This window comes from Equus asinus, chromosome 10 (assembly GCF_041296235.1).
Source record: "Equus asinus isolate D_3611 breed Donkey chromosome 10, EquAss-T2T_v2, whole genome shotgun sequence".
Taxonomy (NCBI): Eukaryota; Metazoa; Chordata; class Mammalia; order Perissodactyla; family Equidae; genus Equus; species Equus asinus.
In genome coordinates, this window is record NC_091799.1 from 104,428,783 (window position 1) to 104,572,961 (window position 144,179).

The 144,179-nt window shown below is 43.6% G+C and overlaps 1 protein-coding gene across 1 annotated transcript; it reads right to left on the reverse strand.

Moving 5' to 3' along the window:
• Positions 1-38,632: 38,632 nt before the first annotated feature.
• On the reverse strand, positions 38,633-97,504 carry ICE1 (interactor of little elongation complex ELL subunit 1). The gene is made up of 19 exons (XM_014828424.3): positions 97,211-97,504; positions 84,043-84,101; positions 83,411-83,445; positions 81,081-81,099; positions 80,193-80,304; positions 77,921-77,997; positions 76,909-76,946; positions 74,865-74,947; positions 74,609-74,648; positions 74,470-74,526; positions 69,250-69,336; positions 65,636-66,045; positions 58,412-63,217; positions 57,017-57,185; positions 53,679-53,839; positions 50,359-50,549; positions 48,122-48,228; positions 41,894-41,992; positions 38,633-39,690 (listed from the first exon to the last, which is right to left on the reverse strand). Exons 1-19 carry the CDS (start codon positions 97,292-97,294, stop codon positions 39,509-39,511), a joined length of 6,816 nt encoding a protein of 2,271 aa, XP_014683910.1. The 5' UTR covers positions 97,295-97,504; the 3' UTR covers positions 38,633-39,508.
• Between the last annotated feature and the right edge of the window lie 46,675 nt (positions 97,505-144,179).

The window sequence follows — 144,179 nt, forward strand, 5'->3', positions numbered from 1 at the left end:
TTACAGAACCAAGATTTGAGAGAAAAATAAAAGAGGACAGCCTGGCATTTGGGATCGTTTTACCCTAGAAGCTTCTCCTCACACTGAAACGAGCTGCAGAACATGTGGAGATGAACAGAGCCTTCAGTGACTCCAGGGAGAGGGAGAGAAACTGGAATTCAGGGCAGCCTAGGCATGGAGGGCCACTCTTCTTAACACCTTGGCATTGAGTTGGACATCAAAGGGTTAAAACCTAGCAATGAGGGTAAACCAGAAGTAGACAAAACTTCAGGAAAAAACTAATTAAGCTTTGAGCCATGCCCATCCCTGAGAGTCCAGGTAATCCCCACTTTCTAACTCTCCTCGTCTGGTTACCTTCCAGAAGTGGACTGAAACCCTCTCTGTAGAAAGAGGGTCATCCAGACCTTCAAATTATCTCTATGACTTTCAAATACAATGCACCCAGTCCAAAATTACCATGCCCGAGAAAGTATTATTTACAATAAAGAGAAACAGCTGACCTATAAAGGATCCAGACAGTGGCCGTACCAGACACAGACTTTAAAAGAATAAGACTTAACATTTTTAAGGAAATAAAGATTAGACTGAGAATTTTTGTAGAGAAATAAAAATTATTTTTGTAGAGAGCTAGAAAGCATTTTTTAAAGCCAAGTGGATCTTCTGTAACTGAAAAACTACAATGACACCGTGTTAATGGATTTAACAGAAAATTATATAAAGGCTGAAGATGGAATTAGTAAATTGAAAGCCACTTCAGAAAAAATAATCCAGACAATATAATTAAAACTACAGAAGGAACATAAGAGAGACAGGGACATGGTGAGAAGGTGTATACTGCATACAATTGAAGGTGCAGAAACACAAGAGAAAAATAAAGAGGAGGAAGAAATAGTGATAATTTTCTAAAACTAATGAAAGAACTAAAACCACGTATTCAAGCCGCATAAGCTGTGCAAACCCCAAGAAGATAAATGCAAAAACGTCACACCTAGACACAACATAGGAAAACAAAAGACAAAGAAGACAGAGAAAAAAGACAAATGATTTTCAAAGTGATGTCAGTAAGACTTAAGGCTGACCGGTCAATAGAAATGATGGAAGCCGGCAGAAAATAAAATAATATCTTCAAGTAATAACAATAATAACAACTACAAAGGATTTAAATTCTAGAAAAATATATCTCAAAAATGAAAGTGAAATTAAAATATCTTCAGACAAACAAAAGTAGACAGAATTTGTCCACATGAGAACCACACTGAAGGAAATGCTAAGGGGGTAATCCAAGTGGCAGACTTGGACTCCAAGGAGAAGACTCCAGACAACGACTGAAAGAAGAAAGAGGAGTGTAAACTTCAAGCATGTGAATGAATCTAAATAGAATCGTCCATATAAAATAATAACAATACCGAGTTAAAATAAATGAGAACAATAATGTGTAAGGTGGGAGGAGCCTAAATGGAGCGAGAGCATCCTAAATTTCTTGCATTGAGCTGGAATAAGTAAAAGTATTAATTTATATTAAACTTTGTAAATCAAGGATGCCTGTTGCATTCTCTAGAGTAATAACTTGCTTAAAAAGAGTATATAACTATGCAGCTAATAGGGGTTGGGGATGGAATAATTGAAAATTACTTAACCAGTGCTATAAAAACGGTGATCTCAACAAGAAAAACAGGGAAGAACACCTTCTCTTCCAGATATCAGGACTTTCTGTAAAGCTACCATAATTAAGACACTCCAGTATTGACAGAAAGATAAACGAAAATTTTAAAAATAGAATAACCCCTTTGGAAAACTGTTTGGCAGTAGCGGCTAAATATGGTCACTTACTGGAAGACAAAGTTGGCACTGAGAGCGAGGGAGACCCGATGTGCTTTTCAATAAATGGTGCCGAGTCCATTGACTATCCATAGGGAAGAAAGAGAATCCTGACACCTCCTTCTCCCAGTACATAAAATCAATTCCAGGTGATTACTGATAACCCTGTGAAATACAAAACAATTAAAGTTCTAGAAAACAACAGAGAAATACCTTCATGACCCGGGGGTAGGAAAAGATATAAATGGAAAAGAATGATAAATAGAGCAGTGTTAAGAAAGTGTGTTCATCAAAAAAAAAAAAAAAAAAAAAAACCACTGCTAAGGGAGCAATAAGGCAAGGCACAGAGTGGCAAAAGGAATTTACATCACGTATATAAACCACCAAAGGCCTCCGATCCAGAACCCTAGAGAGTAACGAGAAAAGACAGGCAACCGTGTGGGAAAAACAGGCGAGAGACTTGAGCACGTAGATCACAAAAGAGCATGTCTACGCAGTTAATAAACACGTGAAAATGTGTTGATCTCTTGAGCCATCTGGGGAAACACGGTGTTAGGACCACAGTGGGACGTCATAACACAGCCTCCAAAAGAGAGAAATTCAAAGAGTGACGGGAACAAGCATTCACACAGCTGCTTGGAAATGGTTTGGCATTACCTACTGAATCTGAGCAATGCCCACCCTGGGACCCAGCAACTATACCCTTCATCTACACCGGAAGACGTTTATGAAAATATTTGCGGCAGCATTATTTATAATAGCCCCAAACTGCAAACAATGATAATATCCTCCAGTGGTGGAAAGTATAGATAAATGGTAGAGTACTAATACAATGAAACATCAGGAAGCAACGAAAACTAACGGCTGCTGCATACAACAGCATGGCTGAATCTCACAAACGTAAGTTGAATGAAAGAAAGCAATAACGAAAGAATTATACTATACGATTCCACTTCCGTAAATTCCAAAAAAGGCAAAACTGATCCAGGATGTTAGAAGTCACGTGGTGATTATTTGCGATTGGGGGGCAGCACGAGCAGCACTTTTGGGCTCCTGGCAGTGTTCTCTATCTTGACCTGGATATTGGAAACACATGGGTATTCAACTGGTAGCAATTCATTGGCTAACATTTATGATTTGTACATTTCATGTACAGGTGTTACATTTTATCAAAAAAAGGAGAAAAGTCTGCTTTCAAATGTCAAACTTGAGAGCATAAGAATGTCACAGTTTGGTAGCTGAAGTGGAAATAAATTCCTGGGAAACCTCTATCCTACCCTTTTGAACAGATTTTAACATGTGTGATTTGGAATAGATTCTGTTTATGGTACCACTACTTGGTGCTCTAAAAGACACAAAAGTTTATGGAATAAATAAATGGAACTTTGGGCATAAAAAAATGGATATTGCTATTCTTCGAGAGGAGAAGAGCGAACCCACTCTGAAGAAAGAGGTCCTTCATTGTCATTCACCAAAGACCTGCCAAGCATTGATCATAGAACAGGTGTGTCTGTTAGCCTAGGAATATATAAACACGTATCTATGCAGCTTCCACGAAGTAGACAAAAAAACATAGTATTTGAAATCAAAACACCTACAGTTTAGACTCCATGCAGCCATTAAACTATGTTGTATTAGCAGGTATTTTAACATGGAAGATCCAGAAGATAAAATAGAGAGCATTTTATTGTTCTTTAAAGTAAGAGTGAAACATCACAATTGTATTCATATAGACTTGTATAAATGTTAAATGCAACGTAGATAGTTGTATAGTCAGAACTCCCGTTGGGGTTGAGAGTGAACGAACTACAGAAAAACAAAAATCTGATAAGGAATCAGGAGGGTCAAACTTTCCCTAATAAGTTGTCCCAGATTAGGTATTTCTGAGATCTTGAGTGACTGAGGGCTCTTCAGACAGACAACATCTTACAGCTCTAGGCTTCTGAAAATAAGCTTGTAAAGCTGGTGCTGCTGGTGCCTTCTCAGGAATCATTGCCCTGAGCTTGGGCCTCTTTCTCTCTGGTCCATCAGGAGAAGCTCTGTCCAATTCAGGAAACAGTAAGATTGTGATCAGCAGTGATAGTCCTGCCTCAGCCCACATCCTCACCAGTAACTCAGAGAGAGCCCATCTAACTTTGACGGCATAAAGCACTGTGATACTCCTGGCAGAGACTGGCACGTTAATCCCTCTTAATCCTCTCTTACCTTCCTCTAAACATTTTTGTCTTCGGTCTCAACTTCTGCACCTCATGGAGTCATAGGACAGGAATGGCATCCTGATATCAATACCACACATGTGAGGATAGAGCCAAGGGAGGGCCCTTCTAGGAGTCCACATTGTGGCTTTTCCAAAAGAATTGTCCCAAACAACAAGAGTAAGACTCCATTAAGGAGTTTCCAAGTCGACCAAACCAGCCTAATGATAGTAACTACACCCTAGGGCTTGAGGCTTAAATTAGATTAAATTAGAGGTAGGCAACTGAAACAGAGTAAGCTTTATAAATGATAGGCATCACCAACATCATCATTGTCATCATCATCACTACCATCATTGTCCTCAACATCATCGCCACCGTTGTCATCAACACCATCATCACCATCACTGTCACTGTTGTCATCAACATCAACACCATCATCACCACCATCATCATCACCATCAGCAGCAGCAGCATTGTCACTGTTGTCATCACTGTCAACACCATCACCATCACCACCACCATCAGCATCACTGTAGAGCTGGTAGATTGCTTCTGCTTTCTTTTGTTTTCCAACCTCCCACACTCCTCAGTGCTCCACACTAGACCTCTGGAACAAAATGCGCCTAGCCATGCTCATCACCAAGGCAGTGGTAAAATGGTGCATCCTCCCCTCTGACCATATGAAGATGGCAAGGATGCATGTCAACAGCCAACTGTGCACTGCGTGAGCCAGACACACCACAGACAAGCCTGGATGCGTGGCTTTGAGCTCAATGGATGCAGAGCAGGAGGACCCCAGTCCCAGGAGGTGGTGTGACCAGATGGCTGAGAATAAAGATGTTAAAAAACTGGCTGCCTGTGATCTTGAATGTGCAACTGACTCGCGGCCCGCGGGGAGCCTTTTGAGACTCTTTTTCCTTGATGTTTTGAATGAAGCTCATTGTGATGCATGCCCGTTCCGCTTATTTAGAGTGATGAGATGAAACCCAGGTGAGTTATTTGGCAGCAGGGAATGCTGCTGTTTTTAATCAAAGCAAATAAAAAGACAATCTCTTTATTGAAAAGATGTATCCTCAAGGCCTTTTACAGACTGCAGAGTGTGCACCTTAATCTTACATGCCTTTGAAAAGAGAGCACTCTTGAAAAGCAATCTATATGTTCCTAATTTCACTATAAAGTACTTGAATAGTTCTGTCTTTCCAAATCAGAGAAGAAAAGAAAGAGAGAGAATAGGCCTGCTGTGACCCAGAAGTCATCACACAGCACAAGCCCTGGAAGGCAGTGATGCTGGGAATGTGAGTTCAAGGCCTCTAAGCCTGAGGCTGAGAAGAAGCAAATTTGACCTTACAACATAGACATGAGAAGTCAAGACAATGACTAAAATGTGAGGACACAAAAGGATGAATGCAGTAGCAGAACCCAACGTCTCCTAGGAGGTTATAACTGTAGATTTACCTACCGTCAGAGAAGACTTCACACCCACAACTAAAGGTGAAGTTGCTGCCACCTGGTACATCCCGCACAACAGTGGGTAGTAGAGGCCAGTGGATAAAGACGCCTAAAGGAGCTATCAGCAACATATCCAGTCCCGTGACTGTCCTCGGGGAGAAACCTCAAAAGACAAATGCCCAGAGAACAACGCCATTCCAGGCTGAAGCCGACAGCAGCCGGCGCAGTTGCCTACCAAGCAGGAGGGGAGATGATCCATTCAGTGATGATGCTGAAGAAAAAACTGGAGCATTTGAACAGCCAGCCTCATGACTCAATGGAAGACAGACAATGTACAGACACATATATTGTGGCTGGATTTCTGATGTCTTCCTCCAACTAGACTAGAAAAAAATAACCATGTTTCCAAGTTATTCTTTATTTTTTTTAAACTGGTTTGTGTGAGTGCAGACAGAACTCTGCCTTCTCCTTCGTTGTTTTACTATTCTCCAGTGACTCCTACTATCGAATCCATCACTACCGAAGGAGGCCTTACCTATGAAAAGAATAAGTCAGTCGAGCAAGATGAACCCAGCTGAGGGGCATCAGAACTCAGGACCTGAGCTTGAGAAGGTAAGTATTTATCAAGTCTGAACTGGGTTACCGAATGTCTCCCCAAAATCCATGCCTACTCTGAACCTCATGATATGACTTTATTTGAAAAAAGGGCCTTTGCAGGTGTAGTTAAGATGAGGTCATTCTGGGTTGGGCTGCGGTCTAACCCAGTGACTTGTGTCCTAATAAAAAGAGAAAGCAGAGACACGCAGGGAAGAAGGCCATGGGAAAACACACGTGGAGAAGGATGATGTGTCTACACGCCTGGGAACACCAAGGATTAACCACCACCACCCAAAGCTGGGAGGCAAAGAAGGACCCTCCCCCAGAGCCTTCACGGGGAGCACAGATCTGCCCACACCTTGGAGTCTCCAGGACCGTGAGAGAATCCACTTCTGTGGTTTGAAACTAAGTTTGTGGTACTGTGTTACCTCAGCCCCAGGAAACTCACACCAAGTCCCTTAGCCATCTGGAGAACAGAGCCCACAGAGCCAGCGCCTGCCAGGAGTCCGTAAACACTGAGCATTCGAGTGTCCTTTGAAATCTGTGATGGGAAGAAATTACTGGAGTAGATGAAACGACACCTCCCTTCAGTGACCCGCGAAGGCACCGAGTTCTGATCGACACTGTTTCCTCCCACCGTGTGCCGCCACCAGGCCTGTCAATCCCGCGTGTGTGATGCGTTCCTTGTGTTCTGGATCAGGTGTATGGAAAACCATTTCTCTTTAATCATCTAACCTGCATTTTCAAAGACCTGACATGGCTTTCATTGGACAATAAAAGGTTTTTGACTGAGATTCTGGAATTTTGAAGCTGTCTCTACGTCTTCTGTTACATCTGTGCTGTCACTTTTCTCCTGGTAACTCCTCCACCCCCACCCCAACCCCCAGCCCTTTCCACTCTGCCTTAAACGTACGTGCTCTCTTCCATTATACGCTCGTACGTAAGGCTTCCTGACCCCCACCCCTTCTAGATCTGCTGCATGGTCTCTGTCCCTTCGCAGCCACACGTGTCCGTTTCCTGGGGCTGCTGTGCAGAGTACTGCAAACTCAGTAGCTTAAAACAACTGCCTTTTATTCTCTCGCAGCTCTGGAGGCCAGAAGTCTGACATCGAGGCGTCGGCAGGTCCCTGAAGGCTCCAGGGAAGAATCCTTGGTCTCTTCCTAGGTTCTGGTGGCTGCCCGCGATCCTGGGCGTTCCTTGCCTTGCCGCTGCCTCCTGCCCACCCCTGCCTCTGTGGCCACATGGCGTTCTCCCCGTGTGTCTGTCTGTCTCTGTGTTTCTCTCCTCGGAATAACATCAGCCCCCTAAACCAGTGTGACCTCATCTTCACTTGGTTACCTCTGCAAAGACCCTATTTCCAAATAAGGTCACATTCACGGGTGCTGGGGGTTAGGACTTGAACATATCTTTCCAGGGGACTCGATTCAACTGACGGCATCAAGCCAGTCACTGCGCGAGCTGGTCTTCTCCCACTTCCCTGAGTCTGCACCCACGTCATACGGTGCAGGTCAAAGTCCTGCCTGACGAGCGTCATACCTATTTATGAGCCTCACTCTCCCTTGCACGTGTTCTGGCCAGGCTGAGGTCCCGATGGAGCCTAGGCCTCCCCTGTTTCCTGTCCATCATTTGTCTCTGCTCCACACCAGAGGGATCTCTCTAGACAGAGACCGCTCGCTGCCCTCACCTGCTCAGCTTCCACCGACTCCTACAGATGCAAGAGAAGGCCTGCGCCTCTGAGCCTTCCCACCTCCCCTCTCTCCGTGTCTCACTCAACAACCAAAACTTACATCAGTGATCCAAGACGGGGTGGAGACCATGGCCCAGAGGGGCGTGTTTCATTCAGCACATTTACTTTTTCTTTTCTTTTCAGTGAGGGTAGGAGACAGGAACTGTCTTTTCCGTCTCTTTTCCTGGGTAACTGTCCTCATTTACGACCAAGTGCAAGGCTGACCTGCAGGAAGGCCTCTCTCACTCCAGCCTGGGCTGGGCGGCTGCCTCTGGGCCCCCGGAATGCTGTGCCCCTTCATCTCTGCACCCACCATGGCCAGCTATAAATGTCTGTCTGTCTGTCTGTCTCCTTCCCTCACGTGTGGTCACCTGTGCTACTGCAGGTGTGCCGGCATTCTCAGGTGTGCTGACACAGACCCTCACCCGGACTGGGCACCAAGCCCACGGTGTGCTAAAATCCTACCCATTCCTCCTCCCAGCCCCTCCACCCCACCCGCTGGGACAAGGGCCTGTGGCAGGACTTCCTCCCCTCACACTGTGAGTCACAGAAAAGTGTTCAACTATCTGTGGTGGGGCCTCTTCCTTTTCCAATGATGATTTTGATGATCAATTACTTAGGAACAGTCAAGAGGACCCAGGCAATCCCGACCGCACACAGGTTCTCAGGTCCTCCTCCCCTCGGAAGACACAGGTGCCCGTGTTCACTTGAGGGCCCACCTCTCAGGAGGTCTGAGTTCACCAGAGCCAAAATAAGAGTCATGTAACATGCTGACGGTAGCTGGGGGTTCCCTCGGTGAGAGCAATTCCAGAGCCCGTGTATCCTGGCCATCTGCCCAGCGTGGCCTCAGCCTGAGCTGGGGTGGCCGATGGGAAGATCCCCCACCACTGCCGGGCTGCTCACATGAGACCTGGGCGCAGCCAGCTCAGGGCTGGATCAGCAGCGGTAGTCCCGGTTAAGCCGTGGGGACCCTTCCACACACTCTGTCAGGGAAGGCTTCAGCTCTCAGCCCGCCCTGTGTCTGTGTTGTCCAAAGTGTTTCCAATGTGCAGGGAATTCCTGAAGAAACAACAGGTGAAGCAGGACCTAGCAGGTCATAATAAAAGCTAAAGGTAGCCACCACTTATTGAGGGCTCATGATGGCAGGGCAACGTCGCACTGGCCTGAGCACATGCCTGTTACCCTAGCTGTTACCTAAACCTCACAGGAGTCTGGGGGTGGGCTTGTGCTGCCCGTGAGGAAGCTGGGTCTGAGCAGACAAAGTGACCCGCTCAGGCTCACAACGAGTGAGGAATGGCAGAGCTGGGGTCTGAAGCCCAGAGTCTGCTCCCACACTGTTCCCTGCAATGCCTCTGCACCTGCATCCCCACGTAATGGCCAGCCCTGGAGGCACCCAGGCCTGCATCATTTCCAGCTACTAAATGAGATTCCATTTCAGCTGCAAAACCCGTGCCTCTCCACCATGCTCGGAGCATTGCCGCCAAGCTGTCTCCCAGGCAGAGGCAGCAGCCGGAGTCCCACCGACAGACGGAGTCGGGTCCCGGTGACAGCCTGAGCAGAGCTGCAGATGGAAGCTCGGGACAAAAGCTGGGAGCTTCTGGCTGACTGGGCTGCCAGCCCGATTGCTGACCCTGGATGCCAGTGGCATTGTGGTCCTGGCACTCTGAGATTCTGAACACCTGCTAGTTCAAATAAGCGAATGCGGCCCCCGGGGCTAGTGGGACTGAGCTGGTGCTGGAATTAGCATCAGCTTCTTCAGGAGTGGAAAATCACAAACACCCACCTGGCATGTGCTTTGCCTGTTTTCTAGAAAGATCAGAGGGAAGGCCAGGAGAAGCAGATAAAGAATACAGCTTGGGCAACCAGCCACATGGACAGCTCAGGGTGGCTTTGTGCATCAGGCATTGAAATAAAACTTCCCAGGTCCTCGTCACACTGGGTGAGCCTCCAAATCACCTCACTGGGCCTCAGTTTCCTCGTATGTAAAATGAGGAGACAGGATTGGGGGACCTCGTGACTGTAAAATTTCCATCAGGACTAAAAGTAGCTTTTCTTCAAATGGGGCCAACATGCAAGCCTTGTGCTCAAGTCACTGAGCCAAGCAGAGTGCCAGGCACAGCCTGGAGGAGGGGTGTCAGGCCTTCATCCCAACACCAGGATGGATCTCTCGTACAGAGGGCACAGGCCCACACCCACAGCACGTCAGATGCATTCCGCTCCCTGACCACTGGACACCCCGGTCCCAGTCCCGCCTGCAGCTATGAGTGCCCACAGCGGTGGGAATCAGGTGCCATGCTCCATGGCCCCTGGAGACGTGCTTCCTTTCTCAGTTTGTAAACTTGACTGTTAGAGACCTGGTTCGGCCCCTGGCCTCAGGAGAGACATTTCTGCTGTGAAATAGGCTGGACGCTGCCGCTCTGGACTCGGCCTCTTGGGGCCAGGTTGGGGTAGGCCCTTAAGAACCAGGGACCCCAGTGCCTTTGGCCCATCTATTCACCTCCTGGGAAAATGCTTTGAGGAGGAAGCGAAGGGGAATAAAATTCCTGGTGCCTTCTAATTCCCAGGACCTTTGTAGTCTCTCTTCATTCACCAAAATCCCCTGGGCACCAGCGTCACGCCCCACATGGAGATCCAGCACTCAGACAGACAGCCAAAGGTCCAGCCGTGTGGACTGTCTCTTCCAGAGGCACAGGGAAGGTGATAAGCAATAAAAATAAGCAAAATATCCACTGTGCTGTTCGGTGAGGATGGTCAGGAAGAAAACACCGCAGAGGAAGCGAAGCTGAGGTCCAGAGAAGCACCCCGAGCAGGAAAGGGCTGGGGAAGTCCTGAGGCCGGGAAGGGACGGGCACGCTGCTGAGTGGGGAGAGCGTCCCCGACAGGTGGGACGGCTGAGGCTCAGGTCCCCAGGCCCAGGCGGGGCTGCGGGTTTGAGGACCAGCCAGGAGGCCAGCGTGGGCCATATTTTCCATTGTTTATTCTTTCTGTGATTCAGTCTATTTCTGTCACCTGTTCCCCAGTTCTCTGGTGAAATTATACAACTCGTCTGCAATTCTTGAACATGTTCGTCAGCTATTTTCAAGTCTGTGTCTGATGTTACTATTATCTGGATCTCCTGTGGTTCTGCTCCTACTGTCTAGATGCTTCCCTTTGTTTCTGCTCTGTTCTTGTTTGTTTTCACCCCGGTTGTTTTCAGCTGCATTTAGGACCTGAGCTTCGAGAGCTTAGAGACCATGGGAGGTGCTGGTTCGTGCTCTCATTCTTCAGGGAACACTTTCTCTCGCCTCAGACAGGCCATCAGGGCGAGCTAATTCACAGCGGGACTTCATTCTCTGTGAGACCCGATCTCTTTCTGGGGTAGCCTTACTCTTAAGCGTTACCCTGCGAGATCCTCAACGGAAGGCCTGGGGTGTTTCCAAGGACTTCTCCTGCACGATGGCCTCTGATCGCCAGTTTTGGTCCTCCCAGGCCTGGGAGCCCCTGCAAGCTCTGTGCAGACACTCAGACAGTTAGCTGGCACAAGTGCCTTGAGGGGAAATAATATTCCCTGACTTTGGGGTTTCCTCAATGCCCTCCTTCCTCCCAGGATCCTGCCCTCAAACCCTTGCTGTCTGGGGAGCTCAGCAATGGCTAAGAACAGGCTGGCCTCTTGCCTCTACCGTGTGTCCAGGGTTCCTTCTTGCTCTTGGCAGAAAGGGGGCTCCGCAATACCTAGTCTTCCGTTTCCAGAAACGGAAGTCTCCTCACTGCTCACAGCAGCGTCACACAGATCCCTTTGCGTACTTTCGTGGTCCATAGGCATGGCAGATGACTAGAAAGACACCTTTCCCTGGGCAGGACCCACAGGGACAAAGACTCGTGACTTGGTGCAGTGCGTTAAGCACATTCTTTCAAATCATCTCCTTAATCAAACTTTTTTTCTTTTTAGCTGCCTCTTTTTGTGTCAGGAAGGGCCTAAAGAGTTAATTTTTTATGAAACTAGGAAATCTCTCTCGGGCTTCATCACACTGTGTTCTTAGAAATCGTCCATCATCTCATTAAGCACACCAGGTTAGTTAATTATGTTTCCAAGTAGCAGGTGGGGCAGGATAAGGGGTTTCAAGATGTATGATCTAACCTCAAACCTAATAATGTGTTTTTGGAGGAAAAAAAGAAATTTAATTAAGAAGGAAAAATGTAATCAAGCAAGTCCATCTTATAGAGCCTCATTTTTACCCATTTCCTCTCGAGATCCAGCCCGGAGAAGGGACGCCAAGATGAGTTAGAGTCGAAGTCTTGCTCAGAGTCGACCCGGGCGCGTGCCCCGGTCCCCGACCTCGTCACTCCTGGGACCCATCAAGCAGCCTGCCCATGAGGGCTGGGTGTTGCGGAGGGTGAAGAGATGAAGAAGGGGAACTCGCTGTAAAAGGCAGAGGTCGGGGTTGGGGAGCTGCCTCTGTCTGAATGACCAGAGATGTGCTCACGGATGTGTGTGGACAACAGGAAAACCCTGCAAGCTCTCTGCCTGATGAGTATTTAACTCACTTAGAAAACAAACTCCCTAAAAAAATTCATTTTGTGTGCCAAATGTCATCAATTGGCACTGTATTGAGCAAGACTCTGAGGCTGAATCCACGTCAGTGACAAAGGCACAGCCATCAGGAGTGGTACAACCCTAGGCTTGGGCTGGGAGAGCAGCAGAGCAGGGGCCTTGAATGTGACTCCTCTCTCATCAAAATACGTGTGCACTGTCAATGACTCCATAATTGCTCTGGCCTGGCAGAGAACATCATTATTTTTTTACTTGTTCATAAGACAGCTTCATAGAACAACACTTGTTCATAAAACAGCGGGTAAGATCACTATCATTAATCCCGTTTTACAGGTAAGAAGACTGCACTACAGAACGTGACAGGATTTGACCAGATTATCCGCAGCTCTGTGTTGACCATCACTCCTGTTCCTCCCCAACTTTCCCATAGATGCACGGAAGACAGAAGGTCCCCAGTGTCCAGGGGATCAGGTGAAATGTGGACTATGCAGCGACATTCACAGCACTGCTCTCGAAGGAGGAGTGATGCCCCCTGAAAAGACTAAACAGACCTGTCGATTCATGTTGAAAGATGAAACGTAATTCAGAATCTATCACGAAACATAATTAAAAGATTAAAATCATAAATGATCATGAACACTGTAGACGTTTTCATATTACAAATGGAATAGGTAGTTAATGCCGCAAACATATAAGGAAATATAAAAAGGTGCCTTCATGATTGAAAACTTTAGCTGCTAATTTTTTTGCATAACCAAAAACAAGGCAGAAAAAGAGTAGCTCAATTCAGTTAAATAATATACACTTGGGTCATATGCTAAATGCATAGAATATAATCCATGCAGAGAATATACTGGAATATAATCTAGTATGGGTTGGATAAATGTCTAAATAACTATAGTCCAAGACAGGATATGATGCATGCCATTGGAGAGACACAAGGAAAACATCATGGGTCATCACTGAATCAGGAGATTTGAGATGATCATTCAGCATGATGATTGAATCAGCATGAATTACATTTTTATAAGTATATAAAATCTACTTTCAAATTCAAGAAAGCAAAAAAAGAGAGAGAGAGAGAGAAGTATTTCTTTCAATTTTGTGGATTGACTCTGTTCCTGTATTGTTTTTTCTGGAATCTTCAGATGAATATGAACAAACCAGGTCTGTCATGTATTCACGTCCATTTCCCAGACTCTTTCTTGGATTGTGTGTATCAAACATTCAATAACAAATCAATTAATCTGAGGACTCATGCCATAGACTTTAATTTCTGTTTATAAATCTTCAAAGGTTAAAAAGACAAAATGCTTTCTACAAATGAATCATAGAAACCAAGAATTTGATGTAATTCCTCCCACCTTTAAATAGAAATATTTTTAGACCACCCAACATGGAGTCCCACCCATCTTATTCTGCATCTCTCCTGGCATCAAGACCTGAGAGCACCACAGCATCGAGCGCTCTGACATTAAAGCCCCTTGTGTTGTGAGCTCTTCTCTTAAGGCTGAACACACATGCACCAGGCAGAGGGTGAGAGACTACTTGCATTAGTAAGGGTTTCTGATCCACAGACTCTCTTAACCGTGACATTTCCTCCACCCACTCGTACCTTGGTGCTCAGGTCCTTGTAGGCAAAAGCAAAATTGACCATTACTCCTCCCCCAGTGTGGTGCATCAAAAACAAAAGGCCACAACTTCTTTGATGCTCCTGCCTTCAGGGGGCTGGGTCTGGGTAACCTCCCCTTAAGTCAGGCAGGCTTGTGACTGCTTCAGTCAAGCAATATGGTGGAAGTGACACAATGTGTCTTCTGGAGCGAAGTCGTAAAGCCAGGCAGCTCCCACGTGGTGTCTTGGAACACTCGCTCCTGAAAGGCTCCTTCTCAGAACCCAGCCTCAGCAGTGAGAAGCTCAAGCCCCATTGAGAAGCCACGGGAAGGCGCTCCGCTCAACGGGCCCAGCAAAGCCCACCCAGCCTTCAAGCCATCCCAGCCCAGGGACCAGATGTCTGAGTGAAGAAGCTTCCCGATAGTTCCAGTCCCCAGTCTCGGGTCATCCCAGCCACTCAAGTCTTTCCAAATGAGACCCCAGACCCCCCTCCTGTGCTCTATACAATTTCCTGACCCACAGGATTTGTGAGCACAATAAAACGGTTGCTGTTTCACAGCTCTAAGTTTGGGCTTCTCTGTGATACAGCAGTCAATAGCCAGAACACCCACTGTTACTTTTGGCCACGTCACTCAAACTCGTCCAGCGTCCTCTCTCCACCTGTTTCTATCCTGACCACGCATTCTCTGTCAGTCTTTACACAACTTTCCCATCTTACCACTCACCCCATTTCACACTAATATTTCTTCCATTGCATTGTTTTGGTGTATTGACTTCCATTTTTAAAGCCATTTTACGGTTATGGGACGTTTTGATTCTTTTCCATTTGGAGCAATTACGGATGATGCTATCATGATTATCTTCGTGTGTGATTTTGTGCTTGAGTTTGGGGTTCATTTATAGGATAGATTCTCAGAAGTTCAGTTACCGGGTTAAAGAGGATAATTATTTAAGGCTGTGGAGGCATACCGCCAAATTTATTTTCAGAGTTACAACAATTTAGAGTGACACCAATAACACGAGAGCATGGCTCTATCACTGTACCTTCTCCAGCTAGATTAAGTTTTATAATTAAGAAAAATATTAATTTGAAGCATAAAATTCATAGTTTTGTTTATCTTACAAACACATGTAGATGTGGAACGACAAGGGCAGCTAGAATAGTACACATGTTATAGCACAGGATACAAAAACAGATGAAGTATGATTTAGAAGAAGAGAAAGAAAGCAAAGCAAAGAGAGTGATTGTCAAGTCTGAGGGAGAGAGAAAAAGTGAGATGGAGCAAAAAAAGAGATGGAATAATGTAGCAGAAGGGAAACTCAGAGTACAGCATGTCCAAGCTGTGTAAGGAAAGAGAGAATCAAAAAGAGGGATTAACACCAAGCAGCTGAGTGGATCACTGTGTTAAGTAGGACTCTGAGGCTCAGTCAAAGCTCCTTGGGGGTTGAGAATCAGAGAGTGCGAGATGTGACTCAGCTTTGATGGGGTTTTCAGGATGGCTGTGTCTGAGAATTACACCAAGGTACTGGAGAAACCCAGACAAGTCTTTAAGAGAATGAGAAAAGAAAAACCTTGACCAGTGGTGTCACTATGATAGAATTTCCACCTTGTTTATCATCCCGTCATTTCCTCAGAGAGTAGCTGGAGGTTAGAACACACACTTTAGGTAAATGGCATTAGAAAAAAAATTACAAAAAATATTTGGGATGGGAGTGAATTTGGCCAAACAGATTCAAATACCCTTACCATTATTTTCCAAAACAACGAACGGTTCATCTTCTTTCAGGTAAATGTAGCTCCTAGAACTAAGACATTTATGAAAATATTGAAAATGGCATTTTAAAGAGCACGTTCCTTGAAATCCCACAGTTTCATGGCCAGCCTGCTGCACTGGCCTATTTTTTCCCGGATACCAAGGCCCTGCCATAAAAACAACCGGTCTGTGCGAGCTCGTTTTCGGCAGTAGCAAATTATGTAAAGAAATATCTGCTTAAAAATGCATCTCACAGTTGCAACGGATATCATCAGCTTACCAGTCTTCCAAGAACAATGTGAGATAACCACTAATTACATCTTCTAAACAAGAGGAGAACCACAGAGAACATAACTGGTTTCATTCAGGCTCTGTTCCGGACCGGGTGGAGGGCCTGTGGGATTCAGGGTGCTGGATGCTACTGACCTCGCCGCAGGATACGTCCTCCACCCGATCACAGTCTCGTGCATACATCCCATGTATACAAACAAATTAACATTTTATTTTCTGCTTGACCAGGAAATGGGAAAATTAAATATTTTAGTTTACAGTAGAGCCAATATTGACACTTCAGGTGTGGACTGTCCCTTACCAGAGATCATGTTATTTGCACACTGACCTACGATGTGCAACCGTGATTTCCATGTATTATCCTACTGTGTTAGCACAATTCTGACAAAAAGCTATTAATACCTCCAGCTTTCAAAACCCCGGTCCTGGAGAAGCCCAACCGCTTGCCTACATGTGGGTAGCAATGCTGAGGGAGAAATTGTGCAACTGCCACCTGATGCGATTTCAAGTCAGTGTTCGCCGAGTGCACCCGGGCTGCTCCCCACAGCCCCCCCGGTGCCTCCCTTGCCCCCCACCCCCCACTCCACTCTCATCATCAGGTGCCCCCACGGGAATTTCACCACTTGCATTCCTCAGAGCAAAGCTAACACAGGCCTGTGGAGAATTAAATGTTCTGGAAGGTCTCAGGGGACCCGAGGACAACCTTCAACATCACTTTCTGAAGAATTCTCGGCTTGTTTACATCAGCACTCCAAGCGAGACAGAAAGGCCTCTCTCATGTCCAGACGCTCTTTGAAGAGATGACTGATATTTTCCAGCGTGCTCACTTTCCACGTGGACAGCACACCCCATTTGGGAAACATTGATTTCTTTTGAAAGGCTTTGAGAAGAACAGAAAGCAACATGGTGGCTTTTCACACTGTGTGCCGAGACCCTGAGGGGTGCTCGCTGGAGTGACAGCCCCGGGCTGGCCCCACAGAGGACCAGTGAGCCGGGCCCACTCTCCACACTACAGCAGATTTTTGCACCTGAGGACAGGAAATGCGATTAGGCATGGAAGGGACAGCGTGACAAAGGACAGAGCAGCGGACAGGGTTAAATTCCAGGGTCCTGGGCTTGGAGCGGGCGGACTGCAGTGATGTGCACAGTCCGGGTCACGAGAAGCAGGCCTGGTATGGGCAGTGATGCGCACGTGAGAAGGAGGAGTCCAAGGGAAGAGTGGGGCCGGGGCTGAGGAAACTGCACACGGCCAGGAGGAGCTCCAGCAGACTGAGCTTCTCCACAAAGTCCTGGAGAGGCAGCTCCGGCCTCATCCCGCAGGGGACCCCCTGCCTGGGGGTGAGCTATGCATCGGTCAGCGCTGTTCCAGCCCCGAACACGGAAGCCACTGTCATGCTCCCACGGCAGCCGCTGGGGCGGGCGGCAGGCCCTAAACTCCGGGCATTCCAGGCTCTGTGGGAGGACAGGGCCAGGAGCCTCAGGGAAGAGCCACAGCTGCTGGCCACCGAAGGGTGCTGGAGAGGGGAGGCGGGCTAGTGGCAGCGGGGGATCTGAGGGGACTCGGGTAAAGCACCAGCACCGCCCACCGCAGGTGAGAATTATTTCTACCATTTGACACTTTCCACGTGCCAGCCACCGTTCCAAGTGCTATATGCACATGGATTCACGTCACCCCTAGAGCAATCCTCGTCATCTCCATTTTACATATGGGTGAGTTATGCACAGAGAGGTGGATTAAGTGGCCTGAGGTCATGTTCCTCGGTGGCCTTCTCCCTACAGGTGGCAAAGCCAGGACCAGGGGGTTGTGATATGGGCTTCTCGCCGTACCATCCCTGCTTAAGAGCCTGTTCCCTCCTCTGTCCAATGAAGTAACAACTAGCTGGTAGGGTTAGGAGAAGATACTTACTGGTCGTGACACCGCCGAGGCACTACTGGCCGGGAACAGGGAGAACCAGAAAGGGAACCTCGCTGGCCCCAGAGAGACAGAGGCCTGGTCAGCTCCATGTGGGAGTGAGCCTCTGGCACCCACAACCACTACGATACAGGCTCACAGGCAAGAATGACCGTGTACATGTTTAACTCCACTCCCACAGAACACTGTACAACTAGCACTTACACCCATCCGCTTCCACAGGTCATAACCAACAGGCTCTTATGTTACATTTACTTATTCTTAAAAACTGGCAGTTTTGTTTTACTCACCTTCTGAGAATTACAGAAACAGGTGGTTGCTGGCATTAGTTCAGTGATTCAATGATGTCAGGAACCCAGTCACTGCTGTTTTCTTGGCTTTCCTTCACAGTTACAAGATGGCTGTTGCAGTTCCAGCCATCACATCTAAGTCCCAGGCAACAAGAAGGATAAGCAGAAGGACAAAGGGAAAGTAAGAAGTTCCAGCTTAGTCTTCTGCCTTTTAAAGCTTTCTCAGAAAGGCTCCCAAGGACATCTTATTTGTCAGAACAGAATAAACAAATTTCAGCATGTAGGGGAATTCACAAAAATGAAATCCACAAATAATGAGGATTGACTGTATATGATAATAGGAACTAGGCTATCCTTCACGGTGAGAGATGCCGTATTTGAAATAGTTGGTATGATGCTGACATCACCAATGAGAATGGACACTGGACCCATGGAACCGATGCCAACCCTAAACAGCTGTAGGACACACTGGTGCTTCCACCAGCCTAATGTCGGACTTCCTCACTAGAAGAGAGCCCGTTGATGGCTGGTGTTGGCTTTGTCTGCAGCCTTGTTGTCAGTATCACCGATGGGGACCTAGAGCTCCACTGAGCAATGTATAGATGACACGGTACTCGGAGGAACAGCATGTGGGTAGCTATATTATCAATAGAATTGGGATCCTAAAAGCCACACCCAGGCTGGAGCAGTGATCCACGTCCGCAGGGGTGCAGGTGAAGACTGGTGCTGGCACGTGGCCGGGGAGGAAGCTCAGACACTGAGCCCAATGAGTGACTGAGCAGGATCCCAGTGACGGTATCAGGTGACGCGGCCATGGGCAAGTTACTTGACCTCCTGTGCCTCAGTTTCCTGATCTAAATGTACCCACTTCTCGATCCCCTGACCTGTTTCATTTCACACTGAAACCATACCCGGAGCCTTGTGTCTAGCTATGGATCCCAATCGTAGAAGAAAAACAAAGTGAGGAGATGCAGAAAGAGAAAGAGAATGGTGGCAAGCATCTCAGATCCGTGCCTTCTGGGAACAGCAGACGAAAGTGGAACTTTTGCCTGAAGACGCTAGAGGCCAGGAGAGTGGCCCATTGGTGGTGGTGCCATAGAGGAGATGACATGATCCTCAGACTAGGAATCCAATTGATGTCATCTGGGCCCACAGAACACAAAGGAACTGACGGATGGAAGATTCCCGAATGCAGAATTCTGGCTCAACCTGTTCTCTGGAAATAGAGCAGAAGCATTCGGCCCCTCCAAGAGGTGACAGAAGGTGAGATGAGTACAAAAACCTTCACAGCCAACCGATGCTGGAAGAACATGTTTACGCCCAAGATGAAGCAGCTACACGCTCCCGCCAGGCAACCCGCACAAACTTAGGTGACTGGAGAGGAGTGAGGTCTGACAGGGTGACCCCACAGCCCTGCACAGTGCCAATTCCGTGCTGGCTCACGCCGGTGCAGAGGGAGCAAGGCACAGCGGGGTGGATCAGGGACAACTGGGGAGCAAGGCGACATTGCAGGGTCTCCCTGCCTCCTTCTCAGGATGCTCAGTGAGAACAAAGTTCAGAGCCAAATAAATACTCACACACAGAAACCTTTTTGGAATTTTTAAGGAAATGTTCTCTGTGAAAATGATTTGAGTAAACTGACATGATTTGTGTGTTTACTTACCCCAACAGGGAGAGAAGCAGTATTGGCCTCAATTTACTCATGAAGAATTTGCAACTCAGAGAAGAGTAGCAATTTACCCAAGCTCACACAGAAGGAATCCAAACTAGGTGTTCTGACCATAAGACCCTCTCTCTCCACTTCATCACACAGCTTTGCAAATAAAATTCCTAAATCACCCCAGAAGGCGTATTGATTGGCCATGAAATCAGCACCGTCTGACGGTTCCTTATCTCTTACCCCCCAGATCACAGAGCAGGAAATGCTAAAATCCCTTACAACAGCTCAACAAATACAAATTTTGAATGTAAATTTGTGCAGCCACTGTGAGAACAGCATGGCATTTCCTCAAAATATTAACCACATCATCCAGCAATCCCATTTCTGGGTATATATCCAAAAGAAATGAAAACAGGATCTCAAAAAGATGCCTGCACTCTCACATTCATTGCTGCATTATTCACAACAGTCCAGACATGGACACAACCCAAGGGTCCCGGGATGGATGAACAGATAAAAAAAAATGTGGTCCATGTATACACAATAGAATATTACGCAGCTGTAAAAAAGAAGGAAATCCTGCCATGGGCTACAGCATGGATGGACCTGGAGGACGTTATGCTAAATGAAACAAGGCAAACAGTGAAAAACAAATACTACACAATCTCACTTATACTGGGAACCTAAAAACGTCAACCTCATAGAAGCAGAATGATGGTTGCCAGGGGCAGAGGGAGGAGGAAACGGGCGGTGATGGTCAAAGGGTATAAAATTTTAGTGATGCAGGATCAGTAAGTCCTGGAGACCTGCTGGACAGCATAGTGCCCAGAGTGGGCGATACTGCACTGCATCCTTAAACAGGTGCGAGGGGGTAGATCTTACGCTGGGTTCTTATCAGACACTCACACAAAATAAGAAGAAGGAGAAGGAAAAGGAGGAGGGGATAAAATGGAGGAGGAGGAGGAGGGGAAGGAAAAAAATAAAGAAGAGGAAGGAGAAGGAGGAGGAGACAGCAAGAGGGAGGGAGGAAACTTTGGCAGGTGACGGGTGTGTTTACCGCACAGGTTGTGGTGATGGTTTTACAGATGTAGACTTACCTCCAAATTCATCGAGTTGTATATTTTAAACATGTACAGCTTTCTGTATGTAAATCACACCTCAATAAAGTGATTTAAAAGCACCAAGTGTCCAAAGCATAGAAAAGGGAGGCAGGGTTTATTTCATCTCTGCTGGGTTCCAGCTTCGGAATTCTGGCTGGTTCTGAGCGACAAGGAGCTGTAAGAGTTACATATGAAGAGCAAACCACAGTCAAGTTATACAACAGATTAGAAGGGTCTGTTTCCTCACGGTAGAATTTGATACCCAAACAAAATGGTGTGTGTATTGCTCTCAACCATGACCATGTGGTTTGGGGTGAAATTCTGTCTCGAGCAGACAAGGCCCACGAAGTCAGGCTCCAATTCATTTGATCAGAAACTCAACGTTTGTGAAAATGGGACAGGCATGGCTTCCTTGAGAACCTTTCAGAAAGTCCACACCAACTGCAAGGGGAAAGGGTCTCGCTGGCTTGGGCGATGGGCAGCTCTTACTTGAAGGCTGGAGAGAACGTTGGTTCTAATTGCTGCCCACGTTGGGCCTCTGTGGGTCGATGAGGTGTTATTGTTACAACTTTTTCCAAATCTGTGGACGTAAAACTTTGACTCAGATATTGTATACTCCTAATAGCGATCTTTATATATACATGGCACATCTGTTTGTTAGGTGAATAATTCGTACTGACTCAAGGACTATTTTGGATCTGTTTCTCCCATATGCTACAAAATTGTGAAAAATATCTCCCTGGGAGGCAGTTGCAGATCAGGCCTGTTTCTACAAAACAAGAGACTATTTGTCACGACTGGATCTCGCAAAATCTAAAGCCCCTACATGAGACTGGCTTAACCAAAATGGAGACTGAATGGCCCATGACTTAGACCTCAGGCTGACTGCATGCTGGGACACGCAAGATGGCGCCAGGCCTCCCTCCCTCCGCTCCCCTCCCCTCGGAACTTTCTTCCCCTCAGGCTCGGCTTCCACCTCAGGGCCCCAGCAGCTACAGCTTGGCATTCTCCAAACTCCAAGTCCGCCAATGAGAACTGTCTTTTCCCAAGAATTGCCCCAAACCCCAAGAACTGAGCCTTCTGGTCAGAACTGATCGGGACCCACCCGATGCTCCCACAGAGCATTCCTGGGTCAAGTGCCTGCCTTGGGAGCCAATCCACCCTACCCACCTGAACAGCCTGGAGAAGGAGAGATAATATGGGGGCTCTCAGTAGAAGGGAGACCATGCCAGACACCCACCTGCCAGCGCCATGCAGCAAAACCTATGGACAGATCCCCGACACTCAGAGACGGAAGCACCTGTGGGTCTGTGGGACCATGTGGTGGGGGTGCTGGGCTCCCCTCACTCAGCTCCTGCAGTGTCTACACTGGGCAAGGATGATGCAGGGTGCACTTTCCTCGGACTGCCCTTGAGGTTCGGCATGAAAAACTGGCTCCACAGCGGGTTGCACTCAGCACCCCAAATCCCAGCCCACAGTCAGTGCCCACCTGAGAGCACGTCCAGCCTGACCCGCAGGCCTGTGCACAGTCCTCAGTGTGCACAAACAGCAATTTCCCTGGACTCCTGGCACAGAGCAGTTCCTGGTTGCATGGCCTGGGCTGAAATCTCTGTGCCATGATGACTCACCGCTAGGCTTCTCTGAGCAAGCTCTGGGCTTCTCTGCATCCGTCACATTTGCCATATGCATTCCTCAGAGCCTCTCGCTGCCAGTCTCCAGGCCCCTCAGCACCTGGCTTTGCCTGAGCCATAAGGCATCTCCTGCTCCTCCTGGGGCCCCCAGCTGCCTGCCCTGCCTCTCTGACACTGCCACCACTTCCTGAACCGGTTAAAATGTCAGAAGTGTGGGATCTGGCTCCCAAGCTGCTACTCCAGGGAGGTCCAATCGCGTTAACTCGGGGGGATGTTTGGCCCATGTGAACCAGGACACGAGAGCATGCATTTCTCCTCTTTTCTTCCCGCCATGGGTTGTTTTGCCCGAGCCATCCTGCAGAGCAGAAGAGTCCACCTGCCAACCACTTACCTGGCTGCGGCTCTCCCTGGCCCTGCCTCCCACCTGCTATGGATGGGATGTGTGCCCCCCAAATTTATATGTTGACGCCTAATCCCCATTGAGATGGTACATGGAGGTGGACCCTTTGGGAGGTAAACAAGTTTCCAGGAGGTCATGAGGGTGGGGCTGCCATATGGGATCAGCATCCTCATAAGAAGAGACCAGAGAGCCTGCTTCCTCCCTCTGCTCCCTCTCTCTGCCTTGTGAGGAGAAAACGAGAAGATAGCCATCTGCAAACCAGGAAGCAGCTCTCGCCGAATCTGCAGGCACCTCTCCAGCTGCCAGCACCGAATCCACAGGATCTCCAGAGCCATGAGAAATAAATATGTGTGGTTTGTGCTGCCCGGTCTGCAGTAATTCACTATGGCAGCCCAAGCTGAGACAGCACCTCTTGTGCCTCTTGCCCTCGTTTTTCACTCCCCAGTACAGCACCAGCACATAATCCTTTCCCCAGGCTCTGCTTTCTGGGGAATGCAGGATTGCTGTCAAGTATTCAGTTTTTAGAATGGAGATTAAAAGGCTTGTTGGGAGAATGAAATGAAACATAGAGAAGCTAACGTTTATTGTGCAGTTGCTGTATATTGATATCGTGCGAAGCACATTACATTTACTTTCTCCAGTTCTCAAACAGCCTGTGGGGGTAGTTCTGTTGTCATTCTGCTTCACAGATGAGGAAAGTGAGGCAGAGAGCTTTGGCCAAGGTCAAATTGTGGGTGAGGTCAGCCGGCTTCACACTTGGAGGTCTGGCCTGTGACGACATCTAAACTCCACTCTGCACCGTCTGTAAAGCCAGGAGAGCAGGGCTGGCACAGGCAAGCGGTTAGTAGATGGTGGCCTCCAACTGTCTTTAGTGATGGCAGAACATCAGCTTTCTTTATTTTGGCATGATTTTGTAACTTGTGATAATCCGCACATGCATGTTTCTAGCTACAGGGAGAATCATTCCCATGACCTCTCCTTAAGCACTTTACCACGTTTGAAATTGAGGCTCAGAAACAACACAATGAATGGACTGTAGAACATATGCCGTTACATTATTCTGCAAGACCCTTAAAAATGCATAAGTGCCCATCCCGATAAATATTTATTCTTGGAAGCTGAGGCTGTTTCTGAAACTATTTACAGCATATTGATTTTTATTATAGTCCTGAAAAGTTATTCAATTTTATCATGTTCAGGTTTTTTTCACTTAACGATTTTGCAAGCAACTTTCTGATCCCAGGAAAACAGATAAATTACAAGTTAACTATAGAAATCGAGCCGCACTTGCGTTCAGAGCCCCTCGTGTCTTTTCTCCACATCATTCGCCCACAGCACTGTGCTCTCTCCTCCAATCCTTTTGCTATCAACCTTAGGGGAAATTATTATGGCTCACAGGAAGCCAGCCATGGTATGCTATTTCCAGATCACTTGGAACTGTTACTGGGGAAATTGATGCTGACTACTGTCTGTGGTTCTTTGGCGGTTCTCTGGAACACACCCAACCCAGGCTCCAGTCGACAGCTGCCAGGAGAGCAGCAGGTCCAGGAAGGAAGCAGATGAAGGGCCCCCACACCAGAACTGAAGGGCGATGTGCAGGGCCTGGGGCAGTCGGGGACGGGGAGGCAGCTTCCTCAAGCATGGGTAAGAGGAAGGCTGCAGAGCGGCGGGCCTCCGGCTGTGTTGGGAAGCTCAGTACTTGTGGTCCAAGAGACTGAGGGGAAGAGGAACCCCTGGATATGGGGTATTGTGAGCAAAGTCACGGGATGGAAGCACACCCAGCGGGGTGCTGACAGTGCAGATGGGGTGGGGGTGGGAATGGGAGTAGGCAAGGCTGGAGAAGCAATGAGAGAAAATGATGGTGTCTCCACATGGACCCCGCTAAACGTCAACCCAGAGTGATGGGTAAAACGGAGGTGGGTGATCTGCAGACAGCGAAATTAACACACCAATGATCAGCAGAGGAAGCTGATCTGAGGCTAGAATGAGATGGAAGGCTGTGCAAGTCAGCTCCAAGGTGAGGGGTGTCATGCTGCCCCAGGACCTCCATCTGCCTGTGTCTTCGATAAGGAAGAAAAGAGAAGAGACTGACGGGGTGCTGGGGTGGCAGCGCATGCTGCTGTCTGGAAGATGGCAGGTGGCATCCATCATGGTCAGCAGCAGGATAAGTTAAAGTCCTTATGAAGAATCAGAGAGCAGTTCCTCCCACCCGTCCTCCTCAAGACCCCCCCCCCCCTTTCCCTTCTTCGGCTGTGGGACCTGTGGCCTACCCCAGTTTGGATGCAACTGACTTCTTTAACTATGTGCTGTGACAACCCTGCACCATCTGATACACTGAGGGTTGCAGGCTGCATCTGGGACCCATCATGGGGTTCTACAGCCCATCCCTCAGACCCCATACGACACGGAGAATGGTGTGGCTTTCAAGAGGCAATAGTGTGACAATGGAAAGGAGCTTCTGATGTGGGGACACAGAAGCAAAGGGTTTAATACATCCTGAGGGGAGGGGCAGTGGGGGCAGGCAGCCAGGAGGGTGACTGGGACCGTGCATGCATTGTGTTGGTGTGGACCAGGTGGCGTGGTCCAGGTGGAGTGGACAAAGCCCCCACACTCGTTCACTCTGGGCTTCCAGTCACAACTGAGCAATTAATCCCATAATGACTGTGAGAACCTGACCTTCACCCACCTGCCAAGTTCATGCTAGAGAAATCAGCAATGTAATTGCCCTCAGCAGAGAGAGGCACATGGTGATTAAAAAGCCCACAGACCTGAAATGGAGAGACTGCAGTTTAACAATTTTGCAGCGACCACTATTTTTCATCAAGGAATAATGAACAGGTACGTCATGAAGAATTATGTGATGAGCAAGACAGCACCCTGTTTTAGGGAATCTGGATTCAGAAATATGAATGCCCCTGTCCCCAAATATGCCAGCGGGAAGACATCCTCATCCATCACTTCAGGAATGTTTCCTTCTAAACAAATGACCTTTCCCACCAGGCCACCTACTTCCTCTGAATCAGGATGCTGTGCTGGTGCAGAGGGAAATAGAACTGCTGTGTTAGTGTGGTTTCGCCAGAGACACAGATCATAGGACGTATACTATCAGGGGTCTGTGGTTCTGTGTCTCTGGAGAACCCCGATACGATGGATGGATGGATGGATGGATGGATGGATGGATGGATGGATATAGATACATATAGATACATAGATATCAATATGATCTCTCTACATATCTATACATATAGATAGATAGATTATATCTATAATCCTAATTATCTGTATGTATTAGTCCAGGTTTTCCAGAGACAAAAAACTACATATTCCTGATTAATATATGTCCTATGGTTCTGTGTCTCTAGAGAACCTGGACTAATACAAAATACAGATAGAGAGAGAAGAGAGAGACTCTTATCTATAGAGAGATCTATATATTGATCAGGATATCTACATGTATCTCTGTATCTATAGATCTATCTATATATATATATCTAATCTATATCTATCTATCTGTATACACATACAGAGAGCAATAGAGATTTATTTTAAGGAATGTCTCACATGATTGTAGGAGCCAGCGAGTCTGAAACCCTTAGTGCAGGCTGGGAATTCAGGTAAGGGTTAGTGTTGCAGTCCTGAGTCTGAAATCCATAGGGCAGCAGGCTGGAAACTCAGGCAGGGTTTCTTTGTTGCAGTCTTGAGGCAGAATTGCATTTACTTTGGGAAGCTTCAATTTTTGCTCTTAAGGCTTTCAACTGGTTGGGTGAGGCTCACCCACATTATCAAGGATAATCTTCTTTATTTAAAGTCAATTAATTGTAGATGTTAATCATATCTAGAAAGTCCCTTCACAGTGACATGTAGACCGGTTATTTGACCAAAAAATGGGCACCATAGCCTAGCCACATTGACACATAAAGTTAACCATCCCAGCTAGTATATATTTCCTTCTTTCTAGAACTCCACAAGGCGAAACAGTCATCTTTCCCCAGAGAGCAGCCATGCTCCTAGGTCCCTCAACCCGCTGTCCATGAACCAGAGAGGAGCTGCTGACGGTACGGAACTACAGAGAGTGGAGGGCCTAAGGTAGGGGCAGACAGAGCTGGTTGTTCCACTGGTGTTCTCAAGATCAGCTCTTGTTCTTTCCCCTAGAAATTTCCTTGTGAAGGCAAGTTCAAGTTTCAGGTCTGCTCTCTCAACCTGGGGCAGGGGTGGGGGCGACAAAATTATTCAAATTCACACAAGAAAAAATTCTTTTTTAATATAATTCACACACACGAAAATGCTCAGATCTCAAGTGGACCATTCGACAAGTTTAGTTCTGTGACTATGTGTCAAGGCACAGCATTTTCACAGCAGAAAGTTGCCTGATTGCCCTGCCCAGTCAACCCCTCCCACCCTGAAGCAAGCACTGAGCTGACATCTGTCACCACAGGTCTCTTTGCTTATTCTAGAAGTGTATACCTATTGAATTATATGGTATACCCTTTTCTGTTTGGCTTATTCCAGTCAGCATACTATTTTTGAGATGTACTTATACATACTGTGTGCGTGTGTTAGTAATGCATGCCTTTTTATTGCTGAGCAATGTTTAACTGTATGAACAAAGCGTAGTTTACCCATTCCATTGATCAACAGTCCAGCTGTGACTATTATAAACATCTTATTGAAGGCTTTTTATGAACATACAACGTTTATTTTGGACCAACACCTAAGAGTGCCATTACAGGGTCTTGGCACAGAAGTTTATTTAACACTTTACAAAGCAATTTGCCATAGTGGCTGTACCATTTCACACCACCACCGCCAATTCGTGAGAGCTCTGATTGTCCAATGTCTCTTCCAGCTTTGCTTTGGCCGACCTTGTGCATTTTATATATTCTAGTGGGGGGTGTGGTAATAGCTCATTGCATTTTTAATTTGTCTTTTCTTAAAGATGAAGGAAGTCGAGCAGTTTTTCATGTGTTTATTGACCATTTATATCTCTTCTTTTGCAATGTGCCTGTTTGCCTTGGTCTCTTGTTAAAATTGTGCTGTCTTCTTGAGTTCTGAGAGTTCTTTACATATTCTGGATACAGATACTTTGTCTTATGAATATATTCTCAGTCTGTGACTTGCCTGTTTATTGTATTGATAACGTTTTATGATGGGGATTTTTTTGTTGTTTTGATGTAGTTTATCATTTTTGATTTGATGATGATGACTTTTGTCTCAAGAAATCTTTTCTTACCTCAAGATCACAGACATAGTCTTCCATGTTTTCTTGTTTTAGCTTTTACATTTAGGTCTAGGATCTAGCTCAAATAGATTTTGTATGCAGTGAATTAGTGATTGAGGTTCTTTTTTCAAAAATGGATCTCATATAAGGCACTTTTAAAACCTGAATTACAAGATATTAACATAGAACAACAATATAACTCTTTCCTCAATTTGGCTATTAACACAGGTTTTGACAACTGGCTTTAATACCCCTGGCAGTGTTAGATGACCTCATGGGATCCAACTCCTCCTCTTGCATTCCAAGCTCCTCTATGTGGGACCACTCTGACTTGCCAACCACATTTATTTATCGCTGTGAGTCTCCTTGCTATCAAAATAGCACTTCCTTTTCATCCCTCCTCTGAGTAACACAACACATGACAGACTCTCCGAAAGAAAGTACCTCCCTTAATTTCTTCCCCTCTCCATTATTTTTAGGTTATGAAATTTACCATGCACAGATATATCTGCACAGTTTCAAGAATACACACACATACATTTATAATGTCTTTTATATTTATATAAACATGTACCTTTTCTGATGCTCATCTTTGCTTCCTGATGACTGAAGCTTCCTGATGAATGAAGGGTTGAAGCTGACATAATTTTTCGTTAGCCTGAAGAAATGTATTTCTTTTAGTATTTCTTGTACAGAACTTCTGAGGGAGAGAAATTCTCTCAGCTTTCATCTTCTCAAAATGTATTTATTTTGTCTCCATTTTTAAATTAATCTTTTTACTTTGAAATAATTGTAGATTCACATGCATTTGTAAGAAATACAGAGAGATTCCATATGTCCTTTACTCAGTTTCCTCCAATGATAATATTCCGCAAAACTTCAGTACAAGACCATAATCAGGATATTAACATTGCTGCAATCAAGCTACAGAACATTCCATCACTACAGGATTTCTCATGTTGTCCTTTTTAGTAACACCTAACTCTCTGCTCTCTCTCCCCATCTATGACCACTGGTTACCACTAATCTGTCTCCCTTTTCTATAGTCTTCTCATTTCAAGAACAAAATTATGTAGGATGTAACATTTTGGGATTACCTTATCTTCATTTTTTAAGGCTAGTTTTGCAGAAATTCTAGATTGACAGTCGTTTGTATACATGTGGTGTGTGTGTATCTTCTGTATTTTTCCTGATTGGTGTTTCCTGAGCATTTTTGATTTGTGGGTTGTCTTTCATCAATTTTAGACCATTCTGAGCAAATATCTAACTAAATACTTATTCTTCCTCAATCTCTTTTCTCCTTTTTAGGTTCTAGTTATACATATGTTGGACCACTTGATACTGTCACACAAATTAAGACACTTTAATCTATTCTGGCTTTTGGTTTTGTTCATTTTTTGTTTGCTGTTTTTCCTCTTTGTGTTTCAGTTTGGATACGGTCGATGAGCCTGTCCTCAAGCTCACTGATTATTTCCTCTGCCGAGTGGCTGTTATTAAACCCAATACAATACTTCTACCTGATATTGTATTTCTCATTTCTAACATTTCTGCTTGGCTCACTTTTATAGTTTCTGTGTGTCTGCTGAAATTCACTGTCTCCTCACATATACAGGTTTTCCAATAGGTGATTTAGCATATTTCTAGTTATGACCCTTTCAAATAATTCCAACATCAGGGTCATCTATGGGTCTACTTCTATTAACTGTTTTCCTTCTTCATCATGAGACATCAGTAGAGACTGAAGTAAACAATATTTCCCTTTAGAAAAGGGCACTTCTTTTCCTGTGTCAGGCCGCTAGTTTAGGGCAATTGATTAAATTTTTTCTATCATTAAGCTAGGTCTGAGCTTTTTGGCTAGTTTGCTTCAATTCACCACTAGCCTGACACATTTTGAGAGTGAGTTCAGGATTTTCCATTCTGCAGTTACTGGAGTCTGAGCACAAGCAAGATTTCCCAAATTTCTTCATGTTCCACAAACCGCCAGTTTTCCACACCATGAGAGCTCTCTCTCTGATTCACAACTCAGCTGATAGCTCTGCTCATTGTTGGGGAGTTCTCTTTGTCTTCCAGTCCAGCCTCAGGCTTTGGACACCTGTGGGATCATGTCCCACTTGGAAGGCCTTGGAGGGGTTCCTTCCAGCTCTCCTGCCTCACTCGCAGCTTTTGTCAGGGGAAAACGCGAGGAGTCTGGGGAGAGGAGGGTTCTCTCTGGTCTCTGAAAGTCCAGAGTGCCTCTGGCTGATGCATCTCAGATCTCACACTCTGCTTCACCCTCCTTTTGTAGGTGGTTGCCTGGGACTTGAAGAAGGTGCCAGGAGCTTCGGGAAGTCTCCCAGCTTGCTGTCAGGCCCTCCGGCCTTTGGCATACCAACCCGGAGCACTTGAGGGCCTATGGGAAAAACTTGCTCAGGGACTGGGGTTCCTCTAATCTGTCAGCCATGTGGGGCCGTTATAAGTTTGTTAAAGTTCATGCTAATTTTTCCTTATCCCCATCTATGACAGATTCCTCTTCTCTTGTATCCATACCAAGAATGAGAGTCACTATGGGTCTCTTCTCCTCTCTGAAAAAATTGCCATTTTCTTGAGTTTAGTTCACTTATGTTTTGGGGTTTTGTTTTGTTTTCTTTGTTTTTGCATCCTTAGGTCTCTGATTGGTTTGCAAAGTCTATGATTTTGTGGCTTCTACATCTTGTTTGGGTTATTGAGAGCAACTGTCTTTTGTCATTTTCTAACATTCTAACCAGAGAGATCTCTTCCGCATCTCTCAGCTTCTATTTTCTATCATTTCGTCTCTCTATGTTGTTTTCTGGATAATTATTTTCAGGCCAATCTTATTCTAAGATCTCATCACGTGTAACTTTTAATCAGCTTTTATCCTGTCCCTTGCCTTTATATTTTGAAGTATGTGTGTACGTGTGTGTATCTGTATCTTTTTATTCTTAGAAGTTCCATTTGATCTCGTGCAAATCTGCTGTCCAATAAATTTTCATAATCTCTTATTCTTCTGTCAAACTTTGATATTCTCCTCATTGCTTTAAACATATTAAACACACATTTTATGTATTCTAAACCTGACAAATAAAACATAGATAAAGTCTACATATCTGATTGCAAACACAGTGTGCTGTTTCTGGAAATTCTCACTCATGAAGTTTTCTTCTTTCTTGTTTTGTTTAGTAATTTTGTGGATATGAGTATCAATTCATGCTACCTGGAGCTTTATCTGTGGGGATTCTTCAAGGCCTGGGATTAAAACAATCTTTCTCTAATGAGGATCTGTATCTGTCTTTTCCAGGTACTTGGTAGCATACCAAGCTGAGGGCACCATAAACTAATTTGGGGGAATGGGGACCACACAAGTGATGTACATTCCTTCCCAAATTCACGAGTGCTGGCCTTTGGGTAGGAATCTCATGGGAGATGCAGTCGTCTGTGTGTATGTTTTGCTGCTCCACCCCTACCTTATCCCCCTGTGGGTTTTTCTTGGCTTGATCCAAAGACTCCTCCGTATGGGCATCCTGGCCTCAGCGGGTGGGGTTCTCACTGATGGGAAGCCTGTTATTCTGGCCCTGCCCTCCCTTGCGGCCTGTGAACTTCAGTCTGTAGGCCATCAGAGACTGGTTACCCCCACACCACTCCCATCTGGGCAAATGCTCCATGATTCCTCCTTGTCCTTTCCCACCTTCGCCAGCTCACCTGTGCGTTATATTTACACTATTTGATTCAGCATTTTTAGTTGTGCTATGAGTCTGCAGTTCTGCAGGATTCCCTCTCTTATTCCTGACAAGGAATGGCATGTTTGTGGTTTCTAGCCGCCTTCAGGGCCAGAGTTTTAAAGCCGTCTTCAGGATTTAGACGGTCTGGGAGATGTGTGTCCTTCTTGATGCGGTAGCTACACACTGGTCTGGATGCCCAACCTGCAGGGATTCAGAAGGGGAGAGCCTGCTCCTTCCTCAGGCCACCGGCCCACTCCAGCTTTAAAAAGATCATGTTAAAGTGAATTTTACGTTAGTCTTTATTTTGGTAACTGTATATGTTGATGTGAATGAAGATATTACTAAGTTTAAAAGTAAATATATCAATACCACAAACTTAACTTTTACTCAAATTAAATTTCAAACAAGCCCTTATGATTTAAAAAAATACTTATTTGAATTTTAAATTAATTGTTGGGGAGAAATATACACTTCTAAATGACTATAAATTGTCTGGTGTTAATCGCTCTTAGAGATTTTTGTGAGTAAAGGGTTGAATAAGTCTGTGTAAGCGTAATAATTTAGAAACGAAGTGCATAAGTAAATCTGGAATTATACAGAAACGCTGTGAGATAGTCTGGGCTAAAATCTATCTAATAAAGTGGAAGTAACCTTGAAATTTTTTTTTTTTCTTTTGGTGAAGAAGATTGTCCCTGAGCTAACATCTGTGCTAATCGTCCTCTATTTTGTATGTGGGATGCTGCCACAGCATGGTTTGATAAGCAATATTTAGGTCCACATCTGGGATCAGAACCCACGAACCCCAGGCCACCAAAGGGTAGTGTACCAACTCAACCACTACGCCACCAGCTGACTCCTTGAAATTCTTAATATGTGCTGTCTTTCCCTGTCAGCAGAGAAGACAGGCCTTACATGTGGACACAACAGTGGGCGCAGTATTCTGAGGGGCAGAGCTCGGGAGACACTTCAGCTTTGGAGAGGTTTCTTTGCGTTAGCAGAGACCACACTGCTCAGTTCCCCGGGCAGGATCCCGGTGTTGGTGACTTGACAGCACTGGTGGATCTTGCACCACTGGGATGGAGGGAACGGACGAAGTCAACGCATATTTCACTGAAACACTTGCATGGGATTAAAAAAAAAATCAACCGAGGAGCCAGGCACAAGGGTTTTCTTATTTGAAGATTTATTTCTCCCTCTCCTTCCTCTCCACTGGGTCACACTGTGGAAGCTGAGTGGAGAAGGAATGCCAGGTAAAGGACAAGACCCAAAGCTGGACCGATGAATAAAACCAACCATGCAGTCACACTTCCTTCTTAAGTGCCCTACGAAATGGGATGTACTGCTAAAAGAAGCCAGAGAAAAAGCAAAGCAAACTTGCAGTTTCTGGAATTGTATTTCTCTTACTTTAGTTTTTCCAATGCCAACGTTTCTAAGTAGAAATTAAAGTTATGCATTTCAAAATTACATCAAAATCCAGAAAACTTACTTCCTCATCACTAAACAAACAGGCTTTATGAACAGAAAACACATTATAAATATTACTCTAGGTGATCGCCAAGATGATAGGCGCTAACTTCCAGTCTCTTTAAAAATACAAAATGGGAAAGGTCAAGCTTGAGTGCTTTCAAAATTCTATTTTCTGCTCCACTACCAAGTGAACAAACAGATTTCATCATGCAAATAAAGGCTGGCCTCGGTCACTGGCCTGCGGGAGGAGGCCTGTGAACACCCTGCTCTGAGTCACCCTTCTCCTTCCCCCATGAGGGTGTCTCTCCAGGACAACTCATGTTCCTTGCTTCTCAAGCACAAAGAATAGCTGTAACAATGACATTCTGAACAGACTGCACACTATCTTAAAAGTTCTGAGCTGGAAGTCCCCTCCCGGCCTGTAAGCCACCGCAGTGGAGGGCAGAACTGAGCCCTGTGGCCAGCAGGGCCCCCACTGTGGGTCAGCATCACTCTCCTCCCTCTTGGGGTGGGGTGGAGGTACACAAGAGGAGAGTAACCCCCTGGGAGCTCTTGCACCCAGAATCCTGAGGCAGACAAACGGACAGCCCTCCAGACTTGACTTCCCCACACTTTCAGCTTCTGAGGGTTAACAACATTTTAACAGTTAAACACGATTCAGATCTTCAAATAACCTGCAGCCCTCCCTTCGCCAGACCCAACCTGTGCAGACAACCTCCAGAGTAGAAATGCATGCAGGCAGGATCTAGCTCCACTCTGGCAAGGAAGAGCAGAGCAGGGAGGCGAGAGCAAGCCACCTCATGTTTTCTGTCAACCTCCGGGATCGTGACAAGACAGGGGTGGAGAAGCGTGGGTGTGGCGGTGACGTTCATGGACAGACAACGCCCCGGCTTCGGTGGGCCTGGGGGAAGCCTGAGAGCCTGGCCCAGAGCTGCCCCGGGAAAGCAGGGCCAGGCAACGGGGGTGAGAGGGAGACTGACATTCCAGCATGTGACTGTTTTAATTTTTAATTTACGACATGTGTGCAATACAAAATTACATGAAAAGATTAAATAAAATAATAAAATACATTGGGTTACAATTTAAACTATTAAAAGTGGAGATATGATACAAATTTACATATGAAAACATGCATGCCAAAGGTATGGTGGGCCAGTGTCTACATTCTGACCCCCCAGTTTCCTCTTGAGTTTTGCCAGTTGTGCATTCACATCTTAGGGTGGGGTTCTTAGAACAGCAATTAATGGCTATTTAAGAAAAAAATAATACTCTTAAAGACTACATACAAAATTAAAGACAAAACCTGACAGGGATTAGATTCAGTTCTAGATGGTGGAAGGAAGTGAAAGTTTCTCACCTCTTCGTCCTCCCAAATTCCACTGCGGTGCATCAGAAGGGGGACGCTGGGGAGGCTAGCTAGAGGAGAGGTCTGACCTGAGCACAGAGCGGCTGGGAGGGCAGGTGCCCAGGGCAAGATGGGTGGGCAGGAGCTCTAACGGGGGGTGGGGGGAGCACACACCCCACCCATTACATGCCACCACACTACCCCAGTTGGCATTCAGCGTGTCTGGGGGGAAGCCATGCCCTTTGAGAACCACTGGTCCGGGGAACAGCCGGCCAGGTCTGCCCTCCCCGTGCCCTAGTGCAGAGCCCCTGGAAGGTGCTGGGGAGCACCAGCTGTGCCAGGAGCCACAGGCCCACCTGGGGGAGGGCTGGGCTCCAGGTGTGAATGTCGGCATGCCAGGCATGGGGGGCAGGGAGCCCTGGTCCTAATGTCGGTCCCACAAACCCAAAGTCCTAGTCCTTCATAAAAGCGAGCAGACGCTTTCCTTTTCATAAAACTGAGCTGGACCATCTCTCATTGGCGCTCCACTCACAGTTCTGTCTTTGCCTGCATTGCTAGAATATGTAACTGTGCTAAACCAGCTCAGTGCAACACAGTGATGGCTCTCTAAGTCATAAGAAGAATCTGAGCATATTAAGATGGAAACATCATGCTAGAAGATAGGTCTTCCTTAAAACTGTCTTTAGAGAGCAGGAAAGGAACTTTCTGTTTGTTTCACAATCATGCACATTGAATTTCTCTGAGAAAGTCAGGCAAATAGAAGGAAAAGGAGGGGAAAAGAGTTTAAGTTAATGGCATTCTTACTCTTGAAACTTCCCTAGATTTCTAGAACCTTCCTCCTTGAACTCTTTGCTGCATCTTCAGTCTTAATGAGGCAGGGTTTAGATTCTCATTTATGAGCTCTATTCACACTAGTCTTTACAATATGGTTCTACATGAGAGAACGTTATTGGAAAAGAACTGAATGTGTTCAATTTGGGCAGGATGACAATGTTTTTTATAGATGATGGGTTAAGAAGGCATGAGTCTCACAGAACCTTCTACCCACTATCCCTGTGGCCACTTTTTTCCGGGGGGGGCGGGGGGGTGGGTTGTGTCAAAGTACTTTGCTTTAGGATCATTAAAAAAAATCCAGGAAAGAATCTGACCAAACAGGCAAAGTATTTGCTTCTGTGGTTTTTTTTGAGGGGGGGTGGGAATTATGTTCTCAAATACCCTCTATTTTACATGTTATCTTTTACACACATTTTTCCCATTTAATTCTGGAGATGATGGGTGGAAGCAGTGAAACTAACTCCATTCAAGGCCCAAAATACGAACGGAAACGTGTCTCTGTGACTGGGGACCTGGGCAACATTCCAGCTAAGGCGCTCTTTGCAGTCTGGACGCTGTGGTTCACGGTGAGTCTACAGCGCCCTCTGGCGGCCACGGTGCAATTCACACCATTGCCAGGTACAAAATACTGTTTCACATTCTTTCAAAATTCGTGAGCTACACTGTCACAACCTATCTTAAAAAACAAAGTAACCAATGTGACCAAGTATCACATAGTGGAAAATGACAGTCACAAGTATCACGGACAGGCTGATTTTGTGCTCAGAATGAAAATCTGGGAGTCCTAGCTAGCTATGTGCATCAGAACAAGGTTCCGACGTCCATTAGGTTCACTGGCCACGCTGTACATCACCCCTCCTCAACACCACTGCCCCACGCAGAATAGCTCCTCGGGCTCCTGGGTCCGGTGAAGCCAGCCCACCGCACAGCCCAGCACAAGAGTGGCTGCAGATGCAGCGTGCCAGGCCTGCCTGGGCTGCTTATCAAGCTGCGTGGGGCCCAGCTTGGGCCGCCCAGAAGCTGGGCGCTTCCTGGGTGTACAGACCTGGGCTCTTGCCTAAAGCCCCACCCAAGTCCAGGTTCAAATGTTTATTCACTTTTTTGTGTTTTTTGTTTTTTTTACTGGTAAAACTCTACAACAATGTTCTGCTTAGGTACCAGCAATTAAACTCAACAGCATAAAACCCGCTTTACCCTCTGAGGGCGACACAGCACCACAGGCAAGGTGAGGGCTACTATGATCAGGCCACAGCCTGGAGCGGATGCTGACAAGGAAACTCCGTGCCCCATGGTGGTCAGAAGAATGGCGACCAGCAGAAGACAGCAGGTGCAATCTACCCTCCACCCCATAAAAACACACAAAACTGTTGAGGTTAACAACTATTGAGAACCACATGACAGATCATCCACCAGACAGATTTTCCAAAGTGTGTCTGCAGACCTGCTCTTCTCTCATCCTCGCCTCCTTTCACTTGGCAGTGCTAAGCCCATCGCTGTGTGGGAAATGCTCACCGAGGACTCCACCACCCACACCCACAGGATGCCAAATCCAACCACTGCGTTGCCAGCTCCCCTCACCTGACCACAGGCTCTGAGCTCAGGTGGCCAACTGCCTGCCTCCAGGCCTTCTTGGCTGTGGCCAGGAACAGTCGCGAAGGTGCCTTACCCTGCTCCACCCTGCCTGCTGTCTCCTCGTCCACCCTCCCCACCACAGCTTCACTTACAGGAGCTCCTCAAAGTGGGGAAGTCATTTTTCTCCCTGGGTGACTACGCACACACAGGGCCCTCAATGGCCTCCAGACTATCATCTTCCTAACTCCTGTCCCGATCTTCTCTGAACCCCCAACTTTCACCTCTAAAGGCTCCCTGTCACCCCCACTGGGATGTCTCATGGTTCCCATGTCACAAATACATACCTAGAATTTGTGATTCCCACCACCAAATCTGTGCACCCATCCCCAGTCCCAGGTACCTGTTCAGCAACCCGGGAATTTTGATTCCTACCTGGCCCTCATCCCCAGTTCATGAACTTAGCATTGATTCTACCTCCAAGACATAGTTGGAATCCATCTATCCTTTCCTGTCTGCACAGCCACCACCGTAGTCTCTCCCTACCTCCTGGCAGCTCTCTCTGCCAGCCCTCCTCGCATCCCTTTGCCACAGAACTGCCCCAGTGAGCCGTAATCTCATATGACTCCTCTGCTCCAATCTCCCCACAAGCGTGAACGAGCCCAGGGCTGCCCTGGTCCCAGGGACTGGTGGTGACCTGTGGAACCGAACAATCAACGCCTGTCTCCTTGGACAGTGTTCTGGCTCTCCTGGCTTCCTTTCCGCACACACAGGCTCTGTGCCTCTCAGAGCCGCACTCACCTGTCCAGGAGGGACACTTGCCCCCTGCTCTCAAGGCTGGCTCGCTCCTCTCAGGTCCTACCTCACATGTTCCTGCTCAGAGGGACCCGGGATCAGCACAGAGAGAGAGGAGTCTCTGCCGTTCTCCCGAGGGCCTCCATGTTCTCTTCACTGCACTTACCACAATTTTTGACTGTTGATTTACTTGGTGATTATTTGGGGTTTTTCTACAGCAGATCACAGGCCTTTGAGAATTTGGCCTTCGCTGCCTGTTCACAACTCCTCTTAGTGAGGCCCCTGGCACGGAGCACACACTCAGTAAATACTGGCAGAAAGAAGGAACACACCAACAAAAAGCTTCCAAAGGGCAATGCAGAGTTGTTTATAAATCTCAGTTATGTTTGTTATAATTACTTAAAAAACACAAGGAAGGAGTAACAAAATAGTTGTCAGATATAATTTTTAAAGAGAAGTAATTTTTAAAGATTGTTAAACAAATCCAATCCTGAGGGCCAATCGGCACTTAATTTTCTGGAATCTGGTATCACTAGAGCATCTCGGAGAACACTCGGAACTGGTTACACACTGGCAATGGAATGTGTTCCGTCCAGAAGGGAAGTCTCCTTGGGACCGGCCGTTTTCTTCTATCTTTGGTTAGAGAAGAGTATTTTCTTCATCTTTGGTTAGAGCAGAAGTAATGCCAAGTGCTACTCTTTACTGATCAGAACAAGAACGTTGCATGGCTTACTTTTATTTTTTATTATAAAAAAACACATACAAGAGTTTTAAGAAATGAGGAATATTAAGACAAATCAGAGCCACGGTGAGTTATTAAACCCATTTTCTATGTACAAATACTAAAATTCCGAAAGTGGAACATCATCAAATGTGAAACACATTATAGCACTGTCCATATATACACAGCACACACAGAGATCTGCCTGCGCTCGTCTCTGAGTCGTTTATGTACATGGTGTTGATACAAAACCGGCACGTGAGCGTCTACTCGTCAGTCCTCCTTTTCCTGATCTGTAGTTAAACATTTCTAAGGAACTTAGAGATGTGGAGAAAATGCATGAGTGAGTATCTAAGGGCTCTCTCCGTGTTGGACTCTGACCAGGAGCACACTGTACCTTAAGGAAAACTGCTGTAGCCCATTTCTACCTAAGACAGTGGAAGAGACTTCTAGCTCTTTTTTAGCCAATTTATTTTTTCCTAATCAGTCAATTGAGCGCAAAGTCCAAAATTAGCTCATGAACCAAATCAATGCTTTTATATTAAATTCATTATAAAATGCCACTCAATTTTAAAAAGCGACTAAAAGGACACTTTCTGCAGCAAAAAAGGGCTAAGTTCAAGTTTTTGTTGTTTGACCAAGACACAACAATACAATCCATACGTCATGTAATCACAACAGCCGTAAATGAAATGCATGTGGTTTGGAGGAAACAGCTAGGCCACTGCTGGTTTCTCCTGTCTCTGCCCCGCAGGGAGGAGAGCCTCTTGGCATTTTACCTCTTTTGCATCTTTCTTTTTGAAACCTTAGGCTGTAACCTATCTGTACTGGAGAGATGTAAAGGCACTTCTCTAGATGCACTGACACAGCGCAGCCTAGCCGAGCTCCTCCGCGCACAACGCACTGACTTCCTCCAGGGAGCTGACCACCGCAGAGGGAACGCTGCGAGAGGTCTCTCTGCGCCAAGCTTCTAGGATCTTGGATATTTCTGCTGGATTGCTGGGACTCAAGTCACAAAGAGCGTACACAGCTGCTAGCTGTATACCCCATGGTATATCTGAAAAGAATTTTCACATCGGTCATCACACAAGACAATGTTTGTTATTCAACACTTTAATGTTATAATCTACTAAAATACTGTTCAAACACAGAATACTTTCCGCCAGCAATGAAAACTAAATATAAAGGAAAAATCCCACAATGAAAAGATTTAAGACTCATCTACAAATAGTAAAAAACCAAAAGAGCAGCACAGCTATACACAGGTTCCTGGTGCCGGCCTGTAACCCCAGGACAGCTAGAGTTTCAGCAGAGGGCACAGCACCTCAACTCGCCCTCTCATGACCAACACTAAGCTTTCTAAAGCAGTTCTGGAAGGATCACACTCCCATATTTAAGTTTTAATAAAACTTTGGCTCTCAAAGCATTTGTCAAGTAAATGACTCCATTAAATATCCACCGGAAGCATTTATAAATGGACTTTGCAAATGAACTACATAATGAAATGAGATCAAATGAAAAGCTATTCTTGTACCATACTTTCATATACTAAATTACATGATTAGAGATTATAGCATATGATTGTAGATTACACCTAGGTCATAGATGATGGCATATTAGAGTTCTCACTGAGCATCCGTTTATTTAGGAGTTAATTAAAATTTAGTTAAGTTTTAGTTAAAGTTTAATCCACTTAAATAATTTAGTCTAAAAAATTTAGGAGTTTCACTTGTGCAAAATAAATGCAGAAAGTGAAAAAAAAAACGACATTTCCTTAAAATTTATTATTAAGTAGTAGATTTCTGTTACAGCGATGCACTGCCAAACAGGGCACACTACTACTATTTGAAATAAACAAACAACATCATTACAAAACCCAGACATTCAAATGTCATTGGTAAAAACGTAGGTAGTACTGGCAGCTTTTAAAACTACTTTTCTCCCTAATCTACAAGGCAATCACAGAAGCAAAGGGCAGGGCACAGAATAAGGACTAAAAAGAAGAAGAAAAATGTCTAACAGCAAGAGAAATGCAGTGATATAAAAAACAATCTATTTTAATAAGAAAACACATGGGCCGGTGTGGAGAGCCGGGGCTCACAGGCAAGCAGACCTCTGGGCCGCAGGCTGGTGTGGCGCAGACCAGCTTCAGACCCAGTACTCTTCTCATGGGGGTTTGATCTCCTCATTTATGAAGCAAAGTCAACACCATCTGGCAATGCCCTAGGCAGGCTGGGGGGCAGGGCAAGGACGGTGCCTAACCCAAGCAGGCCCAGCATGAATGCATTCTCTTTCCTCCAGGGAGAAGGGTCATGCTGTCTCCAGGAAATGCCCAACCCAGCACTGTTGGCAAGATGACCCCTTAGGCACTCTTCTGGCTGCCATCTTTTATAGTCAATACACAACCCAGACCGTACGGAGCACGTTTCCATATGGAAGACATACGCGTTACCTCCACAGCTACCCTAAAATCAGAGAAGGTTCTTAGAGAAAGAACCTTCCGACTGTTCTCATTAATCAACCTGCCAAGCCTCACCCTGAAAGCTGAAGACACAGAGCCTACCATGTCCAGATTATCTTGGATGGAATGCAGTATTTCAGATGTCACCTGGTGTGTTCCTGAGGGGAACTTGTTTAACTACATTACTCCTCGATTGCGTAACATTCAAATGGAAATAAGATTCAGTTATTAGGGTTACTTTGAGTTATGCCCTTCCCACGAAAGACTAGGTCAATATAAAGTTACATACCATGTGGTATGTAGATTATAAGGAAATCTACGAATACTTGCTCACAAGGGTTCAGGTTTCCAACTTCTCTCTCGATGCTAAGTTCTCAATAATACTGGTACCTCACTGGGGCTGCTGCTTTATATATGTGATCTCATTTGGTCATCAGGACACAACCTCAGCTGCGGACCTCCTGGGACTGCCCAGGTTAAGTCACGTGTTGGAGATCACTCGGCAGCATGAAGATGTACAGAGTTTCTGAGAGAGAATGTCAGCACCAGGATGAGAAGAGAGCTTTCTCTTCCTTGGAGATGCACTGCCCAAAAGGGCGGACTACCACCATTTAAACACCAGCCCACATGCCCTAGCATCAATGCTGAACGTGTAGCCAGACAGCAGCTTTTCACATTACTCCCATCTCCTAATCCAGAAGGCGGCGAGATCATACAGCATGGCACACAGTAAGGTTAGTAAGGTTAGTAAGAGGAATGCAAGCAATTTAAACATCGTTCAAATACACAGAAGCGTTACCTTCATCCTGGGCATGCTGTATGAACATACCAATGACCGAACTGATGTTTTTCACAGCAGATGGAAACCCTTCCTTCAAACCCAACTGGCCTAAACGACCTGGGGAAACAAAAACAAACCAAAAGGTAAACAATCTTTAAGCGTTGATTAACTTTCTGTAAGAATTTAAAATCTATATTTTCTTTCGTATAACATTATGTACCTTAAGCTTAATGATCCTAAACCGAAGTCATAGAGGGTACCTATTCTTGAGTAAAAACAGGTTTGACAGTAAAGCACCAGGACACAAGCACCATCTGTCTCAAAGAGGGTGCCCAACATGACTAGTCATCTCCTTTTTTATTCACACATATAGATGATACACAATTACGTTGCTTTCCTAGTTAAGTTATAATAATAAATGGAATTTATAAGAATGAATGATTTCAGCATGCTTAATGTGAAATGGCTAACTTCTATTAGGTTAATAGACCAAATATAAGACTATGGTCCCACCAAACACACATTTCTGGTATAATACTTTGCTGTTATAATGTACAGTCACGTGTCACTTAAGATGAGCATATGTTCTGAGAAATGTTTGTTAGGTGGTTTTGTCCTTGTGTGAACATCACAGAGTGCACTTACACAAACCTAGATGGTATAGCCTACTACACACCCAGGTTGTATGGTACTAAACTTATGGGAGCACCGTCATACATGTGGTCCACTGCTGACTGAAACATCTCCAGTGTGGTCCGCAGACGCCCTGGAGTCCTCAAGGTCACAACTACTTCCATAACAATGTTAAGAAGTTATGTGCCCTCTCCCCAGTGTCGAGATGTGGACTGACAATGCAAGAGCAATGGGTGATCAAAGGCAGAGACACCATGCTGCATGGGAGTCGTTCTTTCAAAATATCCAATTTCACTTACGAACGTCCTTGATGAAGAAGTCATAATTATTCTTACTAAATCCAGACCCCTGCATACACATCTCTGTATCTTTCCGCGGGTGGAACAGGAAGAGCACATGCAGCATCCCACTGCGCACCCAGGCACACGGGCTGTACTGAGGAAAAGCACTTGTGCAGCTGTTCCACTTGGGAGGGGAACGAGGTGCTTTTTCCACGAAACACTCACTTTTCACCAAAAGAATGACTGACAAACTATGACTATTCAGACTGAGGCAGACGTTTTCCCAAAAATGAATAAAGTGAGCCTGTCACCACAAGGAAATTTATCATTGTTGTTAATGATAAAATCTGAGCTTTTAAGCAAAATCAGAATTTTAGAAAAAAGTTCTGCCAGCCACCCTGAGCTTGACAGCTTCAAATACTTAACATTTCTCTGATGAGGTCAGTGATGATATTAACCTGTCTTCCCAAGACTGCTGACATGTAGAAGATCTATGAGGATCAGTATTTTCCAAGTGAGCAATGCATGCTCCAACATCATGAATGGGCAAAAGATCCCGTCTATGTGCTAGTGTCAGAGAGCAGGAAAGTTCAGTCACAGTTTGACACCACAGCCAGGCTTTATGAAAGAATGCCCACAATTGCCTGAAAGGGCTATAAAATACTCCTCCTTTTATCTACTACATGTCTCTACGAGACTGGATTTTCTTCATACACTTCAACCTAAACAACCTACTACAAGAGACTGAACGCAGAGCAGAACTGAGAAACCAGCTGTCTTCTATTAATCCACACAGTAAAGAGGTGTGCAACAAGACAAGGCCATTCGTCTCACTGTTATTTTTTGTTTATTTTGGAAATAGTTACTTTTCATTAAAAATACCATTTATGTTAACATGAATTTATTATTGCTAATTTTAAGTGAATAATTAAGTACTTTCAAAATTTCTCAGCTTTAGTTTCTAATACAATAATAATTGCTAGATAGAACCTTGAGTGATTGGGCGTTCTCATTAGAGGAACTAAAGCCGACAGGATGGCACCATTCACCTGGTCCCCAACCATCTGGATGTTTCCTGTATCCAACAGTCTTGCGGATACTAGGTTGCTTCAAGGTGGAACCCTCATCCCCTCCCTCAAGGCCAGGCAGAATCTTCTTTTGCTCTTTGTCTTACACACACAGGAGGAAGATTCCGGATGTATCTTGGATGCGCTTTCCCCAAGTCCTTTCCCTGTGTATTTATGATGACATTACCCTGTACACTCACTGTTCAGTGTCCATCTTCCCTCTCAATAATACAAACGTCTCACAGGTTTATATGTGAACAGTCCATCTGCCTCAGCTCTATGTTGAATATGGAGAAACTGAGGCACAGGTCACTGAAGGAAATTCCACTACATCGTATCTCCTATAGGAACTAGCTTAGTGCTAGTTACATGCACCCTGAATGCTGTGATGGATAACGTTCAGTAAATGCCTACTAATTGATGAATATCTGGATAATTCCTAATTGAGGATGAAACTGTAAACATCTGGGTAATTCCTACAGTCTTTCCCTGAGGTCGCAAAGTTAACACACTTCAGAGATCAGAAATTTCAAGTTACTGATCACTATTAAAAATCTCCTTGCAATTACATCAAACTGTTAACTGCATGCCACCAGATCCGTCCTCTGAGACAATTTATCTGGTGTATTCCAAGCACAACTAATAGCAGAGAAATGGACAAGGCATGTGCCTAACACAGCTATGGGATCTTTCAGCCATGAGATGTGTGTGTGTTCCCAGATAATGTATGACCCAATTACAATGGTTCCCCTTCTTCCATTTAAAAGTGCTTAATGAATTGGGTTTTATAAGTTAGTTAAATTAACAGAACTATTAGGTGTAAAATAAGAGAAAATCATAAGTCTGAGGTAGAGGTTTGGGGAAAAAAACTTAAATATATGATGACGATGAAAATGATGGACAAACTTGCTAAGTTGATGGGAAGAAAAGTGCCCCAACAGAAGGAATGTGAGCAAGTCCAGGGTGGTTCAGACACATTAAAATACAAATAAGAAATGCTGAATTAATCTCAACGTCAAAGACAACACACTCCACAGCACAATCAAGACAGCAAGGAGAGCTGGGTCCTGAGGGAAGGTAACTAAGTCCACAGGGCAGAACAAGGGGAAGTTAAAATCAGGGTTTTCACTTAGGATTGTAGATGCAAGTCAGGTACGGAAAGGGTGAGCTGAGACAATTCCAAAGAAAAGCTGCAACACCTGGGAAGAGAATGGATAGAAACCCCAAGTAAATGTTACTTCCGCCTGACCTGCAAAAACGTGCTGTGAGAAACAGTGCTATCCCAGCTTCTAGGCTCCAGTAAATGCCAGGTAGGGCATTTCAGGATTTAATGAGTTTTTGGGGCAAAAATGGTACCAGCTCTATACTCCAAAGAAAGTCGGTAGGCAACTTCTGCCCCAGCTCTGCTCCCTTCCCAGTGAGTGACCTCAGACAAAGGCCTAACCTTTCCAGGCCTCAACTCTGCTACGAAATGAGCAAACTGGGGCCCGTCCCATCACTCCTCCATGTTCCTATGAATCTAGAACAATTCAAACATTCCACAAAACGGTCTTTAATACATTACCATTAAGGTAGAAGAAAGTCCGTTTAATAATCACACAGGACCATTTGCTAACAGCAATGTTCACATCTCTATCTAACATTAGATAACACTGAATCATTTTGACAGAAAGCATGTTTTATTTCCCACGGAATAAAAATCAAATTCATTACGATTTCGGAAGTTTGGAATTAAGAATAAAGACAATTCCTTTATTTTATGAATGATTAGGGTGTGACTTCAGTAAATATTATTAAGTCATGGCCTATCAACTTAATTATTTGCTAAATCCTTTAATCAATGTTAGCTTCAGAAACTGCAAGAAGGTTCTGAGTTTCTTCTTGGAAAGCGTTCAGATTTCAAGCTGGACAACTGAGTGTGGGAGAGTCCGTGTACATCTAGCTGTAACACCCCTTCTCTGATTCCCGCCAGGTCTAACGAGCAGGCCTCACCTGTCCCTGCCCTTCCTGTAAGCCTACCCCGACACTATGCCCTCAGTACCCAGCGACTGCTTTGCTCGGGGCCTCCAGAGCCGACAGACAACCAGAAGAAGCAAAGCTTAGCCACTGCTCTCCAGCACCACCGCCCAAGAACAGCCCACCTGTCTCCCCAGCCTCTCAATACCTGTCTTCTTCCCATACATTAGCTTGGCCTGCCCCAGTCCCATCTGCAGAACTAAGGAGGACTCACCAGTCCTCGCTCTGCTGTGACTTTTCATGTTACACTTCCTTTCTAGTTATCCTTTGAACCACATTTATATACTGACATATTATCACATTATTATGCAATATTATTAGTTATATATTAATTATACATTATTTATTATTCCTATACACATATAACCATATTATATAGCATTCTTAATTAGGTAAGCATATACATACATATATATATTCAAAATAATATTATTAAATGTTATAAATTATTTTCTCAAAGCCAGAATTCTAAAGATTTAAAGAATAAACCAGCCTGAGTTTGACTAAAACTAACAGTCAGGCTTTCTCCCTACAATTATACATTCTAGTTTTTAGATAAACTATTAACACACTCTTCTTAATTCACATATGGGTTACTTTTAAGGTACATATTTGAAAGCATTTATGGAATATTGTGCAGTTGTTTGGAGCCTGACAATTCGAATTTTTAACAAAGCTTCTCAGGAAATTTGGACCATCAGCCAAATCTGTTAACCACATATTCAGAAAGGCTAACTGCAGGAGAGAATCACATTCGAGACAGACCCTCCACCACAGACGAACAGAGGCCGCTTCCACACAGTAGGGCAGAGTGGACCACCAGAAATACAGCTTGCCACTCTCTTTTCCTCTCGTTACAATAAAAAACACAGAAACAGATAACCACTGCAACAATAACAGCAAAAGTGGTGTCACATTTGACTTCAAAAAGTATCTCATTCTTTTGAAAATTCCATAGATACTTCATTTAGGTCAACATATGTATTTATAGACAATATCTCTCCTAATTTTTTAAATTGAGGAATTCAGCAAAATACGTTTTGAGACAGTAGGCCTGAGCACAATTATGCACTTCCACTTGCGTGACTTTATCTTTGCACACATCTCTTCCAACTCCTACACAGTCTTCAGCAATCATCTGGTTCTCACTCTCGTTTGGTCACTCCAAGTGTATTTTTGGTCATTTCCAGTGAAATTAGATGTCTACTTTGAAACCAGTTGTGGTCTTGAGCCACTTTATATTGTTACTTAGAAGAACGTTCCCATGTTTGCATGTAAAGTATGCACAGAGCAGGAATACATATTTGCTGATATAACACCAAAATTAGCCAGAGACATTACATCTCCTACTGTGATCTATTTATAAGACTTACTTATCTAACTTAAATATTCTCAACTCTTATTTCAAATGGTCTTATCTTGGAGTTTTAATTAAACTACAAAGAGACTTAAACATTATGATAACTATGTTCAAGGATCTAAATGGCCATAACGCAGAGACCAGATGATCCCAGTTTTGGGTGTCCCAGGGGCACTGAATCCACACTGCAGATACAGAAGACAGTTCAAATAAGGAGAGCCTTCTAGTAACTAACAGATCTCAGCAATGACCATTCTGCAGAGCCTGGAGAACAGCTTGTCAGAGATGAGGCAAAGAAGAAAAAATAAGTAAAAATAAAAAGTAAAGATTTGTGGGTGCTAAGGAGGAGCAGAACTAAATGGCCATTGAAGTCCTCCTTAGATCTGAAGTTAAAAACAAATTTGTTTCATTTAAAATATTTTTAAACAGTGATTTTAATTTCTGGATATTCAGCTTAGAGGAAAACAAACCTACCGTAGCTCCCAATTATGGAAGGGCATATAGGGATCCTCGTCGGCAAGTATGCAAGAACTGGGGTGCAAGGAGGGGGACAGCCTTACTTCAGAAACCAAATGAGACTACAGCATAATTTATAGCAATCGTTAAGTGTGTGCATGTGTGTATATTAATATCAATACCTGAGAAGAGATCAATTATAAATAAATTGTACTTAAAAGAAAAATCTTAATCTCTGATAAAGATGGATAAACATTAATTTATAAAGAAAGAGTAGGAGTAAGAAGAACGAATTAAGTGCAAAAGTATCTACTGATACTTGTAAAATCAGTCACTATGGTGAGGTTTCCGTCAACATATATTATTGTACATTTATTCCCCCATCAAGATATCATCAATAACAAGGAAAAGTTTAATACAAGAGACAACTCACCAATCAGCCTGAGGACTGACGCTATGATAACATCAGGAGTGTGTGCGATGTTTGCATGCCCCTTTCTGTACTTTATCCACTTATCCATGACAGGCCACAGCTCCTTACTGGAAAACCACAACACAGATCAATGTATACGCATATGAAAATACACATCTCATCATCGCTCAAATGGTAAGAATTTATCTTAAAAATGGTCCATAAGAGAGAGACTATTAGTGAAGAAGAGTAACACCTGAGGATGTAACTTTTCGAGTTAAAATGAGAACAGACACGGAAGTTTACAGCTTTCCAACTATTTAGGATATCTGTGCCCACAATGGCTTAAAAGAAGCTACAAATACCCATGCTTACACCTTTATTCTCTGTTTTAAGTCTTTACAAGGCTCTGCACAGAGACAGTGAATGAACAATGTCCAAAGCCACAGAACTGGAAGTGGAAGAGTCTGGATTTCCACTTGGACCTTCCAGATGTTAATGCAGCACCCCTATTCTAGTAGCCTGCGATTTCCCTGGGTGGAGCAAGGACAAACAGGCTAGGTTTTGTAAAAAGAACTAAACCAGAGGAAATAATCAACCCACACTTTAGATGGATTAAACAAGCTTTCTAGTGATTGAAAACAGTGCCAATTCCTCTTTACTTTCTCTTCCTTCAAAATTATATTTACTTCTTACATGACAGTTAAATACAGACAAACAAAAGAAAAACGTAAATTAAAAGTGCCCCAAATAACACCTTCTCAGGTTTCTATCACTCTTCTAACTTGGGGCTTTTCCTTCCACATACTTCTATGTGTGCATGCATGCAAAACACACAGCCTGAGTGGCCACAGTGCTCAGGATGAGGGTCTGGAGGCACCCAGGCAGAGATCCTGACCTGGGACACTCTGTCCTCACCACAGTGGGGGAACCCTGGACAAAGCACCACTGATCAGTACCATCCCCAGTGATCTCATTCGTCACTGGGGACAGAAGGGCCCCTGTGTCCTGGGCTCCCAGTAAGAGTCAAGAAAATGAGGCCCACAGTAGGCACTCAAACATCTTTACAGAGACAGCACTGGACACACTGTTCTGTCGCTTTCTTATTTAGTAACAGGTTGTGAAATATTTCCCATGTCAATACATAAAAATCCATTTATAGCTATTTATTTTAATATTGATGTGTCTCATTATATAGATCGACCATAACTCAATTCTCTATTGTTTGACATTTAGATGTATAATCTTTCCCCGGTGTTAAGGAGAAAAAGAAAGTGAGAGAACGAATTCCCATAGAACATATTCCTCAAGTATCTCAAGGATATGGACTATCGACCTTTTGGTGAATCGTTTTTAACATCATAAACTCCTTTAAACCAGACTTTCTCAGTCAGGGTTCGAAGAAAATTAAGATCTACAGAAAAATTATTGCAGTGACTATTTTCTCCATTCTCCCAAAGATGTTCCACAGCTAGTGGCAGAATTCTCAGAGCACAGAGAAAAGTGAATTCACTCCATAAGATGGATGCCTGAGAGGATTAGGCTTCGTTCTCTCCAGAAACCCCAGGGGACAAGAGCTGCCAACCTAGGATTCAGAACATTTCTGTTCATGTGCGTTTTTCCAGAGTCTGCATGTTAAGACAATGATTATTATATTTCATTCTACACACATTCGTGGATCAGCTCCCTTGTGTGGGTGCTGCTCTACGTGCTGGGGGTGCCGGGAAATCCCAGCCCTTCTTCAAGAGATGCCTTCCTCCTCAGGAGAGAGAAAATAATAAAAGAATTCAATGAAGAGTACTGACAAGTACCACAAAAAGATAAAACAAAGGACATGATAGTGACACAAGCAGTTTAAGGCTGGTTTTGGTTTTTTTTTGAGGAAGATTAGTCCTCCTCTTTTTTGCTGAGGAAGCCTGGCCCTGAGCTAACATCCATGCCCGTCTTCCTCTACTTTATATGTGGGACGCCTACCACAGCATGGCGTGCCAAGCGGTGCCATGTCCACACCCGGGATTCGAACTGGTGAACCCCAGAACGCCGAGAAGTGGAACGTGCGAACTTAACCGCTGTGCCACTGGGCCGGCCCCCAAGGTCAGTTTTATTAACTCTTTTCCAAATCAAAATGTCATTTGCAAATGTTTCAGTTGCCTTAAACAGCAAAAATGATTCAAATCACAATTCAGCAAGCATTCAAAGTCTACCTGACAATTCAAATTACTCAACTTTATATCAAAGTCAGCAAAACAGCCCTGTACCTTATGATGTGATCGTGTGTCCAGACCCACTTCTGATGGCAGCAGAGCAGATCAATGGCAAGTACGTACTCCCAAGTGTTTTCACTTAGATCTTCCCCAAATCGTTCACTGGACTGAAATTCTGTGTTTGGACATAACTGTATGGTCAAAAGCAGCTTAGAAACCATGAAGCCAACATCTACAGGAGCATTCTAGCAAATGAAAAAAAAACAAAACAAAATTTAGAGTTTCCAGTATAATACATCATATGTTAGTAATCTCAAAGAGTATAATGTTCATCAGACAACCAACCATTTAATTTTCAAAGACACCTTTTGAAAGTTGTATTTTGAATAAGGAACCATGTTTATTTTAGTCATAATACTTGTCATAAAATGACGATAGCATAGTGGTTGATAGGCCAGACAAAAAAGCTCCAGGCAGGATGCAGAATCCAGTCAAGCAGAAAAGAGATTCGCTGGAATCCAGAGATAGAAATACAAATTTTCATTAACTCAAATCAGATAATTAAAGTTATAAAGAGAGCTATAATAAAAAAAATTTAAACCTTTAAAAAATTATTTAAATTCTTTCATCTCTCTGACCCTACATATCAGTCTTCTTTTTCTAAAAATTCGTAAAATTGAATCAGACAGTATTAACACCAGTGCAAGTTTTTGGATCTTTATGTTCATTCTTGCAAGTAAGAGTAGTTTGAACGTTCCTTTTTAGTGCTGAGTACTAATCCATTATATGCATCCACCACAGTTTGTTTGTCCATTCACCTATTGATAGACATCTGGGTTATTTCCAGCTTCAGGATATAACTAATAATGCTGTCATGATTAATTAAATACAATTAATACAATTAATAAGACTTTTGTGAATATATAAATTTGACTTCTCTTGGGTAAATACCTAGGAGTAGGTCTATAATTTTGTTTCTTTCTTGTGTTATTTTTCTATTGGGTTTGTTTTTAAAAGTGAACAGGAAGCTTTCAATCTTTTCTTATACCTGAAAAAGATTAGAATTACTTGGTTCTTTAAAGGTTAGATAAAATTCAGGGGGAATCTATATATATGGCTTTGTGTATAGTAAATTTCTAATCATCGTTTCAACCTCTCTTATGATAACTGAAATCAATGAGTTTATTCAAGTGTTCTACCCCCAAAACCAATTTTGATTATTTTTATTTTGCTAAGAAATCACCCTAGGTTTCCACATCTGTCGCTACAGAGTTGCAGGTAGTCATCTTCTCTTTATCCTTTATCTGTTAGATACAACTTCCAAAATCTTGAATATTTTTGCTTTTCTTTTTTTTATTAATCTGAACTGAGTTGTTTTGTTAGTATTTTTTAAAGGTAATGTTATTTTCTATGCCTTTTTTTATTCTCTATTTCATTACTATTACCTTTTAAATTATATTCCTTTTTCCTAGATTCCTTCTCACACTAATTTTTAAGATGATTATCAGCCAATTTTATTATTTAATAACAAAGACATTGAGACTATTTTAATGAGTACTAGTTTCCCCAAAACTGGAGATCTTTGGTATGAAGAGTTTTCCTCTCCATTGACTTTTAAAACATTGTGATTTTACTTTTGAGTTTCTATTTGTTCTATTTGTTCCAGGACTGTGTATCTCAATTTCCAAGAAATTTTTAAGGAATCTTCAAATTATTTATGTCTAATTTTATGAGTTATTACCAGAAAATTTTGAGTGTAGAATCTTTACTTTTTAAAAATTAAGGTTTTCATGTGGCCAAATTCATGACCGGTTTTTATGAATGTGCTATAGACATAAGAAAAAAAATACATATTCTTCATTCAAGTTTACTTGTTATATTATTGAGTTCTGCTATGTCTTTACTTAGTTTTGTCTATCAGATCTGTTGAATTCTGTGAGAGAGAATTTGCACGTCTTGTACTACACAGGCACGCCTCACTTAATGATGGGCTACATTCTGAGAAATGTGTCCTTAGGTGATTTCACTGTTGTGCAAACATATGGTGCACTTACACAAACCCAGATGGTACAGCCTACTACACACGTAGGCTACATGGTACTAATCTTATGGGACCACTGTGGTATATGCAGTCCCTCATTGCTGGAAATGTCATTATGTGGCACGTGACTGTAATGGTATTTTCCCCCCCAAGTATTCCTCATTTTTTTATAGCTTTGACTTTATATTTTTACTTGATATGATATATGGTAAATATATCTATTAAAATTCTATCTTTTCCAAAAATAATGCCTTTTATGAGCACATCATCCTATCTGGCTTCATCCTGAACAGGCCAAAGGAGACAGCTTCGAATGCACCAGCTGGAGGACCGGGCGGGGGCAGGAGTGGCCTGTAGGTAACCTGGAGGTAAGAATACACATACGGCTGGGGTCCGTGGGGGAGGCAGGAGGTCTCTCCTGACTGCTAAGTGACTGACTGGACTCTGAGGGTACCTCACCCAACTGTGCTCTGGTTTGTCTAGATGGGCTGCTGAAGAGATGATGACAGACTTGCTTTCAATATTTACCTAACTTCTGTCCGCTAAGAGCCCCTTCCTTTACTTAAAAAAAAAACTCAAAAGACTTAACATCAAAAAGTACTAAAAAGGAAATCAAAATGGCATATAAAACACCACTACACACATACGCCAGGGGAATGCTTTTTAAAAGAAGAAAGTAATACATGATCATTAAAAACAAAAAAAAAAGTATGAAAATAAAAGTTAACCCCTTATTGACTTCAAAACCTCTTCTTAAAGTTTACTACTATCCATTCAGCATCCAGAGATTCTCATTAGATAAGATATAGGAATAAAAGAACAGCAATCTAGATACTATATTAGCACATCAGTTACTAAAGGAATTAATAAAATAATAAAAGAAAACACGGGAACAAAAATACTCAGAATAAATACAAATTCCACTAACTGGAAAGAAAAATACAGACTATCAGATTCAGAAAAATCTTAACAGGAATGAGTTGAGATACCAATTTTTCACCTTTACAAGTACCTATTGCAGAAGCAAGTAATTTACATCTCCTCTGAACCCTTTACACATATATGGATTTCATCAGTCATAAGTTAGTGCACAAAATAAACTTTGTTAAATCAACTCGATACATAGTTCTACAATTACTCCCAGAATGTCTGATGCATACTTAATGAACAAATGCATAAGCCTAGGCTAAAATGATATTTTAAAGGATCTAATATGAAGTACAATATCTCTAAAATAACTATGAACTAATACAAAACTAAATACAAAATCAAATAATAACATTTATGTAAGTACTACAAGCATGGTATTACAAGAAATAAAAATAAACCTCACCTTTTCCCAATTGAGAAAAGCTCTCAAACAGTTCAGAACCTCTCCTTTAGCACGCTGTCTGGCAACTAACTGCATGGCTTTATTAATCACCGACTGAGAGAGAAATACATCATGCCACATGTTTGCAATGAACAAAGTCAATTTTTCAGACTCCGGAAAATCTATGAGAAAGAAAATAAGATGATAAACCTTTATTTCTGATCAAGTGAATAAATTACAAACTGAGAATAAGGTTCAGTAATTTCACGTGCGCCTTGTAAGGCCTCCTACAGCTACAGTGAGGGAGCCCAGATGAGGCTCTGGCCTCAGTTATTTCAAATCTGCTTCTCTCTTTCTACCCAATTTCTCTCCGGTAAACTTTCTTTAATTAAATTTGAAATATAATATGTGAGTATACACCATTGTATCTAAAGAGCAGTGAACTCCAAAACACAGGAGAAGGCAAACATCCTCTCTCCAGATAGCCTCAAGCCCAGAAACCTCCCATTTGTGTCATCACAGGCACAATTTCTTTTTTTTTTTTTTTTTTTAAAGATTTTATTTTTCCTTTTTCTCCCAAAGCCGCTCCCCGCACCCTGTACATAGTTGTGTATTTTTAGTTGTGGGTCCTTCTAGTTGTGGCATGTGGGACGCTGCCTCAGCATGGCCTGATGAGCGGTGCCATGTCTGCACCCAGGATTTGAACTGGCGAAACCCTGGGCCGCTGAGCGGGCGAACTTAACCACTCGGCCACAGGGCCAGCCCCATCACAGGCACAATTTCTATGAATTTACAAGATTAGAACTTACCTGCAGAACATGTAAAGCTTTTGATTTGAAGAGATATGTTTTATAAATAATGAATGATAATCCTTTCGTTATAAATACTTTCTCCCACACTGTGGCTTCTCTCTTGACTATTTAATCAATTTAATCAAGGTATAGTTTACATAACAAAAACATACACTCCTTTTAAGCAGACAGTTTGATGAACTCTGACAAATAAATACATCCATGTAACCCCCACCACAACCAATATATAGAACATGCCCATCGTCCCCAAAATCTGAATGGTCTGAGTCTTTCCAGTGAATCGCTTCATCCCAGATACAGACAACCCTGATCTGCTTACTGTCACTTTAGTTTGCCTTTTCTCAAATATTGTGAATGGATTCGTATAGTATGTACTCTTTTCTGTCCGGCTTCCTCACTCAGCATTCTTTGCAATTCATCCAGGTTGCTGCATGCATCAGTAGTCCGTTCCTTCGTGTGGCCAAGTAATATTTAATTGCTTGATATCACACTTGTTTGTCAATCACCTGCTGATGGACATTTGATTCCAGTTATGAGCTATTATGAATTAGGATGCTATGAATATCTGTGTACTAGGCTATGTGAAGATACGTCTCTATTTCTGTCAGATAAGTACCCCTGGGTCATAGGATAAATGAATGTTTTCATTTTATATAAAACTGTCAAAGTGTTTTCCAATGTGGTTCTACCAGCTGACAGGAAGATTTTTATCCTGTTTGCCGTGAAGCCACATCTACTTAGTTTTCTCTGTATTTTATCGAACATTGCAATGTTTCTAAAAAGAGTGGATAAATCAAAGCATAAACTCACGGTGCTATTTTGATCTGTTTTGTTTGTTTGTGAGGAAGATTGGCCCTGAGCTAACATCTGTTGCCAATCTTCCTCTTTTTGCTTGAGAAAGATAGTCACTGAGCTAACATCTGTGGCAATCTTCCTCTATTTTGTATGTGGGTCACCACCACAGCATGGCTTGATGAGTGAGGGTCCATGCCTGGGATCCAAACCCACGGACCCTAGGCTGCCAACGTGGAGTGCATAAACTTAACCACTACACCACCAGGCCGGCCCCTTGATCTGTTACTTTTAAAACCTCATGATCATCTGGTAATGCTTCCTCCTGTCGCAGGACTTCTTCACATGTTCTTCCCTCTGCCTGGAATTCTCTCCCTTGCTTTTCTCTTACGTATTCTTTTTCACCTTCGCCTCTCAAGTCCAAAAGTCACTTTGACAAGGAAAGCTTTCCTGATCCCTCAGACTCTCAAATCTACCTTCCTCACCAAAATTCTTCCATTCAACAGAGACTTAATGATTGTGTACAAGGCATTTTCCTGGGGCGGGGATATATAGGAAGAAGACAAACAAAATTCCTGTCCTTACAGAGTGTGCAGCCTAGCAGAAAAGACAACAAACAAAAAGATCAAGAATGTAATAAAAAAGAGGGAGAAAAAGGGATCTAGAATGACTGAGGGAGTATGTGAAGTAACAGAGTAAGCCAGAGTAAACAAGGCGGAGGGAAAACCTTCCTGAGAGAAACCTGTATACAAGGGCCTGAGGTGAGAATGGGCTGGTTGTGTCTGAGGAAGAACCAGAAATCCAGTGTGGGCTCAGCAGAGTCCACGATCCTCCCTTTCTACCACCCAGCACCAAATAATTCCAATGTGTGCTTGTATAATGTTATCATCAGTATCGGCCCCACTGGATGGTCATATCTGTGTCTGGTTTCAGTCACTATCAAAGCCTTAACACTTAGCATGCACCTGTAACTACGTGTTGAATAAACTGATGATTGAAAGAGTAAATAAAGAAATGAAGAGGGCAACTGAAATAGAGCAGGCTCATTCACAACTCTAAAAGTGATGAATGTATTCAACTATCTTGATTCATAAGCCCCATAAACATTATGGTAATAAAAGATTATAAATCTTTGCAATCTAGATAAGACTTTCTATTATGATATTAAATTGCATTTGTATATCATTTTACCATTTTAAAATGTTTCCACTGATGACCTGATACAATGCAGAACCACTTCCAATCTGATTCCTTGGAAGGGCCTGACGAAGTGGCAATAAAGGGAAGAGAATCTAAGGACAACACGGCCCCACTTTCCTCCCACTTCTCTCTCCTACTCCTCTTTGCATGAGCTTATGAAGCCATCTTATAGCTTCTGCCCTATCCAGCTAGTGACACAGCAGTGTGGTTTGTCACTGACTTTAAAACTGTTCCCTTATCTTGTGTCAACCATACCTGATTCTAAAGTAGCTGCACAGGGAATAAAACAACTATGTAGGAATGAGAGAAACTCTAGTATATCCAAGTGGAAATGCACATGCTAAGCTAACTGAGTTTAAGTCAGACTCTCTAACTGAAAACCAGGAACAGCTAGGTATAGCTAAGGCTATTCATGCCCGCCAGTAAATGCACAAAACAACACTATTTTAAAAAGCACACAGCAATTGCTTAGCTGAAAAGTACAGATCTAAGCTTAAGGAGGGAAAAAAAGCAATAATCTATTTTCAGTACAAAGATCTCGCCATCTCGGCATACCTTCCTTAAGCAGGCTGTAACAAAACAAGCGAGCTCTCTCCAAGTCTCCGAGCTGCCGACAGATGCCCACGTACACTCGGCAGAGGGCGTGCATGTAACTGTGCTCCATAGACGTCTTCTGAACTTTGAGTTCTGAGAGAATAGAGTGAAGCAAGCACTCTGCTAAATGCTAGATTGGGGAAAAAAAAAAAAAGGCAATGTACAAAGATATTTAGCTTTATCCTACTAATAAATAGCTAAAAGTGACAAAATTAAGTATCAATTGGAAAAATAAAACTATCAGAAGGCAGAGGACCGCAGTAACCGGAGTGATGACTGCTCAGCAGGCCACCACAAGGCTCTGGGGGGTGAGAAGCCCCACACCTGTCGGCTACCTGCGGTCACCGGTGCTGCAGGTGTCGGATGGCAAGCCTGAGCACACCTGGTTGCCTACTGTCACCACCACGAGGCCAACAAATGCTAATTTCTTGGTTTTGCTACAATAATCTTTGGGTGTGGGTGTGTATTAAACCCACTCTAACTCCACTACCTTTCTCCTTTTCTGAACTCCAACGTACTCTCCACACATTTATGCTGTTCAGATCTTAAAATACTGGGTAACATTTTTCTTGCTGAAGAAGAGGAGCATTGAATAATTTGATGTATTCATTCACGTGAAAATAAACATCTTTTCAAAGTTATACGTACTGTTCATTATGCTTTCTGAAGGTAAGCGATCTAAGAAAATAAATATTTATACCAGCATGACTTCAAGGCTGTGCAGATAAACAATAAAGTATAGTCCATCGAGCACTGGAAATCATCTACACAAACTTACCGACAAGGACATTGAGAAAATATAAACCCATAAAACCTTAATAAACCATGTATGTAAATCTGCACACCCCGCCACTTGGCCCCCACCCACCTACACCACCCCGCCCCCGCCGTCTTGAAACTAAGCACCTGTTCTCGTTTGATTTGCGACATACATTAACAAGGAAGAGGCGAAACCCACATGAAAGACTCACAAAACACTTAAATTTGCATATAATACTATTCACAGAAAAGGCTCTATTACATGACGATAATTTAATGCTTTGAAGCAAATCACTCTGCGCCTTTAAACATGCCAGAATCAATAGGAAATACGCAACTGTCGTCCTGACAGATGTTTTTTTCCTTAAAATTTTAAGTTATTTGATGAATACAAATGATCAAATCTCCAGTGTCTTATCACATCTCAATTGTATAAATTGCTGGCTAGAAATAAAGTACAGGCCTTAATGTGTCTATGGATAATTGTCAATCTCTGAAATAAAATTTCCAGTTAGGGTCATCTACCTTTCTGCTGACAGACAGCCTGTCCTGAGGATATGCAATTGCTAGTGGACTCAGAGAAAAGCAGGCACATACCTTCCTTGTTGTGCTAAATTCATACACAACTTCTTTCTCTTGATCTCTCATTACAGGCTTTTTGGAGATATTTCCCACATACACATGACTACGAATGACAGGTAACAGATCAAAAGATGACTCTGCAATCTTCTTCAGTGCATCAGCGATGGCTTTATCATGGGACTCCACAGTTTCTTTTGGGTTTAGAGGCAAGTGTGAAACTGTATTTACAGTCGGAAGAGAACTTCTCTCCTCCTGTGTTGTTACTACTTCAGCGGGAGGGAGGTTCCTTCGGAGGTTCTTGTTGATTCCTTCTGTAGGCACGCTCCCGGTTTCTGGTTCTGGGGACCCGGTGTCCAGGCACAATCTTTTAGCACTTCTCAGGGTAGGCATTGACAACATCCTTTTCCCGCTTGAATCCTGCTGAGTCCCCAAATCTCTTGACTTATCCTGGTTACAGTCACCACCAGAATTGCTCCCTGTTTTAACAAATGCGGTTGATGTTGACGTGATTGCTTTGAATCCTGTTATAGCGCTGACAGGCCCTGGTACATTCTTACAGTCGGCAGGCAGACCTCGAGTGAGCTGAATGTTCCCTTTGAGGATGTTGAGGGTGCGGGCCCTGGCAGATAACTCTGGGTACATGGTGTCAAGAATTTTAACGGAATTCTCCTGGGGCCCTGCTACAGCAGTATGGGCAGATGCAAAGGCGGGGAGTCGGCCAGGCACTGGAAGGGCATGCTTTGGGGTCACAGCACAAAATTGCAAAGGAGATGACAATATCCTCTCACCTGCTGGTGCAGTGGATAGGGAAGGAGAAGCGCATGGAAGAGAGGAGCGCCCCAGATCTTCTGGCAAAGGAGACATCATAGGAGGCACTGGGATTTCACACAGTGGAGAAATCTGGCCAACAGGAGAGGTAGGTGAGGAGGGACTGGAACTTGATATCAGAGGAGAAACTGCTTGTGAGGTCCTTGGAGGCGTAGCTATCAAAGGAGCGAGCAAGGGGGGCAGAGGAGGCCCCACCTCCTGCCGTATTTTACTCAGCGTGTCAGCAGAACAATCTGTAGGAGTAGATGTGTCAGCATTGGCTAAAATGGTCTGAGTTTGGTTTCTCTGAGTTTTTGCATTACCTCTTTCCCCTGAAAGTGACTGAGAAACTTCACTCTGATTTGTTTCAGCTCGGCTTGATGCTAAAGTCTTTACTAGTTTGTTTGATTGATCCTTGTTTGAAACCTTTGATCGACTCTTATTTTTGCCAAATGGCTCAAGTTTCCAGTTATAATATGTGTGATCAGATGCAACAATCTGCGACTCAAAGTTTTGATCATATATTTGAGAACTAATCCTCACACTAGGCTTAACAGGTCTATTCCGCAAACGACTTTTATCAAAGTTGGTACTCTGACCACTGCTTGAAATATCCTCTTGGGTACATGAAAGGTTACCACCACACTGGGTTTCCTCAAATGGAGGGCCAGTGTGATCGGTCTCTGGGGACTTCACAGATGTAACTGAGAGGCAACCAGCTCCCTCCCCTTCCTGATCTGGGGAAGCAGGCATGTCTCCTGGAGCATTACACAGTATAACCTGGTCCACATTTGGCATGAGAGCTACCCCGTTTATGATGGTCCAGTTGTCCCCCTTCTCAATGACTAGATTCTGATCTTTATTTATTAGCACATTTATGACTTCGGAGGTCACTGTTGCTATCTGACACTGAAATGTCGTTCCCGCCTCACCACCAGTGCTGTGCTGGGCTGTCTGTCCTGCTCCTGAGTCGGAGCACGGGGGTGAGGGCCCCACCGGTTCTGACATGTCCTCTTCCCCACTGTCCATCGGCCCGCTCACATCCGAGTTACCCTCAGCTCTGCCCTGAGTGTTTTTATTAGTGGATGTGCCCCTGGAGGGAGAAGGGGCCTGGGTGTCCAGGCAGACTGCTGGTGGGGGTGGAACTGAAGGGGGTGAGGAGGAGCCAGCTGTTTCCTGAGGTGGGACTTGTTCTTCTAGGTGTTCCCTTGTCATGCTGTCACGGACACTTAAGAGCAGGAAATTTCCAGAATCTTCTCCATTAGAGTCCTCATGATTGGTCTGAAGTTCTTGTCCAAGCTTGGTGAGCACCTCAGACAGCGTTTCCAAAGAACACTGAGCGAGCTGACCCGTGTCATCTTCCTCTGACTCCAACCACTCTTCGGAGGTTTCAAGTGTTTCTTCTTCACAGAGCTGCTTTCTGTACTTTTCTCCTAATATCTCACTTTGCTTTAATTCTTTGTTCATTTCTTTCTTTAGGGTTCCTTTGCTAGAACATTCTGAAACAGAGTCCCCTGAACTATAATCTCTTAACTGACAACTTTCAAGAAACATAACCACCTCTGATGTCGAAAGTCTGTCTATCTCAGAAAAAGTACTGATGTTAAAGTCCTGCAGAGCTGAGGTCAGATACCCGACCTCTGCGGAAGGTCTGGTCTCAGCGGCAGCAGCACCTGTAGCTCTGCTGTCTTTTCTGGAGGCATTGACAGCCCCTTGCTGCCCACTCCCCACCGCAGCTTCAGGCTCATTCTCGCCCTCACTGCAGCTGGGAGCCTCACTCTCCTCGACCTCTGTGTCACCGCCTCCCGCCTCCCGAATCCCTGTGTAACAGTACAGAGTACCAGCAAGGCCACTCTGGGGGACAGCATGTGGCTCTTCCTCTTTTCTGCCAATTGCTGATGAAAAAGCGGGACTTGCCGTGCCCAGAACTTCAGGAGAAGCACTGCCAGGCGCTGGAGACGGCAGCTCCAGAGTCTCCTTTGGGCTCTGCTGTACACTAGGAGAGGCCTTTGAAACGGCCAGGGTCTCACCATCAGACCCAACTGTGTTTCCACAGGGCATTTCCTCAACAGGAAAAGCTCCTGACACTGGCACTTCCATGCCTGGAAGTTGTTTCTCCCCATCCACCCCAGACAAGTCCGGATTTGCGGCATGAAGACAGGGACTCTGCTTCTGCACCTCTTCCTGCACTGCAGTTTCCGTCACAACTTTTTGGTTTTGGACTGGGATGTTTTCACAAGAGAAAGAGAATTTACTATTTGCGGAACGACGAGAATTTTCTACTGGTGAAGAACCACTTGGAGAATCAAAATCTAATTTTCTCCAAGAGGTGGAAACTTGTGGTGAAGTCCTTTTCGCAGCAGCTGCCTCCTTGGTTTTCCACGTTGTATCCTCTCCTTCCCCAACCCGTCTTCCTACAGATGACCCGTAACCTGTTGTATTACCCACATTTTCTGTAGCTAAGGTAGGCTCAGTCCTATGTGGTCTCAAGTGTCCCGATACAGCACTTGGCGCCGTTTCAGGTCTGGTCTGCTTGGTGATAACTGATACCTGGTTAGGCAACAACGACGGAGCAGCCTTGAGTCCCACAGGATTGTTACTTCCTTCAGTAAGATCAGGCGTGGAGGCTGATCCTCTATTTTCTAAGGACAGCATCGTCTTTTGTAGCTGATAGTTGGTCTTTTGTTCATGTTCTGATTTAGCTCTCAGCCTTTCTTCACCACTTCTCCTTAACAGATCACTATGGTGCCATGACGTGCTTTTAACAAAACCAAAACCATTCTTGATCAAGTCAGACCGAGACTCCACTAATGATGTGAAATCTGACTGATTTAGTGTGAGCTCAACTCTTGGATCTTGACTTTCACATTGCCCATCTTTCGTAGCTTTCATAAATATTGACTGAGGAAGTGAACAGACTTTGGTCATGCCTTTCACAACTTTAGTACATTCTACTGCACTGCTACTCTGATCATTAAAATGTGATGCTCTCAACATAGTGCTCAAGGCATGAGAGGTGGTCTCCAGATCATTTTCTCCTACAGAACACTCTGGCGGCTCAGACTGCAGATATAACCTGTGTAAAGTTTTAGCCTGTAATCTTTGTTCTGAATGATGCAGTTCAGCTGGGATAACTTCAGTAGGAACACGTGTATCATTACCATACTCTAACCCAGAGGAAGACTGGGGATTACTGCAGACAGACGATGCTCCCGAGGTAGAACAGGAAGATGATGCGGCTTCAACATCAAGCCCTGGTCCATCCATTGCATCACCTGCATCTTCTTCTGATTCAGGTGATTCTCCTAAAACGAACCCTTGAATATCTTTTCTTTCCTTTTCCAATTCTCCAGATATTCCCTGAAAATGGTCAGAAACTGATATACGATCTGACTCAGAAGTGACTTCATTAGTTAGTGTCCACTTAGTAAAGCCTGATTTGGGCGATCCTATCCTTTTGGATAATAGGGTTTTTCCTTCAGATTCCATGAGTTCATTTAATGGCCTCTTGCCGAAGGGAGAATAACACACATGTGACGTCCCGGGGGCCACTTCCTTCTCTTGGGCCAGGATGCTGGACAAGCTGTCAACACTCTCACTTCCGACGGGTTTGTGAAGTGTGTCCTCGGTTTGCACTGACTTATCCACCTCCCTAACCTCTCTCTGTCTTTTTGCCTCATCTAAACTGCCTCTTTGTCCATTGCTCATGAAATCAGATGACACTGTCCAGTGCTTCTCACAAGCTGAGGAGTATGTGGTTGAAGGTTCTCTCAGTGGTGCTCTAAATGTCCCAAACCCAACATTTGTCACTTCATTTACTTCAAATGTACTTAGAACTTGGGTGGCTTCATGTGATTTGAGTGTTTCCTCCCATGTACCACTTCCTTTATTTTTTCTGGACGATCCAAAACAATCCTGTGATTCAGGTGTTTCATCTTCTGAAATAGACTCAGAATTTCTATGCTGGGCCGAGTCATTATCACTGGAATCTGTATATTCTCCAAAGTAGGTTTCCTTGAAAATAAATGAGTTTTACTAGTTAGTTAATTAAATAATTCAACCAACTAAACATAACTATCAATTAAATGCATTAAAAAAAAAATACATGCTTCCAAAGAATATTTTAAAACACATCTGAGAAAAGGCTAGTTTCCTCTCTGGAATCTCCACTAATGGGTGAGTCTCAATCTCGGGGCCAACACTGCATCACCCTTCCCTTAGACAAGCCCATGTCTCCCCAGAGTTCTCTCAGCACACTGCTTCTCCTACAGCAGAGATTCTTCCGAGTTCTCCTCCACACACGGTCTAGGGTTAAGTCTGTTCTCCTACTTCTAAACATTCCTACTTCCCAACTCTTACTTCCGTATCTTCTGGTAAAAAAGGGTTCTGGCTCTGGCTGCACAACCCTCTTTTCCCTGTCTCCAAGTCACTCCTCCACATGTGTCTGACTCAAGCCTGGGCAGCCCGCTCTATGCACCAAGCCTAGCCATCCCTCCTGCTGACGTCTTGTAGACATCTCTTGCCACACATTTCCTCACACTTCCTGCTGCATCTTGGACAATGTTATCAACCAACTTGTTCCTCCTCTTCAACAGCTTATGCACGGACAACACTCCCTCCCACACAGTCCCTGTTCTCCCTCTTTGCTCCAGAACCCCTGTGACCCCCAACCAGCCCACTCCTGTCTTGTGCTAACTGCCTCTATCACGTGACGCACCAGGCGAGCTAACTCATCAACTGCCTTGCCTCCCTGTTGTGTAAGGGAAATGGCGGACTGGTGACATAAACTTGCTCCTACTAAAAAAGTTCTTTCCCCCCTTGAATCCTAGAGTAGCATCAACTCCTGGCTGTCCTCCACTGTCACGACACTTGTTTTCAACCTCCTTTCCTCTTCCTCTCCTACTTGGTCACGTACGGATTTGGTAGTTCCCCAGGATTCCGTCTAGGACACTATCCTTTTCTGACACTCTTACTCAATGGCAACACACAGTCCCAGGGCTTCTGCTGCACCCAAATGCTGATGCGCCCTAAACATGTGTGTCCCTCCACAGCCCTCCTCCAAGTACCATGCCCGCGGATCTAAGATACATATTGCATATATCCACTTAGAAATTCCATACACACCTCATATCTGACATTTTACATATTATCTTCCCACCCAACTAGAGTTTCTTCTTATGTTTGTTATTTTCCAACATACTTGACTCCTTCACCTCCCCTAACAACCACATGGAAAATCTCACCAAATGCTGCTCATTTGACCTCATAATATTGTTCAAACCATTCCCCACCTCTTTAACCCAATGCTACTTCAGGGTTCAGCTGTCAAGAACTAAGGAAACTACTGATAATTTCCCTGTCTATGGTTTCACGTCTTTCCTGACTATCCTCACTCCCCACCCATTCATACTGTGACTGAACTGAAACTTTCAGATGAAAATCTACCCTTAGGTCCACATCTTTGGATCCAGCAAGGATTTCCTACTGCCTTCAGGATAAAACGGAAAGTCCTCAGGATACACTGGGTGCTTGTGGACCTGTTCCGCATGAATGTTCCCCAGCATCAAGTGCACCCTCAGTTCTGTACCTCTGTATAAAGAGCTTCTCCACCTGAAACACCTCCCTTCCTCTTTAACACTCAGCTGGGATCCTATCTTCCCAGAGCATTTCCCACCCTCCCCCTCTGCCTGGCCTCCACTCAGGACCAGCTCCCCTCTAGATCCTTTCTGTAGGGTATACTTCCCAGCACTGAGGTGCTCTACCACAGCTGTGTCATTGTCTGCACCCTTATGGTCCCGCCAACACACAGGAAGACCCAACCAAGCAGCAACCATCGCCTGTGTCACCTTTGCATTCCTGGTGCCTAGCACCGTGTCTAGAACACAACATGTGCATGATGTTTCCTGAATGAAGGAAGAGACTCAAAGGAGTAAGTTATCTGCTCCTTAAGCCAAAAAGTATACAAATTTGCTTCATCAAGACTAACGTCCTAAGAAATTAAAATTATAATAAACCATTGTGCAAACACACAAAAAGATGAATTCATCAAGTAAAAGTGGGGAGTTCAACAACACAGGTTAATGGGCATGCACACTATATACAGGGATTTCTCCATCTCTGGAAAACTCCATTCCTACAACTATGTATTCAATAAATTCATTCCGCATCTGTTATGTGCCAGGCACAGTCCTCCCACCAGAGACCAACAATTTGGTTGTGGATAAAGACAAACAAAAATGCAACCATAATACAAAGTGAAAAAAGTCATACTATATATGTTGATCCAAAGGGCACTGGCACGTCTTGTCAAATTCTCACGTTATCCCCTAATATAATCTGGTCTGAGTACCACAAGTGTTCTTTGAGTCTGGCTAATGTATTAGGATGGACAATATGTCCACTTGGTAATTCAAATCCAAAGTGCATACTCACAGGTGCGAGTGAAGAAGGTAAAGTGCCCAGGTGTGGTAAGGACACCAGAGGGGGTGATGGTACTGGAGACAAAAGAGGCGGGGGAAGTTTGAAGAAATCAACTGCAGCTTGAAGATCTTCATCAAAAAAATGATCATGATCAGAAAAGTCAGTACTGTCGTCTTCGTTCCTCTGCATTAAAACCTCAGGATTCTGGTCCTCAGTAAAAACACGGTCATTATGGTCAACTGCTCCACCAGGTCTCTCTTTTCCCACATTTTTACATGCAGAGAAGTCACCCTCTATCTCCATGGACAGTTCTGCCAGACAGGTCTGCACTGCTGAGGCCCTGAGAGGACTGCCTCCTACTGGAGGGGGCACGTCATCTTCCCTGGACTCTCCAGACGTCAGGTTTTCTTTGGCAGGTTTTCCTGTGGGGGGAAAAAAGTAAATATCAAATATTTACTATACCATACCAAAAAAATTTTTTAAAGACCAACTTATTCTAATGGTTCAAAATGCTTGCAATATTAAGTTCAAGTAGAAACATTTTTTAAAAGGCAACCAATCTCTTCCTAAAGATTATCCTAGAAGACCTGAACGTATTTCATGTAAGCATGCTTCCCTCACAACAAGCAAGACGAGAAAACAGGCAAATGGCTGGATGAGATGCCCCTCCCACCCATCAGCAGCAGGACGCACAGGTGGAAAGGCATTCAGAGCAGTGGTAATGCCTTGATGACTGACTCATTCGCTCAGTGAATCTTTCCAGACAACCAGCAGTATTTGGAAGAAACAGCTGTGTACATATAGGAAGATAGGCAACACCATTTTCTCTGTCTGAAAAGTGATTAAACCCAACCAATATAAAACCTACCTCATGACCATATTTCTACAATGCTCTAATTAAAGGACTTGACTAGATCATATAAATACTTTATATTACAATGCAGCAGAAAAGTTACTATAAAAAGGTAGTGCTTTTTGGGTCTTGATTCTGATTTTGGTGAACTACAGTGGTGCAAATTATCAGTAAAGACGTGTGTCCTGGGAAATAATTAGAAATAACCATTTGTCATATTTGAAAGCCATAAAAATGTTTTACAGAGGACTCAGGGCTCCTTGGAGGAGTGGTGGATTACAGGGCTGGGCAGAGGAAAACACAAATTGAGCCTAAAACATCTTGCTGTGTGAAAAAGTAAATAAGTACTCAAAACAGGATAGGATCCACCTAAAGGGCCCAGGAGCCAACCAGAAGATGGTCCCAATAACCAAATCTGGAACAGTTTGAACAATAAAATAATGACAGCACTCAATTATAATGCATAAAATAAAATAAATTATCTATGAGACTACGCTGACAGAAATAAATAATGGAATGAATAAACAGATGGTAAAGAAGGGATAGCTTTTCCTTACAGAGGAAATCCAACTGATAAATGTATAAAGAATGGGGGAAATACAAAAATCACTATTAGACAAAGTAGTAATAGTAGCAGACAAGATCCATTCATGGATGCTAAAATCAGTGGGCTACAGTTGGAAAGAGAATATTCACATAGTATCTAAGTATCTCCCTCAAGATAATTAATAAGGAAAAAACAGTAACTTCACAATGGGGAACCCTGGCAAACACCATCTTAAACAAGCGATCAAGGTTACCATCCCCGTGATAATGCATATCCACATCCCCTCTCCCCTGGTACAACACCCTGAGCAGACATCACCACCGTGGAATTCTTGCCAAAAAATACACAGCCTCACTCTAATACGAGACATCAGGTAAGCCAATGGGCTTTCTACAAAATGATTCATACTCTCCAAAAGTGTCAAAGACATGAGACAAGGAAAGACAGATAACTGTCAGACTGGGGGGGATTAAAGAAAGAATGACTGCTAAATGCAATATGGGAGAGTGGAAGGGAAAAACGACGTTAGTGGGAAAACTGGTGAAATTCACACAGGTTAATTTAGTTAATAGTACTGTACCAAGTGTTCAGGTTTTGATTATTGGTGACAGAAAATATTAAATGTAGGGGAATCTAGATGAGGGGTCTAAGGGAGTTCTCTGCACTATTTTTGTAACTTCTTCATACGAAAACAAAAAGTTAAGAAATATATGTTCTACGGTAAAAGATTCCAAAGATGCCATGTTTTCCCTTATACTTGAAAAAGTTAACATTAAATAACAGCCTTATCCTTCAAAATAGTTTGTTTTTAAATAAACCATATTATTAAATGAAGGACAGCCCTTTTAAAAAATAACATCTTTAACAACATGAAATCAAGTGCTTATAATAAAACAAGACTATTGACTGATACTGAAGCGTGAAAAGAATGCAGGCTGCTTCTGCCTGAACGCATGAACAGATACATTCTAAACTGAAGACTAATGGAGGAGATGCAGGTACCATCTCATTATATTATCACCGCCATTATCCAGAAAGTGAAGTGGATGGAAAATCTATTTAAAAGAATCCCATCAAATATGCCTCAGTATACCTCACAAGTTCTGAATCTAACATAAATAAGAACTAGTAATTTGTGTTGACATTTTCCTGAGGGAACTTTGTCTTCAGAAGCCCAAGAGGAAAAACTAGGTACACATTTCTATAGAGTTAGATTCTCAATGATCTATCAATCACAGCAGCTAATCATAAGAACCTAGCAACATTTTTTAAAAGTTAAGTAAGAAGCACTTTAATCCAATGCAAGACAGCTATTTTCTCCCCATCCACTCTGAAATGACTAGTATCTGCTCCCAATTCTTAAATACTGAATGGAGTATAACTGAGAATGTGGTGGAACACCCAGGTGACTTTTTATCACAAATCAAGAGAGACCACAGAGGAAGTCCAACCTCTGAAAACGCATTAACTAATTGTGCTGTACAATAGTACTATGACATGACAGTTGGGATGAAAGAAGATAATTTTTATCTGACAATATGAGTATCCTAAAGGAGACTATGAATGTACACTTGATTGTATACTAAAAGTTCAACCAAAGAACTGGTAAGTTATATGAGAAATGAATTAAGCTAAACCGCTGGTGGACTGATGTGACTCATGGAATGATTTAGAAAAAACCATGCTTCCTCAGTCTTCTGCAAATACCTGTCACATGTGCTTCCACTATGTGTCCTTCCAATTTCTATGAATATTCCCTAATGAAAGCTGCTACTAAGAAATTAAAAGCCAGGGGCTGGCCCAGTGGGCAGCGGTTAAGTGCACACGTTCCACTTCTTGGCGGCCCGGAGTTCACTGGTTTGGATCCCGGGTGCGGATATGGCACGGCTTGGCACACCATGCTGTGGTAGGCATCCCACATATAAAGTAGAGGAAGATGGGCATGGATGTTAGCTCAAGGCCAGTCTTCCTCAGCAAAAAGAGGAGGACTGGCAGTAGTTAGATCAGGGCTAATCTTCCTCAAAAAAAAAAAAAAGAAAAAAACTAAAAGCCAAATGCATTTACTGAAATTACTAGTCACACTGAAGGAAAAGGAGTTTTGTGTAATCAAAAGTACCCATTCTGGTTTATTTTACTTGTTTAATGTGAGATTCAGAAGATATTAAAAAGTAAATAAACATTTCTACTTTCATGCATGAAATGTACTTCTGGAAGCTTCTCTCTCACCTGGGACACATCTGCTGCCTTCACCAGGTAGTTTGTGCGTTGTGTTTATACAGAGCCAGAGTTCCTTCAGAAGTAGTTTTACTTTTCCTGTGAAAAAGAGTAAAGTGCAAAAGTCATGCCATTGGCTCAATCTATATAAGGCCAAAACATACCCCTGTGAAATTAGGATTTATTAGGGAGTTAGAAAACTAGGTGATTTAAACATCTTCCCCAAATTCAACCATTATGCAAATTCAGTTAGCACTGAGGGGAAAGTCTGCAATGCTTTAGCTAAACACTGAAGGCCGAATAAAGGCTTGGGTTTTTTTGAAGGGGGGATGGGATGAAGGAAGGGTGGGATGGGAACCAAAAGACCAAATCTGCTTGTTGTTAAAAGGCCTTAATCACCTTTATGGATGCAGGAAGCAAACCAATCTTTGGTCTATACATCCTCTACAGAGAGTGATAGGAAATGGGGGAAGGAAGCACAGATATAACGACCCACATACGAGATGTTGGCTCTACATATTCCACAAAGAACGGCAGAGAGGTACAGGAGGTCACCAGAAAAGCCATTAGCTGACCACATTGTAATTACCCTGGGGCTTCAGGGATCGTAGAAAATCCATGAATGATCTTAAGGGGAAATGAAGTGGGAGATAAAAATGTATGTGTGTAAACATATGGATAGGGGAAGAGAATCACACACACAAGCAGACACACAGAGAGAATGCTTTTATAATGCTTTTATAAGGAAAGTGAAAGCTTCGGAATTTTTATAAATTTTCAAAGGGGTCTGGATTCCTAAAATGGTGAAGAACCACAGCTAAAAGGCCAAGCGTAGTTGTAACTAAGACAGGCCTAATGAAATTCATTAACATTAAGAATATTGTACTATGGTTTTAAAGTGAGTTTAATATTAGTAAGTACACAAAAACTTCCAAAGCAAAAAACATTCATAAAACTCTAAGTATGAATAGGTTGTGATCAAATATGCATAAAAAGACAACCCACACTAATTAAAATTCAAGTAAAAATAAGCATTAAGTATTAGGCAATTTCAGGCCACCTCAAAGTTCTTAAATTAATACAAAGCATTTACTGAAAACACTGAAATCTGTAATCCAGTTCTAGAGAGACTAAAAAGATCAACCTTTTAAACAAAAATATTTCCAAAGAATCACAAATTTTGAAACAGGTCTGCTCTATTTCAGCTGGCAAATAGCATCACACCAAAAAGATGAAGTCCATAGAAAGGGGACCAGGACAAACGGGGGCAGAGTAACAGGTAAGTTTGAAAAGTGGGACATTTCAACCTCTTCTGAGCCAAATCCACCTGTCACCACGTGAAAGCACATCTACTTTTGGTTCAAAATTCTGTGACCAAGTAGCTTGTCTACATTGTGATTTAACCTACCCAAAAGCCTGCTTCCAAATACTGTAATCCCCTTTGCTTAAATGACCTGACCAGGATCCCTGCTTATTACGTATACCCCAAGCAGCAAGCAAGGAACCTTAAAAAAAAAGAAAGAAAGTTACTTTTCTATTCTTACGAAGACTATTAAACCAGAGCTATGCCTATTCTAATTCAGCACTTGTTCATTACTTCTAATGTGACCAAAAAAAACTATCCATTTCCAGCAAAGCAGAAAAAAATCATCACTGTGGCTTCATAACTTGAGAAGAGAAACTCTCATTAAGCTGAACTGCACACCTTCCCCCAATCCTTTAAAATGCTTCCTTTATCAAAATCTAAGGCATCTATGAGTATTTCTGGACTTTTCTACTCCAATGATTTGTCAGTCTCCACAAGAAAACCATGCTTCTTTAATCACAACAGTTTTATAATCATGTTTCACTATCTGTGCAGGCATGAGTCTTGCTCAGGTTTTTCCTGTCAAAAATTTTATTATTCTGAACATCTATTCTTCCTGATAAGTCTTCACCATCTGCTTGTCCTTTCCCGTATAAAATCTCAATGGGATTTTGAGTGAAACTGTATAATTATAAATACATTTGGGGAAAATTCACATCTTCATATTTTGAGCCTTTTGATCCAGGAATACAATGTTCGTTTGTGTGTTCAGGTCTTCTTTAACGCTCTCAGTGTTTATTGTTTTCCTCAGAGGCATGACACCCTGCGTTTAGGTCTTTTCCTAGATATCTGAAGGGTCAGTTGCCATTTGAGAATGAATGGGCTGTTCTTATTCCGTCCCTGTTCTAATAGGTTAATGAGGGGACATCGTGTGTGTTCACTGCATATATGACCATTTTCCCAAGCTCCTAGACTTCTGTTCTCCAGCTAAGACTTTTCAATTTTCTACATGGTCATATCGTTCGACATTATGACAATTCTGACTCTTCCTTATTAGTATTTACAGTTTGTATTCTTTTGTGTCTGCTCTGCTGCACTGCTTATGGCCTCCAGTATATACAGAATGAAGGGAACAAAGAACACGATTGCCTTCTTTCTGACAGTAATAACGATGCTCTTAATGATTCACCATGCTCAAGTTTGAGACTTCTTTTCTATCATTACCTCATGAAATATTTTTTTATGAGGAACGGGTATTAAATTGAGATGATCATATCATTTTTCTCTTAACTAGTTGTTGCAGTATTCCTGAGATAAATTCTTAAGTCATAATTAGTCTATATTCTAAATTACTAGATTTGAGTTCTTAAAATTTCACTCAGTATTTTTGCACCTATATTTCCTAGTGACAGTTCTGAGTCTGGAGGCTGTGTGTGCATGTTGTTATTAACTGGTTTTGGTACAGTGTTATGCTAGTCTAAGAGAATGAGACAGAAAGCACCATATTTTTCTAAGTTCTAAAACAAACAAAATAATAATAAAGACATTAGATTTTATTGAAGGATTTATAGAGCTCACCTGTAAGGCCCCTGGATCTTTTATGGTCTTAGATTTTTTAACTATTTTTTAAAATTTCTTCTGGGCTATTTTTCTGTTCACGTTTGCAACAACTATCCTGAGTCAATTTGAGTATGTTTTCCCAGAAAATGGTCCATTTCATGAACATGATCAAATTTAAATATAAATTTGTGAATTAAGAAATTCTCCAACCGCAGTTTTATAGCTTTCTCGGTCTTGGTGCTATTGTTTTTGTTTCTTGCTTTTTTGATCATACTTGCCAAAGAGCTGTTGGTTTCACCAGCACTGCAAAGATCCAGCTGTTAGTTTTAATAGTCCCAAATCAATTGCTTTGTTTCCTAGTTCATTAACTTATGTTTTCATCTTCATTAATTGCTTCCTTTTATTTTCTTTAGGTTTCTGTTACATTTTCTTACCTTCTTAGTCATCCATTCTTCTGTAATTCTTGCTTCACTTTCTGTAATTCTTGCTTTCTAAAATAATCACTTAAGACCACAAATCATTCCTTTGAATATCATATTGGCAATATCTCAAAGATTTTAATAAATACTGCCCTACTGTTATTTCCAAGACAGTTTAGTATTTCAGTTTTTATTGTTACCCAAGAGGAGCTTGCTTGTGTTTATGTGTTCAGTTACCAGATAGCTTTTGATTATGATTCTAATTCTACCCCCTATTTTGTCTGCCTTTACTCTCTTTTATTTCTGAGAAACATATTAATTAAAGTCTCCCATGAAAACACATTTGGTTATTCCCCCCAGAATTTCCAAGTGTTTTATTCAACATAGTTTCACGCTCTTAGGTCCATGATGGCAGTATCTTCTTGGTGAACTCTAACTTTAGTCAATCTAGATATTCCCTTTTAATCCATGTAAATTCATTTCTAGGCTTGAATTATTTTTTGCCTTGTATTACTGCTTTCAAGTTAGCATTTGCTTGGAATTCCTTTATCCATCCCCCTATATGCAATCTTTTGCTTTATCAGCAGATTCCTGAAGTCTTCATTTATTTGGAAAAAGTAAAATGTACAACAGACAATATCCTTGCCCTCACAATGATTAAAAAAATACTAATTCTACTTGAGATAGTAACAAGTTCTTTGGAGAAAATAAAACAGAATGCTGGGATAGACAGCAACTAAGGAGAGGGGCGGGAGGGTTCTATGTTAAAGACTAAGGCCCGAGATTAGCCAAATCCTAAAACAAGTCTGTCAGTCCAGAAGGGAAGATGATTAAATTCAACAGTTGCCTGGGCATTGGGGAAGCAAGTGTTGTCAATCCTGTACTCCTCTCAGCAATATCTATTCTCAAAGCCTCACCTTCCACACCTAAGAATAGGAAGAACAGAGTCAAAAGCACATGGAATTATGTATTAGTGATCATTATAAACAGCAAACCAGTGCCCAGGCAACTGAAAGGTGTGAAATGTTGAAGCCTTAAGCCAAGAAAAAGATGATCTTGTGCTCTGTGGACCTAGCACAGCTCATCAAGCCTTGCTTTGGCAGCATCCCACATAAAATAGACAAAGATTGGCACAGATGTTAACTCATGGCCAATCTTCCTCACCCCCCCAAAAAAAGAATTTAGGGAAGAAAAAAAGCTAAAAGGAAACTTCTGAAGAGACACTATATACTTCAAGAAAACAATTTAAGAGGTTTTATTAATTTAGATTTGGAGTAAAAATAACACGTTAGTGACAAGAAAACATCATTTTAAATTTATCATTACCAAAAAAGTACAAGACAGGCAGAACAGAAATTCATAATCTCCTTTTCAAAAATGGAGAACGAAAACACAAAGAAGGAAAAGTAAACACAAAGAAGAGAAGTCATTTACAATGACACACTCAGTGATAAGATGTGCACCTAGACATGTGTGAGCCCCTGGTTTCATGACAACCACTTGACTTTTCCGTCTAACTTTTGGCCTTCCCTAAATTCTCCTATCTTCCAAAAATACACCATAGGGCTTTGACTCCACAGTGTGCCTGCCTGACTTTAACGACGTTTATATATTTGGCATCTAAGAAACTTATAACTTAATGAATCGTAACCTAATGAGAAAACTATACTTATTTACCGAAAAGTGTAGAAATTATATCTCTAATTAGTTTTTCCTTTCCCAAAACAATCCCACTTTTTGACTTTCATTCACTGTATTGTTTTATCAGACCGCAAGTGATCATACACACAGATCTAATGAAGACAGGAAACAGGAGGTGGCTGCTTCTAACAGGAAACATCCACTGAGCCCTGGAACTTCCACAATTATAGGTGAGAGCAACCAGCAACCTCCCAAACCACTAAACATAACGCATAGAAACTAAAGCAAAATTTCTAATATACTCACTTTTATCTATGCTTCCGTAAGAATCACTTGAAATTTGTGTTCCGATGTGTCTCAATTCTAAAAACATGGGGGAAAAAAACAGTTAAAAAAGAATATTGCATGTCAAAACAGAATTTTTAAGTATTAACTGAATACTCACCCTTTTCATTTTTCTGTTTAGAAAATTCATCAAGCCTTTCCTGTGAAAACAAAACACCACCAGTGTTTGTAACAGATATGGAGCACAGCCACTGGAGACCTCACGTGGGAGGGCGCCCTAACGGGCACCGCTTCTGCTGTCACAGGGTGGCCTCAGCCCAACTCTCCGTGATTAGGACACACGACACTGACAGAGGACACTAAGGAGCCGTGAAGCGAGGAACTTAACACGTGTGTGCACAGCTGTGGTCTATTACCTGTGTCTTCTTAAACTCCTTTTCAAGTATTTTCTTTTCATTCCTCAGTTGCTTGAAGTCCTGAGTTTGCTTGACGGCAGCCTCTTTAAGAGTGCAATGAAGTAAGAGACAAAAGTAATTTACCAACTTTACAACTACCACTGATGAAATACTCAAAATCTAATCTATTGAGCATCTAATTCATTTCTTAAAACTTGGAAACAAAGTTTGTAAAAAAGTTACTGTTCCTTCAGTAATATATCAGTCAGGGACAAATGCAGGAAAACTTTCTGTTGTAACTATTATTTATAAACCTAAAAATCCTTTCCAATCCCAGCACAAGACAACCCAAACCCTCTACTCAGATGAGAATCTAACACACACAACCTTTAAAGAAGGAGAGGCCACGGTCCCCCCTGTTCTTCAACAACCAGGAACATTTAAGTTCTAGAGATTTAGAACTGTGGTTTTAGCTCAGAATATAGTTAATACCATTCTCTTTATTTGGGGCAAGGGACAATATTCTCAATGTCCACTACATTGTGACTCTGTCCTGGAATTCCCTTTAACAAGTTCATAGTCCTAACTGCTAATATCTTTAATACAGATCTACTTTCAAGGTATTTTTATAGCTCTTCTCTGGATCTTCAGCAAATTCTACATTCCGGTTTTTGCTTCTGAAGCACTAAATGGTTCAAACATACTATTAAGAATCTGAGCAGCACTGACTTTCCCTGCGTATGTTCACACACAATTGCGATGAAAACTAACATTTCACAAAATACCATAGTAACAATCCTTTGCTGATTCCTCTAACAAGCTTGAGTATTTCTTTGCCCAATTATCATGCCACAAAACTTACTACAGAAAAATATTTGTGTAACATGGAAAATAAAGGCTACACTTTTGCTTCAAAGGAAGTCTGTTCTAAAAGCTGCATATAGTCACACAGGCATTTCAGATCTCTTTAAAAACATTTCCTTCAATAGACACTTATCTCCACACACTAGCATGAGAAGGCAATATTTAGAAAGAACACAGTGGCGCTGTACTTACTGTCATACTGTCAATTTTGGGCAACAACCAAATCAGAGGAAAACTGTTATCAAAATATTTACAGAGTTTAAGTCTAAAAAACTGGACTTGATGTAGGTAAATTAATGACTGGAAGTATTTCCAGCAACTTCTATTCTACATGCCCTGATCAGATTAAATCTAAAGTCTCACTTCATACTCCAGGTGAAAAACAAGCCATTCTCTGGGGCAGAGCACTCTCAGCAGGACGAAAGAGCAAGAGCTGGGGCAGTGAGCCAGGGCAGGCAGAGGACTGCTGCAACCCACAGAGGCAAGGCACGGAGGGAGGACCATGCGCCAGGCCTGGGTCTGGCAGAGCCCCTCTTATCTCTACTTGACATTATTTCCACGTCCCAACCACCCAAAGAAGGTGTAAAAAACAGAACAGATCTTGAGTTGAGTTCCCGAAAGGGTTACCAGCTGCCACATGAGGCCATACCAGATCCTCCCATGCCCCCTCTGCACCCCGCTACCTCATGGAGATGAGAGCCACTAACTGAAAAGTGGCGAGAGGGGAGATCAGGGACAAAGTCGACAACCCCCAGTGTAAGGAATTTCATGGAAATCTCTCCACAGGTATGTTCTGACTATTCAAATACCCAAGTTTCTTGATGATAAAAGTAGTAATCTTTTCTACTAACCACTTCTTTCATTAGGAAAAAATGAGAAAGCCCCATGAGATTCAACTTTCAAAATTAAATCCTTTTTAGTGATTGCTGCTTTTTATAGTAAAATTATGGGCTGCTATTATTTTGAGTGCAACAAGATTTCAAGGATTTAACACATTCCATTTCCATATTACTATCTGCTAGCTGAAAAGAGTGTAATATTCAAACTTTTTCCTAACGCTGCCCTTGATGCAGTCACCCAGGGATCCATCCTCAAAAAGCACACCAACTCAACTACTTGATCAAGGACTACAGCTTTGTGTAGTTACCAATGTCTGCATGACCAGCGACTTCTACTAACTAGAAACAACAGCGTCAATTACCTTCCAGCTTCTTCACCTTGGCTTCTAGTTTCTTCTTCCTAGTAATACAATTTTATAAATTAAAATAGTAAAAAAAAACCCTATATATATATAACGTCTGGTACATATCTTTTTTAATTGCTGAGACTTATCTAACAAAGAAAATGTTGGTCACAAGCATCCCCCATCAACCACTGGCATTACCAGCAACTGCTCTGAAGGCAGAGTGAACCTAAGCAAGAACAGTATACCATTAAGTGTGTAATCACTCTAAAATGGATTACAGAAAACTGTATTTTTCTGCCACGCCATGTCTGGGAGTTCTCCGAAACTGCAGTGGCCTCATCCATGTCCAGATAAGTTTCCTAGAGTCAGTCTAGGGTCAAATTAGGGAATGTCCCTTTTAGGAGCACATATGGCAGGTTTCACAACATCACTTTACCGGAGGCAGTGGCAGGAGAACTTCACATGTTTTAAGATGGATTTCTGTGTCAGAGAAGGTAGGTAACTCTCTGAGAAAGAGTCTCTGAATTACTGCTATCTCACATCCACATTAAACTACCGTATGTGTAGCTCACAAGTTTTGTGAATAATGTGAACATAGTATTCAACTTCAAAATAATCAACTGGATGCTTCTGAACAGCCCTTTATATTCATGGTAACAAGGATAGCCATTCTGTGATACCTGTGAAAGTACCAGTACAAAGAAAGGAGTTGATAATTATGTTTTCTTATACACAGATATACATGTATGCAAATATAATGGACGTAAAAAATTTTACGGAGTTCCTTCTCTGTGTAGCCCTTTAACATAGAATGGCTTACTCAGTCCTCCTTATAATCCTGCAAGGTAACTACAATTTCCATTTTACAGATGTGGAAACCAAGGCTGAGACCAACTAGTTCAACATCACACAGTTCATTTAGGCCAACAAACACAAAGACAGAGAAAAAAGAAACACTTCTCATTTAAGGATTAGCTATTTCCAAAGATGAAAATCCTATTTCCATAGGAATTTTAACACTACTTACTGAGCATCAGTTTTCAAGCATTCTTCTTTTACACGAGCATATTCCTGATGAGTATCTTGATATAACTTTAGAGAACTCTAAAAAAGAAGTATATATTACCAATTTGAAAGTCATTTATCATCAGTGGTTTGATTCTGATAAACTAAATTATCACTTAACAGTATGAAACTAACCAAATGAATAAATATATTAGGCAAGAAACAAAAGTACAATTCACTGAACATTCCGGTGGATATAACCACAACCTTAACAGTAAATGTAACACGATTAACAGCATAATCAAACAAAGCCATAAAATTTAAAATACACTAATTTTAAGGTAACTAACTCCAAATCTTTATAATATTGAAAAGCTAACATTTTGGTCTCAAACTTCAACAAAACCTAAAGCAGTTTCAGAGCTTAATAAATATAAGCTATAGTTACTACTGAGCAAAAATATAAAACAGATCACTATACGGAACAATCACTGAGAAAAATGCGTTAATAACAATCAATATACACACCCTGACGGCCACCGTGGAATGGAAAAGAAACTGTTACTGAGCGTTGCATCAGAGCACAATGCGTTTATATAATTCTTTAATCACCACAGCTCTGAGAGACAGGCTTTATGACCCTTTTCATACACAAGGGGTCTGAGGAGCCACAAGCTGACTCATTCTTCCAAAGTCACAGTGAACGAGTGACTACTTAGGGCTTATAATCCAGGTCTGACTGCAATGTTCATGTTTCCTCTCAGAAGCAGCTGACGAGACTATTCTATGATCAGAGTCAGACAAAATGCAATGTCGTAGTTGTTTCTGTTTAACTTTCACTGTGCAGTTAAATATATAACAGACTTTCCACACAAAGTGGAAAATCTATCACTGTTAAAGTATGTAAGACTTCAGACACATGCATGGCACTACTAAAATGGCATACTTTGCAGACTGACAGGCACAAAAACTATCATGAAAAGAGCTGAAAGAACAGGTCAAGAAGCCAAGAATCATTCCAGGTTGGCTAAGACTTGCTACATGCAACCAGTTAACTTTACTGGCTTTAATTTCTTTTTTTTTTTTTAACTGTAAAAGCCATGAATTATCTTCCAAGATTTCTTTAAAAAGCAAAACAAAATTTATATAGAAAAGCAAGTTTAGGGGCTGGCCCCGTGGCCGAGTGGTTAAGTTCGCGCGCTCCGCTGCAGGCAGCCCAGTGTTTCGTTAGCTCGAATCCTGGGCGTGGACATGGCACTGCTCATCAGACCACGCTGAGGCAGCGTCCCACATGCCACAACTAGAAGAACCCACAACGAAGAATACACAACTATGTACCGGGGGGCTTTGGGGAGAAAAAGGAAAAAATAAAATCTTTAAAAAAAAAAAAAAAAAAAAAAAGAAAAGCAAGTTTATAGTATTGTAAACAAACTGTTGTACTACAACATTTTTTTTTTTTTGCTGACCAAGATTCACCCTGAGCTAACATCTGCTGCCAATCTTTCTCTTTTTGTATGTGAGTCGCCATCACAGCATGGCCACCAACAGACGAGTGGTGTAGGTCCACGAGTGGGACCCAAACCTGGGCCACCGAAGTGAAGCACACCAAACTTCACCACTAGATCACTGGGGCTGGCCCTACTGAAACTTGATTTTTTTTCTTTTTTTTGGTAAGTGAAATGAGCCCTGAGCTAACATCTGTTGCCAATCTTCTTCTTTTGCTTGAGTAAGATCAGCCCTGAGTTAACACCTGTGGCAATCTTTCCTCTATTTTTTTTGTATGTGGGTCACCACCACAGCATGGCTTGATGAGCGGTACAGTTCTGCACCCAGGATCTGAACCTGTGGATCCCGGGCCACTGAAGCGGGCTGTGTGAAATTTAACCACTATGCCACAGGGCCAATCCCTGCAACTCAATTTTGAAACAAAGAACATGATTTCCTTGTTTTGAAGTCTGAATTTCTGCATGTTATTTTATGTTTAAAACAGGAAAAATGTAAAAAGGTAATCAATGCAGAACACATAGAGCCATAAAAATTCACAGCTAGGTTTCTCTACTGAACCTCTCAAAAAGCATGAGCAACTGGCACAGTATTACAGAGTTAATAATTACTGCAAGGACCAAGCCATTAATCAACTACTTCAATTCCCACTAAGAACAGTGATGCACTTAGAGAGTCTTGATCAGCATTTATTTCCTTTGTTAAGACAAAACAGTCCCGTTGTCCCAATTTTAGTGAATAAGCAGACCTTCATTAAAGACAAACCCTTGTGGGAAAGTTACTTCAGTTACCTTTTTCTCTTCTAATTCTGCTTTTAAAGATCCCAGTTCTTCCTGACATTTCTGCAGAGGAGAAATTTTTTGAAGCATCTGTTCCACTTGATGATGCAGAGTGCTGTTCTCTCTAAAAATGGACAATGCACTAACATTATTATAAAAAACTATTTATAATGAATTATTAAATACATCTGGTGATTTTCTATTTTATTCCTAACTCAAACAAAAAATAAAAGAATCTCTCTTTTTAAATACATTCCCTCTATTTATACCAACATAATCTTCATGTTGCTTTTTACTTCTTTGGCATTTAATCTATTTCTAATAAAACTACATTAAAAAGCCAGTTGAGAAATAAGTACAATACATTCTCAATCTGCTGGAGAATACGTTAAAGGACAATATGCCAAATCATTTGGCTCTTCCAATCTTGAACTCATCTCCATTTATTCAAATTAAATGACAGGCAATTTTATGATTGAGTTTATAACCATGTTTTGCCTTTTTCTAAGTGATATATGTAATTAGAGTATGAAACCTTACTAAATTTTTAAGTATGTCTATTTTAAGTTATTTAAGACTTACAAGATAAACAACCACATTAAATAGTCCAATTCATGTAGACAACAATAATTTGATAGCAATAAACTTCATTTCAATGGCAACATGGTCAGTAAAAGTTATTGAACAGTCAAGTCAAATGCCAGCTCATAACTTAGGACCTTAGTAAGACATTCATTTGAACAATTTAATAGTAAGGAACATGTGAATTGTTCTTTATTATGAGTACCAAAGCAACATTCTATAATAATGGATCAGTCCTATGTGGCATTTTGTTTGAATCTGTTTAAAAATTGAGTGATAATGTCTACCCCAAACCAACTATGAAAACAGTTAGCTTACCTTCTTGCAAACTGCAGCTGTAAAACTTGTTAAAGAAAACTCTGATAATTTTATCTACTAATACTTGTCTGAAAATAAAACTCATTTTAAAACTATCTGAACAAACTGTGTTATGTACCTAAAGGCAGGATCATCATTTCTAGAAAACAATATTCAAAGTTCCATCTATAACATAGTGATAAAGCTTTTTACTGAGTTATTCCTATTTACCATAACATGTATCAAAAGTCAAATATCTGCTTCTCTAAATTAAAAAAGGTATTTGGTTAAACATACAATTGTCTAATATTAAATTTCAAGAATGAAGACAAAGTAATATGCAACTAGTGGAAAATACCTTGAATCCAGTATATATCAGATTCCCCAAACAACCTGTCTTTCATTCCTCAAACAGTGAGAGCACAATTCCAGCAAACCAGAGTTACGTACTTACTAAAACCATACATAACTGTATTTAATGAGCAATGAGAAAAGACATACAGGGTAGACACAAAATCTAGACAAGCCCTCACTTTCACAATTTACACAATTTGATAACTTCATTTCCTATCCCATGGGGCAAGTAAAATGGTCTAGAATAGCAAAACATAATTCCTTTAACTTTCACTTCCTATAAATACTTCCTCATATCACAATATACCAAATGTTTGTTTGTAACAACACATCGATATCCTCTTCTATTAGACTGTAAGCTTCTCAAGATTAACGAGTATATTTTATTTATTCTAAATTACTGAAGTCTTTGCAAGAAAGAAACGTTCAAAAAATATCTGATGAAATAAAACATACTCTCTGCCCCCTAGTAAGAGGAACTAATAAACAACAAAACAGTCAGAATTACAAAAAGAATAAGGAATCAAGTTTTATAAGAAAGCCACATTAAACCTGTAACATTGGGACCTCAGGCTGTAGGGCAAACTGCCGCATACTTGATGTACAACAAATACATATTTTGGACAAATGCAAATCTGTTTTTTTTTAAAATCAATATTTACCTATAGCTGAGGCTGAAGCTGATTACCGTATCACAGAATAAGAATTCAAGAATAATTTAAAAGTTTTATCGATTTTTAATAAATTTTAATAATTTTTATTTAAAAGTTTGTAGTCAAATTTTAGAAAAGTAAATCAATAGTTGCTCTGCTAGATTACAGCTGTAATTACCTCAAAAAGTTATGCCATTTCTTCCAAAAAAGGATATAATGAACATAATGCTCTTCTAATACTGGAATTGCCTATTTCCTATTTAACTAAGTAAAAGTAGTTGTAGTAACTATTTTTGTCCAACGTTCATAATCAAAGATATCACTCTTGCAGTAATATACATTTATAGGTAAACAGATTGACACTTTCAATAATTAAGCACAGAGATTTCCAATTTCCTATATTTTTTAATTTAAAAATTGAGATACTAAAAATAAATCTAAGTGCTATGCCTTGATTTTATTACTATAATCACACAAATTAGACATGATGGTACCAACACAAACAAAGAATCAGTGATCAGGTGTTATGTTCAGGGATGCTAGAAATAATATGGAAGCAGGCCTCAAGTTACTAACAAAGTCAAACAGCAGAATCTATCCCAATAGTGACACTGAAGCCGCACTTTGGTGAATCCCTGGAAGTATATGTGTGTTTATTTTTACAGGAGAAATTTATATTTTTACAGGAGAGATTTAATTCAGGTAAGTATTAGCACCACACGATGCAGAAGGATCAATCATACACAGGATTTTCACCCTGCCAAGAAAATATTTAACCAGAGGTCAACTAACTACAGGCATTCTAAATGGTTACTGAACAAATCACGACTATTAGCCCAAGAACTATCTTGTGAATAGAAAATTACTCTATATTAATACATTAATGTATTACTATACATTAATTCTCCACAAATCACGAAAATAATTAACAAAAGTCAATTTCCCAACATTCTGAATATTCCTAGAGTGCCTTTTCCAGAAATCCCAAAATAACATTTTGATGGTATGTTCAGCTTCAAATTACCCCTAAATCTAAAAAAAACATAAATCACGTCCTCAGTACAAATACAAAAGACCTACTCACTAAAAGGTTCTGAGACCTTAAAAGAATCAAAATTGGTAACAAAAACAAAATAAAAACTGCTAGCCTCCTTATTTTAGAACCTAAACGAGTATTAAGAGTAAAGACGAGCTGTTTACTGTGCTTGTTAGAAGCACTCCCTAGTGGAGCCTGTAAGTATTGCCTTCCAGAGGATAACTATGAAAATAAATTATTACATCTCTTTAAGAAATTATAAATAAGTAAATTCAAAAATTCAAAGGAAAAAGCCAGTAAAAGGATATCATCACATTTCTTCTGATATTCTGTTAACAAATTACTGCAACAAAGAAAAGAAGTAGGTTATTTTTTAAATCTAGAAAATATACAATGTTAAAATCATGTTTCAAAATAAGCAGGGCACCCTTTCTTCCTAGGTTTCCTGCAACAAATTTATGCCTTGATATATATATAACCACATACACATATACCTTAAATTTCTTAAAGCACTGTGCTGATATATGAGCTTTCAATCTAAAAATTCCTTTGATTTAAGTAATATCTTAGCCTATAATGTCAAGTGACTTTTACAGAATTTAAAAAAAAAAATCAAATCTCACACCATGGCTATGAAATACTGTATTTGAGGTCCAGCCCGAAAGCTAAGAAGGCTTTGAAGATAGAACAGCTTTTAAAAAATTCCAGTTTAATAAAAATCACTTCCAAACCCATGAGCCCTGTTGCAAAGGCCTGTGGACCAATAACAAAAGGTTCTTGTTGCAGACAGGGCTCTTAAGTTTCATTATAATCAACACCATGTTGGCCCCAGATGAGAAACTCAAATTCTCCTTTCAGCCCGAGTGGTCTACACCACAACCTGCTCCGACTGTTTGTCAGGTTTACAAAATTCAGCCCAAATACACGAACACATACTCACTCTGTATTAATAATTTTTTGCTTCAAGGTAATTAATGCTTCAACATATTCATTTAAATTCTGAAAGAAAAAAACCTACAGTCAGTTTATTTTTATAATATATAAACTACTTTTTCTGTAACTTATTATAAACATATTGTTTAATATATTACATGAAGACAGAAACGTATACATCTATTATTTAGACTGTGTATAAACACACAGATGTACTCTGTGAGCCCGTGTTCACTCTCTCTGCATGTCTGTCTTTACCTGAATGATGCTGCCTCTTTAATAGCAAGGTATCTGTAAAGATGCTTTGACTGAGTGCGCTCAGTCACAGTGAGAGCTCAATAAAAAGTCACTATTTTAGTTCACTGATTACTGTTAATCATCAGTCTACACTGTACTCCAAACTGTTTCTGAAACGATTTAAGACAATCCAACAAGACACATAAATTATAAAAAATAGCAAAAACTAAAAATATCACGGGAAGGACAAATAGGAATATTAAAATGAGGTGGAGATTAAGTGAAAAGTTCATTTTATAAGGATCTACATTACACTTTAAGGACCAACTACAAATCTGGCTCTAAATTATTGCCATCATCTTGACAGGGAAAACAACATTAGTTACACTGTTTACAATGTTCCTAAGATTTAAAAACAAGCAATTTTTTTTTCTTTTAAGTGACTTCTTTAATGTCTCCTTTTTTCATTGTTAAATACTTCAAAAATAAGAACTTATTTTTAAGCATAATCACAATAGCCTTTTCACACCCAAAACAATAATTCAATAATATCATCTAGACTGAGCTCAATTTTCACTGATTATCCTAAAAATGTCTTTTTCTAGATAACCTAAATGAATCGGAAAATTACAGTAATATTTTCCTTTATGGTAACGTGCATTTTCTTTGCAGTCACACATGTAACATATTTATTAAAATAAAAATTGTACACATTCAAATATATAAAGTAAATAGTATAGGTTCTCTTGTAAGCCCACCACCTGTCAAAAATCACTCTTGCTTTCTGTATACAGCCTTTCAGAATCGTTAATGCACATGTAAAATACATTTGGATGCATTCAGTTCAACTGATTCTTCACTGAAGAACACTTAGGTCTTTTCAGTCTTTGCTTCAGCAGGAAATGAACGTCTTTGCCCATTCCTCCACGAGACACTTCTATTTTTCCTTAGGATAAAGTTCAAACAGGCTCTCTACATTAGTGATAGTCTGTGAGCTCTGATAATCTCAGCCATATTTCTTTCTCATTTATATTCCTTTATAACTGAAATTGAGAAATTTTTCCCATCTCTTCTGGCTATTCATAGTTTTTCTTTTATTAATAGCCCCTTAAGGGGCTAGCCCGGTAGCATAGTGGTTAAGTTCACACACTCCACTTCAGCAGCCAGGGGTTTGCAGGTTCACATCCTGGGCATGGACTTAGTTCCACTCCTTAGGCCACACTGTGGCAGCGTCCCACATAAAATAGAGGAAGACTGGCATAAATGTTAGCTCAGTGACAATCTTCCTCAAGCAAAAAGAGGAAGACTGGCAACAGATGTTAGCTCGGGGCCAATCTTCCTCACACACACACACACAAAATATATATATATATAACCCCTTTATATTGTTTGCTCATTGGTGTGGTTGCACTTTTCTTATGGTCTGCAATATTTGAGTGAGAGTAACATCTCACCACATGTTATAAATATATAGATGTACAAATTTGCCAATTGATCATTAAAATATAACCACATAGCATATAGAAGTTCTAAACATTCATAGTCGAATCTGCCATTTTTTTAGAAATTTTAGTTTTCTGATATATTTATAAGGCTCTATCCCATCCAAGATGCTAAAATAAAAGGATTCTTCTATGTTCTTTTGTGCCTTTACTGTTTGTATTCAAATCTTTAACTACTCTGAAGTTTATTTATTTGAAGTTATTGTGTATATAGTAGAGACTCTAAACATTGTAAATCAAAAGAGCAATGAACGGACTATTCCTTAGCGTTAGTGTATTTGGCTCCCCACATTAAAAAAAATCTTTCATTAAATACGAAATAAAATCTACAGAGTAAACAGATTTCTGCACGGAGAGGAGAGAGAACGCATCTGCTTTTAGTCCTTCCCTAAAACTAGCTAAAACTACAGTCAAGAGATGTTTTTCCCCCTAAGGGAAAACCCACAAATACGACAACAGGTTAAAAGACAAATGGACACTGGAAAGCAGATTCAGGGCACTGATTTACAGACCCAAGAGAGCCAGCAGCAGGGAAAAGTGAAAAACAACTCAATTTACACTGCAAAACTTCAAGAAACTTGGGAATCAGTGACAGGAGGTTCCTCTGAGAAAGAAGAGAACTGGTTGCAAGCTTTCTGATAAGCATTTAATCCTCAAATTCCCACCTCTCTGCCAAGCCTCCAGAAAATTGCTCCTCCCCCATCCAGCAGAAGGAGGTTTGCTTTATGAAGTTTCTGCCTGGGGCACTGTGAACACTCAGGGCAGGTAAAATGGACCAAAAACAGAAGGACCAGATACACCTATCCACAATGACCTGAGACTGGCCGCTTGCTTCTCTCCACTAAGCTTCCAGACGGTGGCAGCCAATGCTTTTGCCTACTAGAAGCTCTTTCTCTGACGAAATCTAACCAGCCTAGAGATAAGATCTAAAGGTACTGACAGCAGATATTCTTCAACCAACAAATGGTCCACCCAGACCTCCTGCAATGAAGCTCAGGGTCCAGAAGCCCACACATTCAGCGCTTCCAGCCAGCATAAGTCTCTGCTCTTAATATGTACAAAGAATCAAAGATTTCCAAACATCAAAGAAAAACATGTAATATGAAAGAGATCAAAACACAACAAGCCAAAGCAACTTGTAGTAAACAAAAACTGGGAAACTCCAAAAATATTAATTAATATGATCTGAGATAATGATGTTATATTCATGAAATAAGAGCAAGAAGCTATTTTTAAAAATATTTAGAGCTCCTAGCAATTTTTAAAGAAAGCTCTAAAAAATTAAAAACATAAATACCCACTAGGATGGCTGAAATCAAAATGACAGACAATAACAAGTGATGGTGAGGATGTAGAGAAATTGGAACCCTCATACATGCCTGGTGGAATATGAAATGGTGCAGCTGCTGTGGAAAATTGTTTGGCAGTTCCTCAAAATGTTAAACAGCGTTAACTATGATCCAGCAATTCCACTCCTACGTATATACCCAAGAGAATTGAAAACAGATGTCCATGCCAAACTTGTACACTCTTATGTATAGCAGTATTATTCACACTAGCCAAAAAATGGAAATCAACTAAATGTGCATCAACTGATGAATGGATAAACAAAATGTCACACAGCCATACAACATGATTATTAGGCAACGAAAAAGAATGAATGATACATGCTACAACATGGATGAACCTTGAAAACATTATGCTAAGTGAAAGAAGCCAGTCACCAAAGGCTGCATGCTGTATGATTCCATCCATATGAATTGTCCATTACAGGCAAACATAGAGACAGAACATAGTGTGGCTGCCAGGGACTGGGGGCGGGGGGCAGAGAATGACTGCTAACGCTTAACGGGTTTCTTGGGGGGCGGAAGGAACATGTTTTACAATTACATAGTGGTTACCAGTTGCATAACTGGGAATATACTAAAAACCACTCAATCGTACACATTAAAAGGACGAATTTTATGGTATGTGAATTCTATCTCAATAAAACTGTTATAACTAAATTAAAAATAGGAAAGCAAAATGAAAGATTCAAAAGATTTCATGAAAAGTTGAAAAAAAAATCTCCCAAAATAAGGCAAAACACAGACATGGGAAGGAATAAAGAAAAATAAAAACAAAGTCAGTGTAAAAAGTCTCACATGCCCAACAGCAAGAGTTCCAGAGAGACTACTGCAAGACAAAGAGACAATCAAAGAAACACTGATACTCAAGAAAAAAACCCAGAACTGAAGCCAGAAGTTTCCAAATTGAAAGGGTCCAATACATGGAATACAAACGGGATCCACACCATGAAACATCAGCACAAAATTTCAGAACATCAGCGACAAAGCTAAGATCCTGTAAGAATCCTGAGAAAAATAAAAGGAAACAAGCCATGTACAAAGAACCTGGTGTCACAACGGCTTCAAATTTCAACAATCTAGAGACCTAGAAAACTAGTCTTCAAAAGAGACCTAGAAAGCAAGCCTTCAAAACTTTGAAGGAAAATGAATTCCAAGGCAAAATTCTGCACAAAATATCCATCAATTGTGATGGTAAAATAGACATTTTCAAATCTACAAAGTCTCCATAAGCTTACTTCCCCAACATCCTTGCTCAGGGAGGTACTGAAGGATGTGAACGTGCTCCACTGAGTAAACAGAGTAAACCGAGAGGACAATGTGGGACACAGAACAGAGGGAACGAGCACCTGGGAAGGCAGCCGTGCGCCAGATGAGAGCAGGTCTGAAGGTTCAGGAGGGAATTTTTCCCTTAAGAAGAAAACCAGAGTATCTGGTGGAATGAAAGGATTAAGAGAATATTTCTGCCTAACTGGCGAAGAACTGCAAGTGAACGGAGGTTGTCATCATGCATCTAAATTATGATTATTTTTTAAACAGAAGCGTCTTCCTCTTTTTTCCCATTCTCTTTCGAGTTCTTTGCTAGTCATCTCATCTTCCCCACTTTGTTTCCAGATGCCATTATGTAATGTCAAACACTATGCCAGAGACATTCCAGAAACCTCAGGCTCTAGAGTCACGCACAGCTGGATTCAAATTCCTGTTCCACTGCTTTCTGAGTGACCTTGGGCAAATTTACTTAACCTGGCTACCTCAGTACCATTTCCAATTTCATAGATAAGGAGACTGAAACAATGAGAGGTCACATAACTGGCTTGCTATCAAGATTAAGTAGAATGAGCCTATTAAAGTTTGTTTAACCCAGTTCCTGGCATATATGAAGCACTCTTTAACATTTTCAAGGTGAATAAGTTGATTAAGGATGTAATCATTAATCAGGAGAAACAAGAAAACACACAGGAAAGGAAAAGTAATCGTAATTTACTCCAGAGTTCCACTCTGAATAACATAATAATGTCAACCCTGAATACTGACCAAACCAAAACCCTAACTACAATGAGATCATGGTGGGGGGCAGGGGGGTGAGGTTCAGGTGTGACGGGTGAGGTTCAGGTGTGACGGAGTACAGGGCAAAAAGAGCCTAACCCACACCTTTCAAAATCAGAAATCAAATATGCCTAAAACTGAGAAACAAGAAGCAGCAACATAAGTCTAGTATTCAACGACATGAAAATTCATTACAAAACACCAACAGTGCCAACAATTAAATGCAGCATCTCCTGGCAAGGGGGGATAGGTGGGGCTGGGGGCTGCTGCCTGTCTTAACAAAGCCTGTATATCTGGCTGTTTCTCTAATTTATGATAAAAATAGAAATTTAAAATTACAAAACATAGCCTTGTGCAGGGGGGAAAAAACTCAGACTAAGTGAAGATGACTTCTTGGTTTCCTATAGCACTCTAGCCTAACTTTTTTCCTAAGGCCTGGTTGCACAGCAGCTCAAATGTGGTCAGATAATGCAGTATCCTAATAAAACATTCTTTTGTTTTTCTCCAATTTGAGTCAAATGTCACTTATGCTGGTTGCAATAAATAACTTAGGGCTCTAACTAATGAGTCTCAGAATTGTGAACATTCAGCAGGCTGGGTCTGAGCGGACATCTACGCATGCAGGCACCACACTACTGCTGTCCAGCCCTTAGCGAAGGAGGGAGCTGCAGGGTGTTGTTCCCCTCCAGGAAGGGTTAGGTGGTACAGTTTCTTTGATTATTGCTTTTCTCCCAGACATCCTGCTCTCTTCTTCTGGAACTTCTATTATAATGTCTATTGAAAAGCTCAGATTTACTCCCAATTCTCTCTTCCAACTACCATCTTCTGTTTTTCTCTGCCTTCTGGTTGAGTTCCTCCAGCTATACTTTATAGTATTTCACTTGTTCACTAACACAATCCCCAGCACAGCCCATTCTGTTACTTACACTTTTTATTCCCATTTACTGCTTTTCTAAAGCACACTTTTAATTTTACCCATACAGTATCCTCCCTAAGTGTCACTGTGAACATTTAGCACTTGAGAAAAAGAAAAGAAATCCACTCTGTGCTTCCTATCTTCCCTTTCCTTGGGGAAGTGGGATCAACAGTGGCTGAGCACACAGGGTAAGCTGGGAGTGGGTGGCAAGGAGCAAGCCAGTAGGCCTGGGGCTGACAGAAGTGGACAGAGGAGATGGCCAGTGAGTTAGGAAATGGAAATACTAAACAAATAAGTAAAATATATAGATACACAGCAAATAAGTAAACATACAGATGATAATGGGATAGGCAATTGCCCGAACCAACCTCAACACTACTAACATCGTGGGCTGGAAGATTTTGTTGTGGGGGCTGTCCTGTGTACTGTGGGATATACTCACTAGCTGGCCAGAGCACTCTCCCACCCAGGGTACATGTGCAGAAAAGAGTTAGACAACATGCCTGCGACTGCTGTCCTTAGAAAGGCCTGCTTGCAAGGTGAGCCCTTGGCTGGCATCTGGGAACTTGGATTATAGGAGGGTTCCCGCCATCTTCCAAACTGGTAAGACAGGCTCCCTGTGCCTAAACTGTGCAATGTGTTTATGCTGAAACCTGCCCTCCTTCTGGGAGTCTGGAATCCTGGTAAGGGCAAGGAAGGGGGTGCCCATGCGACCAGCCCCAATAGACTCTTTGGGTCCTGAGGTCTAAGGAGTGCCCCTGGTAGACAACACTTCACATGTGCCATAAGACACTGCTGCAGGAATCCAGAGAGCTGATTCCTCGCATCTGGCTGCCTCTGGCTTTCACCCCACATACCTTTCCTCTTCTCTGATTTTGCTTTGTACCCTTGCATTGTAATCAAGCACACAGGGGAGTAGGGCTATATGCTGAGTCCTTCCAGCAAACCACCGAACCTGGGTGCGGTCTTGGGGATCCCTAACAGTGTAACCACCAAAAACATCTCTAAACCTTGCCAAACATTCCCCAGAGAATACATGGCCCTACTCCTTAAACTTTCATGAACATGAAAGACAGAGAAAGACTAAAGGAAGGTGGCTGAAGAGATATGACAATGATACACAACACAGATTCCTGACAAGACCTTGAACCAGAAGGGAAACAGTTCTTCCTGGTCCTGTAAGTAAATCTGAATGGGTCTATGGATTGGATGGAACTGCCACACCAACATTAACCTCCTGATTTAGATGGCTGTGGGCTCATTATGTTGGGAAGTGTTCACACTCTCAGGAAACACACCCTGGAGGGTGAAGTGGAGAGAAAATATCAATGATGAAGCAAAGTTAGAAATATCTTAACAATTTGTGAATGGCGTGAAGAGAATACCAGAATTCTCTGTACTGTTCTGGAGACTTTCCTGCAAGTTCTAAATTATTTCAAAATAAATTATTTTTAAAAAATCACAATAATTGCTTTGCTGGGGGTGACTGAGTCCTCTCTGATAAGCCACGTTTCCTCCTTCTGTTTGCTAACTTGTTATTAACTGCTCTTATGTAAAAATTAAAGTCTACATTGGGGCCGGCCGGGTAGCGTAGTGGTTAAGTTCATGCACTCTGCTTCGGAAGCCTGGGGTTCACTGGTTCAAATCCTAGGTGCGGACCTACACACCGCTTGTCAAGCCAAGCCGTGGTGGTATCCCACATACAAAACAGGGAAAGACTGGCACAGATGTTAGCTCAGGGACAATCTTCCTCACCAAAAGACAAAGGAAAATTAAAGTCTACATTGATCTCTATCAGAGCTGAGTGTGACTCCTAAGCTGTTAGCTAGGACTTCTGTGTGCTTTCCCCTGGCACAGAGTGCACTGGAACCAGGCAGGAAGGTGGGAATGCTCAGCCCTCTCCAACTATGCTCCCTGAACACTCACCCAGCAAAACCAGCTGAGTGGCTCTGGTTCATGGGAAGGGAGATCCCAGGCTCTCGAGCCTCGTTGTTAGCTGCCCTTACCTTTCACTTTGCACTTAATCTATCAGAATGAACTTTCTCCCCGCCACATCTTTGCACCTCTCATCCCCTCTGTCCACAACACTCTCCCTCCATCTCTTCCCTCTTCAACTATAAATCATCCTTCAGACCTCAATTTAGCTTCACTTCTTCTATGAAGCCTTCAAGTTCCCTCCTAGATGCACTGTGTACATTCCCCAACAAGGTACTTTTTACATCATACTTAGACTGTGGGTATTTCCTCACTCATCTGTAATCTCAACTAGAACATGAACATCATGCCTCTCCTGTTCATGATCGTTTTCCAAAACACACCATGGCATCAGAGACACAGTGATGCTCGTTTGCTAAATGAATGCATTACAATTTCGTGAGCATTCCTTGTAATAGCCATTTACGAATCAATACATCTAGGGGAAAATACATTTCAAGTTCCAAATGATGAAGTTCAAACCACTGGCAATTATCAACGGGAGTCCAGCACAAGTTTATGTAAATAATAGGCTCACATCTGCTCCAAGGATAGCCAAACACCATCTATTCTGAATCTATTCTAGTTAAATGAGCTAAACAGTATAACCATGTGCTCATCAAATTCTCATCTGGATTCCCAAGAGAGTTAAGTTGCTTTGCTGTGCAGTCAATGCAACTGGTAAAAAAAAAAAAGGGGGGGGCCTCTCCTTCACCAGAATAAAGCAACTTATGCCAGTTTGACTTGAAACCACCCAACTTAAGACTTCTTTAATTGTATCTAATATCACTAGAGTAAAGATCCACGCTGGTTTATGACTACCAAAGTTCATCAATCCATATGGACGCTGGGCCATAGAGAAGTGATAACATTATAATCAATGAGGGTAAGAAACAGAGATAGGTGATATGTGAGACTGCAAAAAAAAAAAAAAAAGGTACACAAAATGTGGTCAGTCTATCCACTTCTGAATCAAGCAATGATCTCAGCACAGGCACTGTATCTCTTCAACCACTACAAAAAGGAGGGCAGGGAGAAGGAAGACATGAAGGCAGATCTCCAGTGCAAGCAACACTGTTCAATTCAGGAAAGAGACAGCTAGCCTCCTATCGCAGTTCACAGTGCTGACAGTCACAGCACTGATGCGAGTGCCTAGTGCAGACAAGGCACCTTAACAAGCTTCTAAACCTTCTGCAAGATCCTGAAGTTTCAGCGTACTAAAACTACCCAGCAGCACATCTTCTCTGTACGGAACCTCTTTAGTTTCTCTCTCGCACACGTTTAACTGAAGCACAGAAGCTGCTGTGGAACTATGGAACACCTGCAGAAAGGTCTTTCCTAAGGGTGGTAATCAATCGACTGATGAATGCAACTGCCTGTTCTCAATTCTCACTCTTTCTAATCTGGATTTCCTACATACTTCCTGTTTAACTCTCTCTTTATCTGTCTCTCCTTTTCTCACTATTCCATGTTTGCCTTTCTCGTTAGCCAGCTAGTTTTTCTTCACTGACTCCTCATGATCACATGTACTCCCATGAATTGCCACAAAGGTTTTCAGGGTTTCTTCTAAGTGAAAGAAAATACTCCTCCGTTCTCCTATCTCCATCACTCCCCATATAAAACTCTTACAATGAACTCAGCACCCATCTAACCTGGCCTCTTCTCTATTTTCTTGCAAGTACATTAGGGTACTTTGGAGGCACGGTGCTCCAAACAACAAATGTGAAAACAGGTGAAAATCTCCAGTTCTGATGTCATTCCAAAACTTCAGTCCCACATTTCCAACATCTTTTCCACCTTGGTTTTGCTCTCTGCTACCTCTACCTCAGTTCTGAGTCACTCAGGTTTCAAATCTCTCACCTTCTATTTCCCTGACTTGAAATCTGTCCCCTCTTTGCATAGTTTCTCATATCTAGAACCTTTTTTTCTCTATTCCCATTCCCAGCAAACTTCAATTAATCCAGGCTTTTATTATCACTAGTAATGCATTAGTAAAATAATTGACCACAGCTAGCTGCACCTCCTCTGATCATCCTGCACACCAGCACCAATTATTTTTACTATGCAAAACCCTTCACTGCTCCATGATGCTGACAGAAATAGATACACAACTTCACGATGGTTACCATTCAAGGTCCTCTATAACCTGCCATGAGCCTCTTTTTTCAGCCTTACTTTGCAATACTGAAGACTTGTTTCTTAGACTCACTCACAACTAACCAGCCTCTTCCCCTATAAAAGCATTCTAGGCAACAGAACACCCAAATGCAATGGAGTGTCTGGATCTAGGGAAGAGGTCTGCAAATTAAGGCCCGGGGCCTGTTTTTATCAATTAAGTTTCCATAGAACACAACCACACCCATTCCTTTAGGACCGTCTGCGGCTGACTGTACTAGAATGGCGAGTTGAGTAGCTGGGAACAAGACCACAGCACCTCAGTTTTTATGCTCTTGCCCCTTACAGAGAAAGTCTGCAGACCGCTGGATTTAGATTTAGCAGGATTACTCCAATGCTGTTCTGAGAACCAACAGTGTGATCCAGCAAGGGTAGAAGGAGGGAGACTCCTCAGGAGGCTACTGCAATCATCTCGAGGCCAAGATCACAGAGGGTCACAAGGGGTGGAAGCACGGTGCAGGTGGGGAGATGGTGAGAAGTGGATGGATAACGAAGGCAGAGCCAACAGAATCAGGTGATGGACTGGATGCACGTTGTGAAAGAAAGAGAAACCAAGAACGACATCTAGTTTCTAGCCTAGCAACCAGAAGGATACAGAAGCAACCAGAAGGATACAGTTGCTACTTGTAACTAAGATGGGCACTACTATGTGGAGACCAGGTTTTTGAAAGAAGATCAGATCCACAACTGAAAAGCATAATTCACACCAGTTGTTCTTCTGCACAAAAGCCTCCAGTGACTCACCATTCTTTCAAAGTACAAGCCCAAATCCTTACAATGGTCTATAAGGGCCCACATAATCAGGCCTTCCTCTGACTTCATCAGATTCCCCAATTGCTACAGACTGTTCATTCCCTCCCAAAATTCATAAGTAGAATCTAACCCCTAGTGTGTCAGTGTTCAGAGGGAGGGTCTTTGGGAGGTGATTAGGTCACAAGGGCGGAGTTCTCATGAATGAAATTAGTGCCCTTATAAAAGAGACCCCAGAGAGCTCTCTTCTTCCTTCTGCCATGTGAGGACACAGTAAGAAGACAGCAATGAACCAGCAATCAAGCCATCACCAGACAGCAATTCTGCCAGTGCCTTGATCTGGGACTCCCCAGCCGTCAGAACTGTGAGAAACACAGTTCTGCTGCTTATAAGCCCCTCAGTTTATGGTACTTTGTTTAGCAGCCCCAAGCAGACTAAGACACCAACATTCACTCTACCCCAGCCACAAGGGCCTCCTTGCTCTTCCCCAGCACTCCAATCAGAGTTCCTATGTCAGGCCTTCACACCTGATCCTTCCAGTGGCTGGGATGCTCTTCTCCCAAGGTATCTACAGAACTTATTCTCTCACCCCCTCGGCTCAAACATAACCCTCTCAGTGAGGCCTTCCCAGGAATCCTTATTTAAACTCCACCAGCCATTGAGCCCTTCCTCACCCATTTGTTCCCCTCCAACTTCTCTGCTTAATTTATCTCCAATGCTTTTATTACCTTCTCATGTAACTTGTTTAATCTGTCTTCTCCCCCCGACCTCTTAGAAGGGAAGCTCCAAAAGATCAAGCATATTTTTCTTTTTTTTCACACTGCTGTAACTGCACTGCCGAAAAAAGAGCAGGTGATCAATAAATACTTGTTGAGAGAATGAGCAGGCCCAAAGAATAAATATAATTTATTAAAGATGCAAGAGAATTTCACTGATGTTCCTGAGGTTCGGAGGTAAAAAAATAAATAAAAGCATGTTATAAATGCCTAACAATGCAGCTCAACTCAGACAATGATTTTACTATCAGTTCTCCTTCTATTCCAGAGTGCCAGCGCATGACTCCCTTTTCTCCCTAGCCTGACCTCAACACCTAAAAAAAAAAAAAAAAAAAAGCATCTCCTGATGGCCTATCTGGCCTACATTCCTTTCCCTTCTGGTCTCCTTTCAGCAGCTATTCTCTCCTTTGCACTTTGCTCATACCAACCAGACCTTGTTCTGCTCCTCAAAGACATTTTGCTCCTTCTCACCTCAGGAACCTTTCCACCTGTTAACTTTCTTATCTAGAAAGCTCCTCCAACACCTCTTCCAGTCTGCTCCTTCTCATCAGGCAGATCTCCCAACATCACCTCCTCAAAAACATCTTGCCTGCCACCCCAGCCCAGAGACAAGACCACCATTCCAATTCCTCCTTTATTTTCTTCCTAACACTTAAAACCTTCTAAAGTCTTATTTTCAGAAATATATCTTAGTTAGAGCAGATCTTACCAATTTGTTCACCACTACGTCCCTCGTGCCTAGAACACTAGATGGAATAGGTGATAATTACAGCTAGTAGGTACGGTGGTGGAGGGTCCCACTTTACCATTAAAGACACTAACATTAAGAAGTTAGACTCCCAACATCAGACAGCTAGGAGGGTCTACCTGGAATCGAGTACTTGAGACTATTTCCATTACTGCACAAGACCTGGGGCCAGACACTAATTAACTCCTCTTCTGTCACTGTAGAGAACAGTCCATGCTGCTATTAGAAATTTCCAGTATCTGCATGCCTTTGATGAATAACCCTCTTAGCCAACCCGCAAGTCGCCTAAGATCGTGCCCCCAGGCAAGAAACATTTAAAGATGAGCCAGAACAATCACAAATGTTGTCCTCGGACAGTAACTTCCCTCAGCATTTCGCTCATCCCTCACCAACCTAAAAGTCAGCCCTGAGGAGCCCTGAGGCTGGGTCAGTGAAGGAGGGACCCCTCCAGAACTCGCTCACGCCGCCCCCTACTACCACCGCATCCCGGTAGAAATCGGGGTTCCAAGCCTCAATAAAGCAAAGGAAGCCAGTCTCAAGACAACCGCAGGAGAAAAGGGAGCGTGAAAGGGAGGGCGAGGAGCACCCGCAGGGGAGCGGGAGCAGAGCGCGGAGGCGGAGCGCGTGCGGCCAGACCCTGCAGCCGCGCATCCCGGCAGGCCGGCCGAGCCCCTCCGCGCCCTCGGCCCCGGGGAGGCACCGCACCTGCTGCAGGGAGGCGCAGCCCTGGCACCGGGAGAGGTCCGCCGCCGTCCCCGGCGCTGCCGAGTGGGTCTCGCCCGGCATCATGGTGCCGCCGCCGGGCCCACTGGGCCCGCGCGCCTCAGGGACCCGCGGCCTCGACCCTGTGCTGCCTCTGCTGACGCCGCCGGGGCCGCCGCCTGCCAGGCCGCTTCCCACCGAGTCCGGGCAGGTCCATCCGTGCACAGAGGTCCCCGTGGAGCTGGCGAACGGCTCTCGGAGCCAGAGCCGTCTCGGGCACCAGAGAGAAGCGCTACCCGGCGCGGCCCCCGAGCGCGACGCAACCTAACGAGGACCCCGCCCCGCCCTGGCTCGCCCCGCCCCTCGCCGCGGCGCGGGGCTGTCTGAGGCCTTGCCTGAACAAAATAGGGATAAGAACAGCTCCGCTGCGGTGGGGAGACGCCCACAAAGGAAATATCAGGAAGGGCGAGGCATCGGAGGTGCACTCCTTCCACTGTTTATGGGTTAATCTTTTATTGCCAGCTTGCTGCGTGGCAGACTTTCCACAGACACCTAAAACCTTCCCCGAGGGAGGCAGGTGACCCGCGATGAGGTCACTCCAGGCGCCTCCAGGACACAAAGGACCGGTACCGGGATGGGCAAGTGCGGGATTTATAACTGGAGGGAGCGGCGCCGTCCTTGCCGGACGAGAAGGGAGCGCTGCAGTTCCCGACGCCCCGCGCAGCGAATGGGACACCGAGCGTTTCCTCCGGCCACGCCTGATGCACTTCAGCGCCTCGTCGCGGCTTTCGGCGCCAGCGGCCCGTTCTTCCTCCGGGAACGTCGTTCCTCCCGGCGGCTCCCCTTGCCTGCTGTAGTCCCCTTGTCGTCCGACCCAGCTCCCCGGTCTCGTTCCAGACCCATCCCCGCGGCGCCCCTGGAGCCCTGGCTGTGAGCTCCGCCACCCACTGGGTGCCAAGCGCAGCTCCTGGCCGAATCCTCAGCGACCCGCCGCCGCCCACGGTCAAGAGCCAGCCACTACCGAGTCCTATTTTAATACCTCTTGGGAGGGGAAAAAAAAGAAAAATCCTCCCCCTGGCCGCAACTACTGGAAAAATTCAGGCCCTGATCCTCCGCTTGAACCGACTTTTTTCACCATATCCACCGCCACCAGAATCATCTTTTTAATAATCATAGCTTGTTGCCATCAATACATTGCCCAGACATCTCCTGTGGCTTCCCGACTTCTGGTTATAAAGACCAAATTCTTAGCATTCGACACAAGTAGTGTACGTGTAAAGTTTAAGTCCAGACCTTACCAACTGCTTCCTAAATCTTCACTATGAAAATTGCAACTGGAGACACCCTTTCCAAGAAGGAACTCTGGATTCCTCGCATCCCTACCCTTGTTTACACATGTGGCTGACACTTGCTGTGGAGTGAAGGGACCGGTATCCAGCCTCAACAGCTAGATTTCCTATCGTGGACGCTTAAGGCAGCCCTGTACCTGACTGAGGAAGTGCTCTGACTGATCCCTTCCCTCATGAGCAGAAAACCAAGAGCAGAGTTAAAAGGGAAAGGGAAAGTGAGAAGATGCCCAGCGGGGAGTAGAGGCACCTTGGTAGACAGACCTTGTGACTCGTTAGGGAGAGGAGAGAGCAAACCTGCCCGCGTCCTGGTTACTTTCCATTTCTGGCTTCTGGTCCCAGACAAAGAGGTTTTCACAGTATCTTCCCTTTTATTTAAGGTTTCCCACAGGAGTGTTTTCCCAGAGCACCTGAGCAGAGGAGGCTTACACTACAGAGTTGTGGCCCTCTGCATGTCCACCCACACCGACAGCATCCCTACCTGGCCCGAACTTGGAGACCTCACTACCACCTCTGCAGCCCTGCTCTTGCCTGTGGTAACAAACAAAATGCACCTGAGTAAATTTTAAAGCCCTTATGGCTTTATTCAACAGCTCATGAACCAGGCACATCTTATCTAGCAGGGAGAAAGGCACTCTGAGGAGCTTTACAAAATGAAAGACTTTCATAGGCGGAAGGGAGGAGGGACGAGGAAGTTATACTAGCAAGAAGTGGCTTGGTCGCAGTAAGGTCACTTTCCTTTAGGGGAGGGCAGGGGTCTCAGACAGGTGACCTCACTAGTGCTGATCAGGTGACTCCTGATTGACTGGTTTAAGATTCCATTTCTGGGAGAGCTGAAATTGTGATTATTAAATCTTGGCTTGGTGATGTGGGGCCTAGCATAAGTGACCATTTCAGCCTATTGTCTTGCTTTTAACACTTGGAACACCCTCCTTCCAGCTCTACACATCTTAAGCCCCTACCCCTCCAGGTCCCACATCTTACATCCACAGCCCCAAGTAACACCTACCTACTTTTTTGCTCTTTAGCCCTGAGTAATTTTTTATAATGTCACATTTTGACTTGGATTACAGTGATTTTTATGTCTTAGAGTTGAGTTTTCCTTTTAATCCCTGTAAAGTGTTGTACACAGTAGGTGCTCAATGAATGTCAGAGTGAATCAAGTTTGCTGCAGCTAATTGAAGATACAAAAGAATAAGCACTTTTCTGTTCAAAAATGAATGTGCCTTTGTTTCTCCTGCCTTTCTCAAAATCAGTTCTTCAAACATTTGAAAAGAGAATCAAAAGTCTTGTTTGTGCAATACGGGGTGGGTAGACTCCATGAAGGGCTGCATAGTAAATAGTCCAGGCCTTTGGGGCCATAGAGGTCTCTGCTGTGTATTTGCCGTTGTTATTATTTTGTTTTTTTTAAGAACCTTTTAAAAACCTAAAGATCATTCTTCCCTTTCAGGCTGCACAAAACAAGTGTAATTATAGGTAACAATGGAAATTACTACAGGCCACTAGTTGAGGAATGCCGAAAATTACATTTTTCCTCTTTCCCACACCATGGGGCCACAACTGTTTTGTCATTGTGATGGAAACGAACAAAGAAGCAATGTCTGCACTGCAGAAAGTGGTGAACAATGACTTTAGAACCACACACCTGGCTTTAAATCCTCAAGCAGGTGACCTATATGAACTGGCATTTCCTTACAGAGGATTAGCTATAAATTAAATGAAGAGTGGCAAGGACAGGGCCGAATCCATAGGATCTACTATACAGAGAGTTGTTATTAACAATTTATTGATGGCGTTACTCATTTTGGAAAACAAATACATCTTCAGCCTACTCAGAAAAATAGGGGACTTTTTTTTTTTTTTTTAGCATTTTGCTTATCAAACTTCCAAGAAAACGTGTGTTTTTCTATAAGTGTCCTAAGACTTGGAGGAATGGCTAGATTCTGGCCTTTGATTTTGGGGCTTCCCTGTGCCTGTACAGTCCAGTCAGTTCTTTAGAGAATCTGACTGTAAATGTCTCGGTTCTCGCCCCATACCCTCATTATCACCTCCCAGATACTTGGTAACATCTCCAAAATAAAGCTTTAGAATATAACATAACTAGGAGGTTAATTAAACTGGTGGTTTAATTTATTACCGTATGCTTCTGCAGAAATGGCTAATAGATTTGGTCTAGAAGCCAAGGAGGTTTTTATCATATGAACTCAACTTGGAAAAGTATTTGTCCTTTGGAAGTTTGTATATTTTGCTCTATGAAGAGCTGTCCCTTCCTTTGATGCACTTACCCATAAGAAAAATAAACTATATTTTCTTCTTTCTCTTAAAACCCTGAGAGGTGTGTTGTGGAGTAATTTACAACTCTAAGAGTCTACAGTTGAGTGGTATCATCTGCTTAAGTTAGGATTATTTCCTGACCTGTGATGTAATGCTAACACATGCCCACAAGATGTCCATCTTTCCCTTTCTGTGTTTTAGACATAAATGGAATTTCCAGCCCTATTTGTGACATATCAGCTGCTTCATTGGGGAGTGGAAAGGCCATCTTCTGGGGCATCCTGGGGTAGAAGGCAGTTTGTGAGAGTCGTCTGCCCATTCATGGTCTGCTCTGCTTGCTCCTGAACTGCCTCCGCTCCAGTGTTTCTTAGCATCCTGGGTCTCGGTGGTGTTCTGCTTTGTCTCTGGGGGTCAGCAGGAGGCCCTGTGCCTTTGCTGGCCACCCCAGCTCTCACCCTCAAAGTGATGCAAAGTCGGGAGTAAATGGTGCTTCTTCCTGGAAGCTTGAGTGCACTCAGAAATCAGAAGAATCCATTTTTATTTTGAAACAAGCATAGTCTGGGATAGACTGCAAACTGACCTGCTTGTGAAGACGAAGCAGGAGTTTCCAGCACTTTCGCAGCTGTGGTAGCCCTCTGCATCGAGTGCAGCTCACCTGGCCTGGTGGGGTATTTTGTGAACATCCAGGCAGCTGTAAGAGCTTGTCCCTGGAGACACTTCCTGTGGTCTCCGGGATTTGGAGAAGGGAGGTAGGGGCTCAGAGAGGGTGGCAGGGGGCCTTGGTGTGCCAGGGCATGTCCCACCCACCCTAGAGAAGAGGGAAGGGAAGGGAGGGGAAGTGACTCCTCTTCACCTCAGGCCAGTGAGGGGCCTGTGACGTGATCCACTCAGAGCTAGGTATGTGCCCTGGACTGATTCCAAGGGGACTGTGAAAAGGCCAAAGGAAGTGGGAGATGCCTGAGGTTGTGGAAAGTGGGGCGCGCTGGGAGCCAGCCACCCTTTCACCAGTGGTAAATAAAGGTAGGGTTTTCTGTGCACTGGATATCATGGACCTTTCAATGGGAGCTGTCCAAGGAACCAAGAGGGCAGCCAGGAGGGAGGAAAGATGTCTAGCCGGTGCTCTAGATGCCCAGGGCCAAGGCAAAGTGGAAGCAGGCAGCTAGGAGTAAAATGTTGCTCCTACATCCACCATCAAAAGAACTGCAACTGGATGTCTGCAGCTGGGAAGAGTCACTTGGCCACCTCCTGTGTCCTGCACCAGTGGCAGACCATGTCAGCTGCTCACCAAAATCTTGCCGTTTTTCCTAGGCATTCAAGAATTCCACAACCTCCCTGTGACTGGTGTACGACTACCTTCTACTGATTGAATGTCAGCAACAGGGGCCTGGCCCATAAGACCCTCCCAGGCTCTTTTCACTTCCTGCCGACAGGATTAGAGATGAACCTGTTAGAAAACAAAATTCAACTGAGTAAATTTGCAGATCTAATTGGCTTTATTAAATGATTAATGAATCAGTCAGCATCCCATCTAGCACCTAAAAGTGTGCTCCAAGGGGTTGTACAAAGTGGAAAGTTTTTATGGGAAGAAGGGTGGGGCAAGGGGGCTATGAGCAAAAGAAAAGAAAAGATTATTTCTGGGCCAGGACGTCTTATTTTGGGGGGAAGGGAACGGCAAGAGTTTTATCAAGCAGGTTCCCTATCTCCCTCCTCTGGGGGATGGAGAGGGCCCATGTGACAGATTGCCCTTGAGAAAATTCCAGACTAGATTACATTTCTGGGAGAGGCTATAAGTGCAAGTAGATGAAGTATCAGATCTAGGTTTGGTATCATGGGCTTTAGCAGGAGAGACACCATTTGAGGTCTGTGGTTTTCTTTATAACAAACCTCAGGGCACTGAGTCCATGATTAAGATACTGTCTCTCAACCCCCAGCTTATCCTTCTGTACTCTGCCTTGTGATGCTGGGACCCAGCTGCCTGGCTGCCTTGCCTGTCCATCAGGCTATGCCAATAGACAGTCCCCCTGCTGTACAGAAGGTGAGAGGGAGAGAAGGGGCCTACGCCTCCCATTTCCATCCTGTTTGTTTCTGGCCCTGTCAGGGTCCCCTGTCCTTGCTTTTGCACCCTGATGGGCGTTTCATCGGCATAGCAGCATGTGATTCCAGTCTTCAGTTTCTCTACCACTCGCAGGACCTGCCGCATAGCATCCCTTTTGAGACACTAGCAAAGGGTTGGTTCCCAGCCCCTGGGCACCCCACCTCCGAGCACAGAGACCCCAGCACCAGCCCAGGAGAACCCCTCCTGCCATGTCTGAGTTTGAGCTCTGGGGGCATGTCCTCCAAGTGTCTGAGTTTTGCTCATTCTATCTTTTTCCCTTGGTTCTCTCCAGCCCAAGGGGTGGCAGGAGCTTCTTGCAGTGTAGAAGGTCCCTGCAGGGCTTCACAGAGGGCCCCTGCCTCATCAGCCCATCACCCGCCTTGGGCTATGATTTGAGCAGTTCGTGAACCCAAGTCACAACAAAACTCACCAGAGAAACTGCCTTTTTCTCCTAATCCCCTCTCCTCCCAGCCCCTCCCTGGAGGGATCACAGACTAGGGGTGATGGTGGAGCAAAGAAAAAGCCTCCCAGGCCCTCTCCCACCCCCACCCCTCCTGCTGGCCTCTGAGAACAGACCCCAGCTCCATGGAGGGGAGGCACTTCAAACTGAAGATAAGACATAAGTGGTAGTAAGTTGTACTGGACTCTGTTGCCTGAGAGTGAACACAGAGGCTACCTGCCCAAGGTGTCGTCTAGGGTAAGAGACCCCAGAGAGCAGGGAACAGGGATGGAAAATCCATCAGTCAGTGGAGTGGCTTTACGAGGGCCCCTGCTCAGGGCTGCTGTGCCCAATTACAGCTCTCTGACTGATAGGGTCATCACCCCGCCTCCTGTGCCCTCTTGAGGTGCTTCTCCATGGGGACCAGTTGTTTGGTGTATGCCTAGCTCTCTGCCCTGCACAATGCACTGCTCAGGGCAGCCACTCTGAGTGTTGCACTTGGCCTGCAGGTGACACCCACCTGCCCTCCCAGGTAGTAAACCCTACTGGTTCAAGGCCCATTCAAGTCACCTCCTCTGGAAAGTCTCCTTGATATTGTTTCACATCTCATTTTGTTGTGTTATTTTGATTTCATTCCTGACTCTTCCCTTTTTTCCCCTCACCCCTCTACACATCTCAGCATCACCGAGTCCTGTTGGTGCTGTCTCTACAGCTGCCTACCTCTCCTTCCACAGCCATCACTACCAGCCCAGGACCACCATCTTCTCCTGGATCACCCCAAGGAGCCCCTCGCTGCAGTCAGCTGCTGCTCCTGCTTGGCTGCTGCCCTTGGCCGCCCAGCCTTGAGTGGTGCCTGGCTGCTCAGAGGGTGAGCAGTGGAGAGGAGCGAGGTGGACCAGCTCAGGAGTCGAATGCATTGTCTCTCCTTGCAGCAGAGACAAAACTCAGACTCCCTTCCACTGACAGTACAGCTCCCTTGGATCTGGTCCCTGCCAGGCTCTGTTCATGTGTCCCACCATCCTCCAAATCTTCTGTGGCTGGCCAGTTCTCATCATTCGGGTCTCAGCCCAATGTTACCTGCTCAGACCTTCCAGGCCTGAGACCCCAGATGTGTTACACTTATATTTTCTTCAGATTGGTGTCCTATTGCTCCCAGGAAGAAAATAGACAATGTAAAGTATCCTCAGTGGCCTTGTTTTATCCAAGACTTGGCTTTGTACCTGTCCCTCTAGAACATGAGCCGGGCAGAGAGAGTGCTTGTCCAGAGTGGCTTTCTCAAAGCTCCTGAAGCTCAGAGCCTAGAGCAGTGCTGGGCATGTTGCAGGCTGGCACAGTATGTGTTCAGTGAATGGATGAGTGCACTTCTTTCATCACTTCTAAGACGTGGATGTTAGTTTACAACTGAGTGACTGAGGTTGTCAACTTTTAAAACACAGAAACCAGGTTAAGAGGCAAAACATTTATATTTTTTGGATCAAAGAGTTGCAATTCAGGGAGCATAGATTCAAGGAGAAACTCAAATAGTGTCTTGCTAGGGAGTAAAAGTCAGGGGCTTTTAAGGGCAAAGAGGGGCAGTTGCGTTACAAAGAATGCTCACTGGAGTTGGGGGCAGAGAGCTAGCCTTGTCAAAACATTGATTGACTAGCTTCTATATTCAGAAAGCCTACAGTCCTCAGTCTTTGTGGTCAGGATGGCCTGTCCATTCTCCTGCTGACTTCTCAGATAATTGCTTGTAAAACAACAGCCGTTTGGGCCCAGTCCAAAGGTTTGGCCCAGTCCAAGGTTCAAGACAGCAAGGCAGCTTCTCTGGAAAGGCAGCTCTGACTCCATTTAAAAATAGTTCCACTGTGGTCAATCCTGACAAGACACAGAGGGACTGAGTGGCTTGTCTCCCGTGTCAGCGGGAGGAAGGGGCAGAGCTGGGATGCACACTGGCGCCCCAGGGGCATGCAGAGGTCACGTCACCACTCCGCGTTACATCTTGGCCTCCACTGGTTTACAGTTCTCCGCTGTTGCTCAGAAACCAGCGTATACTTTGCACACAGCAGGCTTGCAAACAGTATTCAGTGATATGGAAAGAAATGCCCCTTTCTAGTGTGCACCCAAGGATACAGCCCTATGGACATGTGTGACTTCACACCTCCTGTCCTTTCGTCTGGGGCACTGTTTCTCCTGTGTCTGTTTAGAGAGTCCCTATTTTCTTCAAAACTTGGCTGAAATGTCACCTCCTCTCTGAAGATGCCTCAGACTCACCCTCAGCTCCACCCCACCCGGTTCCTTCCTGCCTGTCCCCACATCCACCTGGGATCCAGGGCTTTCCAATGGAGTCTTCCAGCACTTACTCATTACACTACAATTATATGTTAATTCGGGTCTGCTTCCCAGCTCACCTATGTGGTCACTGAGACCAGAGACCACACTTTATTCACCTTTTTTCAATCCTCAGCATTCATTCATCATGCAGCAAATGTTTATTGAATGAGAAAAGTGTGCCAGCCACTGCTGCGGGCACCTGGGGACCCTCAGGAAGGGGAGCGAGCTACACCTCCCTGCCCTCACAACAGCTTGCTCCCCAGCTTCCTGTACAGCCCCTTTGTCTACCTGGACCCTCATTGCCAGCTAGCTTCTTCAAAGCGCCTACACTGCAGGCCCAGCTGCTTCTGACTCCTTCCAGCACCAGGATCAGCTATGTAATTTTGAGGTCTCAGTGTAAAATGAAAATGCCCATTTTTCAAAACTTCTTAAGACTTTTAAGATGCCAACAGCAAAGTATCAAAACAATTGCAGGGCCCTCATGAGCAAGCGTTGCACACCCAGGAAGCAGCCCTGCCAACCACCTTCTCTCCAGCCAGACCTGCTCCCAGCTCTCCTCATACCACGTGGTCCCACCCCGTCTAAGCCAGAGTCACAGGGCTGATTCACCATCACTTTTAGACTCAACATGCCAGAAGGATAGCATCCACCCTTAAGTCCAGCTCCTCCCTCTCTGTTCTAAGAAGCCACCACCATTTGGCCTATCCAAAGGCATTGACTGATTGACTCCTCACCTTCACCAGACTCCCATAATTCTAGGTTTCGCATCTCTCTGTCTGTCTGTCTAGGCCCTTCACGATTCTGGTTACACATGGCCTCTCCCACCCATGTTATCCATTACTCTTCTCTCCTGGAGCCATCTTTGTAAGACTCCAGGGAGCCCTGGGATAACTGCAGGGTGACCCCAGGAATATTCTGAGGAACTGCTAAAGACAAAATGTTTTTCTAACTGTTAAAGAAAAAATTATTCATGACACTTGATAAAGAACAGGAAGGCAGACTTTATTCAGGACCATCGTGATAAGTGTGGGGACCACTGAAGTTGGGTCTTGCAGTGGGAGAGAGAGATTGAGCTCAACTCTGAATATAGCAAGGAAAACTGGGGATTTATGGCCAAGGAGCAGGATGGGGAGTCAGTGGATGGAAATTATGAAAAGAAAACATTGGAGGTAAGGGGGATTCTGGCTAAACAGACCTAACAGGATTCTTGCTGAAGACAGGCCAGAACATCCAGCCATCTCCTGGGGGTCGTGGATTAGATATCGAGAAGGGTTAGATATCATGGGTGGGGGATTCTGGTTAAAATGACTTAGTGGGATTCTTAAATTGGACAATGCAGAGATGAACACAGAAGCCCAGAAGTCAGGGCCTGTAGAGAAGAGAGTTCAGAAGAGCCTGACCAGCGCTTGGTCAAGGAGAGACTGTCAGGAGAAGAGGCAACTTCTCTCACGGGGCTCTGGTCCCCCATCGCTACTTCGGGCACAGCAAATCTGCTACTGCCGTTCTTCCAGGATATCATCTAAAGGAAGGACTTTACTCCCCAAAGAAGCTTGGGGACCTCTTTCCCAAAACCACAGATCTGCTGGAGCCTGAGCCAAGGCCTGTCCATGGGGGCTCCACCACTAGGAAACCACTAAGGCATGTCTGAGTCAGATGCCTTATAAGTAACCTTCCACTGTTACCACCTCGAGGCCAAGAGAGTGAGTTCCAGCGCCGGGTGACAGGAGCGAGGCAGACCTCCACAAGGGATCCGCAGTAAGAGATCCAGAACGGGTGGTGCCAAAGGCCAGTCCCCTAGCACCTGCCTGGAGGATAGATCCTCTGCTCCCCGAGCCTTTGAGGCAAGCCTGAAGGAGGAGTCTCTAAGGGAGCTTGCCCGAGGAAGGCTGTGCTCCTCTTGAGTGAGACTTCCTTGTTCCACTTCCTGAGAATCAAACCCTCTGGTGAGAAGCAGCATCGTCAGGACCCATCCCTGCTAGGACTCCTGCCTGGCTCCTTCCCCGCCGCCTCAGCCCCCAAGAAGCATGCAGAGCTTCACCCCAGTGTCCTGCCACCACCTCATTAGGTTCAACAGATAGTCTAAATCCTCTGCTCACCTCTAGCCATGATGTTCACGTGACTTCAACACAGTTGTTCTACTGCTTTTTGGAGACAGTGACTATTTCGAATCCTTCTCTCGGGCATTGCCTTCCCTACTCATCCCTTCCCTGCCCCTGCAGCTCCTGTGCCCTCTGCACCAAATGGGTTTAGGTCCCGCAGCCTCTGCTGGCATGTCCTCCATCCTCGTGCTATCTGAGGACCGACTCTTGAAGTGATTTCTGTTTCTATGATGCCTCTAAATCCTGTGATCACCCTCTCTTGTAGAATCCGTGCTTATCATCATCTAAAACGGACCATCTGTACTAATTTAACAAAAACATCTCCTAAACTGACATTCATATTAAACAATATTTCACCATCATCTTTTTATGATTATTAAACGTGAAGTCTGGTGAACCCTATTCAAAGTTTGGCACAAGATGGCCTGTTAGTCTCATCCAAGGAAATATTTTCATGCATTTGTGAGCTTGGCCACGGGCGTGTTTTCCATTTTGGGTCTGCTAGAAGGACCTGAAGGCAGTGGCTACTCTGAAAGTCGGTCTCTGAGGGGCTCTTGGCATCAATATTCACAACTGCAAATTCTCACTCCACAATGGGGTTTCCCAAGCCCAGCACTGCTGCTGTTTGGAACTGGAGAGCTCTTTGTTGTGGGGGCTGTCCTGTGCACTATAAGATGGTAGCAGCACCCCTCCACTCTATGCACTAGATGCCAGTGGCACCCCAGCACCAACCCCGTTGTGATCATCAAAACTCTCTCCAGACCTTGCCCAGTGTCCCCAGGGCTGGGGGAGGCTACAAAATTCTCCCCGGTTGAGAACCACGCTCTGCCTCAGGGCAGTTGCTTCTTTAATTTTCTTGGCAGCTGGAAGGGGAAATGTGGAGTCAAGGGAGAGAGGTTTAAAGATGGAGGATATGCATTGCAGCATTCAGTCCTCGTCTTGCACAACGTCCAGCAGCATTTGTCACAGCTACCCATCACCCTTTCCTCCTTGAGCCCACGTCTTCACCGTGCCTCCAGGCACCCCTCTCTTTGGATACTCCCTGCCTACAGCCTCCTCCTTCTCCATCTCTCTTGTTGGACCCTCTGCACCTCCCACATTTCTGGCTGTAAAAGTAGGCATGTCCCAGAGCTCTGTCCTCCACCATCTCTTCTCCCTTTGTTTTCCCTCCCAGGGTGATTTCCTCCAATCGTGTGGCTTTAAGTCCTGGCTAACATGCTCCAGCCTGGGCCTTTGGCCTAAACATTAGAGATGTGTGTTCAACTGCCTGTGTGCTCCCTCCCAGCAGTGTAGGATGGACATGCTGAACATCACGCTGGTTAATAGCAGCTCATTCTCCTGCTGCAGCCCAAAGCTGAGGAGGATCCTTCACTCCTCTCTTCCCTCACCCCTCATCCAGCTCGTGGGCAGCTGGGCAGGTGTACAGTCAAAGTACGTGCAGCTCCCATGGCTCTGCATCATTCACCCCGTCTGCCTCCCATCCGTGTGCCCCCACATTTGTCTCCATATACTTGTCCAAATGATATTTCAATCATAAGTCAGATCAGATTCCTCTTTGGACCAAGAAAGAGTAAAGAGGTCTTGGAAGGCCTGTGACCTCTCTGTTCTCATTCCCACCCCTCCCCTATGTGCCCCAACCCAGTGCTGGGGGTTCCTGGTTGCTGTGTGGCAGCAGCATCCTCCCACCTCAAGGTCTGTGCATCACTCTTCTTCTTGAAGATGGTCCTCTCCCTGGCATCTCTCTCCTTCACCTCATTCACGTTTCTGCTCCAATGCCACCTGACCAGAGGGGCCTGGCTGACAGTTCTGTCCAGAGTGGCAATTTTTGTCAATCTGTCCCTTTTCCTGCTTCCTTGTCTTCTAAGCTCTCATTACCACCTGACATTATCCATCTTATTGGTGGTGGCCTCTTTCCACTAGAGTGGATGCTTCATGAAGGAGAGATCTACTTTCTGTTTCTTCCGTGTCCCCGATTCCTAGATCAGGCCTCACACATGGCACTTATTCAACAAATGATTGTTGAATGAATGAATGAATAAATAAATAAATGAATATTTATCTGAATAAAAGCATGACCTAATGAGATTACAAACCAAGAGCTCCCACAGTCGCACTCCTTGGTATCTACGCAAAGGAACTGAAAATGTGCACACAAAAATCTGCACCTGGATGTTTATGGCAACTTTATTCATAATTGCCAAAACTTGCAAGCAACCAAGATCTCCTTCAGTAGGCGAATGGATAAATAAACTGTGGTACACCCAGACAATAGAATATTATTCAGCACTGAAAAGAAATGAGCTATCAAGCCAGGAAAAGACATGGAAGAACTTTAAATGCATGTTACTAAGTGAAAGAAGCCAGTCTGAAAAGGCTACATATTGTGTGATTCCAACTCTATGACATTCTGGAACAGGCAAAACTACGGAGACAGTAGAAAGATCAGTTGTTACCAGGGGTTGGGAGGTAGGAGGGATGAATAAGCAAGCACAGAGGATGTTTAGGGCAGTGAAAATACCCTGTGTGAGACTATAATGACGGATACATGTCATTATACATTTATCCAGACCCATAGAATGTACAACGCCAAGAACGAACCTTAATGTCAACTATGGACTTTGGGTGATAATGACGTGTCAGCGTAGGTTCATCAGTTGTAACAAATGCACCACTCTGGTGGGGGGTGTCGATAATGGGGGAGACTGTGCATGTGTGGGGGCAGGAGGTATATGAGAAGTTTCTGTACTTTAAGGATGCCATTTCCTGAAAGAAGAATCAGCTGTGGGCACGAACTCAAGGATGTGTTGCTTCAAAGATGTATGTAACTTCAAAGAGGTTGTTCATTCCTTTCGGGATTTAACAGGGAAAGAAAGATCACTCAATACAATTATCTGGACCCCAGAATGACAAACGTTTTTGAAAAGCAATGTTTTGAGTTTCTTACTGGGCTTAAGAAGCCATGATTCTCAAAGCTTCCTTATTTCTGAAATTGAGTGTTCAGATTCTGAGTTGGATGGTTTTATTTTAAGATCATGAGAATATAGCATATTTTGTAATTTATCCAGGCAGAAAATTATTGCCAAGGAGGGAAAAAAATGTCTTTCATTTAGAATAAATGTCTAGCAATTGTTTGAATTTTAGATAAAATGATAACAGAGATCTTTGGCCAGAAATTTTCTTTTGGCCTCATCCTCAAGCCCTGACATAAAGAAAAATGGTACACAACCTTAAAAATACATTCCAGATATGTGGTGGAAGCTCTAACATTTGTAAACAATCATTCAACATACACTAGAGTGAAAAAAATAACAACGTTCTTCATTGAAAAAAAAGATAGGGAAGTATGAGCTCCACATGTCTCTTGGATGTATCCTGTTAAATTGGTTGTTATATTCTGAATTTCTATTAAAAGAAGAGCTTTCCTATACAGTAAGGAACTTTAAGGGTTTTGATTAAAAAAAAATTATGTGTTAAACCATGAATTGAAATTTCTCTTAAAATTCAGCAGCAAGATCTGAGAAGGACTTTTTGAAGACATCACATCCCTGTTAATTTCTAAAAGTACGAATTGCATCAGTTATCAAGTCTATCCTTGTTTTCAAGAATTAAGAAATTCAAAGGGTATATGGGGAAGAGGAAGGGGAAATGGTGATGATGCTTCCTTTTTCTTTGCAAACGTATACACAATCATGGGAACTTTTGAGTAGGCAAAGTTATTCAAGGTTCTGTTGAAGCCTCGTAGTTATATCACTTAGAAATGATTCAGTCATAAGAAACAGAAAATCCAACGTCATTTTATTTTGAAAGAATGTGTTGGCTCATATAACTTGTTGGCTCCAGGGCTCAGTGGATCTGATCTTTTAATTCTGTTTCAGCAATCATGCAGACCCTCTCTGCACAGTCACATGATGGATTATAGTGGCTCCTTGCTCTGCACTCCTCTGGGTTCTCATCCACTAGGAGAGAGAATATCTGTTCTTGCTCCTAGCAAACAAAATCCTGGCTCACTTAGGTCAGGTGCTCATACCTGAACCAGCCTCTGCAGCTGGGAGACACTTGGATCTGGGTCACATGCTCTGCCAGACAGCCGGGAGCACAGGCAGCTACCCCGACCCCATGGACTGTATGGGCGAGGGCCAGATACCTACGTGGAATCAGGCGCTTCTACTCAAGATAGAAGACCAGATGCTCAGTGTCCATCTCGCACAAGTAGCCATTCAAGTGGACACTGTCTGAAACTATATTGCCCATTTGTGATTTCCATTCTCTGGAGGGCAGAGGATAAGCCCATGGGTGGTCAATGGCTCCCTTTATTGCTAAGGTGAGTGATCATAGTGGAGACTGGAAAGGAAACCAGATTTGCGGGGGTGAGTATGAAGGCAGATTTCTTTAATTTGTTCATTCATTGGACATATACTGTGAGCCACTATTCTCCTCCATACTGGGCCCTGTGCCCTGTCCTGGGATCTGGAGGTATGAGCTCACCATATCTCCTGGTAGAGGCTTAGGGGTGAGCCACAGCTATGCCTTGAAGGTTCAGACACTTCTGAGTCAGGTAACCGAGAGTTAGGAGCTAAGAGTGTCTGCCTAGAAGCTATAAAAGAGAAAGAAGGAAGCCTTAAAAAAGCTTAATGGTCAAATATCACTGGGAAATTGATTGAGTTATACCTGGATACTTAAAGAGCTTTATATGAATATCATATAAAAACAAAGAATTTGGTCCAATACAAGTAATTATTTTGAAAGGATGAGAAAAAATGCTTGCTTAGCGCTCATTTAGTTAATTGCCCAGCTGAAGACTAGTTGTTCAGATTAAGTAGGTATAACCAGGCAAGTAAATAAAATTGTAGACAAAATATCAGAGAAGAAGACAACAACAAACTTCTGCAGTGGTACTGAATTTGCAAACCTTTATATTTGAAATAAAAACGACACGTGGCAAATAAATTCAAATCATATCCAAGGAAAATGGTTGCATAAAATTAAAGTAGATTTTATGCTATTGTTTAAACCTGACTTAATGTGATAGATAGAAGTGACTGGCAACAGCATCTTTCCTCCTCCTTCCGGTGTGTCTCTTGCAAACTGGGGGATTAGGTTGGGGAGAGTCCCCTGCGAATAGAAGACGTTTCTCTTTCTTTGCCTGATGAGGTCAATCTTATCCACATGCCCATTCCTACCTCCCCCATTGCCTCTAGACCTGTAATTAGAATCGGATCCCCACATACTTTAAAGACAAAGTACAGAATCTGACCCAGGAAGAGAAGACTTACTCATCAAAATAATTAAAATTTGCTTATCTTCAGTTACATGTGAAGAAGCCTGGGTAATATGTTTTGGGATGAATTTTAAACATGCTAAACTAGGGTAAAAGGAATATAAGCTTAGTTTGGATAAAATGTATCAGCTATTTCGGACCCTTACCTTTGAGATACATCAACATTTTCATTCTCCATCACAATTTAGTCATAGAGAATTTGATTATCTTACCATCCTACAGGGCACCATATCGGTTCAATCTATTGACGGCATCATGCTTACTGAACTTTGTGAACCAGAAATATCCTATCACATGCATGACAGAGCAAGTGAGATAAAACCGACGAAAATTTGCAGGGGTCGCCACCCCCCCAATGAAGTTTCTGCAGTTCTAGATGTATCCCAACACAGGAAAGTAAAGGACAATTTCTTGGCCTTTGAGACCTCCACCACTGAAAAAGAAGATCAGTGCTTGGACAGACTTTTTTTTGAGGTAGAGTGTACCACATGTGGTGTACTGCTCTCACCCATCTATTGAGAAACTTGAAAGACTATCAACTTTGAGGGAGGCTTACAGCACGAGAAGACAAGGAGCTCTGCCATCTGGTCTCCCAGGAGATGCAGTGGGACAGACCAGATGCTATGTGGAGCCTATTGTAAGACCTCGCATAGGAATTGCTGAAGTCCCTTAGGCTTTTGACACAAAGTAATGCCCTTTTTGGAAAATAACTATAGCAATTTTTCTAAAATGGCTCTTGATTGCTACTGGGCCCTGGTAGAGATTGAATGCCTAACCATGGGACGTCATGTGACTGTGTGATCTAACTCATTGTGTCATTAGGTTTGACTTCCATAACAGCAGCAGTTCAAATGGAAGTGACACATAAGAATGGAGCGTCAGCAGGTCTTGAAGTCCGATACAACTGCTCGAACAGGAGGCTCCCCCTCTCGCTGCCCTCACTAGCGCTGCACTGCACTTCTCCTACCAGCCACAACTGCAGCCTTGTGCTGAGGTCCTATGCCCAGTTGTCAGGGGAAGAAAACTGTTATGGTGTGCTGGTGACAGCCCAAGATAGATTTCTACAGTATTACAACTTCTCTCAGGCTTGTCCCTGTAGATGAATAGTAAAGGAAATTCCTCCCAGGGGCAGAAATCAAGTAGTATATATAATGCCTCATTTTTCTTTTGGAAGGAGATATGGCCAGAGGTATAGATCTTAGTTGATTGATGGAAAGTTGAAGGTAGTCTGAATGCTCAGGGACTTGGGAGAAATGTGACTGGAGAATTGGTGACAAGGAGATCTGGAGAAGAGGTATAGGCACAGAGTATAAGGATATTTGTGTCCTGTCTGAGTGCTAACCAAAGGACACCAACTTCCCAGAAATTTTGTAGTAACCAAGTAGACAAGATGACTTAGCCTGTGAAGGTCAGTCAGCCTTTTCCTATGTTACTTTGGTTTTCCAATGAGCTCAGGAACAAGATGGCCATGGTGTCATGGATGAAGATGAAGGATGACTCAACAGCATGGGCTTTCCCTCATAAAGCTGATCTGTGAGCCCTGCTATGCACTCAACCTGCCAAGAGTAGGAAATAGTGAGTGTCAGATATGGTGTCATTTCCTGGGGGAGCAGCCAGACACCCAGGGGAAGGTAATTACATTGGATCCTTCCATTGTGACAGGGACTGTGATTTGTCCTGTTTGAAATAGACACTTTGGGCATGAAATGTTTCTGTCTGCACTGCCATCAGAGTGTGTTACTGATTATCATGGTATCCCATATGCTCTTGCTTCTGACCAAAGAACCACTTTAAAGAAAGAGAAGTGCAGCCAGGATGTATGCCCATGGGATTCTGTGGTCTTCCTTTCTGCCCAAGCATTCAGGCACACTTGGCCTTAAAAAATTGTGGAATCATCTATTGAATACACAGATGAGACATCCATCAGGAGACAACATCATGTGAGAGTGGATGATATCGTATAGAATGCAGTGTATGTTTTGAGATAGTGACCAAGATTTGGTGCTATTTTCCCAATGGCCAAAATATATGGGCTCCAGAACTCTGGAAATAGAAATGGCTAGTTTTGTTACTATACCTGGTGACCAACTCACAGAATTTGCTTTTGGTTCTCCAACTTTGTGATCCCCGGCAAGAAATGCTGAAGCCCAAATTATCCTCAGGGACATCTCTTAGTCCTGCCAAACCAGTGGCAAAGACCGATTGAAGATTCAACAGCCCAATATAGACAGGACCCAAGGGCCTAAGTCTGCCAAGAATGAAGAATTGATTAACTACAAAAAATGGCTGAGGCATTTTCTGAATGGAAAAAAGGAAGTAATTGCAAATAATTATATTGATACAAGTATTAATAATATCTATAGCTTTGTAACCTCTTGTAGAAATAAGCACTGCCATAACAACTATCACGTCCTTCCTATTCTGTAAAGGTAGATTAGCCAAAGCCCTTTTCCCACTTTTTACATTTCTCTTTTTATTTTACTTATGGTGTGTTAGCAGTACTTATCTTCTTAATTTAGTCTTCAGGTCTCAGAAGGTAAGAATGTGTCTGTAAAGAAGTGATCCAATGATGGAGTGCTGGTCGACCAGACTTTGGGTCGCTCCTCTTTTGCTGAGAAGATGGAGTTACTTTTCATTTGTGTGAAGGATAAATCCACGATGTTGGCACAAGCATTTGGTGTTATGGTGGTCTGGAAGTTTCAATATGGAATGGTATGCATAGATAATGAGTTGCCAAAATGGGTTCCTATGGCACATTCGATGGGTCAGCACTCAATGTCCATTCCAAATGTTTCCTAATGGGCCTTCCTGGAGGTCCGAGGTTGAGATGACATTTCTCTCATTCTGTTCCAGTGAGGTTCTGGATATAAATGACCATCTGAGAAGAAGGCACCCTCACAGGAAACTTGCCAAGCAGGAGAGCAGCCGGGCTTATCTGGCTGACGCCTGGGCCATTTCAGCTGATGCGCAAGAATGAGATGTCGGGTGTGTGCAGCTATGGCCCACTGGCCAGCGCCTCACTTCTTGCACCTCCAGAGGCAGCTTTCTGAGGCTTGGGATGCAGCTAAGGCCGTGTCTTTCTGAAATCACTGGTTCCAGCGGTAGCCTCATGATTCCCCACCTTCCTCTTTATAGTGGAAGCCCAGCTCTTCAGAAATGCCTTCCAGTGTTATCCCTGGAGCCCAGTGCAAGACCCCTCCTCCTTTTGACCCTATTGGAAGCACCTGATTCTCTGCACTAAGACCCTTTCTGTTTAAAATAGCCAGCAATTCCTGCTTCCTGTCCGTTAGCATGAGAATGGCTTGGGAGCCGAAATGCAAACACCACTGGACTCCATCTGCAAGCTGGTTCCTCAGCCTGTCTTCCTTATCTTTGTCAAGGACAGCTCATTCTCCTGGTCAGCTCACAGTTTGCCTGTATCCTTCCTGCCCCCTCTGCTTCCTTTCTCATCCTCGCTACCTCTCACTTAGTTCAGGCAGCCTCCATCATGGCACATTTGTACCCAGCCTAGCCTGCTAACTCACACAGCAGCAAAGTCATCTCATTCCACTCAGCTTTTAGAGCATTACACGTTAGTTATCTTAAAGCAGGTTTTTTTTTAAACCAAGTTATTCTCTTTCCCCTGTCACTAAGGTTACCTACAAGACGAAATCCCGATGCCATAGAATGCGGTTTACATCCTCCCCCACTCTCTCCTCCAGGGTTACAGAAGCTCTTCGAAGCTTTATTACCAATTAGTACATTAAGTCCACCCTCTGTCTGCCAATCACACCTTGGACCGTCTCACCCTGTGCCCTCATTCCAAACATCTCCCTCGTGGAGAGGGCTGCCTGCCCATAACTTCATCTCTCTGAGGACTGCCACTTTTGATTTCCTGCCCAAGTGCCACCTTTTCCATGATGAATCTGAAATTCACCAAGCTCAGAGTAATTGCTCTGTCCTATAGACTCCTATAGGATTTAGAAGAGAACTAAGTCAGGCACTGACCTCACACCACCTTGTATTGTCTCCAGCCTCTCTACACTCTCTAATAGGGAGGCATCAGTGCTTAGAACGACATGCTGTCATCGTCTTCCACAATGCATATCACAAACTGATTCATAAAGCAGGCTTTAGTCCATAATCACTTAATGGAAATGAACCCTTGGGAGTAATGGCTGGGGAAGTATTGTTCACGCCATCAACCGTGGAGGCCGTGTCAAATACTTTACATTCTAATGTCAATTTAGTTATGCATTTTTTGTGTGCTTAAAAATATTTTTTTCACTTGTGATTTCAGATTTTCTACCCAAAAAGTGGAGGCATGTATGTTGACTCATTTAACAGGAATCCTGCAAAGTACAGTGTTGTTTGTAAAGCACCTGTTTCTCATTGATAAAAAGCAACATGAAGAGGACGCTGTAATTTTATGAAGTATGTTTAAGTCATAGATTTAAAATTTGAGAAAAGCAAAAAGAATCAGATAAATTGTAAACTTGAAAAATATGATCTATTGTCTTTGAACCAAGTGGTACTAATCCAGCAAAGCAGCAGCCAAAAAGATCCTTGTTCCTGCCAGAGTTTATGTTTCCAATTCATTTATCCAAAAGTCTTTCCTATTCTTTTTGAGGGGAAATTCCTATTTTGCACTGGGCTTGATGAAACTCCCATACGTTATAGGAACAGAATGCGTGGTTGTCTCGTCTGAACATCTCCCCAGAAAAGTAAGAGTTTGCCTTAAAAATCAACACGTGCCTGCCCCACATTTATTCATCGAATAGCGTGGACTGAGCATCTGCTCGAGGACATCGAGTTGGAGGAGATGCACTTCCCAGCCAGGTAAGCTCCTCCCACGTTGAGATGCTCTGCACCGAGCACCGTGCTGGAGGAACAGAGAGGTGCAGCAGGCAGGAACGGGCAGAGAGGTCGGAGGCAGGAATTTCGCCAGATACCCAGGAACATTACACAAAGGAGATAAGCTTAGAATTCTAAGCTGGACACTAAGAAAGAATTTTGCCAGAACAGAGCCACTAGGACTAGGGCATTCCTGGCGAAGGGAGCAGCTTCAGAAAGGCACCCGGCATAAAAGCATTGGCTTAATGAGGGGAGATGAATAATAGCACAAGGCCAGAGGGAAGGCTGTGTAGGGAGAAATGAGGGAAGATTAAACAAAAGGTGGCTTGTGGGGTCTTTAAGTTCCAGAAACAGAGTTTGGGCACCAAGGACACCGTAGGTTGTGGAAGTCAGGGAAGAGAACACTTTGTATAACAATCTGGACTTCCAAGGAAGAGAGCTTTCTTGGGATGGATTTCTCTTTTCTGTGGGAGAGAAATAAAAACACACACAGTATAATGGGTGATTATGTCAACATGTATGTTTATAGGTTCAAATCCTGCAGAGTAGCACAGCAAACCAACAGCAGCTTTCCAGAAATGCCAGGGGGCAGTATGGCACCATGCAAAGGCTTAGAGTCTTAGGACATAGTCACTCACTGGCTGTGGCCTAATACTTGACCTCTGGGAGGGTCTTTATTCACAAATCTATGAATGGGGGCAACAAGGCTTTCCTTTGTGTCCGGTTAGTTACATGTATAATGTCCCTGCCCAACAAACAGATGCTTAGTAAGTAATAGATGTAAAAATATGGAGACATATCCTGTTCACAAGTTCAAGAGTCATTAGTTTCTCTGTACTCCTCTGCTTTCTTTAGAAGCAGGTCTACGGAGTTAACAAAACCTTCTCCTTGTTTGTCTGTGTTTTTAATTAAGACTCACACTTTGCCTGGCATTAGAATTCTGCCCAGCGTTCTGCACCTGGCTCGCCCACTGCTCCCGTGCAGAAAGGCATCCCCCCGCGGTCAGGTGGCATACAGCACGGTGCTATGGCTGATCACTTGCAGCACATGCAGTTGTCACTTCAAGAATTCTTCTCCCTCCTCGTCTCCATTTCCACATTTTCTGTCATTTGAACACACCCTTGGCAGTCATGTGGGGTGTGGGTTTTGGAAGTCATGTGGGGAAAATGTATTGCTCTGACAGCTGCCTTCCTTGTAAATTACCTAGGTGACCCCCCCCCCCCCCACCCGCCGACTCCTGCCCTCACCATCAATCTGGCTCTCTCAGTTTCTAGGGGTGACTTCGGGGTTTTCTGTGAAGTGGGGGCCTCCCAGAGGCAAAAGGCTCGTAGCTTGGCATGCTTTGCTTTAATTGGATTCATTCAGGAATTTTTGGTGGGTTGAATATTCAGAACCAAAACATCTATACCCACGTAATTGACTGTCTACATTAACATCAATTTACTATTCCACTGTCTTAATCAACCTGACTTCACTACTCGAGATGACTCTTGTCCAAGAAAATAAGACTCACAAATAACTTTATTGCTAATTTCAGGAACTTCTCCAGTATAAATTTAAATGGACATTAGGCTACAATAGATGTTTACGATCGATAACATTGGATGACTACATGCTCTCAAGACTTTGCGTCTACCTCTCCCAAACTATTATATCATGAACTTTAGCCAATCCTAATCAAGCTCCACTCCCCTTTGAAAGACTCACCTTAAACCAGACACCAGAAACCTCAAAAATATCCCAGCTTTGTCCACCCCCTCCAAGGCAAATCTAAGACTGTCAAGGTAGTGCCCACCTGTGCTGTAGTGAGCCACAACTCAGCTTTGCTCTGTCAACAGCCTGCCCTGCTGGGATTTTCAGGAGCCAGCATTCAGCAGCCTGAATACCACAATGCCCAGATACTTTTGGCCACCTCACTGTCTTCTGTGTTGAATATGTATGTCTCTGGGGACCATCAGAGGTCATATACAGGGTGGTTAAAATTGTTGTCTGCAGGTCTAGACTCCACCAAATACCAGCACCGTCATCCTGGCCAAGCATCCAGCCTCCCCATCAGCATCGTCTTGGTGTGGTGGGCTGCATCATGGCTCCTAGAGTTATCCCCCTTCCATCCCTGGAACTTGTTCGGCAAAAGGGACTTTATAGATATCTGTGCTTAAGTCAAGGATTTTGGGATGGGGAGACTTTCCTTGATTATCCAGGAGGGCCCTAACTTCAATCCTAGGCACTCTTATGAGAGGGAGGCAGAGGGAGGCATGTGAAGGTGGAGCAGAACGTGGAGGGACGCACGTTGAAGAGCAGGAAGGGGCCACGAGTCGAGGAATACAGGTGTTTGATGGAAGCTGAAAAAGGCAAGAAAAAGGATTCTCCTCTGGAGCCTCCAGAAGGAACCAGTTCTGCCGACACCTTGATTTTAACCTAGTGAGACTGATTTTGGACTTCTGACCTCCAGAACTGTGAGAGATTAAATGTGTGCTGTTTCAAGCCACCAAGTTTGTGGTAATTTGCTGCAACAGCAAGAGGAAGCTAATAAATTCAGTTTTCTCATCCCTAAAGTACCTATAGGAACAGAACTTATTGCCTACGGTTTTTACAAAGATTAAATGAGTCAATTTATATAAACTACTTAGATTAGTGTCAGACATATAACAAGCAGTCAGTGAGCACTAAGTATTATTATTATCATATCTCTACCTAAGACTGGGTGTTGTATCTTATCCAGAGGACTGCATATGGGCAGGCTGTCTGTCTGTTGCAACTCTGTCTGGGACACAGAGGCGAGCACAGGGCTAAGCTCCCAGCAGATGTCCCTCCAGGATGGTGTGTTGACCACCAGGTCAATGAATGAGATGCAACTTCTTCCTCCATGCCAGATATTCAGGCCATCAAATGCTTTGATAGTGAAAGAAAGCAATTGAACAGATGACTCCAAACAATAAAAAGCCCCAAAGTTATTTTTATTTGGCTTTGAAATCAACTACACAATGTTAATGGCAGTAGATTGATCTTCCTCATTATGTCTTAGTCTTACATAATTCATTTTCCCTGGACATGCAGCCCAAAGACAGAAGAAACGGTCTAAGTTTGTACTGAGCAGAATGGGCCAGAGGAAGTGAGGAAAGGAAGGAGCCAGGTATGGACACTTGGCTGAAGGTAATGGAAAAGGAGAGTGTATGACTGTCCTACCTTTAGTCATGACATGACCCACAGGCCCTGTATTCGTCAGGGTTCTCCAGAAAAACAACCAATAGGAGATAGACAGATGGATAGATAGATAATAGGTAGATAGACGGATACATAGATAGATAGATAGATAGATGCTATTGGGAGACAGAGAGATTTTTAAGGCTATGGGGTCTAGCAAGCTTGAAATTTGTAGGGCAGGCTGGCAGGCTGGGCATTCAGGTAAGAGCTGATGTTTCAGTCTTGAGTCCAAATTCCAGAGGGCAGTGGGTTGGAAACGCAGGCAGGGTTTCTCTTTTCAGTCTTGATGTAGAATTCCTTCTTCTAAGGAAACTTCGGTCTTTGCTCTTCAGTCCTTCAACTGAGTGAATGAGACCCACCCACATTATGGAAGGTATCTGCTTTACTTCAAGTCACCTCACTGTAAATATTACTCACATCTAAAAAACTCTTCACAGCACCATCTCGACTACTGTTTGACAAACAACTGGGCACCATGGCCTAGCCAAGTTCACACATGAAGTTAACCCTCACAAGCCCCAAAACTATTAAGAGAGAACTTACCCATTTCTTACATTCATTAGTCTGCCAGATTAGGACCCATGAAAACCCACTATAAACAGCCTAATACTCACCATGGGCTTTCTTCACATGTCTTACAGAATGCCGCCAAGTTCACGTTAAATACAATTTAATTTACATTTTCAGATATTTAGAATTGCATAGGGGATGCACACATAATGAATGCAGCTTGGCTGGTCCAAATCAGCTTTGAAGGAAATTTTCATCTCCTGCCCCCACACACCAGTGAAGTTCACAGGACATGAGATAAATGGAGATCTTAGTCTTTATTGTCCGTCAGTATGAAGACAGTGGCTCTCTGCAAGATTATGCTGAGTCAACCAAACAGTTTAACTCGAATTTTCTGTACTTAATACCCTCTTCTATGTAACACCTGGGTTCTCAGATGTGCCCCAAATGTGTTAATAGCTATAAATGATGTATGAGGATGCATGAAATGATGGGATTTTCTTGCTGTATTTTTTTTCTGTCAAAATATTCTACTTTATTTGGAAAATTGTCTACTAAATCTTTTCTAATGAGCCATTTCTGTAAAATCTGATTTTGATCCAATACATTTTTCCTTAGTTTTTGGAAAATTTTGATAAATTTTCTGAAGACCTAAATTATCCAGGCTAGGGTAATTTGTCCTAATTACTTAGGATATTTAATTCAGAAAAGACATTCTTGGCCATTATCAAAAAGACAAGAGGCAATAAGTGTTAGTGAGGATGTGGAGAAAAGAGAACCCTTGTCCACTATTGGTGGGAATATAAATTGGTGCAGCCACTGTGGAAAATGTGGTATATATAAAAAATGGAATACTACTCAGCCATGAAAAAAAATGAAATTCTGCCATTTGTGATAATATAGGTGGGCTTTGAGGGTGTTATGCTAAGTGAAATAAGTCAGACAGAGAAAGATAAATACTATGTGATCTCACTTACATGTGAAATCTAAATATAAAAAAACCTAAACTCACAGATGCAGAGAACAGATTGGTGGTTGCCAGAGACTGGGGACAGGGGGTGGGTGAAATGGGTGAAGGCGGTCAAAAAGTGCAAACTTCCAGTCATTAAATAAACAAGTCGTGGGGATGTAATGAACAGCACGGTGACTATAGTTAATAATACTGCATTGTGTATTTGAAAGTTGCTAAGAGTAGATCTTAAAAGTCCTCATCACAAGAAAAAAATTTGTAACTCTGTGTGGTGATGGAGGTAGTGATAAATATTAACTACACTTTATTAGGATGATTACTTCCCAATATATACAAATGCGAATCATCATGTTGTACACCTGAAGCAGATCTATTTCCTCTCCCACAGAATAAGAGGGCGATTCCCATCACTGTAGGAACAAGCAGCATCTAAAAATCTTTACTGAAGGCATGATTTGGAGCCATCATTAGAAAGTCTTCCATTAACAATGCAGGCAGCTGTCACCTGGTTAGCCACCCACCCCCGATGCACCTGTGTAAAGGGGCCGCTTCTAAATCGCAGCTGCTGCAGCCCTCATCTTTCCAGGTGTGACAGCCTCCTCCTCTGCGTACCACTTCTCTTGTGACAGTGAGTATTCTGAGCCACCCAGCCCCCGTGCATCACATGCAATAGAGACAGATAAGTGACCGGGCCAGGCTTGAGACAGACAGCAAGAGACCAGAACTGGAAACCCCGAGAGTCACAGTCACGGGCTGCTAGGGGAGTGGAGGGAAGGAGCAGGGACAGCTTGAGCAGCTGGATCAGGGTGGATGATGGATGTTCGGACAGCTGAGAGGAGACACAGTCTTGGCATGCACAGAGATCAGCGTCCACTGAAGCCTGGGAAGTGCTGGCCCTGGGGCTGGCTGGCCTCGAGGCTGTCCTTAAAATGTGTGACACCCCAAAGCAGCTACAGAGGGTCTTCTTTGCCGAAGATCTAGGGTACAGTTTTTTCTCACCACTTCAGAGCATTGAGGTGGGAAATGTCGGGTGGAACTGAGGTAAAAACCCAACCACTGTTTCTGTTTAGTGCAGCAAGCTCCTAATTTACCAAAATATTTGGGCAAATGATAATCATGATAAAGTCCTCTACCCTGTCTCAGTTTTTGGCCAAAATCTTTCTAAAACGCAAGATTACAATTTCCTGACTTATAGTATATAGTAGTTATAATATATATACAAAGCGTATGAACATATAATATATATGTATAATGTACCATATACATATAAACATATTACATTGAATGATTTTTGATATTTGAAGACTTTGAAGTTCATTTGCTTCATTTTTTGGTTTGTTGGTTCATTCCATACATTGATGATAGCAAACACCATGAGGTAGATGACAGAACTAGCTACAAATTGCCCTGGATTTTATGAAATCTCTGGTGTGGGCCATTTTTAAATGATTGTTATTCTTTTGATAATTTTTATGTTAAAACTGGAATGCAACAAAATTATTTGGGGTATAATATTGTCAGTGCTGTCATCCGAAGACCACCAGAAACACACCTGGAGTCAAACAAAGTTGAGTCTTTTGCCTCATTCCAAGGGAGACAGGAAGCCGTGGGGACGGTGGAGCATCTTGGTTAGAGGGAGCTGGGAAGAACTTGTGGATTTGCCTTGTGTTGGGTGATCTTGAAAAAGTGCAAGGACTCAGGTCACTGCTCAGGATTGAATACTGCCTGGAAGTAGGGAGAGGGTAATTCTATGATGGGATAGCTTCAGAACTCTCATCTAGAAGGTGAAAAGGAGGGTTTGAGGCTAAAACTGTAAGTGGTTAAAAAAAAGTGACCGTCATTCCTGTTAGCCAAGACAGAGGGCTGTTTAGTCAAACTTGTGGTTTTGACGATGTTCTTGTTTTTTTGTATTCAGACGTGATGATGGAGGAGTCTTTATTTCACCTTGCTCCACCATGCTCACAGAGTAGCCTTCTGTGACGTTGCTGTTCTGTGGCACTAGGTTCAATAGGAGTGCACCATGTGTCGCCATGAGTGCCAGGCCAGCTTCCTGCTCTTGGGGGCTGCTTTTCCCTTGCAATCTATTGATTAGTTCTGATCCTTCAGATTTAGGACAGTTAAGGACTCACTATCCCCTTAATGTAGAGAGAGCTGCAAATCTTAAGGAAGTTTTGTGGTTCATGTGTTCTCAAATGAGTGGGAAGCTGCTCGTATTAGTTACCTATTGCTGTGTAACAAATCACCACAAACTTAGTGACTTAAAACAATGCACGTTAATTATCTCATGCTCTCTGAGGTCAGAAGTGCAGTCACAGCTGGCTGGGTCCTCTGGTTTGGGTCTCACCAGGCTGCAATCAGATGTTGGGCAGGACGCTGGTTTCATCAGAGGCTCAAGTGGGGAAAGATCCACTTCCAAGCTCTCTCAGACTGTTGGCTGAATGTGGTACCCTGAGGTTGTAGGACTGAAGCCCTTGTCTTGTTGCTGGCTGCCAGCTGGGGACCACTCCTAGCTCCCAGAGGCTACCACAGTTCTCTCACACAGCCCTCTCACAGGTGGTCTCATGAGATGGGAACTCACTTCTTCAAAGTCAGCAAGGAGGAATCTCCCTTCCTCAGAGTCTTACATAACACGTAACCATGGACATGACAGCCTGTCACCTTTGCCACAGTCTATCATCCGAAAGTAAGTCACCAACCCCACTCACACTCAAGGGGAAGGTGTTAAACAGGACATAAATCATTGAGGAGGGGTCACCTCAGGCTGTGTCTGCCACATCACCTAAGAGTGTGTTAAGCATCTGTATGAATTCTACCATTTCTTAAGCATTTAAAAATTGCAAAAGAATAAATACAGAAAATTAGGTTACATTAATAAATACAAAGAGGAAAATAAAATCAGTCTTAACTGATGTGGGGTCAGTGAGCTGAGGAGTCGAATGAAAGATTTCTTGGGCTCTCAAGGTCTGGCAGTAGGGCTCTTTTATTTAGAGAATAGTGTGGAATAGCATGGGGACAGGACCTATGGGCAGTCAGAGCTGCTGCTGCAAACATGGGTTGAGAGTAGGGCTAAATTTAAGGCATAGGTATGTGAGTTATCTCTTTACAAGACAAAGGAAAGAATATGTAAAAAAAAGTTGTTAAAATGGTATCAGTGCTGGTAGGGTCTGATTATTGGGTGGTTCTATAACTTTTAGATAAGAATCAAACCTGATTAGGTAAATGGCAGAAGCCACCGCTTAAATATTATCTTCAGCTAAAGACAAAGGAGGATGTTGGGGGGGGGGGGTCAGTTACATGAGATTACCAGAGAGTAAACAACTTAAGTCCTTGCCTTCCCCATTAAGAGTTTCCAGAGATAAGGCCATCCCCCCTTCCTCTTGGTGCAGAGAGGGAGACACCCCCCTAGATGGAGAATTCCTTCACAAATGCAACTGTCTCTCATCAAAGGGCAAGCAAATTCCACTCCTCAGAGCCTCCTTCTCATCTGCAGTTTTTAAAAGTAACCAGCCTAAAATAATCCTCATCATTAATCGTTCTACCAGGAAGAGGTGATCACTTATAAATTTAAATGTGTGTTGGACCCAGTTTATTGTACCATTACAGCTTCCTTCTGTCACAATTTACTGCTCAACGTGACTGATGCCTCTTCAGAAATATGGTCTGGGACCAACCATGTTCTTGTAGGGCACTCACTCTCACTGGAGAGAGAGAGAAGCTCCTAGAGCTCCTTCTCCACCTAACAGTGGAGGCCATTGGCCAATTGGGCCAATAGATCCCCTTGTGGCCTATGAGGTGACATCTTTGAATTTTTCATTATCAGACTGTTTGGGGTGGGGGCATGCTACTGGCATCTAGCAAGTGGAGACAGGGACCACTGTGAAGCATCCTACAATGCACAGTCCAGCCCCTCACCATGAAGAGCTGTCCAACGTCAAATGTCAATAGTGCTGAGGCTGAGAACCCCTGGTCTTGATCCTTACACAAGAACATGAAGCTAAAAACACTGTGGGGTTTTTTCGGTTATTTACAAAGGTGTTCCTTTTTCTGTCAATCATACCTCACAGCTCAACCCAATGGAAATAAGGAGTGAAAATCACCTGGTTTCAAATCATCTACAGAATTCAGCATTTTTTAAATAGTCATTTTTTAAATCCCATAGTAATCCCATGCACTAACAGATCAGGTAAAAATTATATTGCCTCAGAATAAAGTGCTGGAGAGTGGGAGAAGATTTATTGGGCTTTAAGGAATAAGGGGAAAATTATGTTATCAAGTGAAGGATCGGAACCAACTAAAGATTAAAAACTCACGAAAGAGCCAGCCCCCTCCACCGCCTCCTTCCCACGGGAGCAGCAGGGCTGGCTGACCCTCTGGAGTTCCACGGTTACACACGCCAGACCTTGAGAATGCTTTGTAGGAATAAATTTCTTTGGGACTATTGGGACTCAGTGCTTGGAGAGAACTTTACCTAAACTCTCCTCCCTGGAGCCTGTGATCATTCGAAAGCAACAGAAGAAAGTCATCAAGCCAAGGAAGAGATTTCAAGAGGCACATTGGTGGTGAGGATGGAAACCATTCATTCATTGTGAAATCTCAGGGATCGATCCAGGATGAAGAATTCAGAGGATCAGAGCACGGAAAAAGCCCTGGAGACTGCTGGTTCAGTGCACTCATTCGCCAAATGAGGAACCTGGGGTCAAAGGCAGAGCCAGGATGGGAGGCTGGATTTGGGATAGACAGTCCTGCATCTTCCCGTCTCTCTGTGCCTCTTGCTCTCAGGCTGACTCAGTGAGTGGACCGACAGGGCTGGCCTGAGGGAAAGCAGCAGGACTTGTGTCAATATCTATCCTCATCCCTTCTCCACACTGCTCATAGGTGGACCCTTAGAAGCAGTCCCACACTGGAGCCTCGGGTCCCTACCTCATCACTAAAGCTCCCTGCTCCTTGGGGTGGAGCTGAACGGCAGGCAGGCCAGCCCATCCAATCAAAAAACTCATAGGCAGGGTACACAGCTGATAAGGGGTCACTGTGCCATCTCCCCTAGGCACATGCATTGTAAGAGAGTTAACAGCTGCTTCACTTAGAGACAGGACTCCTTCATGACGGAACTTCAGGCATCAGTGCACAAGGGAAGAAAGCTCAGATACAGATATAAACTGAGAAAAGCAGAGAAGTATAAACACCATAATATGTGTATATATATTATGTGTATACATATAATATATATATTTCATTCCTATGGCTACTTTCTATGGAGAAATAAAAGAACGTATTCTTTCTATGGAAAAAATAAAAGATAAATTCTATAGATATGCATATATCTTATATATACACATAAAAATATATTCATACTTTTTCTAGCCAAAAATAGAATTTTATAGTCATTTTTTCACTTAATGAGTTCTATACATAAATATGAATATACCAACAATATCATAGTTTTTTAATGATTGTAAAACATTCCACCTTAATTGATTCAACCTAATTAATCCTTACCATTGGACATTTAGGTTACAGTTTCTCAACCTCAGCGCTGTTGGCATTTTGGGTTGGATCATTCTCTGTGGTGGAGCTGTCCTGTGTGCCAGGATGTGGAGCAGTACCCCTGGCTTCTGCCAACTAGATGCCAGTAGCAGCCTCTTCTACTTATGACAATCAAAACTGTCTCCAGACATGGCCACACGTCCCCTGGGGGGCAGAAGTGCCCTAGGTTAAGAACCAGTGATGTAAGGTGTTTCCTTGCTTTGACTATCGTTAGACAAAACTGCCTGGACTTCCTTATAGCTGTCTTTCCACCTCTATCCAATTACATCCACAGGGTGAATTCCTGGATGCTAAATTACTATCGCATGAAGAGGCATTCATTCAAGAACTTGGATATATTTTTGCCAAATTTCTGTCAACGTATCATTTTTAAAAGTTAAAAACACAATTCTCATACAAATATACAGTGAGCCTGAGTCAAAGATGCAAAGGCTGCTTCAGAAGGAAGTGGAGAGATGCCCAAAAGCATCGCAAAACACTGGCAGGGGGTTCTTCAGTCATCCCCACAGGCAGCTCTAGGCTTGGGCTGTAATCCTCTCCAAGTCCATGGGACCGTGTTGGTTTGCATTGCACCCGACGAGAATCATTTGCATTGCTATCAGTTTTCTATATGTTAACATGGACTCTCACAGAGTTGTGAAATAGCTCAATCAATAGAAAATAAGTCAAACCAAAGCTAATTACTCCTAATGAATTAGACAGGCTTTAGGTGACTGTTGCAAAGTTTATCCTCTAAAAAAATAGGCATCCTTTTGCCTATTGGTGAGGTTTTTTTTTCAACATTGCCTTCCTGAAATTTTGTAAAATTTACTCTCCCTTCAATTGGCCCAATTCCCATCACCATAACCAGCATGGGGATTCTTGTTCTTTTGTATTCCATCCTGTCAGACAGGCATCTCATTACTTTGTTTCCATTTATTTCACTACTCGTGAGGTCAAAGATGTTTCCACATAGTTAGGGGCTATTTATGCTCTAATATATTTTGCCTATTCATGCCTTTTGTCTATTTTCCTTCTAGGGAATTCGACTTTTTCTCATTCTTTTCCAATTCATTTATGTATTAAGAATACTAATCATTTGTCTTTTGTAAATGTTAGAAATATTTCTTCTAAATTTTCCTTTGCCTTTTCATTTAGTTTTTCCCTAATATAGAAATTTAAGTATATACATAAATTCAAAGCCACCAGTATTTTTCTTTATGGTTTCACTTATGGGATTATGTTGAAAGTCCTTTCTTAACCTGAGATCAAATATTTATCTATGCTTTCTTCTAGTATATTTAGAGGTTATTATTTTATACTTATATCGTATTCCATTCATAGATCATTTTAAAATAAGATGAGAGTTGCAGATATAATGTTCTTTTCTGGAAGAATTAGCCAGTTTTCTTGACGCCACTTGTTGACTAATTCATCTTTTTTAAGTCCTACTGCTCAGATGTAAGTCCCTGTACAGGAGACCCAGCTTCTGAACTGTCTGTTCTAGACTCTGGATTGCCCTGTTGTCTTGGGCCCAGGCCATAAAATGTAAATCGCTGTTAATATATAATATGCTTTATCTGGCAGAGCAGGTCTCGTTTTCAAAGTCACAGCTTTTATTTGCAAATGGTAGTGTCTATTTGTAGGGAATTTCGATAAGTGAAAAGATGTCCTTTTTTTTAGGACAGTGATCTTTCATTCTCTTATCAGGCCAAGTATTTTCCAATTAAAAAGATATTTTCACTTTTAGTGAACCTTTTGAGGTCGTGGAATTTCCCTCCGTGACAGGCAGTGCCACGTGTCCTAAATATTCTTACTAGGCTTCCTTTCTCTATGCCCAGAGTGTCTGCGAACATTTAGGCCCAAGGTGATAAGGGGATGTTCAAAAGTTGGCTCAGGGCGCCCGGGCACCAGTGAGAGTACAGACTCTCAGAGGCTCACAACACAGTGTGAACAAACTGCATGCAATGAAGAGTTGGCAGATCTTTATTCGTTTTTATTAATCTCTGAACCAGTTTTCTAAAACTGGGCTTCTTGAGTCTCCTGAGATTTATCAGAGTGGCTGGAGGAAAGTGCTTTCTGGAACAAAAGGATTGGAAACAGTTACACCATGTCGAGCGAGTTTCTCTGCAGCGGGACTTCTCAGGGCCCTTCATCTGCTAATATGCTGTGACTCTCCAAGAGTGTGGCGGTCATTAAGCCTTGGCACCCTTCTCTCAGAAACAACAATCAACATCCCAGTGAACACCCACCTTTCCAAGCTCTGCAGCCCACGAAGGCTATTCCCCTGATGGTATTATTTTCCAAGCAAAATTGTGAAAAAGACAGAATGCTTCCAACAGTAAAAATGAAAACAGCTGTCATTAATGATAACCACTGACAGTAAGAACATGATCCACTCTGTCTGTGGTGCCAGTTTCTACTCTTCCGAGTGAGTTCCATCCATCTTCCTCAGCAGCCCTCACCATTCCTCATTGAAGAATGGAGGGCACAGGTTGTCATCCCTCTCTGCTGAGAACGTTGATGTCCTGCAACCGGGGGGATGGTGGAGTCTGTGGAGAATCTGCACCTGTTGATTGCACAATAGGTTTCGTTTGTTTTCCTTTGCTATGTAAAAGTTACCAAGAACTTAAGGGTGTAAACCAACAGCCGTTTATTAGCTCACGGTCCTCCAGGTCAGAAGTCCAGGCACAGTGAGGGGATCTGCTCAGTCGAGGTGTTGGCTGGGCTTCCTCCCTTTCTGTAGGCTCAGGCGAAGACTTTGCCTCCAACTCATGCAGGTTGTTGGCGGAATTCATTTCCTCGTGGTTGTAGGAGTGAGGACTCCAAGTCCTAGAGGCCTTCCACATTCCTCACCACGTGATCCCACAATTTGCAAAGCCCTCATCTTGAGTCTCCCTCACGCTTCAAATCTCTTTCTTCAGGAAGAGCCCCATCCCTTTTATGGGCTCACCTGATTAGGTCAGGCTCACCCCCAAATAATCTCCCTATCTTGAAGTCAATTTATTTTGGAACTTAATTCCATCTGCAGGATCCTTTCACAGCAGTATCTAGATTAGTGTTTGATGGAATGACTGGGAGAGGATTTGTGTCCATGGTGAGGGTGGGAGGAAGTGGTATGAATCTTGGGGCTATCTTAGAACTCTTCCTATCTGTTGGGGGCACCAGGATTGCACTGGCTTTAGAGATTTTCTGTGCTGCTAAGATGGTCCATGGGTGACTGGGGAAATAAACAATGAGTCAGAAGAGATTTGATCTTGGTTAGAGTAGGCAGGATGCATGAGAACCCCAGAGAGGCTCCAAAGAGGCTGATGATGAAAACCTGGTGAAGTTCTTTCCACGTCTGACAAGACTGCTTTCCTCGCTGCTGCCTGCCCTCTGCTCTTCTGGGGATTGAAAGTCTGTGTGGTGGTTTGATGGTTTCCCTCCCTCCCTTTTTTTTTTTTTTTGCTGAGGAAGATTAGCCCTGAGCTAACATCTGTGCCAATCTTCCTCTATTTTGTATGTGGGTTGCTGCCATGAGTGGTGTAGGTCCACCCTCGGGGTCTGAATGCATGATCTAGGCCACCAAAGCTGAATGATCAGAACTGAATGACTATGCCACAGGGCTGGGCCCTCGATGGTTGCCTTTTAGTGAATAAAAGAGTCTATTTTAAGCTTCATTGTTGTCTATGGTTGATATAATGCTCAATATATTTGGGGCAATTAAATAATTAGCAATCATGGAACTGCTGTTCTTTATGGGATGTTAATGTAATTCACATTTTGATTGCCCTCAGTGATAAATAGACAGAGACCATCCATCCCAAACCCCCACACTAAGACTTTTTGTGTGTGTGTGTGAGGAAGATTGGCCCTGAGCTAATGTCTGTTGCCAATCCTCCTCTTTTTGCTTGGGGAAGATTGTCACTGAGCTAACATCTGTGCGCATCTTCCTCTATTTTATGTGGGATGCTGCCACAGTGTGACTTGACAAGCGGTGCTAGCTCCATGCCTGGGATCCAGGCCTGTGGACCACGGGCCTCTGAAGCGGAGCTGGCAAACTTAACCCCTATGCCATTGGCTGGCTCCTTCACACTAAGACTTTTTAACGTGAATGTCAGTCCTCCACTCCAAGCCATTGTTTTCCCTAGCTACACTGACCTCACTTTCCGAGTCCCAATCGCACGTTTACAAAAGTCACTCTGTAAGGTTTTTAGTGAAATCTAGCAAGTGAAGACTTTAGGCAGACCACGCTTTCTGTGGTTGCGGTTTGGTTGTTTGTAGCTCCCCATTTTCAGCCAGTGTTGTGGGGAGAGGGCTAAAGGAACACCCCCAGTCCGCCTCGTGCCACACTCCTCTCTGCAGGAACTGTCAGCTTTTCCCCTTGCCTGGAGGAAGCTGCCACGTCCTATTTCAATGTGAAGGCAGCTGAGCTCCAGTGGAGGCTGAGTAGACAAGCTCCACTGCATGGTGTCCTCAGCTCCTGGCCGGTCACCAAGGGCTCCCCTTCCCAGCCATACCTTTTGAGCTCTGATGTCACAGCTATACCAGGGACCCAGGCTCATTTTCTCAAGCAGGCCACACTAATATCATTAAGCCACCTGGTTTTAATTTTCAACCACTTACCGCTGTCTACTTAGGAGTTGGCTAAGCCAAACTCATTCACTCTTTCCACCGTTTACTGGTGATTGGAGCAGTTTAGCGATTGTCTCGTGAGGAGGAGAAAGGGATGCTGATCAGGAACAACTGGAGAGTGATAAGAAAGGAGAATTATACACTGGAGGAGAAACACAAGGTAATAAAAGCGTAATTTAAAACATCATACTTGGGCAGTTACCATGGCGTGGCATGCTCCACAGGGAATCTAAATTTATCTCATTGCTGATAGTCCACGGTGAGAAATAAAAACTTATGAAAATCTGGGGGCATGCCAGTGTTTCTCAACAGCTTTATTTAACAGTTCAATGCGTGGGAAATAGAGTGTGGGGGTCCTCTCGGGCCTCTCTAAGTGTGCCAGCCCCGAGATAGGCCGTTCAGATTTGAGCTCTGTCGCTGACCAGAACCAGCAACAGCCCTTCGGGATTCTCTGAAAGCGATGGAACAGACACATTGCTGTTCTGCCTCTAAAGCGATGTCTTGTCACATTGACAGCCTTCGGATTTCAGAGAAAGGGTGGTGCCTCTGAGGGCAGTGATTCTGGACACTTCCCTGCCTGCTCTACCCTTCAGCATGCCCACATGCATGTCCCGTGGGCATCGCAAACGTTTTATCCCCACGCCTCCTTTAGCATTCCAGAAACCCTGCCCTTCTCAGTCAATAGCTCCGCCTCCCTGGGATCTCACTGAGGGGTGTCTGTGGGTCTCTCCTGTCCTCAGAGCTCAAATCCAATGACAGAGTGTTCTGTTGGCTCTGCCTCTCTCTTCTGGCCAGACCACTTCTTCCCCTCAGAGCACGGGGAAGGACAGTCCCCTCCACCACGTCTGCTTTCCCTCTTTCCCGCCTGACATCTAGTGTCCTCACAGGTGCTAGAGGAATGAATTTAAAATCTAAATAGCATCATGTCATGATCCTGCTCAAAGCCCTCCAATGGCTTCCCATTTGCTTAAAATAAGATTCCAATATTACAAGGGCCTGTAGGCCTGCATCCTCTGAGCCTGCCTCTTCCTACTGGTGGCCACAAGAGCATGCCTCTCCTTTCTGTTCACCCAACGTGCCACGTCCCCTCTCACCTGGGGACCTGTTCAGGTCCTGATCCCTCTACCTGGAGCACGCTGCCTCCAGATCTTCCCATGGTGTGTAGGTCTCTGTTCAAATGTCACCTCTCCAGCAAGGCTTCCCTTTACCATAGAAAGTCAGCCCAGTGGGGCAGGAGTCCCCAGGGCAAGAAGGGCATCTGGACTGGCACAGGGCAGTCCTTTAAATGTTTGGAAAATGAATGAATGAATGAGATGAGTAACCTCCCTGATATCTCAGAAGGTTTAACCATTTAAGCCAAGAACTAAGATAGGTTTTTGCTCCTAAGTTCAGTTAATTTTAATACTTGTGGACTAAATACTCTATTCTAACCAATATGGGAGCTTCTGGAGCTGTGTTGTCCCATATGGGAGCCACTAACCAAGTGTGGCTATTGAAATATAAATTTAAATTAATTAAGATAAAATACAATTAAATATTCAGTTCCTCAGTCACACTATGCACATTTCAAGGGCTTCATAGTCATATGTGCCTACTGGCTGCCTGTTATGGACTAAACGTGTGTGCGCCCCCAAATTCATACATTGAGGCTCTAGCCCCTAGTGTGATGGTATTTGAAGGTGGGTCTTTGGGAGGTGATTAGGTGATGAGGTCATGAGGAGTGTCCCCATGATGGGATTAGTGCCCTTATATGAAGAGAAGGAGACCAGAGCTCTCTCTCTCCCTGAGCCATATGAGGACACAGCCAGATGGCAGCCAGATGAAAACCAGGAAGTGGACCGTCATCAGACACTAAATATGTTGGCATCTCGATCTTGGACTTCCAGCCTCCAGGACTGTGAGAAACAAATGAGCAACCTGGTCTATGGTATTTTGTCATGGCAGGCAGAGCTGACCAAGCCTTCACCTCTCGGACAGCGTAGATGGGGAGCATGTACACCATTGCCGGAAGTTCTGTGTGCAGATCTGTTATCAAATGCAGACAGAGACGCATTCACCCTTTCTTAAGGAGTTCAGAGTCGGCTTGGGGAGGACGGATGGGTTAACACCATCCAGTTAGCGCTGGTAGATGTATGCACAGGTGCTGAGGACTGAGCAGAGGGGCAACAGTGGGGCCCTACACATGCTGACTCTGAGCCGAATTTTCAAGGATGAGCAGGAGCCATCAGGTAAAGTAGAGTATGGGAGACCAGGGGTCCACCCTACCAAGCATCCTGAAAATAAATATTCGCAGGAGATGTAAAACCCCACAGAGTGTGTCTGCTCACCCTTCTCCTCTCGTCGCTTCCTTGCACATTTTGTTTAAAAGAAAAGAGCATGTCGTTTTTGTTCCTGGGTGAGGTAGAGGCATATCAGGGTAAAAGTGGTGAGGGTATTGGGCCAGTTACTCTGCATGGAAGCAGCTTAACTAGCACTGTGAACTGGAAGAGATAGCATAAAATTTGGTAAGCTGCCATATTGTCACATGAATGAAAAGTCTCCAGGGAAGACCCCGAGGGTGGTTGGAGCCCACATCTGCTGCAGGCGAAGCACCCTTGCGGTGAGCAGTGACTGCGGCTGTAGGATGGGTTCCGCCCACACACATGGGTCCTCCACACTCACACTGTTAGTGGTTTAGCCTCGCCACTGGAGGAAGCTCATTCAGCCTTCTCTGCGCTTACCTGGTGTCAGTCATTTTGTTGCCAATGTAAGTGATTATCAACCTGCCTGGTATGGGGGAGTTTCAATCATCCAAACTATTCACCCGTTTTCCTGCTGTGACTTCACTTCCTGACTCCATGCTTCAGTTCCTGGCAGAGTTTATGCAACCATTTCACATCCTGGTCTTCCTCTCTCCCCAGCACCTGGCAGGACCCTTCCCAGTAGCAGGCATTGAACATGTGGATGCGTGGCTTCTCCGATGGGAAATGACAAAAGCTTTCCTGGCAGAGCATGAATGCTCAGCTGTGCTTTGGCCTTGCTCTGGTTTTCCTGAACCCCATTGCCAGGCTTGTGGGTAGTAGAGAAATAAGACAGAGGACCTGAGATCCCGTGAGAAGCCCCAGAAGTGACCCTATGGTAATTCAACATAGGTTTCCAGAGATCTGTGTGTGGAGGGGGTGGCAAAGAATAGAAGGGAGACAGCAGTCTGAATGTATTTCTTGGGGTCGATTGAAGGAAGGAGAAAGGGGCATGGTGTAGACAAGAGGCTCAGAAACTGCTCATCCAGAGAACTCTACCTCCAATTCCCATACACATCTGGGCTGCTCACAAGAAAAATGGTTACAGTCGCAGAGTATCTGCACAGATAAGAAGGCTTTTCCTTGCCTAGTCTGCACGGGCCATTTTTCATAGCTTTTGGAGGCTGCAATCGCTGCCCCTATACGTTGTGCTTGAGATGATACAGCCAGCTGAGCTTCGTGTTGAATAAATGTTGGCAGCCACACCAACTTTAAATTGATATTAATGTCAGGGTTGCTTTTTATAGTTTTCCTGAAGGTTTTAGCAACAATAGACCAATGCAAGCTTCATGGTACCTGAACCCGAATCAAGCTTGCATTTTTCTGATGAGTATTTAATTTGGTTTTGGCACAGAGTCTCTGTTTTTCTTGGGCTTTACATCATTTATGAGGTTGCATGGATACACTCTAACAAAACATCATCTATAATCAAATGAGGCTCACAGAAGAAAGAAATGCATGCCAATTCCGACTAATCTTAGCCTTTATGGGAATAGCTATTTGCTATGAATGATTAGTCAAACATCTGTGTCAACACTTTCTGAGCTGGAGATAGAGAGGTTGTTAATCGCCACATTTACAATGATATTTCTAGCTCCAAGGAGGGGAAAATGCTCATCACAAACAAATGTCTCAACTCAGCTCTCCTGAGTAAAATCTACCCTCCTAATTAATTAAAATAATTAAAGACACAGATATTTGCATGGGTGTGTGCATGTGTGTGGGGAGGCAAAAACAGTTTTGCTCATTTCACACTAAACCTTTTAAGAAAATGACCTCCACTAACTCCTAGGGGGTCATTTTAGGAAGGAAACCACTTTCTTCTTCCCATTATACAAAAACTTGTGGTCCCATCTACCTCTCTAATCCAGGCATCATGCAGCATTTTCTGGGTTGAAAAGAGGCATACATGCTCTTCAAGGATGGTTTATATGATTAAGGATGACAAAAAATTTCAATAATTGAATCCATTGTAAAACATTTCATACAAGAGTCAACATCTGTACTTAATTGCTTGACACACACACGGCAGTTCTCAGTGTTTGTTGCGGGGAACAGATTCCTCCTGGTGGTTACAAACACACAGCTGTTAGACAAGTGCGCCTCCTACAGCACACACTGGCTGCCCGGGGGGCTGGTGGGGTTGTATGGGCTGTGTCTCAGGGCAGGAAAGTCTTCTTTTCTGCACTAAGACTTCACCTCTTGCTGCAGGTTGCTCTCTGCTGGTGATCCACTTTCTTCACTTGTGACATCAGTTTTTGTCATCTCTCTGCAGAGTTGACATCCAACGAAGATATGATGAAACGAGATCTGTAAGCATTGGCAGCTGGACAATTTTCTCAAATTTAGAAATAGTCATAGATGTAGCTGATGAAAAACCAGGACAGCGTTCCTAGCCTGGGGCAAGGCTGATGCTTCTCCCCTGTTTTCCTGCACTGGAGAACTCAATGCAAATGAGGCATTTCTATCCCATCTGAGTCAACTGAAAGTACCCATTGATGTTGGGATAAGCAGCTGTCTCTGTTTTATCAGCTGCATCCTCTGTGGGCATGCGAAGCTTTCTCAAGCCCTCAGAGGAGGCCAACACGAAAACTTCGAGTCATCAGATCAACTCTTTAAACCTAGAGACAAATTCCTTGAGTTTAATAAAATGAAGTTTTAAATAAAATGAGTTTTTCTTCTTCAATGTCTGTCCCTATTGAATTTGGCCTTCTTAAGACCCTGAATTGTGGTGTAGGAGAGCAAGCGACGGACACAGAGCAGTCTAAGATGCTTCATTCTCAGATTCCAGTGGATTCGTTGGGTTAATAACGCCAACTGGATGGAGTCCAGGGTCAGATTTGATCTCACTCTGGACAAGCGGTTTTATCTTTTGATCTCCTAAGTCTGCCTTTTCGCTTTGTAAAAGTTCACCTACAAGGCAAGTTATCATGCAGCAAAACAAGGAAAACAACTCAAATATATCTAGGCAAAAATCTGTGTAAAGCTTGTAAGGCTCTTTCTAAACTGTTGTCGCTTGTTTGTGAGAAAGCACGAGCCGCGACTGGAGTCCTCGTATTTCCAAGTGGGTGTGCGATCTGCTCCAGCTACGTCAACATCATAGAGCTGTTAGCTTATGGGTTTTCCCCACTTGGATTCATTAAAAACCCTCAGATTGTTCTGGGTTGTGGCAGTTTAACCAGGAAAACCATTTATTATCTTTACCGAGAAGCCCAACACCGACAGGAGAGGTGATCGGTTTTATTTTCTTTCAAAGTCAGTGAATCTGGAGGCCAAGAGATGCAGTGTTTCCCAGTTGAGCAAACCCTGACTTCTTGTCCGGATGGCCATCCACAGTATCACAAGTGCTCCCGCGCCCTACAGTCTTACCTAGGGATTCAATGCAAAGCAGAAGCTCGATTCAGTACTCCTAGTGGAAGCAGATTTAGGTATCAGCACCAAATTTGCAAGGGGACAAAAATGTAGCTGGAGTGGATGTTCAGATGTTTGAATAAGGTTCACTGAGATGGAAGTACTTAATTTTTTATCTCAATAATTTTATCATACATCACCCGAATCCGTTGGACTCCTCTCCTCAGTTGCATTTGTGACTTCACTGGATGGTAGCTGGGGTGGGGACTTAGGGTAACTGTTGAGCTAAAGACCTGCATCGGCCCTAAGCAACCATCCCCCCCTTTCATGGGCTCTCGGAAAATTAGAGGCCTCAGACACCTGTGTCTAGTGTCTATTTAGAGCACAGATGAGCTACTATTTCCAAATTCCTTGCTTTTCAAAACATTATTTATTGCTAATAGATCAGTGGGCACAAGAAAGCACAATATTCTTTCTTACCAAGCAAGTAGTTTAGTCATACCTTGTAGACAGAGTCCTAATCACTTACTTTTGAACGAACTGATATGGCCCTATAATTTTTACAGTGAAAGAGAAATTTTCATTAAGGCTTGTTTTGTGATGATGGAAAAATAAAATAAAAGCTTATTCATTTGAGTGAGGTGAGAATTAGCGTATTTTCAAAGGCTTTTTGCAAATGAATTAAAACCTTGGGACTGCAAGTCTAGAATGGGACAACTATGGAAATTAACATAGTGCTAATCGAGGCAAAGGGAGTGAATTAAAGTCAGTCTCCATAATGTAGACTTACTTCCCTGTATTGTGCTTTCAGGATTTGGCATGGTTTAGCACATCCTGAAGAAAAATTCCCTTTGATTATATTCATGTTTAGATGGCCTTAGAATGTGTCATTGACCTAGAAGGGACAATGAGAGGCTCTCTGGAGCAGTCTCCTGGGCTCTGCTCTTTACCTTGGGATTTGGTTGTGACGCTTTTATCATTCAAATCCTCAGAAAGGTGAACAGCTCAGTTTGGCACCTTCTTTTTGAAACAAGTTGCTTTTGGGTCAAATCTACACCACAAGACCCCGCCTCCCGATCCTGCTCACCTGCGGAGGAACTCCAAAAGGATGTGCAGGCATGGGGGACGAGATGGCACTTCTAGCCAAAGTCACTGTGACTTTTCTGGGTCTCACCCAACAACACTATGGGTGCAATACTGGCACAAAGGTAAAGGGAAAAATAGAATTTTGTGGAAGAACACACAGCCGTTGTATTATTTACTGGGCTTATTTATTTACAGCAAAGATTCCAATTTTACAGGAGTTGGTATCCAGCTTTTAGACTAAATTCTGGACATTCTAAACCAGTTGATTTGAGCCATTCAGAAATTATCATAATTTGTTCCATTTCCTTTCAAAATGTCCACTTTTGATTGGATCAGATATATGTATTATTAGAGTGACTGACGATCAAGTTATTGAATTTACATTTTCTATCATTCTAGTTTGAATATTCAGTTTAGTTTTGATATAAAGACATATATGAAAATACGAATGTTTGAAGATTGTTGTCTAAAAGTTTCAGTTGTATCTTTTCCTTGGGATATTGTTCTTAATTTTTGATTGAAAAGGACTGGAAGAACATGCTTTCAATAATAGTTAATTTTCTAACTATCCAAAAATAAATAGAAAAGATTGATAAAAATGAACTAAAGAGTTCATGAAACTTCTTTGCTTTTTGTTGCTGCTCACTCTGGAAATCTGTCCAGGAGAGACAAAAACGATGCAAGGGAACGAGGGAAGGAAGAGAGGAGAGAGCACTGGGCCATCAGCAAATTCCACAGTTAATGAGTTAACAAAACAGGAAGAGCTGAGAAGGAGTTGAGCTGCGTGGTCTTGGACTGTGCACATGGGAACTGAGCGAGTTCAGGGGCAGTTCCCTCTTCTTTGAGGGGATGTGTTTGAGCTGATCAAAGATGTCTGAGAGGAATCAGCAGGTGACAGGGGTGAGACGAGCATCCCTGGCCAGGAAGCAGCTTTCATTGGGTTTATATCCACTTTGCGTTGAGCTTGATGTTCAGAAGCCTCCGCTTCGGGACCAGCTGGAATTTCAGTATCTCCTCAAGCCCCACATGCCACCATCCCGTGTACCTGCTGCAGCGATGCTGTGGTCCTGATTAACTCTGCATATCCCCTGATCTCCCAGTGTGATTTTGCTGCTCCTCTCTGGGGTAAATGATACCAGGTTACCATATCTCCCTAGGCCATGGACACAGCCCACTCTCACCTAGATGCTGTATGCAGCGCATGCCCTGCCTCCCTGTCTTCATCTGTTCCTGTCTCGGTTCTTCTTCCAGGCTGGGCTGCGATACCCCCTCACCATTGTGTCTCCTGCATCTAGTACAGAGTTTAGCACATAATAGGAGTTTGGTGGACATTAGCTAAGTGCGTGGAAGGAAGGACCACCAGATTGCCTTCTCAGTAAATCCCAAGGAGTCACGTGGTGGAGAAGAGAAGTGAGCTTGTCCACACTTATCCCCAGGGAATGCTTATACAGGTGAGGACTTAACATCTCACTAATCCCTTCTTGAAAGTAAGCAAATATTTTTAAACTCGCTTATTTTACCAATGATTTCTTTTTTATTAGCCACTTTTCTGGAAATGAAACATGACTCACTTCCTTTGGACAAATGTAGTCCATTGCCTTTTCTGCTGCTTTTTGTTTCTCCCAAGGGCACTCTTTTTGATTTTGTTTAGCTTTCATATCTTCTTCTTCATGTTCTTCTCAATGAGCACGGGAATACTCACATAGTCTGTCCTATAATCATAAGGTATATTTCTTTCTCTTTCTTTTTAACACAGTCATCTTCCTCTCTGCTCCCATATCCGCAAACACTCACATACCTTTCCACTCCACTCAAGCTCCCTCTCTCCCTCTCCAGCTCCCCCATTGCAGCTGGACAGGGCCAGCTCATAGTTTGGGAGGTTAGGTCACTGTGGCTTGTCTATACAGCTGTGCTTCTGGCAGGGCCCCGGAACCACTAATCCCATCCCTCATGGTGGAACTGATAGTTTAGTCTCAAATCCAGTTTCCAGGCGTGCTCATACTCCTAGAAACATGACACATTCATAATAAAGTCAAAACACAGGTTACCTAGCCCTGTAACCCAGCTTTCACTTACAAATATCTTCCTGCAGGTTTCATAACCCTGGGGTGGGGAGGGCCTGGACCATGGAGACCCTCCCAGCTGGTGGTGGGTGGTGGGAGTGGCTGCTATTATGACCACCGTGACTGGTGTTGGTGAGGTCTCTGGACACAAGGTTGGCTGTGTGCAATGGGGCTGTTCTTGAGATGATGATGGGAGTGACTGCCGCTTCAGAGTAGAGGAGACAGGCATGCTGGCTTCATGCTGGCCACTCCTGGTTATGACACTGGACACACCTAATTTGGAATTTGACAGGTGAAACAGAACTCATAGATTGGGTCCAAACCAGGAGAATGTCAAAGGCATGCCAGAAGGGAGTTGGGGATTAGGTAATAGGGAGGGAAAGGGGCTAGTCCATGATTGGGCTCTCTGTCCATCTGTGGTCACCAACAGTCATGGTTGGCTGAGGTCAACGTGAAGGCAAGGCCAAAGTTGTCAAAACAATAACTGCTTGAACACAGACCACACAACCCTGGGATGTCAGAGCAGAAAATGGCTTTCAAGCTAGTTTAAAATCCAAGAAGTGGGCCAGTTGCCCAAGGTCAGAGACTTTTAAGACTAGTTTCAGAGACCCCCTCCATCCGAGTGGCCTTCTCACTATTTTTTTTAAATGCCACAGTACAGACAGGTAAATGTGAGACAACGAGGTGTTGCTGGTTACTGCTCTATACACTTCATCGCTATTACTCAGGAAACTCTGTCAGGGATAGGATGTGGTTTTGTAGTTGTTGGAAATTTTACATTCCAGTATCACTCAGAAGAAAAAAAATAACTCATTTCTGGCACCTGAGAATAGCGAGCAGGAAGTCAACGCAGCATTAGTTATCGTGTCTGTGCAGATGTGTGCGGCATGGTCTGCTCAGCGCTCCCCTGGCCTCCTCCTCCTCTGCCTCCGCTCGGCCAGCTCAGACGTGGTTCTGTTCTTTTCTGAGCCTGTCTCCGTGGGCTTCTTGATTAATCTAGTGTTGGAAACCTGATCCATACCAGGACACGCTGAGTCTCTTCCCCAGAGCTTTTGAACAGGGATTCCCCCATGGTGGAAGCTGAACAATGTAAGCCGAGGGAACTGTGAGCGCCATGTTTCCCGCCACTTGGAGGGAGGGGTCTGGGGTCACAGTGACCCACTGAGAGAAGCAAAGACGAGGTCCCAAAACTGAGAAAGGTTGATGGCATCTACATCTGGGGGTCAGTGACCCAGAGGTTCAGAGCCATCGCTCTCCTTCCAGGGGTTGGTTGTTCAACCCTTCCCTGGATTCTGTCAACCAATTAATTGATGTTTTGCTTATGCTCATTCTAGTCAGATTTTCTATTTCTTCCCATCAAAGGACTCCTATTTGACTAATACTTGTCCATTCTGGACTCTCAGTACTTATTAAAGGAAACTCTCTTATAGAATTGACATAAACCAGATAGATGTCAATCACCTTATTTAGGCTTAAAAATTTGGGGCATCATTTTATTTAGGCATAAAAATGGCACATTCCGGGGGGGGGGGGGTCGCCGGCAGAGAAAGTACAAGGGGAGCTTGGAACATCTGATTGGGTCAGAAAGCAAGTAAATGCTAAAAACAAAAAGATGAAGGCTTGTCACAAGGACACAGGTGCTGCTGGAAGGAGCTCCCACTCACCAAACTACTAGAATTAAGGTAGTGAATTATTGCAAAAAATCCCTGAGTCCATGTCAATAATAAACGGATCCATCAAATAAACAGGGAGGAGAGAGCTCTTGCTTACAGAAGAATGCCAAGTCGGCCTGTCCGTGTGGAGCTGTGTTGGGTTGAAAAGTCTTCCTTTGGCAGCCGTCACGGTACAGAGGGGGTCAGAGAGGAAGCATCAACGCATGCTCAGGCTGCAGGTTTTGATGAGGTGCGGGATACGGTCTTAGCCTCCCACAGATTTCATATCAGAAGCAAGGAAGAAACTAGTAACCACGGAGTGGAAAAATGGGACCTCACCGCGACTAGAGGATCGAAATGCGCCTCAGCAGTGAGGGCAGAGCAACACTCTGTGCCCTGGGCTCCTTCACACAGTGCACAGACCAGCTCCACGTGAACAAGCGTTCAGCAAACACGTGGGGAGAACTCATTCCATTCAAACCAGAAAGGCGGATTCTGACCTGGTTCAGATCGACAGGTGCGATAACTTAATGAGAGAAGTGATCCTAGGCTGCTCCCGTCGCTGGAGGGGGACGTGCCGCAAAGGACATTATTGGGTCGACTGTCAAAGTGGACGATGGCTAATGGGCCAGAGAAACGGATGTACCAACGTGCAGTTCCCAGCAGTTGATAACTGTCCTCAGGTTATGTAAAAGCACATCCATGTTTAGGAGAAAAGAGACACGAGGCTTGCAGGCTTTTCCCAAACGGTTCAGAAAACATTATATATAGACAGACACAGTGGCAGGGCAAATGAGAAAACAGATGGGGAGGAAGACAACAAAACTTGATTCTGAGCAAAGTGTATGCAGGTGTGCTTGTTCTATTTTTAAAACTTTTAATCTAATTTTGAAATTATTTCCAAATAAAAATGTTAAAAACAACAGCAAAAGCTGCGCAATCTCTCTCCTGGACGGCGGCAGGCCAGCGCGGCGTGGGCGGGGGCGCCCAGGGGCGGGGCGTTCCCGGTTTCGGGTCCTGCGGTTTGGACGCAGCGGCGA

Coding starts and splice junctions, on each gene's coding strand:
- ICE1 (XM_014828424.3), bottom strand. CDS start 97,294: ATGATGCCGGGCGAGACCCACTCGGCAGCGCCGGGGACGGCGGCGGAC. Junction 77,998..80,192: donor CAGAATTAGAAGAGAAAAAG/GTAACTGAAGTA, acceptor CTTCTTTTTTAG/AGTTCTCTAAAGTTATATCA. Junction 53,840..57,016: donor TTACAGCCTGCTTAAGGAAG/GTATGCCGAGAT, acceptor TCTTTCTCATAG/ATTTTCCGGAGTCTGAAAAA.